We start from the raw sequence: 139,110 nt of genomic DNA, 5'->3' as shown, positions 1-139,110 counted from the left end.
CTCCCCCCTCACATCTCCAGTGTTTTGTTTGACTGAGTTTAATTTTGTTCGGAATCTTGACTCAACGGTTTTCTTCTCTTTCAAAGTTTCTTTTCTCGGTGTGTGTGGGGGAATCCTTTTCCTGAGCTGATACAAGTTGATTTTCATTTCTTGAATTTCTGTGAATGCTCACTGGGGGTGGGGGTGGGGAGACAGCATCATGGTTCTGCAAAGACTCTCCTGCCTGAAGCTCTGCGGTCCTGGGTTCAATCCGCAGCACCACCATCAGCCAGAGCGGAGCAGGTGAGCAGGGTCTCTCTCTCTCTCTCTCATTAAAATAAATAAGGGAGCTAACATAATGATGATGCCAAGACACTCTCCTATCTGAGGCTCTGGGGTCCTGAGTTTAATCCCAAGCACCACTGTCAGCCAGAGCTGAACAGGGCTCTGGTCTGTATCTTCTCATTAGCATAAAACAAAGAAAAAACTTTAAAGTAATCTTTAGGCCAGGGATAGATAGCATAATGGTTCTGCAAAGAAGACACTCTCTTGCCTGAGGCTCTGAGGCCCCAGGTTCAGTCTCTAGCACCACCATCAGCCAGAGCTGAGCCGGGCTCTAGTAAAAACAGACATTATGCTTGACTATGGTTGACTTTGCTCCTTTTTTTTTTTTTTCCTTCTAGGACATTTTTTTTTTTAAATTTTTATTTACAAAAGGAAACACTGACAAAACCATAAGATAAGAGGCGTACAACTCCACACAATTCCCACCACCAGAACTCCGTATCCTATACCCTCCCCTGATAGAGTTCCTATTCTTTATCCCTCTGGGAGTATGGACTCACAGTCATTGTGGGATGCAGAAAGTGGAAGGTCTGGCTTCTGTAATTGCTGCCCCGCTGAACATGGGTGTTGACAGGTGGATCCATACTCCCAGACTGTCTCTCTCTTTCCCTAGTGGGGCAGGGCTTTGGGGAATCGGAGCTCCAGGACACATTGGTGTCCAGGGAAGTCAGGTTGGCATCATGGTAGCATCTGGAACCTGGTGGCTGAAAAGAGAGTTAACATACAAAGCCAAACAAATTGTTGACTAATCATGAACCTAAAGGCTGGAATAGTGCAGATGAAGATGGTTCCTCCATTTTGTAGATAGCTAGTAGGCATATTTTACTTATATTCCAAAGGGTCTGTGGCTATACTAGTTTTTTTTCTTTTTCTTTTTGCCCCTGAGCCTGAAATCTGATATGCAGGTGGATCCAAGTTATTGTCTGGGAGATGATGTCATGGCTGGAAAAAGGGTCAGAAAGCTGGATCAGGGAAGAGAGTAGCTCCCTAATATGGGAAAAGGGTATAAACATTGTTGACTGTAAACCCCATCGATTTGATCTGATCAGGGCCCATATTCAGCTTAGGAGCCTATGTGACCTCTGCATCCCTGTAGATCTGAGCTCACATTCTGTGGTCATGAGTAGGAACATTCCAAGCTGCCCCAGTATCAGGACCCATCTTCCTCAGGTGGAGCATAGAGTATGTTGTCCAGCCTCCCTTCAGAGGATGGAACATTTTCTACCATTGTTAATCCAAGTTGAGGGCAAGGTCCTATGGGGCCCACAAAAGGGTCTGTTTTGTTGTTCCTCATAGAGATGACCAGTAACAATAGAGAGAGGGATTTATTCGAGGTCTAGGCCCATCATGTCTGTTTGGGAATCTCAGGACTCCCAGACTAGGGTCCCAGCTGATTCTAGGACATGTTTAATGAGCCACCAAGCTCAATGGAGCCCTCTTGCATCCACATGGCAAAATCAACTTGACTTAATGGGTTTGGGTTGTCTTCTAATTTCCTAGCTTTCTCTTGGTGTCTGAAGGATGCTATTTTTTTTCCCTTAAGTTTATAAACTCTTTGCCTCCCACCCGGTTGCTGATGAGCTCTCCTTTCCCTTTCTTTGTGTGTGTCCCTTCTGGGCCGGGTGGTGGCGCACCTGGTTAAGCACTCACATTACAGTGCACAAGGACCTGGGTTCAAGCCCCTGGTTCCCGCCTGCAGGGGGAAAGCTACATGAGTTGTGAAGCAGTGCTGCAAGTGTCTGTCTGTCTCTTTCCCTCTTTACCCCCATTAATTCCTCCTCTCTCTCTCTCTCTCTCTCTCTCTCTCTCTCTCTCTCTATATATATATATATATATATATATATATATATATAGGAGAGACTGGGGAGACAGCATAGTGGTTCTGCAAAAAGACTCTCCTGCCTGAGGCTTTGAGGTCCCAGGTTCAATCCCGAGCACAACCATCAGCCAGAGATGAGCAGGGCTCTTGTCTCTCTCTCTCTCTCTCTCCTTTCTCTCATCTCTTTTAAAAACATTTCTTTAATATTTTTATTATTATCTTTATTTATTGGATAGAGACATCCAGAAGTTGAGAGGGAAGGAGGAGATAGAGAGGGAGAGAGATAGAGAGACACTTGCAACCCTGCTTCACTACTTGCTAAGCTTTCCCCTTGCAGGCGGGGACCTGGGTTCAAACCCAGGTCTTTGTGCATTGTAACACATGCACTCAACCAGGTGCACCATAACCCAGGCCTTCTCCCATCTCCTTGTCATTAAAAACAAAGAATTAGGGAGTTGGGTTGTACCACAACAGGTTAAGTGCAGGTGGCATGAAGCACAAGGACCGGGTAAGGATCCTGGTTCAAGCCCCCGACTCCCCACCTGCAGGGGAGTCGCTTCCCAGGCGGTGAAGCAGGTCTGCAGGTGTCTGTCTTTCTCTCCCCCTCTCTGTCTTCCCCTCCTCTCTCCATTTCTCTCTGTCCTATCTAGCAATGATGACATCAATAACAACAACAATAATAACTACAACAAAAAAAAAACAACACGGGCAACAAAAGGGAAAATATATATATATATATATAAAACCAAAGTATTAAAAAAAGTCCATTAGCCTGTGTACTTGGTGTTCCCCATCAGTATAATAGACATTTCTTTTTTTAAAAAGTACATTTATTTTTTAAATCCTTTATTTATTTATTATTGGACAGAGACAGAGAAAGATAGAGATGAGGAGACAGAGAGACAGAGAGACACCTGCAGCCCTGCTTCCGCACTCATGAAGCTTCCCCCCTGCAGGTGGGGACCAGGGGCTTGAACCTGCATCCTTCTACACTGTAATGTGAGCACTTAACCAGGTGCACCACTGCTCGGCCCTATAACGAGACATTTTTTTTTTCTCATTCCAGAAAGTTCTTTCATGGCCCTTCCAGGGAAATGCCTGTGTCTGCCCCCCAGCAACCACCATGCCTGGAAAAAAAAAAATCCAGGCAGAGCCATTTGTCCATTTCTGGAACACTGTAGAAACAGGTCTTGGAGTCCACACTTGTTGCTGACAATGGCTTCTGTTGCCCGAGACTTTCTGGCTTCCTCTAGGTCCAGTGACCTCGATCTCTCATTTTTCTATCTGAATTTCCCAGCCCCACTGTTTCATCAGCACTCAAGACAGATTTATAGGCCAGTCATCAAATTGAATGAATGAAACGGCTACCTGCTCCTGGGACACTTTTTCTCCCGTTTACACCTTCCTCCCCTGCCTCCTCCCTATCACCAACTTGACGCCACCCATCTCCCCCTTAGCTGGGTTGGGACACCATCTCCTGTTACTCCAGAAATCATGGGCTCCATGGAATATACCAAAAACAGACTTCCTAGCTTCTTTCCACATGAAAACCCTTAGTCTTATCTGTTCTATTCCTACCTTTAAGTTCCTGATTATTAAGCAATTTGCCCTGCTTTCGATCTTAGTGATTTTCAGCCACCAAGGTGCAGATGCTACTATGTTGCTACTATGTGGGCAGACGACTTCACCAATGTGTCCTGGAGCCCCACCTCCCCAGAGCCCTGCCCCACTAGGGAAAGAGAGGAGACAGGCTGGGAGTACGGATCCACCTGCCAGCACCCATGTCCAGCAAAGAAGCAATTACAGAAGCCAGACCTTCCACCTTCTGCATCCCATAAAGATCTCTGGTCCATACTCCCATAAAGATAAAGAATAGGGAAGCTTCCAATGGAGGGAAGGGTATATGGAACTCTGGTGGTGGGAACTGTAACCCTCTTATCCCACAATCTTTTTGATCATTATTATATCACTAATATTAATAATAATAATAAGAAGAAGTTGAAAAATAAGAAAACACAAAGCAGAACTTGGACTAGAGTTGGTGTATAGCACCAAAGTAAAGGACTCTGGGGTGGGGGGCGGGGAGGTTTCAGGTCTTAGAACATGACGGTGGAGGAGAATCTAGTGGGGGTTGAATTGTTATGTGGAAAACTGAGAAATGTTATACATGAACAAACTATTGTATTTCACTGTTGACTACAGAAAAAGAAAAAAAAAAAACAAGCCAGACTTCCCACCTTCTGCAACCCATAAAGATTTTTGGTTCATACTCCCAGAAGGATAAAGAACAGGGAAGCTTCCAATGGAAGGGATGGGATACAGAACTCTGGTGGTGGGAACTGTGTGGAATTGTACCCCCGTTAGCTTACAATCTTTAAAAAATTTTAAAAAATTTTATTGGGGGATTAATGTTTGACATTTGACAGTAAATACAATTTACAATCTTGTTCATCATTTTTAAATCACTAATAATAATAGTAAAAGAAGTTTCCCTCTGTGTGGGGTTCTCAGCAGGGGCTCTGTTCTTCTCCCTTTGGGCCTGGTTCCAAGCAGCAGGGGTGGAGGTGGGGGTGTATCTCCTGGCCTCAACCCTACCCCATCCCCCAGCCCTGTCTTCAGTGAAAGCCTGTGAGGGCTGGCAGACAACACTCAAGTCAGTTTCCTGCTATCCTCACTATCTGTTTCACACAGGGCTTCCTCTCCACATCCCTCCTCCCCTTTTCTCTAGATATCTTCCAGCTTCAGAACTGCTGAAACATCTTCTGAGAAAGGCAATTAAACACCTCCCTCCAGCCCCACCCCAAGCCACCCCAGAAACCAGAATCCTTGGGGGGGGAGTGTACACAAGATGATATCAATCTCATTCTGCATTTAAAAAAAAAGTCTTAAAAAAAAAAAACTTCTCGGGGGTCGGGCGGTGGCGCAGTGGGTTAAGCGCATGTGGCGCAAAGTGCAGGGACCGGCATAAGGATCCCGGTTCGAGCCCCCGGCTCCCCACCTGCAGGGGAGTCGCTTCACAGGCGGTGAAGCAGGTCTGCAGGTGTCTGTCTTTCTCTCCCCTACTCTGTCTTCCCCTCCTCTCTCCATTTCTCTCTGTCCTATCCAACAACGAATTGTGTCAACAAGGGCAATAATAATAGCCACAACGAAGCTACAACAAGGGCAACAAAAGGGGGAAAAATGGCCTCCAGGAGCGGTGGATTCATGGTGCAGGCACCGAGCCCAGCAATAACCCTGGAGGAGGAAAAAAAAAACTTCTCTGAACCTGACATCTGATATGCAGGTGGATTCCTAGTTATTGTTCGGAGAGATGATTTACGGAGTTCTGGTGGTGGGAATTGTGTGGAGTGGCACCCCTGTTATCTTAAATTAAACAACAAAACCCAAAAAACTTCTCTTCAGTTTGTACATTGTGACTTGATTGTGCAAAGGCAGCTCACAATATAAATATAAAGATGAGGGAGTTGGGCGGTAGAGCAGCGGGTTAAGTGCACATGGTGCAAAGCTCAAGGACCAGTGTTAGGATGCTGGTTCGAGCCCCCGGCTCCCCACTTGCAGGGGAGTCGCTTCACAGGTGGTGAAGCAGGTCTGCAGGTGTCTGTCTTTCTCTCCCCCCTCTATCTTCCCTTCCTCTCTCCATTTCTCTCTGTCCTATCCAACAACGACATCAGCAACAATGACATCGATAATACCAACAATAATAACTGCAAGGGCTATAAAAGGGAATAAATAAAATAAATATTTTTTAAAAAGTTAAGAAGCCTACTTTAAAAAACAAATACAAAGATGAAAATTTATCATCTTTATTATTTTTTCTTATTTCTTTTTTTTAAATGAATGCAGTTTGTAACAGTTTTTTAAAATTATCTTTATTTTGTCTATTGGATAGAAACAGCCAGAAATTGAGAAGGAGAGAGACAGAGAGACACCTGCATCCCTGCTTCACCACTTGCAAAGCTTTCCCCACCTGTAGGTAGGGGACTGGGGGCTCGAACCTGGGTCCTTGCGCTTTGTAACATGTGCGCTCAACCAGGTGCTCCATCAGCCAGCCCCAAAGATATCTATTTTAATAATTTATTCATGATCTCTAGAACCATGAAGAAAATTCACAGAATTCCTGTTGGTGGTGTCCCAGCCTATGACAAAAAGAAAAGAAAACCAAACAGCCAGACTCTAACTAGGGAAGGGAGGTAGGGTCCAAACATAGCACTTCTACAAGAGGGATGAGTTGGGGCCAGGATGCTGAGCTGTTCAAGGGCTTGTGGGAGTGGCGGTGGGTATGGCTCCGGGAAATTGGGCAGGATCAGCAACTGCGCCTCTTCTCACAGATCCAGAGGTCCTTCACGTCACACTGCACGTCATTCCACATCCCAGTTTTTAGCATCATGATGCAGTCTTCCACCCCACCAGAGTCATTGGGTTCCTTCCTGTTCCAGTGGCTGCAGTGATTAAAAAGTAGGTAGGGGTTACAGGGATGGGCTTGGGGTCCAACATGTTTATTTCTTCTTCTATATATATATATATATATATATATATATATATATATTTAATTTTTAAATTTGCTTTTTCCCATTTTGTTGCTCTTGTTGTTTTATTATTGTTGTAGTTATTATTGTTATTGTTGTTATTGATGTTGTCATTGTTGCATAGGACAGAGAGAAATGGAGAGAGATGGGGAAGACAGAGAGCAGGAGAGAAAGACAGACACCTGCAGACCTGCTTCACCACCTGTGAAAAGACTCCCCTGCAGGTGGGGAGCCAGGGGCTTGAACCAGGATCCTTACGCCAGTCCTTGCGCTTTGCGCCATGTGTGCTTAACCTGCTGCGCTACTGCCAGACTCCCTATTTTAATTTTTTAAAACTTGCTTGCCCCCCTTTTCTTGCCCTTGTTGTTTTATTGTTGTTGTACTTATTATTGTTGTTATTGATGTCGTCATTGTTGGATAGGACAGAAATGGAGAGAGGAGGGGAAGACAGAGAGGGGGAGAGAAAGACAGACACCTGCAGACCTGCTTCACCGCCAGTGAAGCGACTCCCCTGCAGGTGGGGAGCCGGGGGCTTGAACCGGGATCCTTAAGTCCATCCTTGCGCTTCATGCCACGTGCGCTTAACCTGCTGCGCTACCTCCTGACTCCCTCTCTGCCTATCTCCCTTCCCCTTTCAATTTCTCTATGATCTATTCAATAAAATGGAAAAAAAGGCCTCCAGGAGCAGTAAATTCATAGTGCAGGCACTGACCCCACAGAAGTAACCCTGTAGGCAAAAACAGATAATAATAATAATAATAAAAGAATGTAACCCCGAGTCAATACTAGGGTCTCCTCTAAGGAGCTTGTGGGATCTTCCCAAGGCACTTTCCTGAGAGTCTGACCTATCCTCCCCCAAGCCCTACTTCTTACCTGAAGCTGAGTTGGACTCCGTCCACCCACTGGTAACCCTGGATCTGGTTCCCCTGGCGAATGGCTCTGAGTCCCACCCAGTGACCATGGTCACCGACATACTGAGCGATAAAATTCTGGCAGGGAGTGGAGATTGAGCCAATGGAATTATCTCTGTCTCAAGATCATTCTAGCTCCCCCCTTGCCCTCACCTTTCTATTTCCCCTTCTAGACCACTCACCTGTTCATCCATGCCTGAGATGATCACCAGGTGCCTCCCAGCCTCCACGCAGGACTGTTGAGCATCATTCCAGCTGCCATGGCTCTGGGAGTAAAAGTAGCAGGAAGCCTGGAAGGGCAGCCAGTACCTCGGGCACTGCTCACAGGAGACTGGTAATGGCGGGCAGGAGGGGAAGAGGTGAATGATTTCTAAGTGGAACTCAGTGAGAGGATGGGGAAGTGAATTAGAACCCCCAGGGACCATGGGTAGAACCACAGAGATGAGGCGAGGGCATGAGCAATGGGTGGAGGGAGACAGCATAGTGGAGATACCAAAGGTCCCAGGTTCAATCCCCAGCACACCCAGAAGCAAAGAATGGAGAATCTGGAGGCTGCCCCTCCACACACCCACCCTTTTCTGCCTTTTCTTTTTCTCCTCTTTTTTATTTGTTGGCTTCACTTCTTTCTTTAAATTTTATTATCTTTATTGGATAGAGACAGAAATTGAGAAGGAAAGGGGTGATAGAGAGGGAGAGATACAGAGAGACACCTGTAGCCCTGCTTCACCACTTGCAAAGCTTTCCCCCTGCAGGTGGGGATGGGGACCTTGAACCTGGGTCCTTGTGCACTGTAGCATGTGCACTTAACCAGGTGTGCCACCACCTGACCACGGCTTTCTCTTTCTTTCTCTCTTTCTTTCTTTCTTTCTTTCTTTCTTTCCTTCGCCTCCAGGGTTATTCTGGGGCTTGGTGCCTGCACCATGAATCCACTACTCTTGGGGCTATTTCCCCATTTTGTTGCCCTTGTTGTTGTTGTTATTGCTGTTACAGCTGTTGTTGTTGGATAGGACAGAGAGAAATGGAGAGAGGAGGGGAAGACAGAGAGGGAGAGAGAAACACAGACACCTGCAGACCTACAGGTTATATGTGGGGTCAGGGTCAGGATGAGGGGGGCGGCTAACCATGGGGCTCAGTGGTCAGGATACAGAACAGAATAGGAGTCCCAGAGGCGTGTGGAAGTGAATCTCAGGGCTTGGTGACAACTTCCCTCACCCAGCTCGCTCAGGTTTCTCATGGCGCTCAGCTGATCCAGAAGCTTCTCCTGGGTCTTCTGCAGCTCCCTGCTGACCATTTGCAACTGCGCCTGTACAGACTGGGCTGCGGACACAGAAGGAACCAGGCCACTCTGGAAAACCAGCTAGACTCCGCCCCCCAACTAGCTTCCCTACCAATCAGTCACAAGCTCCGCCCCAGCCAGCCAATCAGCCACAAGCCCCGCTCCACCAAGCCAAAAACCACGCCCCCGCTACCCCATCAATCAGCCATGAAGCCCCGCCCCCTCCAACCAATCAGCTACAGCCTCGCCCAACCAACCAATTAGACACAAGCTCCTCTCCACCATTCAGCCACAAGCCCCGCCCACTCCAGCCCCATCAATCAGCCATGAAGCCCCCCACCAACCCTCCTGGCTTCTGGCTTTCATTATAAGCTCTGTTCTCTTCCTTCAAGCCACTCAGCGCTTCTGTCAGATTCCAGGCTGGATGGAAATCCCCTCCTGGAGCATCCCCTGGCATAGCACTGGACACCAGGACTCCCAGATAACATTCTCACACACAGTCAATAAACACAGGAGGGGCCAGGCAGTGGCACACCTGGTTAAGAGCACACATTGTAGCATACAAAGATGCAGGTTCAAGGCCCTGGTCTTCCATCTGCAGGGAGAAAGCTTCACGAGTGGTGAAGCAATGTTGCAGGTGTCTTACTGCCTCTTTCCCTCTCTATCTCCCTCTCCTCTCTCAATTTCTCTCTGTTTCTACTAATCAATCAAAATATATATATTTCAGATATTTATTTATTCCCTTTTGTTGCCCTTGTTGTTTTTATTGTTGTAGTTATTATTGATGTTGTCAATCAAAACATTCTTGAAAAGAGTGGTCAGTTGTTATCATCACATTATCTGGTAACTGGGTTAACTTTGAACAGTCCCTTTGTTAGGGTTTGCTGATAATACCCAGCATCTTGCATAGCTGTGCCACCGGTTGCTTCTGTTCTACCTGGTCTAGACTTTTGAGAGAGTCAGCATATCAAAGACTTAGGGTGGGTCCCACTTTCCTGCATGCTTCTCTCAATTCATATCAAATAATGCTGCATCCGCCGATCGCAACCTGATCAATGCAATGAGTGCCACCCCAGCATGCTTCACTTCAGACTGTGTCCAGAGACTTCAGGAGTGGAAGGACAACCCTTCAGCTTCATCACTCGGGTGAGACCTTTCCATTCATAGTATTCTCTAAGTCCATTGCAGGTGGTCCACTCCCCAATAAAGTCCCCAAACCTAGAAATAGACCAGACCCCCTGAGATAGAGCATATGTTCACATGTGTCCATAAACCAGGGAAAATATATACCTGAAAGCAGAAGTACACAAGAGTCTTCAGTGAGTACCTCCAACACTACATCTGTACTATTCCAGCCTTTAGGTCCATGATTGTTCAACAATTTGTTTGGCTTTGTATGTTAACTCTCTTTTCAGCCACCAGGTTCCAGATGCCAGCATGATGCCAACCAGACTTCCCTGGACTACCGACCCCACCAATGGGTCCTGGAGCCCCCTTCCCCAGAGACCCACCCTACTAGGGAAAGAGAGAGGCAGACTGGGAGTATGGATCGACCAGTCAACACCCATGTTCAGCGGGGAAGCAATTCCAGAAGCCAGACCTTCCACCTTCTGCAACCCACAACGACCCTGGGTCCATACTCCCAGAGGGATAGAGAATAGAAAAGCTATCAGGGGAGGGGATGGGATATGGAGATTGGGTGGTGGGAATTGTGTGGAGTTGCAAGCCTCCTATCCTATGTCTCCTTTCTTAAATAACTTTTAAAAAAGATATAGTTAACTTGAAATAGTATTTAAAAAAAAGAGTGACCAGAGAGGTGGCACAGTGGATAAAGCATTGGACTCTGTAGTGTGAGGTCCTGAGTTCAAACCCAGGCAGCACAAGAACCAGAGTGAAGTCTGGTTCTTTCTCTCTCCTATCTTTCTCATAAATAAATAAAGAAATTCTAATATATATATATTTATATATAAAAAGAGAGAAAATAAATACAGGAAACAGAAAGGATATACACCCAGTAGGTCCAGGCTGGAGAGCAAAACACCCTTCCAACACCTCCTCTCTGTGGAGGCCTGCAGAAAGAGGCTCCCACTAGGGGATCCTGGCACCCAGGGGTGCAAGGATCTTGGTTAGAGGGTGCTCCAAAGAACCAGGTGAGAGTAGCACTCCAAGAAGAACAGAGAAATACACAGAAACTTGTACACTTATTCACACACACACACACACACACACACACACACACACACACACACACCATGCAACATTGAAAAGATTGACGCCAGGCAGGGTTAGATAGCATAATGGTTCTGCAAAGAGACTCTCCTGCCTGAGGCTCCAAAGTCCCAGGTTCAATTCACCGCACCACCATCAGCCAGAGTTGAGCAGGGTTCTGATGTTTCTCTCTGTGTCTTTCTCTCTCTGCATCTCTCTCAAAAATAAAATACTTTTAAAAAATTAAAAAAGGGGCGGGAGGTGGCACACCTGGTTGAGCGCACATGTTACATTGTGCAAGGACCCAGGTTCAAGTACCCACTCGCCATGTGCAGGGGGAAAGCTTCACAGGGCTGCCAATGTCTCTCTGTCTCTCTTTCTCTCTCTCCCACCCTTCCCTCTGGATTTCTGGCTGCCTCTAGCCAATAAATATAGTAAAAAAATTTTTTTAAATTTAAAAAGAAAACTTTGACACCAACAATCTTCACACACTCAGAACTCAGCTAGGGAACTTGGATCAAAACCTCTGTGGTCTATGGGATACCATCACAATGTCACTCACCCTTGGCAAAGAAGATGCTCAGAAAGAGGACCCACAGGACTGCGATGACCCCAAGAACCAGGGACACAATGAGGAATATGTGTCCCCAGGGTCCCCAGTGTCCCCAGGGCCCTGGGGTGGCAGAGATGGGCTGTTGATGGCTTCCTGGGTCAGCATAGTGCTGGATCTCTGGGCCCCAAACATGGCGTCTTGGAGTCTTGCTTTTCCCCCTGGAAGCTAGATGCAGACAGGGTAAGTAAGACGCTTCTCTCTGGTCTCAAAGACTTAAAGGCGTAAAGTTGGGATGTGAACCCAGTGTGGCTGCCACCCCATGGCCACCATCATTCTTGGTAGAAAGGGACCCCAGGGAGCCAGTGAGGACACTCCCACTTCTCCTACCTTTAGGGCCCTCCTGGAGCCCTCTGCCCCAGTTGCTGTAAACAGCAGCGTCCATGGTGAGCAAGTGTCCAGCCGGAAGCCCCACCTAGCTGCAGATACTAACTGGGGCCCTCCCTCCAGCTTTCTCACTATCTTCATTCCATCTCATGTTATATCGTTGCTATCTCATGTCAGGGGCCCACAAGCCCATCACATGCCTTCTCCTTGCAGAGAAAACTTGCCAAAGGTGAGTGTGGGGTCTCAGAGGAAACAGGAGGAGGAGTCGGAGGGAGAGGGGGTCTTGGGCTGGGTGGTGATGCGGAGAACCCCCACCCCCCCAACTCTTCATCTGTGCTATTTCAACCTTGAGGTCCATGATAGGTCAACAATTTGTTTGGCTTTGTAATGTTAACTCTCTTTTCAGCCACCAGGTTTCAGATGCTACCATGATGCCAACCAGACTTCCCTGGACAGACAACCCTACTGTGTCCTGGAGCCCCATTTCCCCAGAGCCCTGCCCCATTAGGGAAAAAGAGAGACAGGTTGGGAGTATGGGCTGACCTGTCACGCCCATGTTCAGTGGGGAAGCAATTACAGAAGCCAGACCATCCACCTTCTGCATCCCACAATGACCTTGGGTCCATATTCCCAGAGGGATAAAGAATAGGAAAGCTATCAGGGGAGGGGATGGGATTGGGAGATCTGGTGGTGGGAATTGTGTGGAGTTGTACGCCTCTTAGCCTATGATTTTTGTCAGTGTTTCCTTGTTATAAATAAAAATAATTTTAAAAAGTATCACCAAGCACAAAGACATGGATTTGAGCCCCCACTCCTCTCCTGCAGGAGTGGTGAAGCAGGTCACGAGTGGTGAAGCAGGTCTGCAGGTGTATCTATTTCTCTCCCTCTCTCTATCTCCCCATCCTTTCCCAATTTTCCTCTCTGCTATCTCATTGAGAAATGAGAGGGGGCTTAATTGGGGAAGCAGAGGGGTTGAGGAGTGTAGGTAGTGTTTTGAATGCATGCCTCTGATTTGGGAATGCTTTTGAATTTGGTAAGACATACAAAACAAAAAGATTTGAGATGTGTATACACACACACACACACACACACACACACACACACACACACACACCCTTCTAGACAGGGAGTTGCTTTCCAACTTCCCATCTCCACCACATTTTACCACACACAATAGTCAACCCTATATGGATCTATATGGACTTGGGTGTTAGACCAGAAACTATACTTAGGGGCAAATATTGGCATAACTCTTCTATCTAAGTATTTTTTAATTCAAGTCAACATATTTAAAAATTATATTTATTATAGGATATAGACATAGAGAAATTGAGAGGGGAGGGAAGATGGGAGGGGAAGGATATGATCTCCCTCTTAAATAAATAAACCTTAAAGAAAAGAAGAGGAATGGGAAGAGGAAGAGGAGGAAAAAGAAAGAAGCAGAAGAAGGAAGAAGAAAGATGAAGAAGAAACAAAGATAAAGAAGAAGAAAGAAAGGAAAAGACAAAGAAGAAAGAAATGAAAAGAAAAAAGAAAAATAAAGAAGAAGAAAGAAAGAAAAAGAATAAGAAGAAAGGAAGGAAAAGAAGAAAGAAAGAGAAGGAAAGAGAACTTTGGAGACAAGGGAGGGGGATGCAGAGAGGGAGAGAGACAGACACCTACAGTCCTGCTTCACCACTCGTGAAACTGTCCTCCAGGCAGGTGGGGACCAGGGGCTTGAACCTCGGGCCTTGTGCACTGTAATGTGAGCACTTAACCAGGTGCAGCAACACCGAGCCCCCTTCAGCTCAGTTTTTTCCCTTTTTTATTTTATTTATAAAAAGGAAACTGACAAAAACCATAGGATAAGAGGGGTACAACTCCATACAGTTGCCACAACCAGAATTTCTTATCCCATCCCCTCCCCTGATAGCTTTCCTATTCTTTATCCCTCTGGGAGTATGGACCCAGGGGCACTGTGGGATGCAGAAGGTGGAAGGTCTGGCTTCTATTAGTGCTTCCCCGCTGAACATGGGCATTGGCAGGTTGATCCATACTCCCAACCTTCCTTACTAAAATTTATAGGCATCTGCATTGATACAATTTCAATTGCAAGGAAGACAAAACCAAAAATAAACCAATGGAACCACTTCAAATTGTAAAGCTTCTGCATAGCCAAAGAAACCACCACCCAAACAGACAGACTCCTCACAGAATGGGGGAAGATCTTTACATGTCATACATCAGACAAGAGACTAATAACCAAAATATATAAAAATCTCACCAAACTCAGCAGCAACAATAAGAACAACAACAACAAGAAGAAAAACAACCCCAAATAACCCCATCCAAAAATAAGGAGAGGATACGAACAAACTATTCATCAAAGAAGAGATAAAAAAAAAAAGGCCAAGAAACATATGAAAGAATGCTGCAAGTCACTGATTGTCAGAGAAATGCAAATAAAGACAACAGTGAGATAGCATTTCACTCCTGTGAGAATGTCAGACATCCCCCCATACCTATGGACATCTAATCTTTGACAAAGGGGCCCAGACTATTACATGGGGAAATCAGAGTCTCTTCAACAAATGGTGTTGGAAACAATGGGTTGAAACATGCAGAAGAATGAAACTGAATCACTATATTTCACCAAATACAAAAGTAAATTCCAAGTAGATAAAGGACTTGGATGTTAGACCAGAAACTATCAGATACTTAGAAGAAAATATTGGCAGAACTCTTTTCTGCGTAAATTTTAAAGACATCTTCAATGAAATGAATCCAATTACAAAGAAGACTAAGGCAAGTATAAACCTATGGGACTACATCAAATTAAAAAGCTTCTTCACAGCAAAAGAAACCACTAGCCAAACCAAGAGACCCCTCACAGAATGGGAGAAGATCTTTACATGCCATATATCAGACAAGAGTTTAATAACCAGCATATATAAAGAGCTTGCCAGACTCAACAACAAGACAACAAATAACCCCATCCAAAAATGGGGGGAGGACATGGACAGATTATTCACCACAGAAGAGATCCAAAAGGCTGAGAAACGCATGAAAAAATGCTCCAAGTCTCTGATTGTCAGAGAAACGCAAATCAAGACAACAACAAGATACCACTTCACTCCTGTGAGAATGTCATACATCAGAAAAGGTAACAGCAGCAAATGCTGGAGAGGGTGTGGGGTCAAAGGAACCCTCCTGCACTGCTGGTGGGAATGTCAATTGGTCCAACCTCTGTGGAGAACAGTCTGGAGAACTCTCAGAAGGCTAGAAATGGACCTACCCTATGACCCTGGAATTGCTCTGCTGGGGATATATCCTAAGGAACCCAACATATCCATCCAAAAAGATCTGTGTACACATATATCCTTGGCAGCACAATTTGTAATAGCCAAAACCTGGAATCAAGCCAGGTGTCCAACAACAGATGAATGGCTGAGCAAGTTGTGGTCTATATACACAATGGAATACTACTCAGCTGTCAAAAATGGTGACTTCACCGTTTTCAGCCGATCTTGGACGGACCTTGAAAAAATTATGTTGAGTGAAATAAGTCAGAAACAGAAGGATGAATATGGGATGATCTCACTCTCAGGCAGAAGTTGAAAAACAAGACCAGAAAAGAAAACACAAGTAGAACCTGAAATGGAATTGACATATTTTACCCAAGTAAAAGACAGAATACAGGTCCATAAAGGATGATAAATGACATAGAGGGGGTTGTATTATTAAATGGGAAACTGGGGGATGTTATGCATGTACAAACTATTGTATTTACTGTTGAATGCAAAACATTAATTCCCCAATAAAGATAAATTTTTTTTAAAAACTGCTATTTTCAAGTTTATCATGAATGTGGGTAGCCAAGGACTGTACATCTTGTAGCTGGCATGTAAACAAAGACAGTTTTATGAGAAATGGTTCCCCTTATCTGTGTGGAGTATTTTCACTATCTCTGGTGATAAGAGTCACATCCTGAATTATACACGTGAGGGGGAAAAAGTACCTTCACAAGTGTCCTTGATGTCACATTTCTCTGCTGGACCATCTTCCATATCCTCAGGCCATGAAGAGAAGATCAATTCTGAATCCCTTGTCCACATTCTCCATCTTGGGTATTTCCCTTTGAAGACAAAGTGTTCCAGTAAAGTCCTTGCTTACATGAAATCAACAAGTTTTTTCTGCTGTCCCCTGAAAGAATATCTTCACTGGCGTGTGCTTCCTGATTCCACACCCAATGGACATAGGTCCTGGGTGCTGGGGACAGACGGACATGATCATCTCTCAAACTGACAGTCTCCTATCTACCTCAGGACCTTGTCACACAGCTGCCTGTCCCAATAGGATGACTGAATCCCCATGACAAGAGGCCAGCCACTGCTAAGTCTCAGCACTGTTCCTCTCTTTCCTAAGTACCAGAGCAGGCCCTCCAGAAGGCCTGTACCCGGGAGGGGTCCCCCCATAAGAGTACCACAGTTTAAGTTTTGCCACAGAAGCAAACAACGTGACCACACAATGAAGACACTCCCTGAAATCTTTGAAGATAGAGGAAGGACAGTGAACCTGAGAATTTAGGTCACACCACTCTAATAATAAAAAATGGAAGGAAATAGATAGTCTCCATGGAGATTCTTTTTTGTTTGTTTGTTTGTTTTCATTTCTCTTGGGTATTTACCTAGGCAGAGAATTGTTGGCTCACTTGGTAACTGTGGAAAACTCAGTCGGGTGTTCAGAGGGGCTGAATCACTTAGAATTTCCTCCAACGAAGAGTGAAGACTTCAGTCCTTGTCTCCCCTGCTCAGCACTTAGCACTGTGTGTCTTTCTTTTTTTTTTTAATTATTATTATTATTTTTTATTTAAGAAAGGATTAATTAACAAAACCATAGGGTAGGAGGGGTACAACTCCACACAATTCCCACCGCCCAATCTCCATATCCCACCCCCTCCCCTGATAGCTTTCCTATTCTCTATCCCTCTGGGAGCATGGACCCATTTGAGGGTTGCAGAAGGTGGAAGGTCTGGCTTCTGTAATTGCTTCCCCACTGAACATGGGCGTTGACTGGTTGGTCCATACTCCCAGTCTGCCTCTCTCTTTCCCTAGTAGGGTGGGGCTCTGGGGAAGCTGAGCTCCAGGACATATTGGTGGGGTCTTCAATCCAGGGAAGTCTGGCCGGCATCCTGATGGCATCTGGAACCTGGTGACTGAAAAGAGAGTTAACATACAAAGCCAAACAAATTGTTGAGCAATCCTGGACCCAAAGCTTGGAAAAGTGGAGAGGAAGTATTGGGGAGGTACTCACTGCAAACTCTAGTGTACTTCTGCTTTCTTACTTTGGTGCCATACTCCAAACTCAGTCAATTTCTGCTTTGCGTTTCTACTTCTTTTTTTTTTTTTACATGCATAACATTCCCCAGATTCCCATTTAACAATACAACCCCCACTATTTCATTTTTCATGGACCTGTATTCTCCCCACCCACCCACCCACCCCAGAGTCTTTTACTTTGGTGTAATACTCCAATTCCATTTCAGGTTCGACATGTGTTTTCTTTTCTAATCTTGTTTTTCAACTTCGGCCTGAGAGTGAGATCACTCCATGGAGATTCTAAAGGGACCCCTGACCCTGCTGATTCCTTGTCTTCAATCCAGTGGGACTGTCTTTAGGCTCCCTACCTCAGAGCTCTGCGAGTAACTGACAGTTGCCTTCAGCTCCCCAAATAATGGAGATGATTGTGGTACCACTAAGCAACTCTTACACGTCTCAATGAAGACCCAATGAAAAGTACTATCCAGCCAGGTCTCTGGACCCTGCACCTCAAATGTTTTCATCTGGGTTCTTTCTGTGCACCCTGCACCCCCAAAATAGGTTAAGTCAGGACCCAGTCAGGTTTTGGCTCTGTTCATCTTGCACCCCGAGTGTTTCCAACCATACTCTGGCCAACCTGAACCCTCCAAATGGGTTCAGGCAGACACAAACCATCCACCACCACCACCCTCCACCTGCAATGTCTTCTGCCCATCTCCACCTGTAGAATCCCATGACCCTGAGAATTCCTCCCGTGAGAAAGTTTTTCCTGATACTCACACCCAAAGGTCACAGGATCTTTGAGATGAACACAAAGGGACATACTGGGATCTGGGCGGTGCCACATCTCAGTTTAAGTGCTCACGTTACAGTGTGCAAGGACCCAAGTTCAAGTCCCCAGTCCCCACCTGCAGGGAGGGGAGGTTCACAAGTGGAAGATCACAGTTTCAAGTCTCTCTCTCTCTTTCTCTCTCCACTCGTCTTCTCTCAATTTATCTCTGTCTCTATCCAAAATTACACACATAAAAATATAAAAGAGGGACATACCTCTAGTCTTTCACAGTTTGGCCCCCAGTTCTGGGTATTATCTCAGACACCCACTAAAATATTTCAGCACTGTTCCTCTCCCCAAGAACCTAAGTGGATCTTTTAATGTCTCCTGTGTCACTCTTTTGTGGTTCCCCAATCAACTCACTAGACACATTGATTTGTCGTCCTGCTAGACCAGAACGAGGAGGAGATCCCTGGCAGGTCATGTCTGGGTAGGTCTCCTTCTTGGGAGTCCCATTCCTACTCTTCTCCTGACACAGTGCAGCTGGTAGGTAAGCGTTGGAGCTTCCTAGAACCATGAGCTGATTTAGAGAAGTCAGAGTCACTCACAAAACTCCCATTACACTCTTGTGAATTATTGAGGTTCTCAGCTATTGAGAATGATGAGTCACCTTCTTCACCTCATTTTGGATGAAGCTTGAAGGAATCAAGCGAAGTGAGACAGAGAAGGATGAATGTGAGATGATCTCACTCATGGAAAGAAGCTGAGAAATAAGAAGAGAAAGAGAAAGGCAGGGAGTCGTGTGGTAGCACAGCGGGTTATGTGCACGTGGCACAAAGTGCAATGATGGGCATAAGGATCCCAGTTGGAGCCCCTGGATCCACACCTGCAGGGGAGTCACTTCACAGAAGGTGAAGCAGGTCTGCAGGTGTCTATTTTTCTCTCCCCCTCTCTGTCTTCCTATCTTCTCTCCATTTCTCTCTGTCCTATCCAACAACAAAGACAGTAAAACAACAAGGGCAACAAAAAGGGAATAAATAAATAAATAAATAAATATTTTTAAAAAGAGAGAGAAAGAAAAAGCAGTACTTGGACTGGTGTGGGTGTATTGCACCAAAGTGAAGGACTCTTTGGAGAGGTGGGATGGGGGGGTTTTCAGGTCCTGGTGCATGATGGTGGAGAAGAACCTTGGTGGAGGCATAGTATTTTTCAGAAAACAGAAATTTAATATGTGCACCAACGACTGTATTTACTGTTGAGTGTACACCATGAATCCCCCTTCCATAATTTTTTAAAATTTGTGGTCACTGGGGATGGACACATCCTGGTTAAGCACACACATTAGAATGCAATGGGACCTCAGTTCAATTTCCTGCATGTAGAATTTCTCTCTCTCTCTCTCTCTCGGAGGGATTAATGGTTTGCAGTCCACAGTAAAATACAGTAGTTCACGCATGGGTAACATTTCTTAGTTTTCCACGTCAGAATCTAACACCCTCTAAGTCCTCCTCTGCCTTCACATCCCAGGACCGGAGCCCCCCTCCCAGCTCAGTCTTTTACTTTGGCGCAATTCTTTCTCTCTTTCTATCTCCAGCTTCTCACTTAATTTCTCTGTGTCTCTTTCCACTGTAGATAAATATAAAAAGGGTTTCTGAGCTCTGGTCCATGATGACTGGCAAAGCTCTTCAATGGAGATGGTAGTGTTTTCACACACTGATGACAAAAAGATGGAAAATTGGACCCAGGATTCAGCAATTCTTGTGTCATCCATGAACCTCTACTACAACGATAAAAGAAAAAAATAATCTTAGAAATATGCACCAAAGTCAGTATCCAAGACTCATTTCTTACTCTTTTTTGTTTATTAGTGATTCAACAATGCTTAACAAGATTGCAGGAGCAGAGGGATACAATTCCATACAATTCCCACCACCAGAGTTCCTTAGCACATCCCCTCCACTGGAAGTGTCCCTATTTTTTATCCTTCTGGAAGTATGGACCAAAGATCTTTATGGGGTGCAGAAGGTGGGAGGTCTGGCTTCTGTAGTTGCTTCTCTGCTAGACATGGGTGTTTGGCAGGTGGATCCATACGCCTAGTCTGTTTCTGTCTTTCCCTAGTGGGCAGCGCTCTGGGGAGGTGGGGGTTCCAGGACACATTGGTGAGGTCGTCTGCCCAGGGAAGTCAGGTTGGCATCATGGTAGCAGCACCAACTTGGTGGCTGAAAACATGAAGATATAAAGCAGCACAAATTGTTTAAGAATCAGGAACTCAAAGGTAACAACAGAGCAGTTGAGATTTGAGGTCGTCATGCAGGGAGAAGCTAGGAACTCTGTTTTTGGTATATTCCAAGGTCCCATGACTTTAATAATTTTTGTTAGAGCTTGATAGCTAATATGCACGTGGACTAAAAAGCATTGTCTGGGAAGATGGCCTCAGAGTTGGGAATAGAAACAGCTTGACCTGGGCAGACAACTCACATAGCCCTGAATTTGAGGTCTACGCTTCTGGGAGAGTCAATGTAAGCAAACGAAACAGCCAGCCTTTGGTTGGGAGAGAGGTTGGAAACTGCCTGTTTCCAACAGGTTGCATTAGGCCTGGCCTTGAGGGATACTGGACAGAGGGTCTGTTCTGCAGGAACTCCAGTGGCTTCTGGGCTGTGGGATGAAAAACAAAGCAGAATGACTGGGGAAGGGCGTGGGCATGAGATGGAAGTGGGGCGTGGCTATTGTGTCTGGATGCCTGTTGGATGGCGGGAGTGCTGGCGGGCGTGTCCCAGAGCTCTGGGCATAGTCAGCAGCTCTGCCTCTTCTCGCAGACCCAGTTGTCTCTCTCGTTGTTGCAAGGTGCGTCGTTCCACATGCCTGTGTGCAGCATCATCACGCAGTCCTCTTTCCCCCGGGAGTCATTGGGTTCCCCCCGATTCCAGTTGCTAAGGTCGTTACAAGAGAAATGCCAATAAGGACTCTCTGGCTGAGGCAGAATCTGGGGTGCAGCCTCAGAGTCTAGTTTCTTTTTAATACATTCTTTTCTTTTCTAAAAAATATTGATTTATTTTCAATTGATAGAGACAAAAAGAAATCAAGAGGGGGGAGTCAGGCGGTAGCACAGCGGGTTAAGCACACGTGGCGCAAAGCACAAGGACCGGTGTAAGGATCCTGGTTTGAGCCCCCGGCTCCCACCTACAGGGGAGTCTCTTCACAGGCGGTGAAGCAGGTCTGCAGGTGTCTGTCTTTCTCTCCCTCTCTCTGTCTTCCCCTCCTCTCTCCATTTTTCTCTATTCTATCCAACAACAACGACAACAATAATAACTACAATAACCACAACAATAAAACAACAAGGGCAACAAAAGGGAATAAGTAAATAAAAAAATTTAAAAAAGAAATCAAGAGGGAGAGAGATAGAGAGACACCTGCAGCCTTGCTTCACCACTTTTGAGGCTTCCCCCTGCAAGTGGGGACCAGCGGGGCTTGAACCCAGGTCCTTGGGTTTGATAACCTGTGAGTTCTATTGGCTGCTCCACAGACACATCACCTGCCTTTTTGTGTCTTTGATCTGATACCCAGGCACCCTGTGGGGTTACGCTAAGCATACACTAGGGACATAATTTGATTGATTGCTTAATTAATTTCTTGTATAGAGATAATCAGGAAAGAAGAGGGGGAATGGGAGCATGTGGTGGTGCACCTGGCTGAGCGCACATGTTACAATGTGCAAAGTTTCAGGTTTCAGCATCCCCCCGCTCCCACCTGCAGGGGGAAAGCTCTGTGAGTGGTGAAGCAAGGCTGCAGGTGTCTCCATTTCTCTCCAATCTATAGTCCCCTCCCCTCTCAATTTCTGGTTGTCTCTATCTAATAAATTAAGATAATACCAAGGGAAGTAAATGAAAAACTTCTTTTAAAAAAGAGGGAGAGAGAAGAAGGAAGAAGAAAGAGGAGGAGGAGGAGGAGGGATTTGAAGCAGTGCTTCACCACTTGTGAAGTGTTTCCCCCTGCATTTGGGGACTTGGAGATTGAACTTGGGACCTTCCCATTGTTACACGTGCGTTCAACTGGGTGTGCCAACTGCCAGACTCAGGACTTATTCTCCAGAATATATATATATATATATATATATATATATGTGTGTGTGTGTGTGTGTGTGTGTGTGTGTGTGTGTGTGTAGATATATATATATATATATATATATATATTACTATTTATGTAGTTAATTCTTTAGGTATATATTCCTCAGAATTTATCCCTCAGGAGGCGGATGGTGGCACACCTGGTTGAGCGCACATGTTACAGTGCACAAGTACCCCGGTTTGAGCCCCCGGTCCCTACCTGCAGGGGGAAAGCTTCACAAGTGGTAAAGCAGGACTGCAGGTGTCTCTCTCTCTATCTATCTACCCCTCCCCTCTCGATTTCTGGCTGTCTCTACCCAATAAATAAACATAATAAAAATTTTTTAAAAAGAATTTATCCCTCAGCCAATACTAGGGGCTAATTTAACCCCTACCAATTTGAGATATCCAAGGCAGGTCCCTAAGAATCTGCCCTCCCCACACCTAACACACACACACACACACACACACACACACACACACACACTCACACACACACACACAAAACTCCTGCTCTCACCTGAAGCTGAGTGACACTCCATCCACCCACTGGTAGTGCTGAATCTTGCCCCGCTGTCTCACTGCCTTCAGGCCCAGCCAGTAACCAAGGCCACGTGTATTCCGAGTCAAGAAGGTCTGGGTAGGAAGGGTGACTCAGCCTGACTGAGTTAAGTTAGCCCCTCACCAGTCTGCCATCTGTAGAAACACCTCCCCTCCCCTGACTGAAGTCAAATCCCGCCTCCCTTCCCGATTCCCACTTTCCCCCTCCAACTCCCTCTGCCACACACCTGCTCTTCCAGGTCCTTCACAATCACCAGGTGCGCCTCAGCATCTGCACAGAGGCGCTGTGCCTGGTCCCACTGAGCACGTTGCTGGGAGAAAAAGTAGCAGGATCCCTGGAAGGGTATCCAGGATGCAGGGCACTGGGAACAGGAGACTGTGAGGGTTTGGAAGGAAGAAAGATCTGAGTCACTCCAGGTGGAGCCTACAGAGAGGTTAGGGTTGGTTGTTATTATTATTATTATTATTATACGCTGGTCAATCCAAGTGGATTCCTTCCACACCTGGACATTGGTGTGGGTTTGGAAATGAAATCTGTGTTTATTCTTTTCACACTGGGAGTGGCATGAGATGATTGGTTGCAGTGTAGGCTTGAAAAGGGGTGCATTTTGGCTGGTTACTAAGTGTAGTAAGCTAGGTATGTGCAGGTATAAGTAAAAGGTGCAAGCAGATTGGTTACATTCAGGTCCTCCAAGGGGCATCGAGTACAAAGTGGAAGACTCAAGCTGATTTGTTATATTTCAGTCCACCAAGGTTTCCTGAAATGCAGACACGAGCGGTACCTTTGAACCCCATCCCCACTCAGTGACTGAAGAAGGGTAGACCCACATCGACCAGGCAAAGCAAAATCTTGGGATCTGGGTGTTTGGTGTCTCTGTAGGTAGAGCCATGCATACCCCATCCTCCTCCCTACCCTGATATTTCTTATTAGAAATTCCACTGATTTTTACCTAATACCTCCATGTTTACAACACATGTCTGGTGGTGGATGGTGAACAGGTGCGTTCCTTTGTCTAAGAGGCCTACCCATTAAGAAAGACTCCAGGCTCTCCTTTTTTTTGGTCACAAGTCCCTCCTCTTTAGGACAGAAATATGAGAAGTGTCAAGAGTTCAAATTAGTAGCCCACAGGCCCTGAGATAATGCAAAAAAATGCATTTATCTGTAACTCTGACCCCTGTCTCTTTCCCTGAAGGATTTGGAGTTTGTACACAATAGAATGGCCTGAAGATTTCTTGAGGCTTCAGAGAATTGCACCTGACTAAGGACATTCAGACAAAGGCTATTGTCATCAAGGTTGAATACATTCTTGATGTCTCCCCCACCCTGAAAGTCATTTGTGCTTTGACAATGGCTCCTGAGTTGTGTTTACCTAGAAGCAGCTTTGTTCTTCCTGTTCCCTTTTGATGTGATATGATTTTGACTAATAAATACCCTGCCGAGAGTTCTGATCATGGACACACCTGTGTGGTGACTGAAATGATTTCCTCTTAACCCTGAGGTGTGTTGGCTCTCAAGGTCCTGGCATCCGGCTAAGGTTCTCCTACCTGTGTATAAGCTATATGACTCCTCATTCTCAGAGAAGCTCACCGTTCCCAACTTTGATGGATCCTAGCTCCCGGAACAGCTCGGTGCGAATGTCCTCCAGGTCTCTCCCTGCTTTGGCCAAACTCTGAGTCACTGCAGAGTGAAGGGGACTCAGTTACGGCTGGGTTCAAGGTCAGAAGTGTGGTCATGGTCAGGTAGCGATTGTCCTCCACATCTGGGGTAAGTTTCTTTTTTCTTTTCTTTCCTCCAGAGTTATTGCTGGGGCTCTGTGCCTGCACCATGAACCCACTGCTCTTGGAGAGCAGTTTTTCCCCTTTTGTTGCCCTTGTTGTTTTTAATCATTGTTGTGGTTATTGTTATTGCTGTTGTTGTTGTCATTGTATAGGACAGAGAGAAATGGAGAGAGGTGGGGAAGACAGAGAGGGGGAGAGAAAGACAGACACCTGCAGACCTACTTTACTGCCTGGGAAGTGACTCCCCTGAAGGTGGGAAGCCGGGGGCTCGAATCGGGATTCCTACTCGGGTCCTTGCAATTTGTGCCTTGTTCACTTAATCCACTGCGCTACCACCCAACTCCCCTTGGGTAAGTTTCAAGGTCAAGAAATGATCACAATGGAGGTCTGGTGGTGGTGAACCCAGTTAATTGCACAGAATACAAAGTCCAAGGATCCGGGTTCGAGCCCCCAGCTCCCCACCTGCAGTGGGATGCTTCACAAGGGTTGAAGCAAGTCGGCAGGTGTCACTGTCTCTCTCTCTCTCTCTCTCACTATCTCCCCTCCTGTCTCAACTTCTCTCTGTCTTATCCAATAAAACAGGAAAAAAAATGGCCACCACATCTCATGTAATGGAAATGTCACCCCTCACCACGGTCATTCAGTTCTCTTAAGGTGCTTTCCTGCTCCATCAGCTTCACCTCTGCCTCCTTCAGCTCTTTGCTTGTGGTCTGCAGCTGGGCCTGCACACCCTGCACTGGAAAAAGGAGGGGAAAAGGAGGGACTGGAAAAAGGAGGGCCAGGATGCAAGTAGAGTAGGAGCCCTGCCCACAGTAAGATACCAGCCCCGCCCACATGTCAGCTCCAATCAGACACCAGCCCCATTCAAAGATCTCCAATTAGACTCAATCCCCTCCCACATGTCTGCTCCAATCAGACATTAGCCCCACCCACAAATCTGTCCCAATCAGACACCAGCCCCTCCCTTAAGTCTGCTCCAGACCATACACCACACCCACATGTTCACGCCCATGTCCATGCCAATCACAGCAGAGTGGCCCACCCCCACACACTGTCTAATCAGACACGACCTCGCTCCCAGGTTCTATCCAGCCTCACTACCACCCCTCTACAACCAAACACCAGTTCTCCCCACATTTCTTCTTCAATCTGAGTCTCCAACTCCTCCCCTACATCTTATTAAATCAGACACCAGCTCTGCTCCATATCTTGTCCAATCACAACTGCCATCCCTGCCCACCCACCCTCTGCAATCACAACCACCACCCCTGCTCATTTGTCCTGTGACTACAGCCCCCAGGCCCATCCCCAGCTCCTTCAATCTGACACAGTCTCCTATATTATCCAATCACAGCTGTCAGTCCTCCCCACAGCTCCTTTCCAGGCACTGCGTCCCACCCATGCATCCTGTCCAATCTCAGATACTAATGTCACTCATAGTCCTCTCCAATCAGACAATTGTACTGCTCAGCCATCATATCCCATCAGACTTGCTCCCTTGTTCTTCCAAATCACAGCCACCAGCTCTGCCCAATAACAGCCACATACTCAACCCATGCATCTTCCCAAGCCACACCCACAGATCCTTTTTCCAATCAGGAATGAGTCCCACTCCACATCCTGTCCAATCACAGGCACCTCCAACCAATCCCTCCTCGTTAGTAGCCCCGCCTCCAGTTCCCATTCCAGCCCCAAGCCCTACCCACATCTCTCCTCACCCCACCCACAAGCCCCACCCCTCCTCCATAATTCTCACAGCTGCTATTGTAGGCTGTCACCTCCTTCTTCAGGTCACCCAGCACAGCTGTCAATTTCATGGCTGTAAAGAACCCCACCCCCAGCACCCATATATTCCAGGTCACCCATGGGCACCCAGGAGTGACCCTTTCCCATATCTGGCCCAGCCCTAGAAAGAATAGATTCCCCACCCAGGCACTTATTGGTCATTCTGGAGACCAGGTCACATCACAGGGGCCCAGGAGATGCTATGACACTCACCTTTGGTCCCTAGCAGGTCTTGGTGGTCTTGCAGTGTCCCCTGCTCTGTGGAAGCTGTGGAGAGAGTGTGGAGAGAGGTGTCTACATGGGGGGCTCTGGGTCCTAGGGAGACCTCCCCAGGCCAGAGGTGCAGGGGCCTTAGTCACAACCCACACAGAAGAGACTTGCAGGGGTCACAAAGCACCCATGGGTGACAGACGTGGAGACACACACACACACACACACACACACACACACACACACACATGGCATGAGAATTCACACAACACACTTTATAGGAGCTCACACACAGGCCATCAGGTGCACCCTGAATGAGGAGGTCTCAGTCCACACAGGATCTGGGACAAAAATTCCCACCACCACGCTGTCACTCACCCTTGGACAGCAGGACACTCAGAATGATGACCCACAGGACTGCGGTGGCCGAGAGAACCAGGCCCACAAGGATGGCTCTGCGTCCCCAGTGTCCCCAGCTTCCCCAGGGCCCTGGGGTGACAGGAGTAGACTCTGAATCCTGAGCCAGGAATGTTCTAGAACCTGGACTCCAAGGATCAAAAGTCCTTGATGCTGGGGCTCCTCCTGGGATCAGAGAGGCTCTGTGACTTGCCTTTGGCCCCACATCCCCAAAGGGGGCAGAGTCGGGATTTGAACCCCAGTCCAGCTGGCTCCAGGGATCTAGTGTATCTCCTGTCCTCACAACTAAGAACCTTCTGGGCTGTCTCTTTTCTCCCCACACCTCCACCCCACACATTCCACTGAGGACAGCGGGGTCGAGAGAGGCAGTTCTCTTGCTCATACCTGTGGGGTCCTCCAGGAGCCTGTCACCCCACTTACTGTACTCAGGGGTGTCCATGGTGAGAAGACATCCCATACTGGGCAAAGGGACATAAAAAGAACCTTCTCTCCCACCCCGCCTTCTCTTCCTTCCTTCCTTCCTTCCTTCCTCCCCATCTACTGCCTGTCAGTTCTGGGTCACAGGCTTGGACTAGGGATGAGGGTGGGGTGGTGCAGAAACATTGGGAGACTTGGGGGATGAGTGTGAGTGGGGGGGGGGCTCCATTCTCCCACAAGGTGGCCAGCTGCAACCACACCTCCAGACTAGGGCTGGGGTCTCACTCAGGACCCCAGTTCCCATCTCTCACTGGCTGGGCTGACCTCCTGAGCAACCCCACTTCCTGTCTGCAGGACGCTGAGACCCTCCCCCAACTCTTGCACCACCCACCCCTCCCCCCAGCTCAGCTGCCCTCCACCTTTCTCCTGCAGGTGCCCCAGGCTGGCTCTGACCCTGACCTTCATCTGTCCGTTCTCAGCCAGAAGGGAGGGAAGAGACACTTGCTATACTCTGCTCTTGCCTGGCTGGGATGTCTGTATGTATTTAGATTCTAGAAGCTTTGCTTGTTCTGCACGCTGAAGGGGGTGTGATAAGGCTTCCTTCCAGAGGACAGGGTGAAATGGAAATCATGTGATAGGTGTCAAGCTTTGGTATCACCCTAAAGCACAAACCTCACTAGCAGTCCGTTTATTGTTTTTTAAAAAATATTAGACACTCACCAAGTCATGCATGGGTCTGAGAGCTTAGCGTCCAGTGGTGTTTTGATGAATCAGCATCTTCCCTTCCTGGAGTCACCATTCTAACAGGAAAGGACAGACAGACAAGGGCAAATATTATAAAAGGCTAGATGGATCAAGGGCATCTGGTGGAGCATGCATGATAAAATGTGCAGGAACCGACGTTCAAGACCCTGGTCCCCACTTCCAGGGGGGGTGTCATAAATGGACAAGCAGGTATCTGTTTTTCTTTCTCCTTCTCCTTCTCCCCCTGCATCTCAATTTATCTCGGTGATAGCAAATAAAAAATAAGTAACTAATGTTTTTTTAAAAGGGGGGAAATGGGGAGTTGGGTGGTAGTGCAGCAGGTTAAGCACACGTGGTGCAAAGCACAAGGACCGGCATAAGGATCCCGGTTCAAGCCCCCGGCTCCCCACCTGCAGGGGAGTCGCTTCACAGGCGGTGAAGCAGGTCTGCAAGTGTCTGTCTTTCCCCCTCTCTGTATTCCCCTCCTCTCTCCACTTCTCTCTGTCCTATCCAGCGACGACAGCAATAATAATAACTACAACAATAAAACCACAAGGGCAACAAAAGGGAATAAATAAATAAATAAATATTTAAAAAAATTTTTAAAAAAAAGGTGGGGAGAATGGCTTCCAGAAGTGGTGGATTGATTGTGCAGGTACAGAGCTCCAACGATAACCCTGTTGGCAATTAAAAAAATGTATTAGCTCAATGCAATTCTCCAGAAGCTTGCCCCTCTAGGGAAAGAGAGACAGGCTGGGAGTATTGATCCCTCTGTCAACACCCATGTTCAGTGGGGAAGCAATTACAGAAGCCAGACCTTCCACCTTCTGCATCCCACAATGACCTTGGGTCCATACTCCCAGAGGGATAAAGAATAGGAAAGCTATCAGGGGACGGGATGGGATACAGAGTTCTTGTGGTGGGAATTGTGTGGAGTTGTGCCCCTCTTATCCTATGGTTTTTGTCAGTGTTTCCTTTTTATAAATATTTTTTAAATGTATTAGCATACATTTTACATTACATGTTCTTTATAACTATTTATTTTTGTAGCTATTTCAATACAATTTTTGTTTTTATTATGTTATGTATAAATAGTTATATAGTGTAAGGTCTGTCATATTTTACAAATTAAAGAGTAAGGGCTGGGGTCTGGGTAGGGGTGTATCCAGTTGAGTGTACACATTACCATGAACAAAAATCCAGGTTCTCCGTTTCAGCTCTCCAGACAATAACCTAGGTCCACCTACATACTAGATGTCAGACTCAGGGGAAAAAAACTAGCATAGTCATGGGCTCTCTGGAATACAACTAAAATAGGCCTACTATCTATGAAATGGAGACACGCCCCTCCCCTTCATCTGCACTACTCTAGCCTTTAGGTTCATAATTAGTCAACATTTTTTTGACTCTATATGTTAACTCTTTTTTCAGCCACCAGGTTCCAGATGCTAACATGATGCCAACCAGACTTCCCTGGGCAGTCGACCCCACCAATGTGTCCTGGAGCTCTGCTTCCCCAGACCCTGCCCCACTAGGGAAAGAGAGAGACAGTCTGGGAGTATGGATCCACCTGTTGCTGGCACTCCTGTGGAGTGGATCCAACCAGGAGGCAAGTCACCGATCCTACCTCACCAGCTCAAGGGCTCAGTGAGGGGAAGACAGAGAGGGGGAGAGAGAGACAGACACCTGCAGACCTGCTTCACCGCCTGTGAAGTGACTCCCCTCTAGGTGGGGAGCCAGGGGCTCGAACCGGTTTCCTTACGCCGGTCCTTGTGCTTTGCGCCAAGTGTGCTTGTTGGGAACATATGTAAGCCTGATAGAGCTTAGGGAGAACCACCCCCATCTTTGGACGGAGGTCTGAGAAGATAACCTCTTGGTAAGTCTCTCTCAACTGAGGTAAGCATAAGGGGGGAAACTCAGACTTGGTTCTTTCCTTCTTGACTCTCAGGCCCACAGTAACTCCAATACTTCCCTCCATTAACTGCAGGCCACATGGCCACAGATTCACTCATTCAAAGTCACCTTCTGATCACAGAAGAACACACATTATCACACACTTCATCACACACTTCAGACCCCAGACAAGAGAAATTCCAAACTATATGGCTCTTTGATATCCATCTTCTTTCTGTCTCACCCTACGGGTTTAACCCTTATGCTTCTCTCAAATACCTTTGGATAATTAAGTTGCTTGTGTTATGGAGAATAACTGTCTTGTATCTCATCAATTCCTGTCATACCAGCCCCCTACCTTAGGGGCATGATGACTGTTAAGAAACCTGTAATTTCTGTCATATTTCAACAATAATTAACTTCATTGCTTTTCTATTTAACTCATGTCCACTTTGCTAATAAACGGACTCTAGGATTCTGGGATTCTAGCACTCAGATTCTAGACATGCTAAGAGTCCCCTGGTGTCTTTTACTTCGTGTCACCCCTGTCGTGAGCGAGAAAGAACCAGCCCATTACCTTTCCCCTGGAGACCAACCTGCCCGAGAAAGAGAGAGACACCCCGAAATGTGCTTAACCCACTGAAATACCGCCTGACTCCCCAAACAAAAATTTTTAAGGTGCATTGTTTCTTGGTGGTGTTTGCTGAGAAAATGATGGAGCCCAGGACCTAGGGGCAGAGACACAGACATCAACCAATAATGGAAATATCAGTTTGGGATTCCAAAAGCTTATGAGTTTCCCTCCATCTCACTCACCATTCCCGTGTTGGATGGATTCTATCGCTCAGAAAAGCTCCGTGTGAATGTCCTCTTGGTCCTTACCAGCATCAGCCAAGCCCTGGGTCACTGTGAAGTTAGGAGAATTCAGATTATTCCCAGGATAAGTGTTAGGATTGGGAGTTGGGTGGTAGCACTCAGAATTGGGGTGGAGGAGGGAGTCGGGCGGTAGCTCAGCGGATTAAGCGCACTTGGCGCAAAGCACAAGGACCGGTGGCGTAAGGATCTCCGTTTGAGCCCCCAGCTCCCCACCTGCAGGGGAGTCGCTTCACAGGTGGTGAAGCAGGTCTACAGGTGTCTATCTTTCTCTCCCCCTCTCTGTCTTCCCCTCCTCTCTCCATTTCTCTCTGTCCTATCCAACAACGACTACACCACCAACAATAACTATAACAAAAACAATAAGGACACCAAATGGGAAAATAAATAATAATTTTTTTAAGTGTTGGGAGTATGGTGGTGCTTAGGTAAAGGCTTGTGGTTAGTGATAGTCAGGGTGACATAATGGTCAATGGGTTCCCATGTCTGGGTAGGTTCAGAGGAGGAAGAGGGTGGAAGGTGTAGTTATAGTCAAGGTCAGACTCCCATGGGTCTGAGTCAAATTGAGTTATACCATCAGGGTGGCATGTTGGGTTTGGTTAGGGTTGGGGTTATGGCGGGCTTAGGGTGGGAATCCTGGTCAAGAGCTGGATAGGGCTCCAATGGCAGTGGGAGTATTTCATTTAGCCTCAAGTGTCTCTCCTTTTCTCTATGTCTCTCTTGCTCTCAATATCTCTCTTTAAAAATATTTTCTTTATTTTAAAGAGAGAGAGAGAGAGAGAAAGAGAGAGAAAATGAGTTGGGCAATGGTGCACCTGGTTGACTGACATGTTACCAAGTGCAAGGAACTAGGTTCAAATCCCCGGTCCCCACCTTCATAAGCAGTGAAACAGGGCTGCTGGTGTTTTTCTATTTTCTCTCCTTTATCCCCCTTCCCTCTCAATTTCTCTGTCCTATCAAATCAAATAAACTTAAGAAATAAGCTTTGTTCCCTATTTTTTTTTGTTTGAAAGAGAGAGAGATCATCAGAGCTCTGCTCAGCTCTAGCTGATAGTGGTGCTGGGGATTGAACCTGGGACCTCAGAGCCTCAGACAGGAAAGTCTTTTTGCAGAACCACAGTGCTGTGTACACACCTATGAACCAGCAAAGCAAAAATATATACTCCTAAGCATATAAAAACAGTAACAGAGTTGTTGTATAGAGGAACTACTGTAGGGGCTGGGTGGTGGCGCACCTGGTTAAGCGCACAAATGACAGAGCACAAGGACCCAGCTTTGAGCCCCCAGTCCTCACCTGCAGGGGGAAGCTTCCCAAGTGGTGAAGCAGGGCTGCAGGTGTCTCTCTGTCTCTCTCCCTCTCTATCTCCCCCTCCTCTCTCAATTTCTGGCTGTCTCTATCCAATAAAAAAGAATAATTTTTTTTAAATAAACACTGAAAAGACTAGTGTGAATACTGAGTTATCTCTCTCTTCCTCCATCTCTCTCTCACGTATACACACACACACACACAATCAAGAAACAAAGCTATTTACAAAGTAATTAAATTAAGACAAGACTTTGTTCTCAGACCACAGAACTGAGGTTGTCAAGGAAGATCAGAGGCTTCAAGGATGAAGGGAAGCCAATACTTACCAGTGCTTTGATGGTGAGAGAGGTTTGGCAACACATCTGAAGTGGTGAGAAATTGCTCTTCTCAGACACATATAGTCTTGCAAACCAAGGTTACAGATCTTAAGATCTCTCTCTCTCTCTCTCTCTCTCTCTCTCTCTCTCTCTCACACACACACACACACACACACCATTTCCATATGATATTATTATAAAATGCTGGGAAGAGACAACTGGATTGAGGGATCAGGGTCTTAGCAATATTCCACCTCACATCTCTCCCATTGTTCTTTTTTTAAATTCATTTATTATTTGCTAGAGACTGAGAAAAATTGAGAGGCGAGGGAAAGATAAAGAGGGAGAGAGACAGAGAGATACCTGCAGCCCTGCTTCACCACTCGGGAAGCTTCCCCCCTGCAGATGGGGAGTGGGGGCTTGAACCTGGGTCAAGGTTTGTGCACTCAACCAGGTGTGCCACCGCCTCACCTTTCTCCCTCAGTTTTTTAAGAGCACTTTCTTGCTTGGTCAGCTTGTCTTGAGTTTCTTTAAGTTCCTTGCTCGTGGTCTGCAGCTGTGCCTGGATGTCCTGGCCTTGGAAGGAGAAAAAGGTGGAGGTTAGGGAAACTAGCAAGTCTTTACCCCCACCCACCCATCCTGCTACCCATTCATAAGCTTTATTCTTCCCCCTCCTTCGTCCTCTTTCTCACAGCTGATGTTGAAGGCTCTTACCTCTTCCTTCAAGTCACCCAGTGTTGCTGTCAGTTTTGAGGCTGGAAAAGAAATCTTGCACCGACACTCAATCACCTGCCTGGACCCCACAGGGCAGCCACGCCATACTCTGGCATGGTCTTTGGAATGGGAGTATCTACACCCAATCCCTACCAGATACCCAGGGTCCCAGACATTCCCCTACATACAATCCGGGACCCAGGAATCATTGATTGGTACACACCATTGGTCCCCAACAGGTCCTGACAGCTGAGCAGCATTCCACATTCTAAAAAGGCTGTGAGGAGAGGCTTCTGCAAGTGGGGCTAAGAACTTGGGGAACCCTCCTTGATCCCAGGGTTACCGGAAGCCCAGCCATGAAGATACGCAGAGACCGCTGGTGTCACTGCACACCATATGTGTACACCCACCCAGGGAGAAAAACACAGGAAGACATGAAGATACATTCAGCCCAAGTGTTGACACCATCTCTGTTCACAAGGACTCACACACCAGAGCTCAGGGTAGGGAAGTCAGACACAGCCCCCACCCTAACCACCACCACCGCCACCGCCATGCTGTTACTCACCCTGGGCAAGTAGGACACTCAGAATTAGGGCCCACAAGACTGTGATGGAAACAAGAGCCAGGGTCATGATGACTGTTCTCTGCCCACAGGGTCCTTGGTGGCCTGGTATAGTCTGATTAGACCCTGGGTTTGTCACTGTATCAGACTGCCATTGAGTCCCTGAACCCTGAGGACAGTGTCTTGGTTTCTTGGTTTTCTCTATGGAAACAAAGATTTAAAAGACAGCCAGTAGCACACCTGATTAAACTCATTTACGACAGTGCTCAAGGACTTGGGTTCAAGCCCCTGGCCCCCACCTGTGGTGGGGAAAACTTCATGAGTGGTGGAGCAGGCCTGCAGGGATCTCTTTCCCACTCTCTACCTCTCCCTCCCCTTTCAATTTCTCTCTGTCACTATCCAAGAATAAATAAATGAAAAAATATGTGTTTTAAAAAGAACGAAACTTCAACACCCATGTTCAGCAGGGAAGCAATTACAGAAGCCAGACCTTCTACCTTCTGCAACCCTCAACGACCCTGGGTCCATGCTCCCAGAGGGCTAGAGAATGGGAAGGCTATCATGGGAGAGGGTGGGTTATGGGGATTGGGTGGTGGGAATTGTGTGGAGTTGTACCCCTCCTACCTTATGCCTTTGTTCACTAATCCTTTCTTAAATTAAAAATTTAAATAAAAAAAAAAAAAAAAAGAACGAAACTGGGGATCGGGTGGTGGCACAGCGGGTTAAGCACATGTGGCACAAAGCACAAGGACAGATGTAAGGATCCTGGTTCGAGCCCCCAGCTCCCTACCTGCAGGGAAGTCGCTTCCCAGGCTGTGAACCAGGTCTACAGGTGTCTATCTTTCTTTTCCCCCTCTCTGTCTTCCTCTCCTCTCTCCATTTCTCTCTGTCCTATCCAACAATAATCGACATCAATAACAACGATCATAACCACAAGAAGGCTATAACAATAAGGGCAACAAAAGGGGGGGAATGGCCTCCAGGAGCAGTGGATTCATAGTGCAGGCACCGAGCCCCAGCAATAACCCTGGAGGCAAAAAAAGAAAAGAAAGAAAGGAAGGAAGGAAGGAAGGAAGAAAGAAAGAGAGAGAGAAAGAAAGGAAGAAGCTGAAATTTAAACTGGTTGAGTAACTTACTTTGGGCCACATAGAAATTGGATCGCAAGTACAGCTGACTCTCCAGCTCACGTGATTTCCCTACGCCCAATAAAGGGATTCCATCTGGACTCTTCTACTGGGCTTCCCAGTGGAGAAGAACCTGGGGCAAGGGGTGAGGGGGACACCCGACACCCAGTGAGGCAGTCCCATTGTTACTACCTGCTTGGAGCCTTCTATCCCAGTTGCTGCACACATTACTCTCCATGGCGAAGATGTGGCCAGCTCCAGGTTCAGATATAATCTGAAGCTTCCCATATCACCCTTTATCTCGCATCTCCTGATCTCAGTTTTTAATGTCAGGGACCCAGGAAGCAATCACGGGGTCTGGCCCTTTCTCTCTCTCTTAATCTTTAATTTTTTTTCCTTATTAGGGGATGAATGGTTTACAGTCGACAGTCCAATACAGTAGTTGGTACATGCACAACATGTCTCAATTTTCCACATAACAATTCAACCCCCACTAGGTCCTCCTCTGCCATCATGTTTCAGGACCTGAACCCTCCTCCCCCCATTCCCCAGAGTCTTTGACTTTGGTGCAATACACCAACTCCAGTCCAAGTTCTGCTGTGTGTTTTCCCTTCTGTTGTTATGTTTCAATTTCTGTCTATGAGTGAAATCACCCCATATTCATCCTTCACTTTCTGGTTGATCTCACTTCACCTGATTCCTTCAAGCTCCATCCAAGATGGGGTGAAGAAGGTGAACTCACCATTTTTAATAGCTGAGTAGTATTCCATTGTGTATATAGATCATGAGTCTCATAGCCATTTATCTGTTGTTGGACATCTGGGTTGCCCCCAGGTTTTGGCTATTACAAATTGTGCTGCTATGAACATAAGTGTACACAGATCATTTTGGATGGTTATGTTTGGTTCCTTAGGATATATCCCAAGGAGTGGAATTACTGGGTCATATAGGAGGTCTATTTCTAGCCTTGTGACAGTCCTCCAGAATGCTCTCCACTGGGGTTGGACAAATTGACATTCCACCAGCAGTGCAGGAGGGGTTCCTTTGTCCCCACAACCTCTCCAGCATTTGTTGCTGCTGTCACTTTTTATGTATTCTCACAGGGGTTGGAGTAGTATCTCACTGTTGTCTTTATTTGCATTACTCTGACAATCAGTGACCTGGAGCAGTTTTTCATGTATTTTTTAGCTTTTTGGATCTCTTCTGTAGTGAATATTCTGTTCATTTCCTCTGCCCATTTTTAGATGGGGTCATTTGCTTATTTTGTTGCTAAGTTTGCTGAGCTCTTTCTATATTTTGATTACTAGTCTCTTGTCTGATGTATGGCATGTGAAGAACTTCTCCCATTCTGTGAGGGGTCTCTTTGTTTGTGTGGTAGTTTCTTTGGCTGTGCAGAAGCTCTTCAATTTGATGTAGTCCCATTGGTTTGTTTTTGTTTTAGTCTTCCTTGCCATTGGGTTTGTATCATCAAAGATGTCCTTGAGGTTTAGGTGGGAAAGAGTTCCACCAATGCTTTCCTTGCACTTCTTAACAAAACCTCAAAACCTAGATAAAACCAGGGCCCATGAGATAGGGCAGATGTTCACATGTATCCATAAATTAGGGCAAAATATATACCTTAAATCAAAAGTGCCCAACAGTTTGCAGTGAGTCAATAAATGAAGCAAGTAGAGAGACCTAAAAAGACACCATAAAGTACTTAATGAAACAGTTTCTACTTAAACCTAGATACCCTCCTCACCTACCTCCTATTACACTTCCCTCAATCACTCCAAAGCTCACCTTGTCAGACAAAGTAAGGACTACACGAGCTGACTACGGGCAAGAGACTGGCATACTTTAATGATGACTCTTTAGTCACTGCCAGGTCACCCCATCAACTGGGGCCCTAGTCAGGGAGTCCTGGGACTTCCACATAGACATGATGGGCCTAGACCTCTAACAGATCCCTCTCTCCATGGTCACTGGTCATCTCCATCAGGAACAACATAATGGACAAGATCTTTTGTGGGCTCCTATAGGACCTGTCCCTCGAGGTGGATCAACAATGGTAGAGAATGTTCCATTATCCGAAGCAAGGTAGGATAACATACTCTACCTACCACCCAAGGAGGATGGGTCCTGAAATGAGTGCAGCCTGGTATGTTCCTAGCAATGACCACAGAATGTGAGCTCAGACCTACAGAGATGCAGAGGTTACACAGGCTCCTGTGCTGAATATGGGCCCCAGACCAAATCGATGGGGGTTACAGTCAATAGTATTTATACACTTTTCCCAAATTTGGGAGCTACTCTCTTCTCTGATCCAGCTTTCTAGTTCTTTTTCCAACTATGACACCATATCCTCAGAAAATAGTCTGGGTCCAACTGCATATTAGCTGTGAGGCTCAGCAAAAACTAGTAAAGTCATGGACCCCTTAGCATATACCTAAAATAGACCTACTAGCTTTTTCCAAAACAGGGACACCAAATCTTCATCTGAAATATTCTTGCCTTTAAGTTCATGATTAGCTCATAATTTGCTCTGATTTATATCTTAACTCTTTTCAGCCACCATATTCCAGATGCTACCATGATGCCAACCTGACTTCCTTGGGAAGACGACCCCACCAATGTGTCTTGGAGCTCCACCTCACTAGGGAAAGAGAGAGACAGCCCCACCCCACTAGGGAAAGAGAGAGACAGGCTGGGAGTATGGATCCACCTGTCCATGCCCATGTTCAGTGGGGAAGCAATTACAGAAGCCAGACCTTCCACCTTCTTCACCCTATAATGATCCTGGGTCCATACTCCCAGAGGGTTAAAGAATAGGAAAACTAGCAAGGGAGGGGATTGGATATGGAGTTCTGGGGGTGGACATTGTGTGGAGATGTACCCTTCTTATCATATAGTCTCATCAATATTTCCATTGTATAGACAACAATTAAAAAAAAAACAGAAGAAAGAAAAAGGACATTTGATAGAGCATGGGGAGTAAGAGGAAATAGGCTTCTGTATCATGGTCTCACATGCCCAAGAACACATGGTTTGACTCGAGATATCACAGAAATGGTATCTGTTGTTTGGAAATGAGAATATATTTTCTTTTTTTAAGTACTGATTTAACAATGACTGACAAGATTGTAAGATTACAGGGGTACAGCTCTATGTAATTCCCATCACCAGGGTTCCTTATCCCCTCCCTCCATGGGAAGTTTCCCTATTCTTTATCCCTCTGGGAGTATGGACCAAAGATCTTTATGGGGTGCAGAAGGTGGGATGTCTGACTTCTGTAATTTCTTCTCTGCCATTTCAAATGGCAAATTCTCTCTCTTTTTTAATCATCTTTATATTTGATAGAGACAGCCAGAAATTGAGAAGGAAGGGGAGACAGAGAGGGAGACACAGAGAAACACCTGCAGTCCTGCTTCACTACTTTGAAGCTTTCCCCCTGCAGTTGGGGACCAGGGTCTCTAACCTGAGTCCTTGCGCACTGTAACATGGGCACTCAACCAGGTGCACCATAACCTGGCCACTTAAATGGTATATTCTCTAACAAAGTTTTAGACCATAGACATAGATCAGGGCCTAGGAGACAGGGTACATGTATCCATAAGTTAGGAGAGTAACAGGACGCCCACTAGATCCTCTGTCGTCATGTTTCAGGACTCAACCCTCCCCACCCCAAAAGTCTTTTCCTTTGGTGCAATACATCAACTCCTGTTCAAGTTCTGCTTAGTGTTTTTCCTTCTGATCTTGTCTTTCAACTTCTATGAGTGAGATCATCCCATATTCATCCTTCTGTTTCCGACTTATCTCACTTCACATGAGATTTTCGAGAATTGTCCAAGATGGGGTGAAGAAGGTGAATTCACCATGAACCTGAGACTTTGGAGGCTCAGGCATAAGAGTTTCTTTGCATAACCATCATGCCATCTACCCCTGTTCACATTTCTCAGTTTTCCACATAACAATTTTTTTTTTTGCCTCCAGGGTGCCTGCACTATGAATCCACTGCTCCTGGAGGTAATTTTTTCCCCTTTTGTTGCCCTTGTTGTTTATCATTGTTGTTGTTACTATTATTGTTGTTATTGCTGTCATTGTTGTTGGATAGGACAGAGAGAAATGGAGAGAGGAGGAGAAGACAGAGAGGGGGAGAGAAAGATAGACACCTGCAGACCTGCTTCACCACTTATGAAGCGACTCCCCTGCAGGTGGGGATGCCCGTCCTTGCACTTTGTGCCATGTGCACTTAACCTGCTCCGCTACTGCCTGACTCCCCACATAACAATTCAATGGCCCCCTCTAGATACTCCTCTGCCATCATGTTCCAGGACATGAACCCTTCCCTCCCTACCCCAGAGGCCTTTACTTTGGTGCAATACACCGGACCCAGTCCAAGTTCTGCTTTGTGTTCATTGCTCAACTTTTTTTTTTTTTTTGTGATTGGATTCATTTCATTGAAAATGCCTTTAAAATTTAGATGGAACAGAGGTCTGCCAATACTTTCCTCTAAGTATTTGATGATTTCTAGTCTATCATCCAAGGGGTGTTGAAATCCCCTACTATGCCTATGTTGCTGTTAATATATTGCTGTAGCTCTTTCAGTAGATGTTTGACGTATTTAGATGGCCTCTCCTTGGGTGTGTAGATGTTAATAATCCTTAAGCTTTCTTGACTGACTGATCCTCTGAGAATTAAGTGATGTCCATCCCTATCTTTTACATTTTTATTTGTTTTAAGGTCTATTGTGTCAGACTGAGAATATCTGTTCCTGCCCCTTTTTTGTGGCCAATTGGCTTGTATGGTAGTTTTCCATTCTTTCACTTTGAGTCTGTGTTTGTCTTGTTGAGTTAGGTGGGATTCCTGCAGACAACATATGGTTGGGTTGTTTTCAGATCCATCTTCCTACTCCATGCCTTTTAATAGATGGATTCAGATCATTGACATTTATTGATATCATAGATTTAAGATATTTAATGCCATTACTGTAGTTTTTAGAGTGCTCTGATATATGGCATGTTTATGGTGATCTGACTGTTTATAGGTGACCTTTCAGAATTTCTTTCAGGACAGGATTGGTGATAGTTGATTCCTTCAACTCTTGCTTGTCTGAGAAGGTTTTTATGCCTCCATCTAGCCTGAATGACTGTAACAGGATTCAGTTGTCTTGGTTGAAATCCTTTCTCATTGAGAGCTCGATAGATATCTTGCCATTCTCTTCTGGCCTTTACTGTTTGTGTGGAGAAATCTGCTGCTAATCTTATGGGTTTTCCTCTGTAGGTGGCTTTTTGTTTTTCCTCCCTCAATTTCTCTGTCCTATCAAATAAAAATAAATAAATATGGGAACTGTTCCACTCTGCAATGGGAGGCTGGGTCAACATACCCTGCCACTCAAAGAAGGCTGGTCCTGAAATGAGTGCAGCCTAGAAAGTACCTATGGATTGTGAGATCATACTGACAGGGACTCAGAGGTTACACAGGGTCCTGTGCTTTTTCCTGGGTCCATACTGCCAGAGGGATAAAGAATAGGGAACCCTTCAATATAGGGGGTGGGATACAGAACTCTGGTGGTGGTATTTGCATTAAATTGCATCCCTCTTCTCCTACAATCTTATCAATCGTTATTAAATATATATCTTTAAAATATGAATATATATCCTAGTGAGATCGATGGAGTTAAGAGTTAATGGTATCTATATACTTCCCCCATATTTGGGAGCCACTCTCTGCCCTCATTCAGCTTTCTAGTCCTGTTCTTAACTCTGACACCATCCTCCCAGATAATACTTTTAGCCCACCTTCATGTTAGCTGTCAGGTTCAGTTCAGGCACAAATTACTAAAGTCATGGGCCCCTTGGAACATACCTCGAGGTAGTGTTTTCTTTCAGAGTCCCATTTATTGTTTCCCCATATTTTATATTACTTTCAAACTCTTTGCTCACTCCTGTGACTAATACCTCAATTAGTGTTTGTATCTTGTCCTCATTCTTATGTGCTTTTACCTTTGGGGACGGGGTTATCTAGGCTTTTATCCTGGTTCATTTTTCCAATGTTTCTTCTTGATTTAACCATTGTATGTGGTGTGCTATGAGGTCCCTCTCTCAGTACTATTCAGTCACTAGTCACAATTGCCTGGATTGACTAGTGTTCTAAGTAAGGGACTTAAAGAGTTCACAGGTATGGAAATTAACAGTTGTTTCAATGTTATCTCAATCCTTGAGGTGAAGCACGGTGGCTGTTAGACCTTCTTTTGTTCTTTTTATTTTCCCTGTAGGCTATGGGAGCCTGTGAGCTTTTTAACCATAAGTAGATTTTTTTAAAAATATATATTTATTTTTTTATTTTCCCTTTTGTTGCCCTTGTTGTTGTTTTTATTGTTGTTGTAGTTATTGCTGATGTTGTTTGATGTCATTGTTGTTGGATAGGACAGAGAGAAATGGAGAGAGGAGGGGAAAACAGAGAGATAGAGATAAAGACAGACACCTGCAGACCTGCTTCACTGCTTGTGAAGAGACTCCCCTGCAGGTGGGGAGCTGAGGGCTTGAACCGGGATCCTTATGCCGATCTTTGCGCTTCGCATCATGTGCGCTTAACCCATTGCGCTGCCGCCAAACTCGCCATAAGTAGAATTTTTTTAGCTTAATTACTCATTCCTAATCTAGAGATAAAACAGGGTGGGGGAGAGAAGGAACAGTGGTTATGCCAAGAGACTCCCACACCCTAACCATCCAAAACCCCAGATCCAATTCAGTTTCTCTGATAGCAGTCAGAGTCAAGAAGGGCAGCAGTCCTTGACCCTGTTAAGTTTCTAAACAAATCCTGTCTGTACTCCGTGGGCTTCTGAGGCAACTATTCAACATGTCTCTAAATTCCTTAGGAGAACAAATGTGGAAAGGCTGCCACTATACGGCCGCCCCTCCAGACCACTGGGAATGTATGTCTTCTCCTGAGTTGTCAGATCAGGTCTCTGTCCCCAATGTCAGCACAGGGCCTCCCCGTTGCTGCTCCAGCCTTCAGGGACAGTAGCAATGGAGACTCACAGTTGCATTTGGTGAGCCTTAGGGGATCCTCTCCTCCAGTCAGCAGTTTATTTGTTAGTCAAATTCAGGCTAGAGATAGTGCCTCAAAGGGGAAACTGGGACTGTTACCAGCCACTCCCGAATAGGTAAAGCCACAGGAATCTCTCCTTAGGCCCCTCTCTGTCCATGATCCCCACATGTGTGCACTCTCCCATGACTTGATGGGTTCCCAAAGTATTCCGAGTCTTGTCTTGTTGTGTTCTCAGGTGACCTTCTTTGTTATTTTTAGTTGAGTGGGAGAGGAGAGAGATGCAGCTGCTGCTACTCTCTGCTGTATATCTTAATGATTTTTAGTCACCAAGTTGCAGATGTTATCATGACACCAACCTGACTTTCCTGGGCAGACTATCTCACTGATGTGTCTTGGAACCCCACCTCCCCAGAGTTCTGCCTCACTAGGGAAAGAGAGACAGGCTGGGGGTATGGGTCCACCTGCCAATGCCCATGTACTACGGAGATTCAGTTACAGAAGCCAGACCTTCCACCTCTGTATCCCATAAAGAATTTTGGCCCATACTCCCAGAGGGATAAAGAACAGGGAAGTTTCCAATGGAGGGGATGGGACAGGGAACTCTGATGGTGGGAAATGTGTGGAATTGTATCCCTGTTATCTTACAATCTTGTTAATAGTTATCAAATTACCAATAGAAAGTTCATTTTTAATTATATTTTTTAATTATATTTTTTATTTATTGTTGGATAGAGACAGAGAAAAACTGAGAGAGGAGGAATAAATAGAGGTAAAGAAACACCTGCAGCCCTGCTTAACCACTCATGAAACGTCCCCCCCTGCAGGTGGGGACCATGGACTTGAACCTGGGTCCTTACACATTGAAACATGAGCACTTAACTAGGTGTGCTACCACCTGGACCCTTAGGATATCTTTTAAAAAAGATTTTACTCATTTACTTTAATGACAGAGACACAAAAAGAAGAAATATGATAAGTGATAGATAAATTCCAGAGCACTGCTCAGCTCTGGCTTATGATAGTGCTGGGGGTTGAAGCTGGGACCTCAGAAGCTCAGACATAAAAATCTTTTCCATCAGCATTATGTTGTCCCCCCACACACACACTCAATAAGGATTCATCTAAAACTGTCTTGGAGGACTTCCACCCTAGGAAAAGAGGGAAAAAATCAAGGAACCAAAGAGCCAGTATTTGTCTAGAGAGGGAGGCACTAAAGAAGTGAATAAGGTGGTGGGTAGAGCCGGGACCCTGAGCCCTCAGAGGGGTGCTGGAGTAGAAGTGGGTATGGCACAGGGAAATTGGGAGGGGATCAGCAGGTGCGTCTCTTCTCACAGATCCAGAAGGCCCTCACATTGCACCTGATGTCATTCCAGTGGCCCTGATCCAGTATCATGGTGCAGTCTTCAGTCTTCTGAAAGTCATTGGGTTCCCCTTGGTCCCAGTGGCTGTAGTGATTTTGAGAGTTGCTGCTTGGTGTTTGGTCTAACCAAGACACCCTAAGGAGCCAACCTGAGCATCCAACTAGGGTGTATGTTTTTAATCCCTAAGATTTAGTTTTCATGCAATACTGGGTACTACTCGATCACTAACAAGAGCTGTCCTATTCAAGGCCTTTCTCTGAGAGTGTGACCAATACCCTCCTCACATCCTCTTCCCACCTGAAGCTGAGTGGGACTCCGTCCACCCACTGGTAGCGCTGAACCTTGGACAGGTGTCTCACGGCCTTCAGCCCCAGCCAGTAACCAGGGCCATGAATATTCAGGGATAGGAATCTCTGAAAATAAATAATTAATAATAATAATTTTTAAGGGGCTCAGTGGTCGCACACCTGGTTGAGTGCACTGTTGCTATCTGCCAGGACCCATGTTCACACTCCCAGTGCCCACTTGCAGGGAGAAGCTTCATGAGTGTTGGAACAGGGCTGCGGGTATCTCTCTTTTCTTCTCTTTCTCTCCTGCCTCCAGGGTTATCACAAGGACCAACGTAAGGTTTGAGCCCCTGGCTCCCCACCTGCAGGGGAGTCGCTTCTCAGGCGGTGAAGCAGGTCTGCAGATGTCTGTCTTTCTCTCCCCCTCTCTGTCTTCCCCATCTCTCTCCATTTCTCTCTGTCCTATCCAACAATGATGACATCAATAACAACAACAATGATAACTACAACAATAAAACAAGGGCAACAAAAAGGAAAATAAATATAGAAAACTTTAAAAAGTAATTTAAAAGATAATTTAAACATAAGTGGTAGATAGTATATGGTTAGGCAAAGAGACTCTCATGCCTGAGGCTCCAAAGTCCCAGGTCCAATTCACCACACCACCATGAACCAGAGATGAGTAGTGCTCTGGTAAAAGTAAATGAATAAAATAAAATACTTTAAAATAACTTTTTAAAGGGGCTGGGTGGTGGTGTGCTTGGTTGAGTGCACATGCTACAATGTACAAGGACCCAGGTTCGAGCCCCTGGTCTCCACCTGCAGGGGGGGGAAATCTTCATATGTGGTGAGACAGCACTGCTGAAATCTCTCTGTCTCTGCCCCTCTCTACCTCCCCCCATTCCCTCTCGGTTTTTCTCTGTTCCCAAATAAATAAATGATTTTTTAAAATAAAAATAATTAAAAATAATTTTAAAAGGGATCTCTTGGCAGGAGAACATCACTCTGAGTGATGTCAGAGTAGGCTGAGCTTAGCCCCGCTTCCCAATTCTATCCCACCCAGGTGAAATCAGTCTTCTTTCCTTCCCAACTGCCTCCTGGGGTGTGAACCTGCTCTTCCAGATTCTGGACAGTCACCAGGTGTGCCCCAGCATCTAAACAAAAGCACTGGGCTTCATCCCATTCTGCTAGTTTCTAGGAGAAAAAGTAGCAGGTGTACTGGAAGGACATCCAGGGTGTGGGGCAGGGTCTGCAGGAACCTACAGGGGATGGTGAAGATGAATGAGAGGAAGGCCATCTAAATACATCAAACATCTACTAAAAGAGCTACAGCAATATATTAACAGCAACACAGTAATAGTAGGAGATTTCAACACCCCTTGGATGTTAGACCAGAAATCATCAAATACTTAGAGGAAGGTATTGGCAGAACTCTGTTCCATCTAAACTTTAAAGGTATTTTTAATGAAATGAATCCAATTACAAAAAAAATTGAACAATGAACACAAAGTATAGACTGGGCCTGGTGTCCTACACAAAAATAAAGAACTCTGTTATGGTGGGGGGGGGGTTCAGGTCCTGGAACATGATGGCAGAGGAGGACCTAGTGGGGGTTGAATTGTTATGTGGAAATGCTATACATGTACAAACTATTGTGGTTTGCTCTTGACTGTAAATCATTAATCCCTAATAAAGAATTTTTAAAAATTTAATAATGAAGAGAGGAAGGAGGTGACCTAGTTGGAGCCCACCTTGATGGAGTAAGTCTAGATTTGGGTCCTAGGGCACAAGGCCAAAGGTCAAAGCATGGAGCTAGTGGGTGTGAGGCCCAGGGAAAAGTTACACTTGTTCCTCACCTCCTCAATGTCCTCCCTCCCTCCCTTCTTCCTGCTCACCGTTGAGCCCAATGGACTCTAGTGTCTGGAATAGCTCAGTACGGATGTCCTCTCGGTTCCTCCCAGCTGTGGCCAAGCCCTGGGTCACTGCAAGGTCAAGGGGTCATTGAAAATGTTGATTAGCTAAAGAGTGACATCCATTGTCATTACCACAGACATAGAGGGTCATACTGAGGCTTTCAAAGGCCACAGCAGCCAGGTAGACACAGCTGAGAGCAAAGGTGTGAACTGTAGTCCAAGCAAGAGCACAAGGGTGAGGCTCACGGGTAGGGCCGGGGTCACAGAGGAGCTAGCATGTAAATGGGGGTGAAAAGATAGCTGAATTGGTAGAGGGCCAGGTATCTGAGCAATGTCAGAGAAGCATCCAGTACTTACCAAGCTCGCTCAGTTCTTCAAGGGCCATTACCTGTTTCATGATGGTCACCTGTGTCTCCTTAAGTTCTTTGTCCAAGGTGGGCAGTTTCACCTCAATGCCCTGGCCTGGGAAGGGATGATGGGCCAAGAGGTGGAGGGGGTCTGGACACTCAGATTAGCCAGTCTCTGGTCCCATCAGCCTGCCCCCTCCCATCCCAGCCACAAGCCCCTCCCACATCCTCTGCAAGCCAGCAACAATCCCCGCCCACACCCTCTGCATCCTAACCACAAGCCCCGCCCATACCTTCCATTCCAGCTATAAGCCCCGCCCACAGCTCGTCATCCCAATATCAAGCCCCGCCCCTTCCATCTTGCTCATAAGCCCCTCCCACTCCAACTACAAGCCAAGCCCCTTTATCCAGCCACAAGCTCCACCCACACCCCTTCCATCTCAGCCACAAGTCCCACCCCTTCCTTCCCAGTCAAAGCCCCGCCCACCCCTCATGTCACTCGCAAGCCCCAGCCCAGCCACAAGGTCCACTCACATCTCCTCCCACCCAGCCACAGGCCCCGCCCACACAGTGACATTCCCACCGCAGGCCCCGCCCACCCCACCCACAAGTCCGGCTCACAGCTGTTATTGTAGATTCCAGCCTCCTCCTCCTCCAAGTCACTCAGCACTGCCATCAGCTTCAAGGCTGGAAAGACCCCCCCCACCACAGACACAGACACACACATAGTAGGTCACCTGTGGGGATCAGTGAGGCACCACAGCCTCGGTGTACCCACCCAGAGGCAACCCCAGGAGCTCCCCCCAGGACCCAGGGATCCACACCACGTGGCAAGCACCTTCTGTCCTCGGCTGGTTTTGGCGGTTGAGCAGAAAGCCCTGCTCTGTAGAGGCTGTGGAGAGAGATTCCTGCAGGGGTCGTGCCTGAGTACAGGACATATCCCCTTCACACACACACACACACACACACACACACACACACACACACACACACACACACACACGGCGCGCAAAGGCTCTCATTTGGGGATGCATCCAGGAGGCACATAAGATCCGCAAGCTGGCCAGACAGACAGACAGTAGCAGGGACATGCACACAGCCCAAGGATCCCCCCAAAACACTCTCCCCACAGGCTCCCACTCAGGCCAGCAGGTGCACCCTGGGTGGTGAGGTCTCTGTCCCCAGGGGGATGGGACACAAGCTTCCACCATCCTGCTGTCACTCACCCTTGGACAACAGGACACTCAGAATAAGGACCCACAGGACCGCAATGACCGAGAGACCCAGGGCCACAACACGAGCTCTCTGTCCCCAGCATCCCCAGCACCTTGGGGTGACATGACCAGTTCTCTGGACTCTCTCCTGTATCCAGATAATGCTGGGTCCCTGGACCCCAAGGACGCTGTCTCAGATTCTTGCTTTTCTCCCTGGAAACTGAGGCACAGACAGGTTGAGTAACTTACCTCTGGTCAACTAGCACTCAAAGAACAGAGACACAGTTTGAACCCAAGTTCAAAATTCTCCAGCTCAAATATCTCCCTTGGGCCAACTAGATGGATTCCATTTGGGCTGTACTACCTTCCTCCATGGCACCCATAGTGACCAGTGGAGAGGGACCCTGGGGTGGGGGTGTAGTGAGACCACTACCACTTCTCCTACCTTTGGGGTCCTCCTGGAGCCCTCTGCCCCAGTTGCAGTACACAGCGGTGTCCATGGTGAGTGTGTGCCCAGCTGGGTACTTGACACCTGCAACCCTGATTCACCACTTGCAAAGCTTTCCTCCTGCAGGTGGGGACCATGGACTTGAACCCTGGTCATTGTGTACTGTAACATGTGCACTCAACCAGGTGTGCCACTTCTCGGCCCCCTTTTCCTTCTTTTTATAAAATAATTTTTATTTAGGAAAAGGAAACACTGACAAAACCATAGGATAAGAGGGGTCCAAGTCCACACAATTCCCACCACCAGATCTCCGTATCCCATCCCCTCCCCTGATAGCTTTCCTATTCTTTATCCCTCTGGGAGTATGGACCCAGGGTCATTGTGGGATGCAGAAGGTGGAAGGCCTGGCTTCTGTAATTGCTTCCCCGCTGAACATGGACATTGACAGGTGGATCCACACTCCCAGCCTGCCTCTCTTGTTCCCTAGTGGGGTGGGGCTCTGGGGAAGCAGAGGCTCCAGGACACATTGGTGGGATTGTCTGTCCAGGGAAGTCTGGTTGGCACCATGCTAGCATCTGGAACCTGGTGGCTGAAAAGACAGTTAACATACAAAGCCAAACAAATTGTTGACTAATGAACCTAAAGGCTGGAATATTGCAGATAAAGATTTTTTTTGGGGGGTGTCTCCGTTTTGTAGCTAGTTAGTAGGCCTATTTTAGTGATAGTCCAAAGGGTTCATGACTATACTAGTGGGTTTTGTTTGTTTCTCCTTCTTTCCTTCTTTCTTTCAGTGACTCAGAAAGCAGTGGAAGTCAGGGACTGGACATTACAAGGGTTTGAGCAAGAGGACGATTGGGGGGAGTTGGTGTGTCATGCATGTATGTCTCTATGTCAAAATGCATAGATGTATATGATCAGATATGAGGTTCAGACACCCCAAGGCTGCAGGGTGGCAGCCCAATCTGCAGACTGAGGACTGGGTTCTGGCTCTGGAGCTCAGTTCCCTGTGCCTGTAGGTAGGGGCTGAACTTCTTCCGGCCTGGGAACAGGCTGAACCCAGACAAGCTCTGACTTTCCCCTGTGAGTTCCAGAGACAGCTCCCTTTCCCACCCCCTCTACCCCAGGCCAGCTCAGCCTCCCTCCTCAGTCCACTGAAGGTGTTATAGAGACTGTCTCTCACCGGGACCCTGACTCAATTCTCCCAAGTCAGACAACAGAGAGTGAATTTGGTAAGTGGTGGTCAGCTAAGCTTGTCTCCATTGCTGAGTGGGTGTGTAAGTGGATGGATGGAGGGAAGAGAGATAGAGAGAGGAAAAAGAGAGAGGGGGGAGAGAGAGATTTCAGTTCTCTGGGACTATGCTCTAAGAAAAGAGGATTGTACTCTCATTGGCTTCTCCAGGGCCTGCCTTCACTGTAGAGCAGCCATGGTGGGGACTTCCCACCCTCCGAAGGGAGGCTGGGTCAGCCTACTCTGCCACTCGAGGAAGATGGGTCCTGAAATGAGAGCAGCCTAGAATGTTCCCAGCTGTAACCATGGACTGTGAACTCAGACTGACAGGGACTCAGAGGTCACACAGGCTCCTTTGCTGAATAGAAATAGTTATGGGCTATAGGTCAGATCAATGGGGTACACAGTTAATGATATTTATATATTTTCCTCATGTTTGGGAGCTACTCTTTGCACCTAATCCACCTTTCTAGTACTATTCTCAACTCTGACACCACTCTCACAGGCAATATTTTAGTCCACCTGTGTGTTAGCTTTCAGGCTTAGGCAAAGATTACTAAATTTGTGAGGGTAGATAGCATAATAGTTCTGCAAAGAGACTCTCATGCCTGAGGATCCACAGTCCTAGGTTCAGTCCCCCACACCACTATAAGCCAGAGCTAAACAGTGCTCTGTTAAAAAATTACTGGGAAATTGAGGAATATTATGCATGTACAAACTATTGTATTTACTGTTGACTGTACAACATTAATCTCCCAATAAGGAAATTTTAAAAAAATACTAAAGGCATGGGCCCCTTGGAATATACCTAAGATAGACTTCCTAGATTCTTTCCACATGAAGACCCTTAATTTCATCTGCTCTATTCCTACTTTATGGTTCTTGATTATTAAGCAATTTGTTTTGCTTTATATCTTACTGCCTTTTAGTCACCAAGTTGCAGATGCTACCATGACCCCAACCTGACTTCCCTAACTAATATGTCCTGGAGCCCTACCTTTCCAGAGCCCTATCCTGCTATGGAAAGATAGAAACAGGATGGGGGTATGGATTGATCTTCCAATGCCCATATCCAGTGGAGAAGTAATTACAGAAGCCAGACCTCCCACCTTCTGCACCCCATAATGATCCTGGGTCTGTGCTCCCAGAGGGATAAAGAATAGGGAAGCTTCCAATGGAGGGGATGGAATACGGAACTCTGGCAGTTGGAACTGTGTGAAATTATACCTCTCTTATCCTTCAATTCTGTCAGTCATTATTAAAAAATGAAAAAAATTAAAATACTTCACCACTGTGGTTGTTTTTCTTCTTTTATCTTTTCTTCACCTTTGTACAGGAAACACAATATTAGCATAAAGGAAGACTACTAGAAACACAAGGAAGCATAACAAAACGGGAACTCACAGACAATAATAATAAAAAAAAATAAAGATAAGGAATGTAGCTGTGGTAGAAGTCACCTTTTGAATCAACAGAGAAAATATTGATTTGACATCACTGATTCTTACAGATTTCCAGTGGTCTTATTACCTTGGGTTGCTTCTTTCTTGGAAAGATTTATTTATGAAAGAGGGAGACCGAGACCGGGATTGAGAAGCAGAGCATGACTGGCACACAGAGTCCAGGAATTAGATTTGAGGCTTCCTGATTACAAGTCCATTGTTCTCGTCACTGCACCATCTCCCTGGCCATGTCCCTGAGTTACTTCTTTTTTTATTATTATTATTAGGGGCATTAATGGTTTACAGTAAATACAGTTGTTGGCACAGGTGTCAAAATTTTCAGTTTTCTGCAAAACACTCTCACCCCCAGCCTAGGTTCTCCCCCTACCATCAGGTACCAGGACTGAAAGCCACCACACACCCCCTCACCCCCACCCGACTCCACCCAGAGGCCTTTCCTTTGGTGCAAGTCACCAAATCTAGACCAAATTCTGTTTTGTGTTTTTCCCTTTCTGTTCTTATTTCTCAACTTATGACCATGAGTGGGATCATCCCATATTCATCCTTCTCTTTCTGGCTGATCTCACTCCACATGATTCCTTCAAGCCCCGTCCAAGTGGAGGTGAAGAAAGCAGTATTTCCCATTTTTAACAGCTGAGTAGTATTCCGTTGTGTATATATAGAACACAACTTGCTCAACCTTTCACCTCTTGTTGGACACCTGGGTTGCTACCAGGTTTTAGTTATTACAGATTGTGATGCTATGAACATAGGTCTACACTGATTTTTTTTTTTGATGGGTATGTTTGATTCCTTAGGCTATTTCCCTAGGGAGACCAATTGCCAGGTTGAACTCTCTTGCACTGCTGGTGGGAATGTCAATTGGTCCAAACCCTGTGGAGAGCAGTTTGGAGAACTCTCACAAGGCTAGAAGTGGACCTATCCTGGGACTGTTGCATGTGCTCTGGAGTTACTACGTGTTACAGTAACTTGCCAATCACTAACACAAGACTCTGTGTTTGAGCTGGTTACTGCTGAGGTCTAGAACCGCTGAATATTTTTCCTTTGTTTTTTCTTATTAATGTTTTTAAATTTTTGTTATTGGATAGAGACAGAGAGAAACTGAGAGGGGAGTGGGAGGTTGCAGGCTCGCTCTGGGTCTGCCCATCTCCTCGGCTGTTGGGAGATGGAGGTCAAAAGTGGCCCCCGGGGATCCTGGGGTAGCTCAGCATGCCAAGGGTAAAGTGTGCAGAGAGACAGGACAGTCGGTTCTGGGAAAAGCCTCGGAGGACAACTCGTTTATTGAAATAAAAAGCAGGTAGATCTAGGCCATAACTCAGCAGGATGGTTTGGGGTCTCCATGAACCCAAACACAGAGCAAGACAATGCATAGTTACATTTTTACCAACAGACTGTTTGATCATAAGCTTTACAATGTACGTTTTCCCAGAGGTAAACTGCAGGCACTTTAAAGCAGCAGGGGAGAGGGAAAATGAGACAGCTTGAGCAATCAAGATGTTTGCTGGGATCTTAAAGTTAACACAGTAAGCCATGGCTTTTAATTAAAGAAGGAAGTGGGGGAGGTGGCATGTGTAGAAAGGCATTCGTGTCTGGAGGGTCCAGCCATCATAAATTCCAGACACCAGGGGCACCAGCCCTTCTCTCGACCTGAAGGGACAGTTGGGGGTCAACCCGCTCTGATCTCATGGAAACAATGGCCTGGACTTTCCGGGACAGTGGGCCCATTCTCTAACAGGAGGTAGAGAGGGAAAGACATAGAGACACCTGCATCCCTGTTTCACCACTTGTGAAGCGTTCCCACTGCAGGCAAGGACCAGGGGCTCGAACCCGGGTTTCTGTTTGAACCTGAGTCCATGCATATAATGTGAGCACTTAACCAGGTGGGCCACGACCTGGCCCCAATATTTTTCCTTTAAAAAATCCACTTATAGAGAGTCGGGCGGTAGGGCAGCAGATTAAGAACACGTGGTGCAAAGTGCAAGGACCCGCCCGAGGATCCTGGTTCAAGCCCCCAGCTCCCCACCTGCAGGGAAGTCACTTCACAGGCGGTGAAGCAGGTCTGCCGGTGTCTGTCTATCTTTCCCCCTCTGTCTTCCCCTCCTCTCTCCATTTCTCTCTGTCCTATCCAACAATGACATCATCAATAACAACAACAGTAATAACTACAACAATAAAACAACAAGGGCAACAAAAGGGGGAGAAAGCCTCCAGGAGTCAGGCAGTAGTTCAGCGGGTTGAGTGCAGGTGGCAAAAAGCATAAAGAACCAGCATAAAGGATCCCAGTTTGAACCCCAGGCTCCCCACCTGCAGGGGAGTCGCTTCACAGGCAGTGAAGCAGGTCCGCAGGTGTCTATCTTTCTCTCCCCCTCTCTGTCTTCTCCTCCTCTCTCCATTTCTTTCTGTCCTATCCAACAACGATATCAATAACTACAACAATAAAACAACAAGGGCAACAAAATAAATAAATATTTTTTAAAATTCATTTATAATGAGAGAGAGAGAATATGGACCAGAGTATCACCCTGACACCTGCAGCTGCTTTGAAAATCACCTACTAAATGATGACCTAAAATAACTAGCTTACAGATCACCCAGTAGAGGGAACACATGAAGCAAATGCAAGGACCTGGGTTCAAGCCTTGGGGCCAGCACATGGGTATAGTTGCAGAAGGGGAAGTATCAAGATCAGTGTAGCAGTTCATTCCTCTCTCTGTCCCCCGACCCTGGGTCCCTCTTCCTCTTGGTAGAGAGAAGAAAAATGGCCACCAAGAATGGTAGAGCCTTGAAGGCATGGAGGCCCATAGATATTCTTGGTGGTAAAAACAAAAGCTTCAACTTACTATACTCATCAGGATACTTTCTATTTTTAAAAAAATCTGTCTTCTGTGAGATGAACGTGATAACCACTACACTATGGAAACAAAATATATATATGTCTTCTGTAAGAAGCAGAACAGATATATCCCAATGAACCAAACACACCCATCCAAACAGATCTGTGTATACCTATGTTCATAGCAGCACAGTTTGTAATAGCCAAAACCTGGAAGCAACCCAGGAATCCAACAACAGGTGAGTAGCTAAGTTGTGGTCTATATAAACAATGGAATACTACTCAGCTATTAAAAATAGTGAATTCATCTTCTTCACCTCATCTTGGATGGAACTTGAAGGAATCATGTGAAGTGAAATTAGCCAGAAAGAAAAGGATGAATATAAGATTATCTGATCTCATTCAAAGAAGTTGAAAGGTAGGAACATAACAGGAAACACAAAGCAGGACTTGGACTGGGTGGACGGGGAGAGTACAGGTTCTGTACAAGTAGGACAGAGAACCTAGTGGGGATTATATTGTTATGTGGAAACTGAGAAATGTTATGCATATACAAACAATTGTGTTCACTGTCAAATGTAAAACATTAATGTAAATGTTTTGTAATGTAATTAATGTAAGTGTAATGTAATGTAAAACATTAATCCCCAATAAAGGAAAATAAATAAATAACTTGGACTGAAGTTAGTGTGTTGCATCAAAGTCAAAGACTCTGGGGTGTGAGGGAGGGTTCAGGTCCTGGAACATGATGGCAGAGAAGGACCTAGCAGTGGTTGAATCATTATGTGGAAAACTGGGAGATGTTATGCATGTACAGACTATTGTATTTTACTATCAACTGCAAACCATTAATCCCCCAATAAAGACATTAAGAAGAGACAAGGGTTTTTTTCTTCTTTTCCTGCTCATGGATGATGACGGCTCAGGAAGTTCTTGTTGCTCTTTGGTTCTGGATTCCATCCATCTTTTTTCCCCTTTAAGTTGGACCAGTGTCCCCTAGAAATTCTAGAAGAGTCCCCAGATGCTCAGGATAGACGCAAGAAACTTTGGAGAAGCAGAGTGATTCAGATGAAAACTCCCCAGTGGAGAAAGTTAGACTCTGAGGCCAGGTGGTGGCTCACCTGGTTGAGAGCACATGTTACAATGTGCAGTGTGTTTAACCTGGTTCAAGCCCCCAGTCCCCACCTGCAAGGGGAAAGCTTTGTGAGTAGTATAGCAGGCTGCAGGCGTCTCTTGGTCTCTCTCCCTCTCTATTTTCCCCTTCTCTCTTGATGTCTAGCTGTCTCTCTCCAATAAAGATATTATTTTTTTAAAGAGAAAGATTCTGTGTATCCTTGCCCCCCCCCCAGGTGGCTTTAGGTAAATTCCACAACTTCCTACATGCTCCACCTGTGAAGTCTGACTCCCAGGACCCCATTGCAATCCCACTACTCCTAAAATAACTCCCTTTGCTGAGATGTACTTTCCGATTTACCCACACAATGGTCACAGGACCTGGGTTTGGAAATAGAAGGATATCTTCAATTCCCTTCAGTCACTTTCCCCTGGCCTCAGAGTCTTGTCTCATGCTGCCTGTCATAGTGGGGTGACTTCCACCATCCCACCCCCAAGTAAATATGTCCTCACTCCAGATTTCAGCCTAGTTCCTTTCCCAAAGGACCAAAATGAACCCTCCCAAGATCCTCTGTGAGACATGATGAGCCTAGACCTCAGACAGATCCCTCTCTCCATTATCACTGGTAGTCTCCATCAGGAACAACATAATGGACTCCTTTGGGGGGCCCCATAGGACCTTTCCCTCAATGTGGATCAACAATGGTAGAGAATATTCCATTCTCTGGAGGGAGGTTGGATAACATACTCTATCTACCATCTGAGGAAGATAGGTCCTAAAATTGGGGCAGCTTGGAACATTCCTACTCATGACCACAGAATGTGAGTCCAGACCTACAGGGATATATATGGACGTTACATGGGCTTTTATGCTGAATATGAGCCCCAGAACAAATCAATTGGGGTTTACAATTAGCAATATTTATAGACTTTCCCCACATTTGGGAGCCACTCTCTTCCCTGATCCAGCTTTCTAGTTAGGGTAGAAAGCTTTTTTTCAACTATGACACCATCTCCCCAGACAATAACCTGGATCCACCTGCATATTAGATGTCAGGCTCAGGCAGAAACTAGTAAAGTCATGGGCCTCTTGGAATATACCTAAAACATATCTACTAGCTTTTTCCAAAAAAGAGACCCCAAATCTCATCTGCAATATTCTTACCTTTAGGTTCATGATTAGTCAACAACCTGTTCTGCTTTCTATCATAACTCTTTTTCAGCCACCAGGTTCCAGATGCTACCATGATGCCAATCTGACTTCCCTGGGCAGATGACCCCACCAATGTGTCCTAGAGCCCCACTTCCCCAGAGCCCTGCCACACTAGGGAAAGAGAGAGATAGACTGGGAGTATGAATCAACCTGCCAACACCCATGTTCAGTGGAGAATCAGTTAAAGAAACCAGACCTTCCACCTTCTGCATACCACAATGATCCTGGGTCCATACTCCCAGAGGGATAAAGAATAGGAAAGCTACCAGGGGAGGGGATTGGATACAGAGTTCTGGTGGTAAGAACTGTGTGGAATTGTGCCCCTCTTATCCTATAGTCTTGTCAATATTTCCATTTTATAAAATAAAACAACAATTTCTCATCAGATCCTCAAGACAATGAATTATCCAATCCTTCATTGCTGTTCCCTAGAGCCAAAAAGACAATTCCCGAACCTCGTTTTGTCATGCCTCCTTCTGAGAAGAAATAAAAAAATCCTAACCAGATTTTGGTTAGGAATAGAAGTAGTATCAGAATGCAGAACTTTGAAGCTGGGCTTTTGGATGTGGTGGAGACTGGGTTAAGTCGACAGATGCAGTGAGATGGGAGTGTAGGTCCCAGATCTAAGAAGGCAGTGGACATAACTAGGTTGGGCGCATAACTAGGTTCTGTTTGTTTGTTTGCTTATTTATTTTTTATTAGTTGATGGAAAATCAATGGGGGAAAGTGGGTGGGACCAGTTTTCCAAGCTCCTCTGGGGATGGCAGGAGTGGAAGTGGGCATGGCTCCGGGAATATGGGCAGAGTCAGCAGGTGCGCCTCTTCTCACAGATCCAGTTGTCTCGCAAAGTGCATGGTGCATCATTCCACAATCCCGTGTTCAGCATCATGATACAGTCCTCGCGTCCCTGAGAGTCACTGGGCTCCCCCCGGTTCCAGTGACTGCAACAGTTTGGGGGAAGAGGAGGGGGGGATTGCTGGCACTCAGAGGGTGAGCCTGGAACCAGCCTCTGGGATCAACTCAGTGGATCACCTGGGTATCTTAACTTAGACTTCTGAGGGTCTGACTTCAACATGCACATGGGATGCAACTTTCTTTTTAAAAAAAATTTTATATTTATGTGTTTTCCCTTTTGTTGCCCTTGTTTTTATTGTTGTAGTTATTGTTGTTGTTAATGATGTCATTGTTATTAGATAGGACAGAGAGAAACGGAGAGAGGAGGGGAAGACAGAGAGGAGGAGAGAAAGATAGACACCTGTAGACCTGCTTCACCACCTGTGAATCGAATCCCCTGCAGGTGGGGAGCCAGGGGCTGGAACTGGGATCCTTACACCAGTCCTTGCACTTTGCACTACGTGCACTTAACCCGCTGAGCTACCGCCCGACTCCCAGGGACACGACTTTCTAACTCCCAGAATGTAACCTTGAACTGACACTGAGGTATCCCCTAAGATGTTTATGGGATTAGGGATCAGGTGGTGGCACACCTAGTTAAGCACACGTTACAGTGCACAAGGACCCGGGTTCTCAAGCCCCTCATCCCCACTTACAGGGGGAAAGCTTCACAAGTGATGAAGCAGGACTGCAGGTGTCTCTCTGCCCTCTCCCTGCCTCAACTTCCTCCTTTTTTCTCAATGTCTCTCTGTCTCTAGAGAATAATAAATAAATAAAAACATTAAGGAAGTTCATGGGATCTGCCAGAGGCATTTCCCCTAGAAAATTGCTTTTCTCACCTGAAGCTGAGTGGGACTCCATCCACCCACTGGTAGCTCTGTATCCGGCTCCTCTGACGCACAGCCCTGAGTCCCAGCCAGTGACCTCGGTCACCAATATGCTGAACAAGGAAGCTCTGGGAGGGAGGAAGGGAAGGGAGATGGATATGACAGAGCTGGTCCCACGTGCTCCCCAACCCCCAATTCTCCAATCCAGGAACTCAGTCCTTTCAGATCGATCCCTTCTCTCCCCTGTCCAGCTTCCTCAATCTCTCACCTGCTCATTCATGCCACCAATAATCACCAGGTGCCCCCCAGCCTCCAGGCAGTGTTTCTGTGCCTCATCCCAGGTGGCCCATTCCCTCGAGAAAAGGTAGCAGGAGCCTTGGAAGGGCAGCCAGGATGTGGGGCACTGCTCGCAGGAGGCTGAGATGTGGAGGGAGAGAGGGGAAAAAGGTGAACAGTGTGTAAGTTGTGGTCTATTTATACAGTGGAATACTACTCAGCTATGAAAAATGATGAGTTCTCCTTCTTCACCTCATTTTGGATGAAGCTGGAAGGAATCATGTGAAGTGAGATCATCCAGAAAGACAAGGATGAAGATGGGATGATCTCACTCATGAACAGAAGTTGGGAATTAAGAACAGAATGGGGAAACACACAAAGCAGGACTTGGATTGGGTTTGGTGTATTGCACTAAAGTAAAAGACTCTGGGGGTGGGGGGGAATTTTCAGGTCCTGTAACATGATGCTAAAGGAAGACCTAGGCTGGGGATGTTTTACAGAAAACTGAGAAATGTTACACATGTATCACCAACTATACTTACTGTAAACCATTCAACCCCATAATAATAATAAAGAAAAATATGAACAGCTTTTCAGTGGAGTCCAATAGTAGATATGGCTGGGGTGGACCCCCAGGACCCAAGAGCTGATCACAGAGTCTAGCACAGCTCCAAGCATGGGGACAGGGGATCTGGACGCCCACAAGCAGGGTCCAAATGTTCCCTTCCCTCCTTGCTCTCTCCCACTCTGTCTCACTCACCATTTCCAGATTGGATGGATTCTATCATCCTGAAGAGCTCAGTTCGGATGTCCTCCCGGTCCCTGGAAGCTTCAGCCAAACCCTGGGTCACTGTGAGGTCAAGGGGTGGGGAAGCCAGGTTACAGATGGAATTGAGTTCAAGAGTGTGTTCACGAATATAGGTTCACTTTCCGGGGCTGGGTGGTGGAAAACCTGGTGGGGTGGACATGTTACAATGCACAAGGACCTGGGTTCGAGACCCCGGTCCCCACCTGCAGGGGGAAAGCTTTGCTAGTGGTGAAGTAGTGCTGCAGGTGTCTCTGTCTCCCTCTCTATAACCCCCTTCCTGCTCAATTTCTGGCTGTTTCTAGTCAATAAATAAAGATTAAAAAAAGATTCACTGGGGGTCGGGTGGGAGTTCACCAGGTTAAGTGCACATAGTACCAAGTGCAATGACCCATGCAAGGGTCCTAGGTCGAGTCCCCTGATCCTCACCTGCAAGGGGACAGCTTTGCAAGTGGTGGAGCAGGTCTGCAGGTGTCTCTCTATCTCTCTCCCTCTCTTCCCCCTCCCCTCTCAATTTCTCTCTGTCCTATCCAATAAAAATGGGGGGGAAATGGTCTCTAGGAGTAATGGTTTCATTGTGCAGGCACCAAGCCCCAGCGATAACCCTGGAGGCAAAACAAAGAAGGAGGAGGAGAAAAAATCGAAGGAGAAGAAGGAGGGAAAAGGAGGAGGAGGAGGAGGAGGAAGAAAAGAAGAAGAGGAAGAAGAAAGAAGGAGGAGGAGAAGAAGGAGGAGGAGGAGGAAGAAAAAGGAGATGGGGAAGGAAGGAAGAAGGAGAAGAGGAGAAAATGAAGGAAAAGAGGAGAAAGGAAAGAAGAAAAAAGAGGAAGGAAGAAGGAGGACGAAGAAGAAGGAGAAGGAGGAAGAAGAAAGAAGGAGGAGGGAGAGGAAGGAAGACTGAGGAGGAGAAAAGGAGGGCAAAAGAGGAGGAGAAGGAAGAAGAAAGGAAAAGGAGGAGGAGGAGGAAGAAGGAGGAGGAGAAGGAGAAGAATGGAGAGAAAGATAGATTCACATCCTTGTTTGAGGTCAAGGTCATGGTCAAGGTGTTGCATCAAGGATGGTCCTGGATGTGCAGGTCAGCATGGGAATGGGGAGCAGGAGCTGTGGCCAAGGTCAGCAGCCCCCAAGGAGTCAGGATGGGGGCGTGTGGGGACTGTGGGGGTCAGAGGTCAGGACCCCATAATAAAGTCAGGGTCTCACTCTGCTCCTTCAGGTCTCTCAGGGCGCTCTGCTGTTCCAGCAGCTTCCCCTGAGCCTCCTTCAGCTCCTTGCTGGCTGTCTGCAGCTGCACCTGTGTAGACTGGCCTGGGGAATGGGGGGCAATAGGGAGAGATTGGAGGAGGACACCCAGCCACAAGCCACGCCCACTCCCTCCTCCTTCCCAACTCACAAGCCACGCCCCTAATCACATTACCCAGGGCCACAGTCACAAACTCCGGTCAAGCCACGCCCATTCTGCTCACAAGCCACTCACATCACTGGCCCTGGCCAAGCCACACCCATTCCGCTCACTAGCCACGCCCCCACTCGCACCTCCCAATGCCACGGCCAGTCACAAACTCCAATCAAGCCATGCCTATCCGGCCCACAAGCCACGTGCCCATTTACATCACTGGCTCTGGTCAAGCTACATCCATTCTGCTCACTAGTCACGTGCCCAGTCACATCATCCAGGGCCACAGCCAGTCACAAGCTCCGGTCAGGCCACACCCACCCAGCTCACAAGCCACGCCCTCACACAGCATAATCTGTCAATCCCCGCCCATACAGCTCACTAGCCACGCCCCCAATCACATCTCCCAGGGCCACAGCCAGTCACAGGCTCCGGTCAAGCCACGCCCATCAGGATCACAAGCCACGCCCTCACTCCAAGCTCACTAGCTAGGCCCTCAAGCCCTGGCCCATCCCTCTCACGAACCTCGCCCAGGGTCTCCTCCACAGTTCCAAGCCCCAGCCCCACCCATCTCCGTCACAAAAGTTCCTTCCCGCCCTCCCTCCCTCCCATCTCACATTTTATTTTGTTGGCTCCAAACTCCTCCTGCAGAGCGCCCAGCACCATTGTCAGCTTTGAGACTGGAATGACAGCCCCCCCACCGGGCCCCCCCAAATGTCAATCACCCATGGGGGACTCTGGCAGGCATGTGGGGGGGCTTCCCCATCCTTGGGGTAACCCTAGTAATAGTCGGTCTCCATCTTCCCTACTCAGTGTCCAGGGTCACAGACAACACCTATCCTGGGTCTCCCACCCCAAATATGAGGATTCAGGACAACCCCCCCACCTCTGAACACTCACCATTGGTCTCCAACTGGTTTTGTTGACTGTGCAGCAACCCACACTCTGTGGAAGCTGTGGAGAGAGGATGCAAGCCCTGGGGAGCCCTCCCCAAGCCAGAGGTGCAAGACACCCGGATATAGAGAAGACCCACAGAAATACACCACCCAGGAGAGAGAGAGAGTCGCACAGTCATGGGTAAAAAATAAATAATTCATAGGATTCACACTAACTGTCCAACATCAGCTCAGAAGGCGCCCCCTGGGTGGAGAGGTCTTAGTCCCTACAGGATCCGGGACACAAGTTCCCACCATCACACTGTCACTCACCCTTGGACAACAGGACACTCAGAATGACGACCCACAGGACTGCGGTGGCCGAGAGAACCAGGGCCAGGAGAAGGGCTCTGCATCCCCAGCGTTCCCAGGGCCCTGGGGAGACAGGAATGGACTCTGGGTCCCAAACCAGGAATGTTCTAGAACCCTGACCCTGGACCCCAAGGACCAAAAGCCCTGGATGTTCTGATTCCTCTTGTAATCACACAGCCCATAAGAGAGAGAGAGAGAGAGAGAGTTGGAAGGAGCCAAGAGATGGTGCTCTGGTTAAGAACACATACCACAGTGTGCAAGGACCCAGGTTCAAGCCCCTGGTCCCCACTTGCAGGGGGAAAGCTTCACAAGTGGTGAAGCAGGGCTGCAGATGTCTCTCTGTCTCTCTCCCTCTCTATATCCCTCTGCCCTCTCAATTGATCTCTATATTAAATAAATAAATAAATAGAAGTTTTAAAAAGAAGAAGAAAAGGATCAGGTGGTGGAGAACCTGGTTAAGCATACACACTTCAGTGCTCAAGGACCCGGGTTCAAGCCCCCAGTCCCCACGTGCAGGGGGAGAAGTTTCATGAGTGATGAAGCAGGGCTGCAGGTGTCTGTCTCTTTCCCTCTCTCCCCCCCCTCCCCTCTCAATTTCTCTATGTCTCTATCCAATAATAAACAATGTTTAAAAAAAAAAAAGACTTTCAAAAACCGAAATAAAAAGAGACACTTGGGATCTGAACCGCAGTCCAACTGCTGCTGCTGCGAGGGGGCTCTGCTGTCTTTCCTGTGTCCCTGACTCTTGTCTGTCCCCCTCCTTTCTCCATCACCCCCATCCCGGTGGGGAGAGGGAATTGGGGCAGGGAGGGGGACAGAGAGGGAGACAGACAGCCACTCTACTCATACCTGACAGGTTTTCCTGGAACCCGCTGCCCCACTTGCTGTAGCCTGAGGTGTCCATAATTCAGTGTGAGCGTTCTGAGTCAGGCAGAGATATAAATGCCCCCCCTCACCCCATCCAGCCTTCCCTCCCTCCCCGCCTCTCAGTTCCTTATCAAATGTACCATCACAGGACTGGGCTGAGCTGGAGATGAGGGTGGGGTGGTGCAGAGACATTGGGAGACTGGGGGTGAGTGTGAGTGTGTGGTGGGGGGCCTCCATTCTCCCTTAAGGTGGCCAGCTGCAACCACACCTCCAGGCTAGGACTGGGGTCTCACTCACTCAGGACCCCAGTTCCCATCTCTCACTGGCTGGGCTGACCTCCTGAGCAACCCCACTTCCTGTCTGCAGGACTCTGAGACCCTCCCCCAAATCTTGCACCACCCACCCCACCCCCACCTCCCAGCTCAGCTGCCCTCCACCTTTCTCCTGCAGGTGCCCCAGGCTGGCTCTGACCCTGACCTTCATCTGTCGTTCTCAGCCGGAAGGGAGGGAAGAGACACTGGAGGGGGGTAGAGTACACTGTACTCTACTCTTGCCTGGCTGGGGTGTCTGTCTGTATTTAGCTTCTAGAAGCTTCGGTTGTTCTGCACGCTGAAGGGGATGTGACAGGGCTTTCTTCCAGTGGACAGAGTGAAATGGAAATAAGGTAATGGGGGGAGTCGGGCGGTAGCGCAGTAGGTTAAGTGCAGGTGGTATGAAGCGAAGCGCAAGGACCAGCAAAAGGATCCCGGTTCGAGCCCCTGGCTCCCCACTTGCAGAGGAGTCACTTCACAGGTGGTGAAGCAGGTCTGCAGGTGTCTGTCTTTCTCTCCCCCTCTCTGTCTTCCCCTCCTCTCTCCATTTCTCTCTGTCCTATCCAACAACGACATCAACAACAATAAAACAAGGAGAACAAAAGGGAATAAATAAATAAATATTTTACAAGTCTACGCTCTATTTTTTTTTTTTTAAGAATGCAGGATTGTGGGGGAAGTTGGGAGAAGTGGGAAGGTCTTTGTCATTCAAGTCTTTCTCATATTTACAAAGAGTGAATGGGGTCTTTTTCCCTCAGAGGACAGGAATCCTATGATTCGTCTTTTTGTGTCCTTATTCTATTTGATGTTATAATCTTTAAATTTTTATTTACTTCTTATTGGATAGAGACAGAGAGAAATTGAGAAGGGAGGGGGAGACAGAGGGAGAGAGACAGAGAGACACCTGCTTCACCACTCAGGAAGCTTTCCCCCCTCACGTGGGTGATGTTATCATTTTTCATTTGAGCCCACCACCACCTTCTCAAGAGGTTTACTCTTCTCCCCCTCCCCTCTTCCTCTTCCTCTAGAATGTACTTAGTTCTGTTTTAAAGTCCCAAGCTTATTTTTAAAAAATTTTTTGTCTCTTCATCAATTTTATTTCCTTCTATTGGCACACTTGGTTAAAATCATCATCACAGCCGTGTTTTTTTTTTTTCCTCTTCCTTTTCAATCCATTTTATGTCATCTTATCGCCCTTGAGCACTTTTTCCATTGCCCTGGGGATGATGAAAGTCTCTCTTTAAAATAAATAAATAAATAAATTGTGGTGGAGTATCTCCTTGGATAAGTGAACCACATCTTTTAAAAAAAAAAAAAAAAAAAACCCTTATCTTTATTTAGTGGATAGAGACAGCCAGAAATTGAGAGGGAAGAGAGAGATAGAGACAGAGACACCTGCAGCCCTGCTTCACCACCCGTGAAGCTTTCCCCTTGCAGGTGGGGACCGGGGGCTTGAACCCGGGTCCTTGCACATTGTAACCTGTGCGCTCAACCAGGTGCGCCACCACCCTGCCCCGTGAACCATATCTTTCTCCAAGCATCTATTGGTGAGCAGCAGTGGGTTCCACATTTCCGCTGTTGTCAACAATCCTTCCATAGACATCTGTGTGGATACGATTTTGACAGGCTTCCTATTTTCATCTTTTACAGATAGATAGCCCAGAAGAAGGTCTACCTCTCCCTCCCCCTTCTCCTCTTTCTCTCCCCCTCCCTCTCTCCCTCTCTCTCCCTCTCTTTCCCTCTCTCTCCATCTTTCTCCCTCTGTCTCTCTGTCCCTCTGTCCCTCTCTCTCTCCCTCTCTCTTTCCCTCTCCCTCTCTCTTTCTTTCTCTCCCTCTCTTTCTCCCTCTCTCCCTTTCCTTCTCTCTCCCCTTCTATCTCCCTCTCTCTTCCTCTCTCTCCCTCTCTTCCTCTCTTCTTCCCTCTCCCTCTCTCTCCCTCTCTTCCTCTCTTCTTCCCTCTCCCTCTCTCTTTCCCTCTCTCTCCCTCTCTCCCTCTCTCCCTCTCTCTCCTCTTCCTCTCTCCTCTCTTCCCCTCTCTCCCTCTCTTCCCCTCTCTCCCTCTCTTCCCCTCTCTCCCTCTCTTCCCCTCTCTCCCTCCCTCTCTTCCCCTCTCTTCCCCTCTCTTCCCCTCTCTCCCTCTATTCCCCTCTCTCCCTCCCTCTCTTCCCCTCTCTTCCCCTCTCTCCCTCTCTTCCCCTCTCTCCCTCTCTTCCCCTCTCTCCCTCCCTCTCTTCCCCTCTCTTCCCCTCTCTCCCTCTATTCCCCCCTCTCCCTCCCTCTCTTTCCCTCTCTTCCCCTCTCTTCCTCTCTTCCCCTCTCCTCTCTCTCTCCCTCCCTTTCTCTCCCTCTCTTTGTCTCCCTCTCCCTCTCTCCCTCTGTCTCCCCCTCTGCCTGTCTCCCTCTCTCCCTCTCTCTCTCCCTCTCTTCCCCATCCCTCTCTCTTTTCACCCTCCCTCTCCCTCTCTCGAACTTTTTAAAACACAGACTGAGTCTCCTTAATACATAGGCTGAGTCCTTGATATGTTGACTCTCTCAAAAGCCTAGACCAGGTAAAACAGAAGCAACCGGTGGAACAGCTATATACAAGATGCTGGGTATTATACAGCAAACCCTAACAAAGGGACTTTTCAAAGTTAACCCAATTAGCAAATAATGTGATGATAACAATAACTATCTATTCTCTACTTGAACCCTAAGACAGCAGGAACCTCACATTTCCACTATAGAGCCTATATTTCCCCGAGTCCTGGAACCTTAGGGTGGGGCACACTTTCCTGCAGGCTTCCTTCTCTCAACTCATATCAAATAATATTGCATCTGCTGATTGCAACCTAATCAATACAACGAGTGCCACCCCAGCATGCTTCATTTCAGACTGTGTCCAGAGACTTCAGGTGTGGAATGACAACCCTTCAGCTTCATCACTCGGGTGAGACCTTTCCTTTCATAGTATTCTCTAATTCCATTCCAGGTGGTCCACTCCCCAATAAAGTCCCCAAACCTAGATATAGACCAGGTCCCATGAGATAGAGCATATGTTCACACGTGCCCATAAACCAGGGCAAAATATATACCTGAAAGCAGAAGTACACAAGAGTCTGCAGAGAGTAACCCCCAACACTTCATCTGCACTATTCCAGCCTTTAGGTCCATGATTGGTCAACAATTTGTTTGGCTTTGTATGTCAACTTTCTTTTCAGCCACCAGGTTCCAGATGCCAGCAGGATGCCGACCAGACTTCCCTGGACAGACAACCCCACCAATGTGTCCTGTAGCTCCAATTCCCCAGATCCCCACCCTACTAGGGAAGGAGAGACACAGACTGGGAGTGTGGATCAACCTGCCAACACCCATGTTCAGTGGGGAAGCAATTACAGAAGCCAGACCTTCCACCTTCTGCAACCCACAATGACCCTGGGTCCATACTCCCAGAGAGACAGAGAATGGGAAAGCTATCAGGAGAGGGGATGGGATATGGAGATCAGGTGGTGGGAATTGTGTGGAGTTGTACCCCTTCTACCCTATGGTTTTGTTAATGTTTCCTTTCTTTTTTTTTAAACCTTTTTAAATTTTTTTATCTTTATTTATTTTCTGGATAGAAACAGTCAGAAATTGAGAGGGAAGGGAGGGATAGAGAGGGAGAGAGACAGAGAGATACCTGCAGCCCTGCTTCACCACTTGTGAAGCTTTCCCCCTGCAGGTGGGGGCCAGGGGCTCAAACCTGGGTCCTTGCACACTGTAAGATGTTCACTCAACCAGGTGCACCACCACCTGGCCCCAATGTTTCCTTTCTTAAATAAATTTTAAAAAATAGGGAAGTTTCCAATAGAGAGGATGGGATACTGAACTCTGGTGGTAGGAATTGTACCTTTTTCATCCCACAATCTTGTCGATCATTATTAAATCAAAAATAAATAAGAAAAGCCTCAGGTACTGAAATTAAAGACAGGCCACTGAACAGCTGACCAATACTCAGCTATCATGTGAAGTGCACAGGACAAGACTGGACAGATAGCATAGTGGTTAAGCAGAAAGACCTTCATGGGGCATCACTATATGCAAGGACCTGGGTTCAAGCCTCCAGTCCCCACCTACAAGGGGAAAGTTTCATGAGTGGTGGAGCAGGGCTGCAGGTGTCTCTCTGTCTCTTTCCCTCTCTATCTCCTTCTCCCTTATCAATTTCTCTCTGTTCCTATCCAAATGCAGTCAATTCATTCATTTTTAAAAAAGAAGATCTTCACGTTTGAGATACCAAAGGGTTCAAGTTCAGTCCCCATCACCACAGGAAGCTAGACTTTAGTAGCAGGGCTCAAAAAAAAAAAAAAACCTGAACTGTCAGACTTGAGAACACTAAGGACACACAATAATGAATGCCATCCAACATCCTAGACCAGACACAGAGCTTTCTAAGACCTGCCCTTCAAAAATAAATATTAGGGGAGTCGGGCTGTAGCGCAGCGGGTTAAGCGCAGGTGGCGCAAAGCACAAGGATCCCGGTTCGAACCCCGGCTCCCCACCTGCAGGGGAGTCGCTTCACAGGCGGTGAAGCAGGTCTGCAGGTGTCTGTCTTTCTCTCCTCCTCTCTGTCTTCCCCTCCTCTCTCCATTTCTCTCTGTCCTATCCAACAATGACAACAACAATAATAACTACAACAATAAAACAAGGGCAACAAAAGGGAATAAATAAAGAAAATAAATATTTTAAAAAATAATAATAAATAAATAAATAAATATTAGGAGCCAAGCAGCAAGACATGTGATTGAGTGCACACATTACAGTGCACAAGGATCCAGGTTCAAGACCCTGGCTCCCACCTGTATGGGAGGGAAGCTTCCCGAGTGGTGAAACAGGGTTGCAGGTATCTCTCTGTCTCTTTGCCTGTCTATCTATCTCCCATCCCTTTCGAATTTCTCTGTCTCTATCCAATTAATAAATAAATAAACATATGTTTATTTATTTATATATTGAAAGGAAAAGAAATATCACACAACACAAAGGAGATGCATGCTCTGGTTTCCAGCTTCTGTCTCAGGGTAACTTTTCCCGGCTGTGACCACTACACTGTGGTCACCCAGATGTTCAGAAAGGAGGAAGTTGGGAGAAGTTCTGGCAGTGTTTCCCCACCCCCATCCCTCAACGCTTCTGTCTGCCTGGAACTACCTCCCAGAGAAACACAAAGCTTTGCCTGCGTGACTCAGAACTTCATTCGTACTAAATGTCAGACTCCATCTGCTTCCTCCCAGTGGCCCTGCTGAATGGTTTCTGGGGAGCTAGAAACTGGGGCCCAGGAAACAAAAAAGGAATGTAAAGAAGTAGGGCAGTGGTGGTAGTGGTGGCTGGGGAATCTCAGAAGTCTTATTTGTGTGTGTGTGGAGTCGGGGGGCAAGGGAACCTGATGATTTTTTTTCTTTTTGTCTCTAAGTCATTCTTCTAGAAAAGGTAGACTGGGAACTGTCATTTCCATCAGGAACAACATCATAAACCCTCTTGTGAGCCTCTCCAAGACCTTGCCCTCAATGGAGAGCAGCAAAGGTAGAAACTGCCCCACTCTCACCAAAGTTCGCCTACTCTGCCCCTCGAGAAAGACAGGTCCTGAAATGAGAACAGCCTAGAATGTCCCCAGCTGTGACCATGGATGGTGAGCTCAGACTGACAGGGACTCAGAGGACACACAGGTTCTTTTTTTTTTTTTTTTTTTTTTTTCACAATTTCAAAAATTCACTTTATTATTATTTTTTAAATTTCTTTACTGGGGAATTAATGTTTTACATTCAACAGTAAATATAATAGTTTGTACATGCATAACATTCCCCAGTTTCCCATTTAACAATACAACCCCCACTATGCCATTTATCATCTTTCATGGACCTGTATTCTCCCCACCCACCCACCCCAGAGTCTTTTACTTTGGTGCGATATGCCAATTCCATTTCAGGTTCTACTTGGTTTTCGTTTCTGATCTTGTTTTTCAACTTCTGCCTGAGACTGAGATCATCCCATATTCATCCTTCTGTTTCTGATTTATTTCACATAACATGAATTTTTTTTTCTTTCTTTTTTTTTAATTTAAGAAAGGATTAATTAACAAAACCATAGGGTAGGAGGGGTACAACTCCACACAATTCCCACCACCCAATCTCCATATCCCACCCCCTCCCCCGATAGCTTTCCCATTCTCTATCCCTCTGGGAGCATGGACCCAGGGTCATTGAGGGTTGCAGAAGGTAGAAGGTCTGGCTTCTGTAATTGCTTCCTCACTGAACATGGGCGTTGACTGGTCGGTCCATACTCCCAGTCTGCCTCTCTCTTTCCCTAGTAGGATGGGTCTCTGGGGAAGCTGAGCTCCAGGACACATTGGTGGTGTCTTCAATCCAGGGAAGTCTGGCCGGCATCCTGATGACACCTGGAACCTGGTGACTAAAAAGAGAGTTAACATACAAAGCCAAACAAATTGTTGAGCAATCATGGACCCAAAGCTTGGAAAAGTGGAGAGGAAGTATTAGGGAGATACTCACTGCAAACTCTAGTATACTTCTGCTTTCTTACTTTGGTGCCATACTCCAAACTCAGTCAATTTCTGCTTTGCGTTTCTACTTCTTTTTTTTTTTACATGCATAACATTCCCCAGATTCCCATTTAGCAATACAACCCCCACTATTTCATTCATCATTTTTCATGGACCTGTATTCTCCCCACCCACCCACCCCAGAGTCTTTTACTTTGGTGTAATACTCCAATTCCATTTCAGGTTCGACTTGTGTTTTCTTTTCTAATCTTGTTTTTCAACTTTGGCCTGAGAGTGAGATCATCCCATATTCATCCTTCTGTTTCTGACTTATTTCACTCAACATGATTTTTTCAAGGTCCATCCAAGATCGGCTGAAAACGGTGAAGTCACCATTTTTTACAGCTGAGTAGTATTCCATTGTGTATATATACCACAGCTTGCTCAGCCACTCATCTGTTGTTGGAAGACACACAGGTTCTATACGAATAGAATGGACCCTAGGTCAGATCGATAGAGTTTACATTTATTTATTTACGTATTCTCTTTTGTTGCCTTTGTTTTTTTATTGTTGTAGTTATTATTGTTGTTATTGATGTCATCATTGTTGGATAGGACAGAGAGAAATGGAGAGAGGAGGGGAAGACAGAGAGAAGGAGAGAGAGATAGACACCTGCAGACCTGTTTCAATACTTGTGAAGCGACTACCCTGCAGGTGGGGAGCTGAGGGCTCAAACTGGGACCCTTATGCTGGCCCTTGCACTTCATGCCATGTGCGCTTAATCCACTGCACTACCGCCCAACCCCCAGCTTTCCTATTCTTTATTCCTCTGGGAGTATGGACCCAGGGTCATTATGGGGATACAGAAAGTGGAAGGTCTGGCTTCTGTAATTACTTCCCCGCTGGACATGGGAGTTGTGGGAGTTGACAAGTCAATCCACACTTCCAGCCCGTTTCTCTCTGTCCTTTCTAATCCCTTTGAGTGATTCCTCTAGGTCTTGTCCAATTTCTGAAGTAAAATCTAAAGCATGGCTGAAGAACATTGGTTCCTGAATGAGTGGACATGAGAAAGAATGGGTAGAAGATAGATGATAGATACGGATTGATTGATAGATTATACAGAATGCATGCTACATCAGACACAAATGATAGTTTATGGTAGGTGATAGAAGTAGATGATAGATAGATGAACAGTGGTTTATATATAGATATATGATTGATACATGATAGACATTTATAGAGTATAGGTAATACATGATACATTATATATAAATGATATGTTATGATAAGTGAAAAAGATAATAGATGTAGGTAGATAGATAGGTAAGTGATGTCTGGACAATAGATGAGTGGTGTTTTATAGATAAATGATAGATAGATAGATAGATAGATAGGACTCCAAGTCTGGAGTGAAACACCTAGAAGGGTAGGGCCATCAACAGTTGTCTACTTTGTGTGGGAGGTGGGTGTGACTCTCAGATCTGAACAGTGCTCTAGTAAAAAAAATAAAAGTAGTAACAATAAGAACAATAACAATAATAACAATAAGACTAATCCCGAGAGTCGGGCAGTAGCACAGCAGGTTAAGGGCATTAAGGGCTGGCATAAGGATCCCGGTTTGAGCCCCCGGATCCCCACCTGCAGGGGAGTCGCTTCACAGGCGGTGAAGCAGGTCTGCAGGTGTCTGTCTTTCTCTCCTCCTCTCTGTCTTCCCCTCCTCTCTCCATTTCTCTCTGTCCTAGCCAACAATGACAACGTCAAGAACAGCAACAATAATAACTACAACAATAAAACAACAAGGGCAACAAAAGGGGATAAATAAATAAATATTTTTTTTAAAAAAGAATAATATCAAAAGTGGTCAGGGGAGTGGATCTTTGCTATACCTTATTCCTTGCCTGTGGAAGCCTGGGTTGTTTCATTCCCCAGTATAAATAGATTATAGTGGTTGAAATCATGAAGACAGGTTTTTTTATTTGTTTGTTTGGTTTGTTTTTGTTTCTTTGTTTTTTTACCTCCAGGGTTATCTCTGGTGCTCAGTGCCTGCACGACGAATCCACAGCTCCAAGTGGCTATTTTTTAAATAATTTTTATTTATAAAAAGGAAACAATGACAAAAAAACATAGGATAAGAGAGGTACAACTCCACACAATTCCCACCACCAGAACTCTGTATCCCATCCCCTTCCCTGATAGCTTTCCTATTCTTTATCCCTTATATAGGACAGAGAGAAATTGAAAGAGGACAGGGAGACAGAGAGAAGGAGAGAAAGACACCTACAGACCTGCATCACCACTCCTGTGAAGCAGACCCCCTGCAGGTGGGGAGCGAGGGCTCAAACCAAGTTCTTACAATTGTTAATATGTGTGCTTAACTAGTGTACCACCACTCGACCCCTGAGACAGTCATTTCCATGGAAACATGGTGCAATGTGTAACTTTAGTATAAGGGTATCCAGTTCAGAAGTAGCAACAGGTGTAGGTGTGACTTAGAAAGGAAGAGAAAGCAGAATCATGAGACATTTTGATAGATATATAAAAATGCACATAGATTGATTGATAAATGTATATACAGATAAATAGATAGATAGATAGATATAGGAATAATAACCAACCCATATCTGTGACCTGAGAACTACTGCAGCATTCAGTGGAGGGAATGGAGACAAAGAACTCTGGTGGTGGGAATGGTGTGGAATTATACCCTGGTTAACTCATAATTTAGACTTCCTGGCTTCCCACACAAAGATACTTAGTTTTATCAGCTCTATTCTTACCTTTGGGTTCCTGTTTATTATACAATTTGTCCTGCTTTATATCATAATGCTTTGCAGCCACTAAGTTGCTGATGCTACCATGATGCTAACCTGACTTCCTTAGACATACGACCTCACCAATGTGTCCTGGAGCCCCACCTCCCCAGAGCCCTGCCCCACTAGGGAAAGAGAGAGACAGGCTGGGAGTATGGATCCACCTGCCAACACCCATGTCCAGTGGGGAAGCAATTACAGAAGCCAGACCTTCCACCTTCTGCACCCCATAATAATCCTGGGTCCATACTTCCAGAGGGATAAAGAATAGGAAAGTTTCCAATGGAGGGGATGGGACACAGAACTCTAGTGGTGGGAATTGTATGGAATTGTAGCCCTGTTATCCTACAATCTTGTTCATCATTATTAAATTATTAGTAGAAATAAAAATAATATAATAAAAACAAAAGCGGGTGGAGGGGGGAGAACTTGCCTGTAGAAGCCTGAGTTGGTTCAATCCTCAGCCTAAATACAAAGACCAGATTCTAGCAGTTGAAAACAGCATTGAAGTCATAGGCAGAATATTTTTTTTAATTTTTTATTTATGAAATGGAGATATTGACAAGACCATAGGATAAGAGGAGTACAATTCCACACAATTCCCACCACCAGAACTCCCTATTCCATCCCCCTCCCTTGAAAGCTTTCCTATCCTTTATCCCTCTAGGAGTATGGAGCTAGGATCATTATGGGGTGCAGAAGGTGGAAGGTCTGGTTTCTGGAATTGCTTCCCCAGAGCCCCTGCCCCACTAGGGAAAGAGAAAGACAGGCTGGGAGTATGGACAGACCTGCCAACGCCCATGTTCAGCGGGGACAGAATCATTTTTATGGGACATAGGGTGCACTATGCAACTCTATTAGAGGGACATTTGGGGGTGGACTAAGGGGTGATGGTGGTCAGTCATAGAAGAGGGGGTGGTATCTCTAGCTTGATGGGGTGTGCAGTCTCTGGGCTTCTCTGAGGGTCTAAAAGACTGCAGGTTTGCAGCAGCAAACAGAGCAAGGGTGGAATCAGAGCAGAGAGCAGAGTGCGTGATCTGGGAGGGTAGTGGGCGGGGCTTCAGGGACATGGGCGGGGCTTCAGGGACATGGGCGGGGCCTTCTTTTGGTGGGCGTGGATTCAGATAGGTGGGTGGGCTTTATGATCTCTGGGTGTGGGTGGGCGGGGCTCGGTTTGTGGTCCTGGTCTCTGGATGTGCTTGCAGGCTCATGTTGGTGGGGGTAGCTTGGGTGGGGCCTCAGGAGGGTGGGTGGATGGGGCTCGGGTGGTGGTCAGGGTCTCTAGGCGTGGGCGTGGCCTTGAGGTTTGGGGCGTGGCTCAGATTGAGGGCGTGGTCTCTGGTGTGGGCGTGTCCTCAGTCTGGTGGGCAGGGCTCAGTTGTGGTCCTGGTCTCTGGTGTGGGCGTGGCCTTTGAGATTTGGGGGCGTGGCTCAGACTGAGGGCGTGGTCTCTTGTGTGGGCGTGGCCTCATGTTGGTGGACGTAACTTGGGGTTCAGGGTGGGAGCCTCAAGGTAGTGGGTGTGGCCTCAGACTGTTGGGTGGGTGGGGTTCCAGCGGTAGTCATCGTCTCGAAGCTGTGGGCGTGGTCTCGTGTTGATGGGCGTGGCTCAGGTTTCTGGGCGTGGCCTCAGGATAGTGGGTGCAGCCTCAGGCTGGTGAGTGGGTAGGGATTCGAGTAGTCATGGTCTTGGTGTGTGGGCGTGGCCTCTGACGTTGGGCGTGGTCTCTGGGTTGTGGGAGTGGCTTCTGATGGTAGGCGGGGCCTCAGGGCTTAGGGCAAGGAAATGCCTGCTTCTCACAGATGCTGGCATGTTCCAGGTTACAGAGTCCGTCGTTCCAGCCGTCGTCTTGCAGCTCCACGCAGTCCTCGTCACCAGCGTTATTGGGCTCGCCTCTACTCCAGAAACTGCAAACCCCAGCACAGTTACCACCATCACCCTCTCCGCCCCCACCCCACCAAGCACCCCAGGAGCAGCGGGCTGTTCCCTAGCGGTTCACAGCGACTTCATAAATTAGGGACGAGGGTGGGGAAGAAGAGTCAGAGGCAGGGGGTCTCCCAATGTGGCTTCAGAGACCCCCCCTAGCAGAATCACTGCGGACACAGCACTAATGAAGATTCTGGGGACACCCCCTTGTCCCTCTCTCCTCCTTTCGGGTGGGGGAGGGGAACCAGCCCCCATCAGGCTCCTCTGGTGACAGTGGCCAACTCTAAAGTCTCAAGAGCTGCTCACCCACCCACCCTTCCTCCCCCAGGCCGAGGAGGAGGGGGTCACCTGAGCTGGAGGGGCGACCCATCCACCCAGTGCCAGGACCCCTCATTGTGCTGGTCGGTGAGGCCAATCCATGCCTTCTTCTTATTCCTGACCCTCCAAGACTGGAGAAATTTCTGGAAAGGAAAGCAAGTTAGAGGGGCCAGGTGCTGGCGCACCTGGTTGAGCGCACACATTACAGTGTGCAAGGACCCAGGTTTGAGCCCCTGGTCCCCACCTGCAAGGGGAAAGCTTTGCAAGTGGTGAAGCAGTGTTGCAAGTGTCTCTCTACCTCTCTCTCTCTCTCTCTCTCCGTATATATATATTCCCTCTTGATTTTTGGCTGTCTCTATCAAATAAAATAAAGATAATAAAAAATAATAATAAAAAGAAAAAATAGAAAGGAAGTTAGAAGGCATGGGAGCTACTCATGACCACAGAGCTCAGACCTACAGGGATGCAGAGGTCACATAGGCTCCTAAGCTGAATATGGGCCCCAGATCACATCAAATCAATGGGGTTTACAGTCAACAATATTTATACCCCTTTCCCATATCTGGGAGCTACTCTCTTCCCTGATCCAGCTTTCTAACCCTTTTTCCAGCCATGACATCATCTCCCCAGACAGTAGCATGGGTCCATCTGCATATCAGAAGTCAGGCTCAGGAAAAAACTAGTATAGTCATGGGCCCTTTGGGATATACCTGAAATAGACCTACTAGCTTTTTCCAAAACGGAGACCCCAAATCTTCATCTGCACTATTCCAGCCTTTAGGTTTATGATTAGTCAACAATTTGCTTGGCTTTGTATGTTAACTCTTCTTTCAGCCACCAGGTTCCAGATGCTACCATGATGCCAACCTGACTTCCCTGGAGAGACAACCCCACCAATGTGCCTTGGAACTCCGCTTCCCAGAGCCCCGTCCCACTAGGGAAAGAGAGAGACAGGCTGGGGGTATGGATCCACCTGCCAACACCCATGTTCAGTGGGGAAGCAATTACAGAAGCCAGACCTTCCACCTTCTGGACCCCATCATGACCCTGGGTCCATGCTCCCAGAGGGATAGAGAATAGGAAAGCTATCAGGGGAAGGGAGGGGATACGGAGTTCTGGTGGTGGGAGTTGTGTGGAGTTGTACCCCTGTTATCCTATGGTCTTGTCCGTGTTTCTATTTTATAAATTAAAAATTTTTTTAAATAAGAAGAAGTAATGGAAAAGTATCAAGAGCAGGTTCCCAGAATGCCACCCACCCCCCAATCCCACGAGACCCCCTTCTGTGCTCCCACCTGCAGCCACCACTTCAGCTGCCTATATTTTTAGGGTTCCCTGTGGGTGTTGGTGTGCAGGCTGGTGAGTTCACATGTGTCCCGGGGTCTCATCCACAGGTGGGAGGAAGAGGCACTGCTGGGACTCCCCTCTCTGTTCGATGCAAGGCTCCTGTGTGTTCTTTTCTCATAAAGCCACAGCACTTCCTCCTCCAGGAAGCCCTCCCTGATTTCCCGTCCTCCTCCTCACCACCACCCACTGTCCACTGGGCCTGCATCTCTAGACGGGGTGGAGGGGTGGATGAGAAGATGGGGGAGCCCCTCACTTCCTCTGCCTCACTGTGGATGATCACCAGATGGGCCTTCCAATCCTGGCAGGTAGATTGAGACATTTTCCAATTTTTCTTGGTATCCAAGAAGAAATAGCAGCTCCCCTGGAAGGGTTCCCAGTTCAAGGGGCAGGAGTGGCACGGTCCAGCTGGGGAGGAGAAAGTGGGGTCACCCGGGGGGGGCCCTGCACCTGTCTGAGAGCCAGAGTCGGGGGAGCAGGGACCCAGGGCTACTGGCTTGTCTCTTCAGCTTAGCCCCAGTGAGAAAGCTCCCAGAACCACCTGTCTTCCTCATGGGGGCAGGCAGAGAGGGTGAGGGAATCCCTCTACCCCCCACTTTGCTCCTGGACCCTCCCCCCATCCTCACCCAGGGAGGCATTTATCTGGGCCAGCTGCTGGTGTATTCCTTCCAAACCCAACATTATCTGCTGGGAGACAATTTCTGGAAGAAGAAGGACTCAGTTAGTAAGCACCTACTAAGTGCTGAGTGCAGAGTACATAGTGAAGAGTCCTCACTGGGACCCTCACAAAAAAAAGCCCACCCCAGTCAACGCCCATGTTCAGCGGGGAAGCAATTACAGAAGCCAGACCTTCTACCTTCTGCAACCCACAATGACCCTGGGTCCATGCTCCCAGAGGGATAGAGAATGGGAAAGCTATCAGGGGAGGGGATGGGATATGGAGATTGGGTGGTGGGAACTGTGTGGAGTTGTACCCCTCCTATCCTATGGTTTTGTTAATTAATCCTTTCTTAAATAAAAAAAGCCCACTTTCCAAATAGGAAAACTTAGGCTTCTGGAGTCTGAAGTCAACCTCCCTCATACCTACCCTCTCTCCCTCTTCCTTCCCTGCACCTGTGACCCACCCCAGGTCACACAAACTCAGAGCCTTCTCCATGCTGGACACCGTGATGTCCACTCCTCACCCAGACTGCGGCTCCACTGCTGGTCCCTGGTGCTGTCTCTCTGCTGGTGGAGGTGGGAGGCTGTAACAGAGCAGAGAAGCCCCTCTGTCATGCCCCCCTAGCCTGGACACGAAGGCCAAGATCACAGAGTCTCCCCCACCCCCGGGCCCCATGGTGTCCAGTCCCTGACTCAGGCTCTGCTCTGTGCTTCTCACATCGACAGCCAGAGAAGGTGGGGGCATCCCTCTGCATCCCAGAGCCCCCCACTTTGCTCATAACCCCCCACCACCACTCCTCACCCAGGGAGACATTCATCTGGGCCAACTGCTGGTGGAAAATGTCCATATCTTTCTGTACCTGCTGGGACAAAACCACTGGAGGAGGAGGAGGAAGAAGAAGAAGAAGAAGAAGAAGAAGAAGAAGAAGAAGGAGAAGGAGAAGGAGAAGGAGAAGGAGAAGGAGAAGGAGAAGGAGAAGGAGAAGGAGAAGGAGAAGGAGAAGGAGAGGAGAAGGAGAAGGAGAAGAAGAAGAAGGAGAAGAAGAGGGAGAAGGAGAAGGAGAAAGGATTCAGTTGCTAAGAATTTATTGGGTACCGGCTGTAGCATGGACCCCAGGAGAATATGCTTGGTAGTTCTCCCTGTTACCTAATAAGCCCATTTTTGCAAAGAAGATGATTGAAGCTTCCTGGAACCCAATCTCACCTCCCATGGGGGTCCTGCACCCCCCAACTTCTGCCCTCACACCCCCTCTGCCCCCCCCCACGCCTTGTACCTGTGACGCTATCCCAGGTCACACAGAGTCAAAGCCTCCTCTGACCTGGACCCCATGGTGTCCAGTCCCTGACTCAGGCTCTGTTCTGTGCTTCTCACATTGACAACCAGAGAAGGTGGGGGCATCCCTCTGCCCTTCCAGGGTCCCCCACTTTGCTCCTAACCCCCCACCACCACTCCTCACCCAGGGAGACATTCATCTGGGCCAACTTCTGGTGAAAAAACTCAAGATTTGACTGTAACTGCTGAGAGACCACCTCTGGAAGAAGAAGGACTTAGTTAGTAAATACCTACTGGGTACTGGGTGCAGAGTACATAGTGAAGAGTCCTCACTGGGACCCTCACAAAAAAAGCCCACCTTCCAAATAGGAAAACTGAGGCTTCTGGAATCTGAGGTCAACCTCTCTCATACCTGCCCTCTCTCCCTCTTCCTTCCCTGCACCTGTGACCCACCCCAGGTCACACAAAGTCAGAGCCTTCTCCATGCTGGACACCGTGATGTCCACCCCTCACCCAGGCTGTGGCTCCACTGCTGGTCCCTGGTGCTGTCTCTCTGCTGGTGGAGGTGGAAGGCTGTAACAGAGCAGAGAAGCCCCTCTGTCATGCCCCCCTAGCCTGAACACGAAGGCTAAGATCACAGAGTCTCCCCCACCCCCGGACCCCATGGTGTCCAGTCCCTGACTCAGGCTCTGCTCTGTGCTTCTCACATCGACAGCCAGAGAAGGTGGGGGCATCCCTCTGCATCCCAGAGCCCCCCACTTTGCTCCTAACCCCCCACCATCACTCCTCACCCAGGGAGACATTCATCTGGGCCAACTTCTGGTGAAAAAACTCAAGATTTGACTGTAACTGCTGAGAGACCACCTCTGGAAGAAGAAGGACTTAGTTAGTAAATACCTATTGGGTGCTGGGTGCAGAGTACGTGGCAAATAGTTCTCACAGTGACCCCCCCACTGCGCATGCACACACACACACACACACACACACACACACACACACTCACACACACACAGAAAAGCCCATGTTCCAAACAGGGAAACTGAAGCTTCTGGAGTCTAGTATCACCACCTGCCATACCTGTCCCCTGTCCTCTGTCCCTTTTTCCTCCCTGCCCCGTGGTGTCCACCCCTCACCCAGGCTGTGATTCCACTGCTGGTCCTCGGTGCTGCCTCTCGGGGGCTGGTGGAGGCGGGAGACTGTAACAGAGCAGAGAAGCCCCTCTGTGACACTCCCCAACCCTGAACCCCGGGGTCAAGTTCAAGGTCACTGAGAACCTCAGCCCTCACAGGGAAACATGTCACAGGCCAGGACACAGGCTCAGAGGAGGGCCATCGAGCCGTCCCCCCTCCATCACACAGCCCCTCGTGGCCTTGGGCACAGGGTAGAAAGGGGGCAGAGACCATCCCAGATGAGGCCCCAAAGGAACCCAGGACGTCCCCCCCTCACCCCACCCCAGGTCCCTGACCGACCTTGTACCAGGATGGTGGCCAGGAACAAGAAGAGACCCAAAAACATGAACAGAGGGAGCAGCTGAGTCAGAGCAGCCCGGGACAGACAGCCTGCAGGAGACATCAGGAAATAGGGGGTGGGGGGCAGAGCTGGGGGGATCAGGGACCGTCTCCCCCATTCTGCCTACAGGGGAGGGGGATCCCAGCATCCCCTCAATACCTGGGCACCTCCGCAGGTTCCGAAGCAGAGAAGCTTCTTTCTCAGACGATTCTTTGGCCCCGAAAAGCTCTAAATGACAGAGAACACACTCAGCTGAGTCTGTCCCTTGCTAGGTCTTGAACCCTGGGACTGCCCTCCACCCCTCACCATGCCTGGCCACACCTTGGTGAGGTAAATCCCTGAGGTTATGCATCTCCGCCATCTTCTACCCCCCCCCCCCGCTTCACACACACAGGCTCCTACACCCTCAAACTCTTCCCTGGACAATGACTTTTATAAACCCTTGTGTGAGCCCACGGCCCCTCCCCCAGCCCTGGCCCCCTGGACTCAGATAGAACAGGGAACAGGATGGGGACATGGCTTCCTCTCCAAAAAAGTGGTGGGTGTGTGGGGGCGGGGGGCGCCGACACAGCTGAGAGAGGGCACTAGGGTGCAACCAAGATTCAAGGAATAACCTAGAAGCTTCTCCTCCCCACACCCACACGGACCCCCAGTTCTGTGACCTCCAGTTTCTCTAGATCAGAATCTCAGTTTCCTCTGTCGAAATGCATTTGAGTTGCTTTTCCAAGGACAGATGCTTGTCTGAGGGCTGGATTTTTCCCAACTATTTTCATTGTCTTAGTAGCCACGGATCTTTGCATATCTTCTACTTTCTGATTCATTCATGACTGATACTGTGACTCTTATTTATTTATTTATTTATTTATTTTAAAAAGAGAGAGATTGACAAAACCATAGGATAGGAGGGGTACAACTCCACACAATTCCCAACACCCAATCTCCATATCCCATCCCCTCCCCTGACAGCTTTCCCATTCTCTATCCCTCTGGGAGCATGGACCCAGGGTCGTTGTGGGTTGCAGAAGGTGGAAGGTCTGGCTTCTGTCATTGCTTCCCCGCTGAACATGGGCGTTGACTGGTCGGTCCATACTCCCAGCCTGTCTCTCTCTTTCCCTAGTAGGGTGGGTCTCTGGGGAAGCAGAGCTCCAGGACACACTGCTGGAGTGTGTCCAGGGAAGCCTGGCTGGCATCCTTATTGGCAAGTTCATGTGTTTCAGCCCTCTGTATTCCATGTTAAAGTGCAAGCTGTTCACCTCCATACATATCTCACTAGACACAATCGCCTCCAGTCCCATCCATTTTGTACGGAAAAACACAATATCTCCAATCCATGAGCACCTACTTTGTATTCTTTTTAAATATATATAAAAAGGAAACACTGACAAGACCATAGGACAAGAGGGGTACAACTCCACACAGTTCCCACCCCCAGAACTCCGTATTTCCTCCCCTCCCCTGATAGCTTCCCTATTCTTTTTTTTATATTTATTTTATTTATTTATTCCCTTTTGTTGCCCTTGTTGTTTTATTGTTGTAGTTATTATTGTTGTTGGCATTTTTGGATAGGACAGAGAGAAATGGAGAGAGGAGGGGAAGACAGAGAGGAGGAGAGAAAGATAGACACCTGCAGACCTGCTTCACCGCCTGTGAAGCAACTCCCCTGCAGGTGGGGAGCCGGGGTTCGAACCGGGATCCTTATGGCGGTCCTTGTGCTTTGCGCCACCTGCACTTAACCCGCTGCGCTACAGCCTGACTCCCAACTTCCCTATTCTTTATCCCTCTGCGAGTATGGACCCAAGGTCATTGTGGGATGCAGAAGGTGGAAAGTCTGGCTTCTGTAATTGCTTCCCCGCTGAACATGGGCATTGACTGGTTGATCCATACTTTCAGCCTGTGTCTCCCTTTCCCTAGTGGGGCAGTGTTGGTATGTTTCATCTTGGTTTGGTCTCCTTCCCCCTGCCAGGAGAATTGGTTTGGCCCTTGCTAGTTTTGTGCCCCTCTTTCTCCCCGCCCCCTATGCTAGGTAGTTGGAGAGTTCTTGGCGTGGCAGCTTAAAGAGAAGGATGTAGGACAGATTTGTGTGGTGATTAGTTTGAGTTAGTTTATGAATCGTTGTTCGTGAATAAAGAAATATAGCTTCACTGCCCAGCCGTGTGTCTCTGGTTGTCTCTGTCTACCACCGCGAAGCTAGCCCGGCCTGCTGGAGGCCCCGAACTTTAACGACAAATGGCTCCCACATGGACCTGACCTGCGAATCTCTCAGATAAGTGAAGACAATTTGGCTACCTATGCACTATGGCCTTCTCTTCTGCTTGTGAAGAGATCTCCAAAGGCCTCTGCCCTTTCTTCATGAGACTGTTTCTCTGTTTCTGGAACATTTCTTTCTGTGCCACACTGTGGTTTCCACCCAACGTCAGCCCGCAGGAGCCCAACGCCAGCCCACAGGAGCTGGCTTTCCACCACGTGGCGTGGGGCATTGGGCGTGGGCTCCTCCCACGCTTCTTGGACCCTGGGGTACCTCAGCCAGCACCTTCTGCATGGCTGGCCCACCTGCCCTCCTGCTATGAAGTCTGGACAGATCCCCGACCACCCAGAGACTGCGGGCTCCCTGCCAAAACTGGGCCCCCTGGCAGAGATCCTCAACTTGGCTCTGAAGTCAAAAGAGCTACAATACGCAGAGATTCGTGCAGAGATCGCAACCTACCATTCCTAGAAGTGGAGCTGCGAGGGAGGCCACCTCTGGATGGTGACCCCCCCAACAACTAAGACAGTATATATCTAAATTTGTGTTTAAAATGACATGTCTTCGTATCAAAGGTTTCTCTCCTTGTGTATTAAAGACCATGTTTACGTGTGTGTTTAAAGTTTGGTAAACATTAACTTTAAGGTTAAAAATGTAACTTAAGGCTATATTCTTACCAAACAGAGTTAAATGAAAAAGGTTTTCAATGTAATTCTCATAAAGATAAAATTAACTTACATTTAAAGTCTGAGTTAAAAATTAGTTAAAAATCAATATATTTTAACTAAGTTAGTCTAAAAAAAAAAAAACCTGCGCACACCCAGGGTGTGTCTCCATCTTAAATGGGTGTAACAAAAGGTTAAAAAGATGCTGTTGTAGCACAGCTATATACAAGATACTGGGTACTGTACAGCAAACCATAACAAAGGGACTTTTCAAAGTTAACCCAATTAACAAATAATGTGTGGGTAATATTAACTATTGATTGTCTTTTTGAACCCTAAGACAGCAGGAACCTCACATCTTCACTATAGAGCCCCTACTTCCCCCAGTCCTGGCACCCTTGGATAGGGCTCACTTTCCCGTATGCTTCTCCCATTCCATACCAAATAATATTGCATCCGCCGATCACAACCTAACCAAAGCAACGATTGCCATCTCAACATGCTTCACCTCAGAGTGTATCCAGAGACTTCACGTGTGGAGTGACAACCCTTCAGCTTCATTACTCGGGTGAGACCTTTCCTTTTATAGTACACTCTAATTTCATCTCAGGTAGTTCACTTTCTAACAAAGTCCCATAACCTAGACATATACCAGTTTCTGTGAGAGAGAGCGTATGTGCACACGTATCCATAAACTACTGCAAAATATATACCTGAAAGCAGCATTACACTAGAGTTTGCAGTGAGTACCTCCCCAACACTTCCTCTCCACTATTCCAATCTTGGGATCCATGTTTGCTCAACAAATTGATTGGCTTTGTATGTTAACTCTCTTTTCAATCACCAGGTTCCAGATGCCACCAGGATGCTGGCTAGGCTTCCCTGGATTGAGGACCCCACCAATGTGTCCTGGAGCTCAGCTTCCCCAGAGACACACCTGACTAGGGAAAGAGAGAGGCAGACTGGGAGTATGGACCGACCAGTCAACACCCATGTTCAGCAGGGAAGCAATTACAGAAGCCAGACCTTCTACCTTCTGCAACCCTCAACGACCCTGGGTCCATGCTCCCAGAGGGTTAGAGAATGGGAAGGCTATCATGGGAGAGGGTGGGTTATGGGGATTGGGTGGTGGGAATTGTGTGGAGTTGTACCCCTCCTACCTTATGCCTTTGTTCACTAATCCTTTCTTAAATTAAAAATTTAAATAAATAAAAAAAATAAAAATAAAAAAAAAAAAAAAAAAAAAAAAAAAAAAAAAAAAAAAAAGATGCTGTTGATATGTAAAACTCTCAAATTCCTTCTCAATTAAAAACGTTAGATTGTGCTATGGTTATGCTAAATGATTGTAATAGAGTTATCAACTGTGATAAACTTCTAACCTGCTAAAAGTTTTGTTTCATAGTAAGTGAATTGCAGTTGTCAAGTTTTCTACAGAAAAGCAGAATTCCAGCAGCTGACCTTCCTCATACAACGTTCCACCCCCTGGCATTCTTCCGTGGACATCTGCTTTGGACTGGCATTTCTATCGGACTCACTGGTACACCTCTTGGACACTTTGCACAAAACTAGCAGCTTCCCTTTATGCTGCTGGGTTTCTCAAAGACTGACTGCAGCCAGCTGCCTTGGGATTCTAGGCTATACCCCCCATGCTAGGTAATGCCCACAGGAAAAAAAAATGCCCATCGAGGCAAGTAACGCCCCCCAGAGGCAAAAAAAAGGTCCCCCTCAGGCCTTCCCTTGGCAGCACACTGTTTCTTGTTGCTCGCTTACATGTTCCTCCATGTTTGTGCCAGTTTCTTTTTTTAAAATGCCTGTATGATATAGGTTTCTGTTCACCCCACACCCCTGATACTGTGGTCATTTAGTTAAAAAGAAAAGGAGGAATTGTTGGTATGTTTCATCTTGGTTTTGTCTCCTTCCCCCCGCCAGGAGAATTGGTTTGGCCCTTGCTAGTTTTGTGCCCCTCTTTCTCCCTGCCCCCCATGCTAGGTAGTTGGAGAGTTCTTGGTGCGGCAGCGTAAAGAGAAGGATGTAGGACAGATTTGTGTGGTGATTAGTTTGGGTTAGTTTATGAATCGTTGTTCGTGAATAAAGAAATATAGCTTCACTGCCCAGCCGTGTGTCTCTGGTTGTCTCTATCTACCGCCTCGAAACTAGCCCAGCCTGCTGGAAGCCCCAAATTTTAATGACAGGGCAGGGATCTGGGAAAGTGGAGCTCCAGGACACATTGGTGGGGTTGTCTGTCCAGGGAAGTCAGGTTGGCATCATGTTAGCACCTGGAACCTGGTGGCTGAAAAGAGAGCTAACATATAAAGCCAAACAAATTGTTAACTAATCATGAACCTAAAGGCTGGAATAGTGCAGATGAAGAGTGCGGGGGGGGGGAGGGGGGAGGGGTCTTCTATTTTGTAGATAGCTAGTAGGCATATTTTAGTTATATTCCAAAGGACCTAGCTTTTTTTCCCCTGAGCCTGAAATCTGATATGCAGTTGGATCCAAGTTATTGCCTGGGGAGATGATATCATGGCTATAAAAAGGACCAGAAAGTTGGATCAGGGAAGAGAGTAGCTCCCAAATATGGGAAAGGTGTATAAACATTGTTAACTGTAAACCCCATCGATTTGATGTGATCTGGGGCCCATATTCAGCTTAGGAGCCTGTATGATCTCTGCATCCCTGTAGATCAGAGCTCACATTCTGTGGTCATGAGTAGGAACATTCCAAGCTGCCCCAATTTCAGAACCCATCTTCCTCAGGTGGAGCAGAGAGTATGTTGTCCAGCCTCCTTTCAGGGGATGGAACATTCTCTACCGTTGTTAATCCAAGTTGAGTGCAAGGTCCTATGGGGGCCCACAAAGGGGTTTATTGTGTTGTTCCTGATAGAGATGACTGGTAACATTGGGGAGAGGAATTTACTCGAGGTCTAGGCCCATAATGTCTGTTTGGGAATATCAGGACTCCTCGAATAGGGCCCAAGCTGATGGGGTATATTCTTTTTAATTTCTTTATTGGAAGAATTCACGGTTTACAGTCAACAGTAAAATACAGTATTTTTATACATGTGTCACATTTCTCAGTTTTCCACATCACAATTCAACTCCCACTTGGTCCTCCTCCACCATCATGTTCCAGGACCTGAACCCTCCCCCCACACACACACACCCCAGAGTCCTTGACTTTCATGCAAGACACCAACTCCAGTCCAAGTTCTGCTTAGTGTTTCTCTTTCTGTTCTTATTTCTCAACTTCTGTCTGAGTAAGATCATCCCTTCTCTTTCTGACTTACCTCATTTCACATAATTTCTTCAAGTTCTATCCAAGATGATGTGAGGTGAATCCACCGTTTTTAATAGCTGAGTAGTATTCCATTGTGTATCTAGACCACAACTTGCTCAGCCACTGATCTGTTGTTGGACACCTGGATTGCTTCTAGGTTTTGGCTATTACAAATTGTGCTGCTACAGAAACTATCAGTTACTTAGAGGAACATATTGGTAGAACTCTTTTCGGTATAAGTTATAAAGACATCTTCAGTGAAATGAATCCAATTACAAAGAAGACTAAATTTAAAAAATGGGACTACATCAAATTAAAAAGCTTCTTCACAGCAAAAGAAACCACCACCCAAACAAACAGACTCTTTACAGACTGGAAGATCTTTACACGTCATACAACAGACAGGAGGATAATAACCAAAATATATAAAAAGCTCACCAAACTCAGCAACAACAACAACAAAAAAGACCCTATCCAAAAATGAGGAGAGGATATGAACAGAATATTCTCTACAGAAGAGATCCAAAAGGCCAAAAAAAAAAAAATGAAAAAAATGCTCCAAGTCATTGATTGTCAGAGAAATGCAAATAAAGACAACAATGAGATACCACTTCACTCCTGTGAGAATGTCATACATCAGAAAAAGGTAGCAGCAAAAAATGCTGGAGAGGGTTGGGGTCAAAGGAACCCTCCTACACTGCTGGTGGGAATGTCAATTGGTCCAACCTCTGTGGAGAACAGTCTGGAGAACTCTCACAAGGCTAGAAATGGACCTACCCTTTGATCCTGCAATTCCTCTCCTGGGTATATATCCCGAGGAACCCAACACACTCATTCAAAGAAATCTGTGTAGACCTATGTTCATAGCAGCACAATTTGTAATAGCCTAAGCCTGGAAGCAACCCAGGTGTCCAACAATAGAAGAGTGGCTGAGAAAGTTGTGGTCTATACACACAGTGGAATACTACTCAGCTATTAAAAATGGTAAATTCACCTTCTTCACCCCATCTTGAATGGAGTTTGAAGAAATAATGTTAAGTGAGATAAGTCAGAAGCAAAAGGACAAACACAAGATGATCTCAATCACAGAAGTTCAAAAACAAGATCAGAAAGGGAAACACTAAGCAGAACTTGGACTGGAGTTGGTGTATTTCACCAAAGTAAAGGACTCTAGGGTTGGTGGGGTGGGGGGTTCAAGTTCTGGAACAGAATATCAGAGGAGGACCTAGTAGGGGTTGGATTGTGATATGGAAAACTGGGAAATATTATGCATGTACAAACTATTGTATTTTACTGTCAACTGTAAAACATGAATTCCACACTAAATAATTTTTTTTAAAGTGCCACTATGAACATAGGTGCACATACACCTTTTTGGATGGGTTTGTTTGGTTCCAGGAGAGGAATTACTGGGTCATAGGTTTTGTATTTATTTTAACAGTGTCCAATAGTTTTCATTTTAACCCCTTCATCTCCTTCCGTAGACTCACTCCAAGGTATTTTGTCTGGTTTTTGGCTCAATTGTAAAAGGGATTTCTTTCTTTATTACCTTTTCTTCTGAATCATCATCTGTATGTTCTATAAACACCATGCGTATAGAAATGTCATAGGTGCTGGGGAGCTGGTGTGATGGTGAGGTAAAAGAAATGCTACAGGCATATGTATAATTAATCTTTTGTACCTTGATACATTACTGAATTTATTGATTTATTTTTTCCCCCAGGGTTATCGCTAGGACTGGGTGCCTGCACTAAGAATCCACTGTTCCTGGAGGCCATTTTTCCCATTTTGTGTTGCCTTTGTTGTTGTTATCGTTGTTATAGTCATTGTTGTTGTTGTTGGATAGGACAGAGAGAAATGGAGAGAGGAGAGGAAGACAGAGGGGGAGAGAAAGACAGACACCTGCAGACCTGCTTCACCGCCTGTGAAGTGACCCCCCTGCAGGTGTGGAGCTGGGGGTTCAAACCAGGATCCCTACGTGGTCCTTGTGCTACAGGCCATGTGCACTTAACCCGCTGTGCTATTGCCCGGCCCCCCATTACTGAATTTACTCATCATTTCTTGAAGGGTTGATTTGGTAGAGTCCTTAGTGTTCTTTGGAGATATCATCACATAATCTGCAAATAGTGCTAGTTAGACTTCATTTGATTTTCTTTTTTTTTTTATTGGTGGGATTAATGGTTGACAGTCAACAGTAAATACACTTGTTGGCACATATGGAAAACTCCTCAGTTTTCTGTAAAACCCTCAGTCCCCCAGCTTAAGTCCTCCTCCACCATCATGCACCAGATCCTAAAAGCCCATCCCCCAGACCTCCTTACTTTTGTGCAATACACCGAACCCATTCCAAGTTCTGCTTTGTGTTTCCCCCTTCTGTTCTTATTTCTCAATTTCTCTTAGGGTTAAGATAGCATATTCGCTGTTGGGCTCAGACAAAAATTACTAAATTCATGGGCCCCTTGGAATATACCTAAAATAGACTACTTACCTTTTTTTGGAGACCACAAATCTCATCTGCTCTATTCTTACCTTTGGGTTCACAGATGACTTCACAAGGTGTCCAGGAACCCCACCTCCCCAGAGCTCTTCCCCACTAGGGAAAGATAAAAACAGTCTGGGGATATGTGTGGATCCACTTGCCAATGCCCATGTCCAACAAAGAAGCAATTACAGGAGCCAGAACTTCCACTTTCTACTCTCCATAAAGATATTTGGTCCAGACTCCCAGAGGGATAAAGAATAGGGAAGTTTCCAATGGAGGGGATGGGACATGGAACTCTGTGGTGGAAACTGTGTGAAATTGTACCTCCCTTATCCAACAGACTTGTCATTCATAATTAAATCCATAATATAGAGAGATAGAGGATTAGTTTCAGAGACTCTCATGCCTGAGGCTCCAAAGTCACAGGTTCAACCCCCCACACCACCATAAGCCAGCGGTGACTAGTTCTATGATTATAAATTAACTAATTAATTAACTTAAAGATACAATTGTCTGTCTGAGTATATTTTTTTCTCTTTGAAGTAGATCCTTATTGCAATGTGGAACTCCCCCCACTGGCCCTTGAGACTGAAATCTTAACTCAGAGTGACAAGGAAAACATATCCTAAGACTTGAGTTTATTCTAAGAAAGGCCAGTGGGGGCACCCTTCTGTCTGAGAGAGGCTGAAGAAATGGATGCCCTAACAAAGAACATTTATCTTTTTATAAGTTTGTAACAAAGAAATTCCAAAGAAAGCTTACATCAGCAAAAAGCATAAGGGGTACATCTGGAAGGGCTGGGTGGTGGTGCGCCTGGTTGAGCGCACATGTTACAATTCGCAAGGACAAGCCCTTGGTCCCCACCTGCAGAGGCGGAAGCTTCACAAGTGATGAAGCAGGGCCGCAGGTGTCTCTCTGTCTCTCTCCTTGTTTATTTCCCCCTTACTCTCAATTCTGGCTGTCTCTATCCAATAAATAAATAGAGATTTTATTTCCATTTTTTTTTTTAATTTTTATTTATAAAAAGGAAACTGGGAGTCGGGCTGTAGCGCAGCAGGTTAAGCGCAGGTGGCGCAAAGCACAAGGACCGCCATAAGGATCCCGGTTCGAACCCCGGCTCCCCACCTGCAGGGGAGTCACTTCAAAGGTGGTGAAGCAGGTCTGCAGGTGTCTATCTTTCTCTCCTCCTCTCTGTCTTCCCCTCCTCTCCTCATTTCTCTCTGTCCTATCCAACAATGACAACAACAATAACTACTACAAGGGCAACAAAAGGGAATAAATAAATAACATAAATATATAAAAAAAGGAAACTGACAAAAAAGCATAGGAAAAGAGGGGTACAACCCCACACAATTCCATCACCAGAACTCCATATCCCATGCCCTCCCTTCTGATAGATTTCCTAATCTTTATCCCTCTGGGAGTATGGACCCAAGGTCATTGTGGGATGCAGAAGGTGGAAGGTCTGGTTTCTGTAATTGCTTCCCCGCTGAACATGGGCATTTACTGGTCTATCCATACTCCCAGCCTGTCTCTCTCTTTCTGTAGTGGGGCAGGTCTCTGGGGAAGCAGAGCTCCAGGACATATTGGTGGGGTCGTCTGCCCAGGAAAGTTCAATTGGCAATATGTTGAAACTTTTTTATTGTTGTTGTCATTCTTGGATAGGACAGAGAGAAATGGAGAGAGGAGGGGAAGACAGAGAGGGGGAGAGAAAAACAGACACCTGCAGACCTGCTTCACCACCTGTGAAGTGACTTCCCTGCAGGTGGGGAGCCGGGACTTGAACAGGGATCCTTACGCCGGTCCTTGAATATGTTGAGACTTTTGAGGATTTGAGTGACTCGGTATCAGAAATGAGATGAAGACCAAAATGGATGCTTGTTCTGATAAGTCAAAACATGTTTAAGACTCCAGACGCTGGGCCTGGGATGTAGCAAAGAGACCATGCTACATGAAACTTGAAAGCCTGAGGTCATGAGTTTTATCCTTGGCATTTCATTTGCCAGAGCCATGCTCTGTTTCTCTCTGCCCCTCTCTCTCTCTCCCTCTCATTATCCCCTCACTCCCCTTCTCTGTCTCCCTCTCTCTCTCTCTCCTTTTCTCTCTTTCTTGTTCTTCCTCTCCCTCTCTCTCCTTCCTCCCTCTTATTCTCCCCTCTCTCCTATTCTCTTTCTCTCCTTCTCCCTTTCTCCTCCTCTCTCTCCCTCTTATTCTCCCTTTCTTCCTTCTCCCTCTCCTTCTCTCTCTCTCCCCCCCCCGCTCTTTCACACTCTTGTTTTCTCTTGCTCTCATTCTCCCTCTCTCCCCTTCTCTGTCTCCCTTTTGTTCTTTCCCTTTGTCTCTCCCTCCCTTTCTATCTATCCTTCTCCCTCTCCTCTCTGTCCCTCTGTTCTCCCTCTCTCCCTGTCTTTCTCCCCCTTCTTCTCCCCCTTTCCTTCTCTCTCTCCCTTTTGTTCTCCTTCTCTCTCCCACTTTCTCTGTCCTTCTCTCTCTTCCTCTCCCTCTCTGTCACACACACTCTCTCTCTCCCTCACTCTTTATCTTGTCTTAAATAATACATAAACTCTTTTCAAATATTCTGCATGCATAATTCCATATCACATAAAGCCACCTCCCCCAAGAACCTCATCTGTAACTCAAAGCATGTTCATTCCACAGCATGGAATTGACAAAGGGAAGATGCTCTATTTTCTCTCTCTCTCTCTCTCTCTCTCTCTCTCTCTCCTCTGTGTGTTCTGCTAAGAAATAAATACTTTTAAATGTAATAATAGTGTCACCCTTTTTTAATTTTCATAATTTTATTTATAAAATTTAAACACTGACAAGAATATAAAATAAGAGAGGTACAATTCCACACAATTGCCACACCCAGAACTCCATATCCCATCCCCTCCCCTGATAGCTTTCCTATTCTTTATCCCTCTGGGAGCATGGACCCAGGATCATTATGGGATGCAGAAGGTGGAAGGTCTGGCTTCTGTAATTGCTTCCCCGCTGAACATGGGTGTTGACAGGTGGATCCATACTCCCAGCCTGTCTCTCTCTTTCGCTAGTGGGGCAGGGCTCTGGGGAAGTGGGGCTCCAGGACACATTGGTGGGGTCATCTGTCCAGGGAAGTCTGGTTGGCATCATGGTAGCATCTGGAACCTGGTGGCTGAAAAAGAGTTAGCATTTGAAGCCATACAAATTGTTGACTAATCATGAACCTAAAGGCTGGAATATTGCAGATGAAGAGTTGGGGTCTCCATTTTGGAAATAGCTAGTAGTTCTAATATATATATATATATTACTTTACTAGTTTTTCTGGCAGCCATTTTTTCCCTTTTTTTTTTTTTTTTTTTTTTGATTAGAGAGAAATTGAGAGAAGGAAAGATAGAGAGGGGAGAGAAATACACTTACAGACCTGCTTCACCACCTGTGAAGCAAACCCCTGCAGGCAGGGAGCTGGAGGTTCAAACCGGGATCCTTGTGCAGGTTCTTGAACTTTGTATTATGTGCACCAAATACAGTGTACCACCATCCGATCCCTATAAACTATTTTTTTACCAGGACCCTGTTCAGCTCTGGCTTATGATGACGCAGGGGATTGAACCTGGACTTTGGAGCCTCAGGCAGGAAAGCCTTTTTGCAGAACCATGATGCTATCTACTCCCATCCATAAAGAAAGAAAAGATAGTGTTGTAAGCAGGCAAAGAAAGAAAAGATAATGTTGTAAGCAGGCAGGAACCACATCAACCAAAGTCAACCATAGCCGCACAGCCACTGCCAGCCACGTGAACATGTGGTTTCTGCCCTACCCCCCTTTTCCGCCCCACTGAGTGATGAGGAGAGCACTTCCCTTCTGAGGAATCCTTCCTCCTGATTCCACAACCTCAGCTTACTTACAAAAAACTATGAAATCCCATGTCCAAGAACATGCACATCAAGACCTCAAAGCCATTCTCGGAGCTGCTAGCAATCAGGAGAGACCAGGAAATGTGGGCATGAAACTTCCTGTCAGCTCTATCTTCCAAAAGAATCGAAAAGCAGTTCAAAAAATCAGTGTTCAGGGAACATAGCATAATGACTATGAAAAAGTCTCTCCTGTCTGAGACATCCAACGTCCCAGGTTCAATCCCCACCACCACCATCAGTCAGAGCTGAGCAGTGCTCTGGTATTAAAAAAAAAAAAAAATCCCAAAAAACCATGTCAAGCCATTTCAGATTCTGATGCGCCACCACCAGCTCTGTTCCTGGGTCCTCTGTCTCCTATCACTGAGTATATTTCTATACAGTATTACAATAAAGAAGGACAAACTCCAAAAAAGGAAGAAGATTAGAGGAGTCATGCCAATTGCTTCAGTTCCAGAGAGAGAGCAAAGAGATCCTTTACGACCCCCATGGGTTTACAGAAGTCTATCAATAACTCTCTCAGTCTTCTTCATTATTCAAGTTGCTCTCCCCAACTTTTCTGGCTATATCAGATCAACTCCAGCTCCATAGGGCCTTCAAGGACAAGGAAACACATCTCCTCATGGTTCCAACTTGAGGTAGAAATCTGACAGATAGATGATGTGTTTTCTTCCTATTTTTGAAACAGCAAAGTGGAAAACCGGTGAATATTATAAGGACATGCTGAAAAGTGCATTGTTACTATGGCAATGAAAGAGAACAAATGTCCAAAAAAAAAAAATCCCACATATATAAGCAGCTCTTAGAAATCAATAAGAAAAAGGTAGGTCCAGGGAGACAGCATCATGGTTCTGCAAAAGACACTCTTGCTTGAGGCTGTAAGGTCCCAGGTTCAATCCCCAGCACCACCATCAGCCAGAGCTGAGCAGGTTCTTGTTTTTCAGCCATCAAGTTGCAGAGGCTACCCTAGTTGGAAAACGGACTAGAAAGCTGGATCAGGAAATAGAGTAGTTCCCAGATATGGGGAAAGTATATAAAGATTGTTAACTGCAAACACCAACAATCTGATCTGGGGCCCATATTCAATACAGTAGCTTATGTAACCTCTGCATCCCTGTAGGTCTGCACTCACACTCTGTGGTCATGGCTAGGAACATTCCAGGCTTCTCTGACTTTGGGACCCATCTTCCTCAGGTAGAGTATGTTGTCCAACCTCCCTTCAGAGAATGGACCATTCCTTACCATTATTGACCCACATTGAGGGCAAGGCCCATGTTCAGCAAAGAAGCAATTACAGAAGACAGACCTTCCACTTTCTGCATCTCACAATGACCCTAGGTCCATACTCCCGGAGTAATAAAGAATAGGGAAGCTATCAAGGGAATAGGATTGGATATGGAGCTCTGAGGGTGGGCATTGTGTGGAAATGTGCCCCTCTTATCCTATAGTATTGTCAATATTTCCATTTTATATAATATATATACATATATAGCAGAACAAATTGTTTAATAATCAGGAACCTAAAAGTTAATAATATAGGCCAGTGAGATTTGGGGTCTCCATTTGGGAAGAAGCTAGGAATTCTATTTTAGGTATATTCCAAGGGACCCATGAGTTCTCTAATTTTTTCCTGAGCCAGACAGCCCAACATGGGCGTTGACTGGTCAATCCACACTCCCAGTCTGCCTCTCTCTTTCCCTAGTAGGGTGGGTCCCTGGGGAAGCAGGGCTCCAGGACACATTGGTGGGGTCGTCTGTCCAAGGAAATCTGGTCGGCATCGTGCTGGCATCCAGAACCTGGTGACTGAAAAGAGAATTCTTCAAACAAATTGTTGAAGAATCATGGACCTAAAGACTGGAATAGTGCAGATGAAGTGTTGGGGGGTATTCCCTGCAGGCTCTTGTCTACTTCTGCTTTCAGGTATATATTTTTCCCTAGTTTATGGATACGTGTGAAAATATGCTCTGTCTCAGGGGACCTGGACTATATCTAGGTTTGGGGACTTTATTGGGGAGTGGAACACCCGGAATGGAATTAGAGAGTACTATGAGAGGAAAGGTCTCACCCGAGTGAGTTCATCTCCTTTTACTCACCAAGATGTTAAAGCCCCTACTGCTTTCCAAGCAGGTGAAGAAGGCATGGTCAGAATTCAATCTAACCCAGTTCTGCCAGTACTCACAGGTCTTGTGCCTTTTTTATTTTTATTTATAAAAAAGGAAACACTGATAAAAACCATAGGATAAGAGGAGTACAGCTCAATTTTCCACACAATTCCCATACGACAGTTCACAATTAGTCAACAACTTTTTTGGCTTTATGTGTTAACTTTTTCCAGCTACCAGGCTCCAAGATGCTACCATGATGCCAGCTGGACTTTCCTGGGCAGACGACCCCGCCAGTGTGTCCTGGGTCTTGTGCCTTTTCATTTTCTTCCCATGTTAGCAAAATTGCAAGATGAGTGTCTCTATGCTGTTCCTGATCTGGCTGAAATCCTTCTCATAATTTACCATGAAGTGAAACATTTCTGTGGGTTCCTGGAAACCACTGCCTGTCGAATTAAGGAAGTTAAAGGTTTTTTTTAAACTTTTATTTACCTTATTTTACGAGATGAAGACACAGAGGAGAGGTGGAAGGCAGATAGGGAGAGGGAGAGGAAGAAGGGAGAAGGAGAAGGAGGAGAGAGGAAGAAAGGGAGGGGAGAGGTGGGAGGGGAGAGGAAGAAGGAGAGAGAGGGGGGGAAAGAGAAAGGGAAAGAGGGAGAAGGGGAGAGGGAGATGGAGAGGGAGACAGAAACCAGAGCCCTGCTCAGCTCTGGCTGATGGTGGTGCTGGGCATTGAAGCTGGGACCTCAGAGCCTCAGGCAGGAGAGTCTATTGTGGAACCCTTATGCTGTCTCCCCAGTCCAGGAAGTTACATTTTATCTCATTCTTTGTTTGAGAAGCATTTTCTTTCTTGTACTTACAATTAAAAATATAAAGAAGACTTGTTTGGGTTTTTTTATATTTTATTTATTTAGTTGGCTAGATACAGAGAAATTAAGATGGGTGGGGGGCTGCAGCTCTGCTTCATGGAGGGGACTAGCGGATTGAATCCAGGCCCTTGACCATTGTAACTTCAACTGGGTGCACCACAGCCAAACACCCTCCTTGTTTATTTTTTAACATTTATTTGTGCCACCAGAGTTATCACATGCATATGTCTCCACAACTCCCAGGGGTCTTTTTTCTCTTTCTTCTAGCTATATGGTAAGAAACAGAGAGGAGGCAGGAGAGAGAGGAAGAAGGAGGAGGAGAAGAAGAAGGAGAAGAGGAAGAGGAAGAAGAAGGAGAAGAAGAAAGAAGAGGAGAAGGAGAAGAAGAAAGAGAAGAAGGAGAAAGAAGGAGAAACACCACAACACAACTCTTGAAGTTTCCCAGGTGGTGGCTTCAGGGTTTGAACCTGGGGACTTGTACCTGTGTGTGCACTGTCCTGAGTGGAATAACTGCCAGCCCCTGTTTCTCTAATTTTAAAAATTTTTTTATTATCTTTATTTTTTGAGAGAAAGAGAGAGAGAGGGAGAGAGAGAGAGAGAGAGGAGGAGGAGGAGGAGGAGATAGACAGAGAGGTAACTGCAGACCGGCTCCACTTCTTATGAAGCTTCCCCACTGCAGGAGGGGACCAAGGGCTTGAACCCGGGTCCTTATGTGTTGTAACATGTGTGGTCAACCAGGGGCACCATCACCTACCTCCCTATTCATTTTATTAGTTCCTGGGAGAAAACTCGAACCTTCATGCATGCAAGGAGTTAGCTGTCCTGCTGAACTGTCTCCCCAACCACATTGATATTTATTTATTTGGGAAAGAGAGAGAGAGAGACACCTGCAGCCCTGCTTCACCACTCATGAAGCTTCCCCCCTGCAGGTGGGAACCAGGGACTTGAACCCAGATCCATGCACTCTGTACTGTAAGCCCTTAACCAGGTGCACCACTGTGGCCTGGCCCCCTCTAACTGGTTTGCAATGTGAAAATAAAGTAAAACATGTATTCTTGGTATTATTCTCAATGGTACTAGTGCCCATTTGGGGTGAGAAAAGAGTGACAGGCTTCTGGTTCTGAGGGAGAGACTTCTGGAGAGAGAAACAGCGCCCTCCCAAGTCTGCAGAAATAGTTCAGAATTACATTATCAACTGGGCCTACTTTGCTTGTTTGTTTGTTTGTTTGTTTGTTTGTTTTACCAGAGCCCTGCTCAGCTCTGGCAGATGGTGGTGTGGGGAATTGAAACTGGAGCTTCAGAGCCTCAAGCAGGAGAGTCTCTTTGCAGAACCATATGCTATTTTTTTTCTATTTGCTTTTATTTTTTAAGATTTTGTTTATTTATTAATGAGAAAGATAGGAGAGAGAGGGAGAGGGACAGGGACAGGGACAGGGAGACGGAGAGGGAGTGGGAGAGGGGCAGGGAGAGAGAACCAGAAATCCGGACTTCTTGCTTGAAAGTCCAATGCTTTATACACTGGCACCTCCTGGGCCACCCTATTTGCTTTTAATAGTGAATGGATTCTTTTCTCTGTTTCATAGGTCTCTATTCTGATGTGTGTGAACCACGCTCTTAAATATAAATAAGAGAGGAGGAGGGACATTAATGTCCCAGTGCTGAGAATTTACACAATTTCAGCTTCTTCTTTTTTTAAATTTTTATTTATAAAATGGAAACACTGACAAGATCATAGGATAAAAGGGGTGCAATTCCACACAATTCCCACCACCAGAACTTCATATCCCATCCCATCCCATCCCCTGATAGCTTTCCTATTCTTTATCCCTCTGGGAGTATGGACCCAGGGTCATTGTGGGGTGCACAAGGTGGGAGGTCTGGCTTCTGGAATTGCTTCCCTGCTGAACATGAGACCCAAGGTTACTGAGCTCTAAAACACGACTGTTGCCACACACAGCTGATCATACCTCATTTAACTTCCTCATTAAGGGGTGAACACAGGCAGCAAAAGAGAAAGAAAGGAAGAAAGAAAGAAAGAAAGAAAGGGAGAAAGAAAGAAAAGAGAGAGAGAGAAGTCAGGTGGTAGCCCAACGGGTTAAGTACACGTGGCGCAAAGCACAAGGGCCAGAGTAAGGATCCGGGTTCGAGCCCCCAGCTCCCCACCTGCAGGAGAGTCGCTTCGCAGGCGGTGAAGCAGGTCTGCAGGTGTCTGTCTTTCTCTCCCCCTCTCTGTCTCCCCCTCCTTGCTCCGTTTATTTCTGTCCTATCCAACAACAATGACATCAGTAACAACAGCAACAATAACTACAACAATAAAACAACAAGGGCAACCAAAGGGAATAAATAAATAATTTTTTTATTTTAAAAATAAATAAATAAATAAAATGGAAAAGAGGAGGGGGAGTGTGTCAGGCGGTGGTGCACACATGTCCTCATGCCCAAGGACCCAGGTTCAGGCCCCGGGTCCCCACCTGCAGAGGAGGGATGCTTTGCAAATGATGAAGCAAGGCTGCAGGTGTCTCTCTCTGTGTCTCTCTCCTTCTCTACCGCCAGCCTCTCTTGATTTCTCTCTGTCTCTTCTGCTACCGCCTGCCTCTCTCGATTTCTCTCTATATATATGCAATTAATAAATGCAGGACATGCTTTTCAAAAAAGAAAAAACACGGGCTGTAGTACAGCGGGCTAAGCGCAGGTGGCGCAAAGCACAAGGACCGGCATAAGGATCCCGGTTCGAGCCCCCGGCTCCCCACCTGCAGGGGAGTCGCTTCACAGGCGGTGAAGCAGGTCTGCAGGTGTCTGTCTTTCTCTCCTCCTCTCTGTCTTCCCCTCCTCTCTCCATTTCTCTCTGTCCTATCCAACAACAGCAACAACAATAATAACTTCAACAATAAAACAAGGGAATAAATAAATAAAATAAATATAAAAAAAAGAAAAAACGGAGGGGCCAGGCGCTAGCATTCCTGCCTATGTGCACCTGGGATAATGCACAAGGACCCGGGTTCAAGTCCCTGGTCTCCACTGCAGGGGGGTGGGAAAGTTTTGCAAGCAGTGAAACAAGGCTGCAGGTGTCTCTCTGTCTCTGTCCCTCCCTAGTTCCCCCTTCCCTCTGAATTTCTGTTTCCATCCAATAAATAAATTAATTTATTAATTAAAATAGAAAAGGGCACCCAAAAATCCAGGAGGAGGTGTCCAATCAAACAGAAGCCACTAACACTAAGAAACAAAGGCAGGTATCTTCAAGGAAGAGAAGCTGAGAAAGCAAACTTGAAGACCTGAGTTGTAGCCCATTCTGAGGTTGGCCCTGCCCCTAGTTCTCAGCCCCGCCCCCTATGAGGCCTTACCACGCCCCTGGTGCTCAGCCCCTCCCCCAAAGAGACTTGACTCCACCTCTAGTGCTCAGTCCCGTCATCTGGTGCTAGGCCTCGCCCCTAAGTGGCCTGACCCCGCCCCTGGTGATTGGTCACTCCCCCCAAGAGGCTTGCTCATCGCTGGTGCTTGGCCCCGCCCCTGTAGGAAGCCTGGCTCCGCCCCTGGATCTTTGACTCCACCCCCTAGGGAGTCTGACTCTGCCCCCTGGAGGCTTGACTCTGCCCAGGGTGGTTTGCCCCTCCCCTGGGAGGTCTGACCCCGCCCCTAGTAAGTTTGGCTCCGCCCCTGGAGACTTGACTCCGCCCCCTAAAAGGTCTGTCTCTACTCCTGTTGCCCAGCTCAGCGGCTCCCCAAGGCCTGAGTTCTGGAGAGAATAAGGGGAGCAGGATGCAGAGAGGAGGGAGGCTGGGGTGTCCAGAGCATATATGGTTCTGGGAGGTAATCACAGGGAAATAGAGGTGGAGGGAGGGCACTCTTGGGGTCCTGTGAGCCTGGACAGCAGACTTCTGCACTCCCCCAAGCAAAATACAGCCGAATATTTTGCAAGCCAGATCTGCCTTAGCGTTTGATCAGAGCATAGGACTGGTGTTCGCTGGCGCCACCATACGGTAAGGAGAGGAACTACACGAGCAGACTGCCTGCCGAAGCGGCCCTTTGGTGCAAAGACATCTGAGGGGGGCTCCATCTCCTCTGGCTTTGGGGATTCCAAAGGAGTCTTGCACAAAAATAAGAGAAAATAAGAGAACCATACAAAAGATCAATGAAGCCAAATGTTGGTTATATGAAAAAATAAAATCGACAAACTCTTAGCCAGACTCACTAAAAAAAAAAAAAAAGACTCAAATAGAATTGTAAATGATAGAGGAGATATCACAACAGACACCACAGAAATCAAAAAGAAAAATCATGTGAAGCTTCTACTAACAACTATATGCCACCAAGCTAGAGAATCTGGAAGAAATGGAAGAATTCCTAGAAACATATTCCCTTCCAAATCTGAACTAAGAAGATCTACAGAACCTAAATGTACCAATCACAGACAAAGAAATCGAAACAGTTATTAAGAACCTCCCCAACAACAAAAGTCCTGGACCAGATGGCTTCACAAACGAATTCTACAAGACCTTCAGGAAACAGTTAATACCCATACTTCTTAAGCTCTTCCACAAGATCGAAGAAACAGAAACACACCCTGCCACCTTCTATTAAGCCAACATCACCCTGATACCAAAAGCAGATAAAGACACAACAAAAAAGGAAAACTACAGACCAATATCTCTGATGAACATAGATGCTAAAATACTGAACAAGATCCTAGCCAACCAGATACAGTAGTATATAAAGAAGATTCTTCATCACAACCAAGTGGGATTTATTCCAGGAATGCAAGGCTGGTCCAATATATGTAAGTCAATCAATGTCATTCACCACATCAATAAAAGCAAAACCAAAAACCACATGATTATATCAATAGATTCAGAGAAAGCCTTTGACAAAATCCAACACCCATTTATGCTCAAAACACTACAAAAAAAGGGAGTAGATGGGGAGTAGATTATTCCTCAAGGATAGTGGAGTCCATATATAGCTAACCTACAGCCAACATCATACTCAATGGACAGAAGCTGAAAGCATTCTCCCTCAGATTGAGGACTAGACAGGGCTGTCCATTATCACCATTACTCTTCAACATAGTATTGGAAGTTCTTGCCATAGCAATCAGGCAAGAGAAAGAAATCAAAGGAATACAGAATGGAAGGGAAGAAGTCAAGCTCTCACTATTTGCAGATGATATGATAGTATATATAGAAAAAACTAAAGAATCCAGCAGAAAGCTACTGGAAGTTATTAGGCAATATAACAAGGTGTCAGGCTACAAAATCAATGTACAAAAATCAGTGGCATTTCTTTATGCAAACACTAAGTCACTCCCATTCACTATTGTGGCAAAATCAATAAAATACCTAGAAATAAACTTGACCAAAGAAGTGAAAGACTTGTATACTGAAAATTACAAGTCACTATTCAAAGAAATAGAAAATAATACCAAAAAATGGAAAGATATCCCATGCTCATGGATTGGAAGAATTAGCATTATCAAAATGAATATTCTCCCCAGAGCCATATACAAACTTAATAGGATACCCATCAAAGCCCCACCAAGTATTTTTAAGAGAATAGAACAAAAATTACAGTCATTTATCTGGAACAAGAAAACACCTAGGATCACTAAAACAATCTTGGGGAAAAGAAACAGAAATGGAGGTATCACACTCCCAGATCTCAAACTGTATAATAAGGCTATAATAATCAAAACAGCATGGTACTAGAACAAAAATAGGTACACAGACCAGTGTAACAGAGTTGAAAGTCCAGAACTAAACCCCCACACTTTTGGACATCTGATTTTAGATAAAGGGGCCCAAATATTAAGTGGAGGAAGGATACTCTCTTCAATAAATGGTGCTGGGGAAACTGCGTTGAAACATGCAGAAGAATGAAACTGAACCACTTTGTCTCACCAGAAACAAAAGTCAACTCCAAATGGATCAAGGACCTGGGTGTTAGGCCAGAAACTATCAAATACTTAGAGGAAAACACTGGTGGAACACTTTCCCACCTAAATCTCAAGGACATCTTTGATGATACAAACCCAACTACAAGGAAGACTAAAACAAAACAAATTAATGGGAGTATATCAAATTAAAAAGTTTCTGCACAGCAAAAGAAATCATCACCCAAACAAAGAGATCCCTCACAGTATGGGGGATCTTCACAATCCACCCATCAGATAAGAGATTAATAACCAAAATATATAAATAACCCACCAAACTTAGAAATAAAAAAAAACAGGGGCTCAGTGGTGGTGCACCTGGTTGTGTACACATGTTACAGTGCACAAGGACCCGGGTTCAAGCCCCCGGTCCCCACCTGCAGAAGGAAAGCTTTGTAAGTGGTGAAGCAGAGCTGCAGGTGTCTCTCTTTCTCTCCCCCTTTCTATCTCCCCTGCCCTCTCGATTTCTGACTGTCTCTATCCAATACATAAAGATAATAAAAATTTTTTAAAGAAATAAAAAAATGACCCATCAAAAATGGTAAGAGGATATGAACAGAATATTCACTACAGAAGAGATCCAAAAAGGCTAACAAACATAGGAAAAATTACTCGAGGTCACTGATTGTCAGAGAAATGCAAATAAAAACAACATCGAGACCCAAAAAAAAAAAAAAATGGTTATAGCAAAGACCAAAACGTGTGTGAGAGTTCCAAACAGAAACATTAGGCATAAAATAAATAAATATAAATAAATAAATAAATAGTCAATAGAGGAACTAAGGAGAAACTAGAAGAGTCAGTTAGATATGACCAGATGGTTGCAAGATAGCACAGTGAAAGACAGTAAGGGAGCTAAGGAAGCAAAGCTAAGTAAAATCACGAGATAACACAAACAGGAACAATTACAAGTGTTTCAGAAAGAAAAGAGCAAGAAGTCGTGCAAAGGGAAACTTAGTTGAAGACTCAACAGCTAAAACTTCTCAGTCTGAGGGAAAAAAACAGAAATCTAGATGCAGAAGGTTCAAAGAGATACAAAGTGACATCAAAAACATACATCCCCAGAGACATTAACATTTAATATCAAACACACTCGTCCAAAGAGATCTGTGTAGACTGATGTTCATAGACGCACACTCTGTAATGGCCCAAATTTGAAAGCAACCCAGGTGTCCTACAACAGATGAGTGGCTGAGTAAGCTGTGGTCTAGACACACAGTGGAATACTACTCAGCTATTAAAAATAGTGAATTCACATTCTTCACCCCATCTTGGATGGAGCTTGAAGAATCATATTAGAGGAGGCTGGGTGATGGTGCACCTGTTTGAGTGCACATGTTACAATACTCAAGGACCCAGGTTCAAGCCCCCAGTCCCTACCTGCAGGAGGAAAGCTTTGTGAGTGGTGAAGCAGGGCTGTAGGTGTCTCTGTCTCTCTCCATCTCTATCTCTCTCTCCCCTCTCAATGTCTGTCTCTATTCAATAGATAAAGATAATAAATAATAATTATAAGGGGTCAGGGCAGTAGCACAGCGGGTTAAGCGCACATGGCGTGAAGCACAAGGACCGGTGTAAGGATCCCGGTTCGAGCTCCCGGCTCCCCACCTGCAGGGGCGTCACTTCACAGGTGATGAAGCAGGTCTGCAGGTGTCTGTCTTTCTCTCCCCCTCTCTCTTCCCCTCCTCTCTCCATTTCTCTCTGTCCTATCCAACAATGATGATATCAATAACAACGACAATAATAAAAACAAAGGCAACAAAAGGGAAAATAAATAAATAAATAAATAAATATAAAAAAATTTTTTTTAACTATAACAAATTGTGTTCGTGAGATAAGCTAGAAAGAGAAGGATGAAGGTGGAATACCTCACTCCTAGACAGAAGTTGAAAAATAAGAACAGAAATGAGAGACACAAAATAGAATTTGGCGAGGGCTGGGTGGTAGTACAGCCGGTTAAACCCACAAAGTATGAAGCATAAGCACTGGTTCAAGGATGCCAGTTTGAGACCCCAGCTTTCCACCACAGGAGAGTCACTTTACAAGCAGTGAAGCAGGTCTTTCTCTCTCCCTCTCTATCTTCCTCTCCTCTCTCCATTTCTCTCTGTCCTATTCCAAAGCCACAGGAGCACTGGATTCATAGCGCAGGCACCGAACCACAATGATAACCCTGGAGGAAAAAAAGAAAAAGTAGAATTTGGACTGGGTTATGGCACCAAAATAAAGTACTCTGGGGGGTCGCTCAGTGACGTTAGTCCCTGACCCTTGGAGACAGGCCCTCTGACTGTCCTCTTTTTACTCTTCCCTAAAGGAGGACTCTAGGGAACTTCAGGGACACCTGCACCCCCACTCATCAGGGGAGCCCTGACCTTAGCTGACCCCCACCCAGCAGGTGTCACCCTCCTCCCTTCTGACCCCGCAGGACAGAGTTGAGGGCAAGGTCAGGCTGTTTCTTCAGCACCTGCGGTGGGTGGGCAAATTGAGGAAGGAAGTGGAGCTGGTCTGGGGACACTTTTCTCTGACCTTGACCAAGTCCAGCACCTCCCAGGTTGCTAGAAGGTCAGCTGGAAGGCCTGGAGGTACTGGGGACTGAACTCCCTTGCAAAGCCCAGAAGCTTCCTGCTGCTGGTCACTGCCTGGTGTCCCACACTGCACTCCCCAGCCTCTGCCCCCTCACTGCTCCCAGCCTCCATTCTGCCACTTCCTCTACCCACCCACCCATCCCCTTCTTCAACCATGGTCCACCCCCAGCATGGAGGACCCAGCCTGTGATTGGTCAGTGGGGTTGTGGTGGCAGGAACTGGGAGGCAGCAGTGAGGGGAACCCCCCACCTCACTTATATCTGCCCTGAGCTCACAAGTGCTCCCCACACCCCCACCATGGACGACGTCGTGTATGGCAACATGGGCAGAGGACTCTGGGAGGACCCCACAGGTAGGAGCCATAGGAGGCTCCCTCCCTGCCCCCAGTCTGGGTCCCTCCCCCCACTGGAATGCAGAGGCAGGAGAAGAAGGGGAGTCAAGATGGGGTTCCCTCTGTGGGTGCAGGAGAGACACCCGAGCCCTGGAGTCAGCTGAGTGGGCTTCCAGTCCCAGCTCTGGCCCTGGGGTGCTGTGTGGCCAGGGGCTAGGTCCCTCACCCTGTGTGAACCTCAGTCTCCAGGCAGAAATGCAGGAGTCCAGCCCCCAGTCCCTGTGCAGAAGGCACCTCAGGGCCCCAGCAATGCTGGGGACGCAGAACCGTCCTGGTAGCCCTGGGTCTCTCGGCCACCGCAGTCCTGTGTGTCATCATTCTGAGCGTCCTGCTGGCGAGGGGTGAGTGACAGCATGAAGGCGGGTGTCCCTGTCCTTGGGGACAGAGACCTCCCCACCCAGGGTGCACCTGCTGGCCTGAGCTTGAACGCATGGGGAGAGTTAATGCAAACATTCAGGCTCTCTCTGTCTGTCTGCCTGTCTGTCTGTCTTTCTCTCTTTCTGCAAGCAGGAGTCTGAATGCGTGTGTAATTATTAGGCATCTGAATTCTGGGGTATAGCTCTTCCTTCTTTTTTCATTTTATTTATAAAAGAAAACACTGACAAAATCACAGGATAAGAGGGGTACACTTCACACAATTCTCACCACTAGATCCCATCCCCTCCCCTGATAGCTTTCCTGTTCTTTATCCCTCTGGGAGGATGGACCCAGGGTCATTGTGGGATGCAGAAGGTGGAAGGTCTGGCTTCTGTAATTGCTTCCCCACTGAACATGGGCGTTGACAGGTGGATCCATACTCCCAGCCTGCCTCTCACTTTCCCTAGTGGGGCAGGGCTCTGGGGAATCGGAGCTCCAGGATACACTGGTGGGGGAAGTCCAGGGAAGTCTGGTTGGCATCATGCTAGCATCTGGAACCTGGTGACTGAAAAGAGAATTAACATACAAAGCCAATCAGGCTGTTGATTAATCATAAACCTAAAGACTGGAATAGTGCAGATGAAGAGAAGGGGGGGGGGTCTCTGTTTTGTAGATAGCTAGTAGGCATATTTTCGTTATATTCCAAAGGGCCTGTGCCTACACTAGTTTGCGTTCTTTTTCTACCACCCCAGCCTGAAATCTGATATACAGGTGCATCCAAGTCAGCTCTCTCTTCTTTTGGGGAGTAGCATAACGAGCATGCCCTGTGCACCTGTTACTGGGGACCTTGCTCCCTTGGGTGCAGGGAGGGTCCTGAGCCTCTCTGTTCGCAGCCTCCACAGAGCACTGGATGCCTCCCAGCTTCCAGAACCTTCTGGGGGTGCAGCAGCCAGAGGCACCTGCCATGCCTGGGACCCCGGGGACCCTGTCCCCAGCTGTCACCCAGCTTCCTTTGCTCTTTGCAGTCAGCCAGAGTCTGACCAGTACGAGGAAAGACCTCAAGGACTTCCGCGCTGAGCTGTCCCTGGCGACTGGGCCTCATAACCGTGAGCTAGTTTGGGGGGTGCAGGGAGGATTGGGGTGGGGGCTGGGGTGGGCACTTGTGGAGCCTATGGATGGCTCCCAGGGATCCCAGATCACCTGGGTCTCTCCCACCCTCTCTCCAACTTTGAACTTAGCCTTCTCTCTGCAGCCCACTTCCCCACATTTTAAAAATATTTTTAAAAAATTTTAATTTTTGTTTATTATTAGGTAGAGACAAAGGAATTGAGAGGGGAGAGGGAGAGAGAGAGAGAGAGAGGGAGAGACACCTGCAGCTCTGTTTCACCACTCAGGAAGCTTTCTCCCTGCAGTTGGGGATGAAGGGACTTGAACCCAAGTCCTTGTGCACTGGAATGTGTGAACTCAACCAGGTGCATCACCACTTGGCCCCCAGCCGACCCCCTTCTCAATCCCCACCCCCAGCACCAACACTCTTGCAAGACCCTGGGTTACACCACTCTACTTCCTTCAGCCCCTTTGTTGCTGGTTTTTTTCCCTAAGTATTAATAATTTCTTATTGGATAGAGACAGAGAGAAATTGAGAAAAGAGGGAGGGATAGAGATGGAGAGACAGAGAGACCCCTGCAGCCCTGCTTCACCACTCGGGAAGCTTTTCCCCTGCAGGTGGGCACCAGGGACTTAAACCCGGGTCCTTGTCCACCAGAATGTGTGAGTGTAACCAGGTGCACCACTGCCTGACCCCTCCCTCCAGCCTCTCAGTGGGTCCCACATCTCAGAGACCCTCTTCTCCACCCCCCCATGTCACCCCCTCAGGCTCCTGCCAGCTGTGTCCTACATGGTGGCTGCCCGCCCAGGGCTCTTGCTACTTCTTCTCCCAGGGACAAGCCACGTGGGCTGAGGCCCAGCGTCTCTGCTTGGCATCCGAGGCTCACCTAGTGGTTGTGGGGGACCTGGAAGAGCAGGTGAACATCTGGGGGAGGTGGCGGCTAGCATGGGGGCAGGGCTCCCCTGAAGGGTCCTGGGTGGGAGGAGGAAGAGGCCATGGTCCTTGAACATTTAATCAGTCTCCCAGCCCTCCTTTCCTCTTTCCTTCCTTCCTTCCTTTTTTTCCTTCTAGAACTTCCTAAAGGAAGCCAATAGAGACCACAGTTACTGGCTGGGGCTGAAGGCTATCCGCCACTCATCTGGCAACATTCAATATTACCAGTGGGTGGATGGCACCCGGCTCAATCTCAGGTGAGAGAAATTCCTGGAAGAGGAACAGAGTCACTCAAAGGCAGGGGCCCTGGTCAGATTTCTGGGGTTCCCCTGGGTGGGGGGGTGGTCAGGGGACAAAGTAACCTCCTGAATGAGCAGACACTTAAATGCAGAGAGCAGGGATGGAGACACAGCATCTGGTTCTGCAGAGACTCTCCTGCCTGAGGCTCTGAGGTCCCAGGTTCAATCCCCAGCACCAGCAGCAGACAGAGCTGAGCAGAAATCCTGTTTCTCTCCATCTCTCTCTCTCTCTCTCTCTCTCTCTCTCTCTCTCTCATAAAAATAAATAAAATAAGGACTGAGACTATAGCATAGTGGTGATGGAAAAAGACTTTCCTCAGGTCCCAGGTTCAATCCCTAGCACCACCAGTGCTGAGCAGGAATCCTATCAATCTCTCTCTCTCTCTCTCTCTCTCTCTCTCTCTCTCTCTCTCTAAAAAGGCAGAGGCTGGGGAAACAGTATCATGGTTTTGCAAAAAGAATCTTCTGCCGAGGGCTGGGCCGGGTGGTGACGCACCTGGTTGAGCACACATGTTACAGTGCACAAGGACCCGGGTTTGAGCCCCCAGTCCCCACCTGCAGGGGGAAAGCTTTGCAAGTGGTGAAGCAGAGCCGCAGGTGTCTCTCTGTCTCTCTCCCTCTCAATCTCCCCCTCCCTCTTGATTTCTGGCTGTCTCTATCAAAAAACGAATAAAGATTCAAAAACATAAAAAGAGACTCTCCTGCCTGAGACTCTGAGGTCCCAGATTCAATCCCCAGCACCACCAGCAGCTAGAGTTGAGCAGATGTCTGATATATTTCTGTCTCTCTCTCTCTCTCCCTTTAATATAAAATATTTTAAACATCTAAAAAAAAGGAGTGCAGGGAATACAAACTTATGTCCCTGGTGTTTGTTTAGGATGCGCCATTGGATGGGTGGGGAGAGGATCTCTGGATTAGACCCAGGCAAGAAGCAGGATGGAGGTTGGAGCTTGAACCCCTGGCTTGCCACCTGCCCAGAGTCTGAGCTATGTCTCCCCAAACTCTTGCAGCCACTGGAGCCCGGGGGAGCCCAATGATCATAAGAATGCTGAGAGCTGCATTGAGATGATAAAAACAGGGCTGTGGAATGATGCCTTCTGTCATAATAATAACAGCTGGATTTGTGAGAAGATGCCAAAATGCTGACACACACACCCTTCCCCCAGCACCTTTTCCCTTACCCAACCCAGCCCTGTCCAGCTGTGTTCTGGACTTCTGCTCTGACCTCCCTGAGTTCCCACCACCACCACCCCAGGGCTCCCTGAGTCTCCAAACTCACAGCCAAAGTCAGAGGATCCAGGGATGGGTGGTATTTCTGGCATTATGGTATTTTCTGCAGCTGGGAAGTCCACCGAGATTTGTGAAACAACCCTGAGGGCCAGGAAGGCTGTGGTACTTAGACACAGATGGAATACTATACAGCTGATAAAAAGATGAAGTCAGCTCCTTCGAAATGTCTTGGTCAGAACTTGAAGGTATTATGTGGCGTGAGACAAGCCAGAAAGAGAAAGATCAATATTGAATCATCTTACTTATAGGTGGAACTGAAGAATAAAGGGCAGTGAAGGAAAGCATAGAATGAGGGACCAGACAGTGGTGCACCCGGTTAAGTGCACATAGGACTTAGCCCAAGGATCCCAGTTTGAGCCCCCAACTCCCTACCTGCAAGGGGGAAGCTTCACAGGTGGTGAAGCAGGTCTGCAGGTGTCTCTCTGTCTGTCTCCCTCTCTAGCTCCCCCTCCTCTCTCAATTTCTCTCTGTCCTGTCTAATCAAAGGGGATAGAATTACCTCCGGGAGCTGTGGATTCATAGTGAGAACCCTGGAGGCAAAAAAAAAAAAAAAAATCATAAGGTGAAACTTGGACTGGATGTGGTGTAATGCACCAAGCAAAGGTCTCTGGAGAAGGGGGGGAAGGAACAGCATGAAAAGAGACTTTGGGGTCCTGACATGTCGCCCAGACACCAGTCAAGGAGAGATGACAGGCTGTACTTAGGTGTTAAAGACTAGAATGTTGGGCGGTAGCACAGCGGGTTTAGCGCACATGGCGCAAAGCGCAAGGACCAGCATAGGGGTCCCGGTTCAAACCCCCGGCTCCCCACCTGCAGGGGAGTCACTTCCCAGGCGGTGAAGCAGGTCTGCAGGTGTCTGTCTTTCTCTCCACCTCTCCGTCTTCCCCTCCTCTCTCCATTTCTCTCTGTCCTATCCAACAACCTATCCAACAACGATGACAGCAACAACAACAATAATAATTACAACAATAAAACAACAAGGGCAACAAAAGGGAATAAATATTTTTTTTAAAAAAGACTAGACTGTCTTGACCATGGACTGTGAGCCCAGACTGACAGGGACCAAGAGGTCACACAGGCTCCTGTGCTGAACATGAACAGACTTGGGCCCTGGGTCAGATCGCTGGGATTTACAGTTAATGCTGGGCTAGCTTTGTGGGTGTTTCTTCCCGGGCACATGCTCTCTGGGTTGGAGAGAACTCAACCAGAGCCAACCTGGGCTGCTGCTTACTCAGTGATGCAGGAAAGAGGAACCAGGAACTCGTGGCGAAGTAGGAACGCAATGCAACGCCTTTGTTGATTAGAGACAACACCTTTATATATTTTTAACCAGAAGTGGCATGTGGGAAAAGGAAATGCCTAGGAGAGGGGGTGGAGAAAAGAGCGTGAAGGTAGAAAGCTTCCATAGCAGCTGTTGTGAAGGTTCTAACCAATGGGATTAACCAATACCCTGCAGGCAGGGTGGGTCTCAGGCAAAACAATGATGATGTAAATAGACCACAGCATCAGAGCAGGGGGGCTGCCCCACAAGTTAATGGTATTTATATACTTTCCTCATGTTTGGGAGCTACTCTCTGCCCTGATCAAGCTTTCTAGTCTTATTCTCAACTCTGACACCATCTTCCCAGACAAGATGTTTTAGCCCACCTGCATGTTAGCCATCAGGCTCATGCAAAACTTAGTAAAGTCACAGGCCCCTTGGAACATATCTAAAATAGACTTCCTAGCTTCTTCCTACAAGAAGACCCCTTGTTTTATCTGCTCTGTTCCTGCCTTTGGGCTCCTGTTTATTAAAAAAATTGTCCTGCTTAACATCTTACTGACTTTCAGCCACTAAGTCGCAGACATTACTAAAATTGCAACCTGACTTCCCTGGGCAGATGACCCCACCAGTATGTCCTGGAACCCTACCTCCCCAGATCCCTGCCCCACCAGGGAAAGAGAGAAACAGGCTGGAGGTATGGATCCACCTGCCTACACCCATGTCCATTGGAGAAGCAACTACAGATGACAGACCTTCTACCTTCTGAACCCCATAAAAAAATTTAATCCATACTCCCAAAGGGAGAGAAATGATGGGGGAAGATGAACAGAGGGCTCTGAACTCCAACACCATCAGGATTCAGAAAGAGAAGAAGAAAAGGGGGAGAAACATTTAGATGGAGTAATAGGTTTATGTGTGACTTGGAAAGGAAAAGATGGAACCATAGGGGGGGAAATGTACAAATATAGACAGAGAGTTGTAAAATAATAGTTATCCCATATCTACAACCTTAAGAGAATTACTGTAGCTTCCAATGGAGGAATTAGGAATTCAGAACTCTGGTGGTGGGAATAGTGAAGAGTTGTACCTCTGTTATCTTGTAATTTTGTAAGTCACTAATAATTTTAAAAAGAATAGGGAAGCTTCCAGTGAAGGAATGGGACACAGAACTCTGGCGGTGGGAACTGTGTGGAATTGTACCCTGTTATCGTACAATCTTGTTAATCACTATTAAATCACTAATAAAAACTTTTTAAGAATATACTGTAAATCAGGAGTTGGGGGTAGCACAGAGGGTTAAGCGCAGGTGGTGCAAAGCGCAAGGACCTGCATAAGGATCTCGGTTCGAGCCCCCGGCTCCCCACCTGCAGGGGAGTCGCTTCACAGGCGGTGAAGCAGGTCTGCAGGTGTCTGTCTTTCTCTCCTCTTCTCTGTCTCCCCCTCCTCTCTCCATTTCTCTGTCCTATCCAACAACAACAATAATAATAATAACTACAACAATAAAACTACAAGGACAACAAAAGGGAATAAATATTTTTTTTAATTTTAAAAACATAAAAAATAAGATTGCATGGGTCCCAGTGAAGGAGGGCACAGGATGTGGGATCTAAGGGCACTGCAGCTTTCAGACAACTGACTACCAATGGCAGGGCTCTCACCACACCCCTCTGACTCCATAATTCAAGAAAAGGGTTCATAATTCAAGGACGTGTGTTGTGGTGTTTATTTTTTCAACTATCTTTTATTTATGTATTGGATAGAGACAGCCAGAAATCAAGATGGAAGGAAGAAATAGAGAACAAGAGACAGGGGCAGGCGGTGGCACACCTGGTTAAGCAGTCGTGTCACAGGGCTCAGGAACCCAGGTTCAAGCCCCTGGTCCCCACCTGCAGAGGCAAAGTTTTAAGAGTGTCAGGTTCCCTCCCTCTGGACTCAGGACCTCTCACCCTCCCCATCTACAAGTGCAGGGGTCTGCAGTGTGGACACTGAATGACTAGACCCATGTCTCTCTCTCTCTGTCTCTCTCTCTCTCTCATTTTATCAGGGCATAAAAGTACTTGTGAAACTTGGAAATATAAGACAATTCCCCATCTCCGCATGATAGGTGTCTGTCACAATCCTCATCTTCCAACTTAGGACCCCAAAGTCCCCCCACCCAAAACCCTATTTCCCATTCCTTTGCTTTGGTACAATACACACACACACACACACACACACACACACACACACACACACATCCCAAAACATTCACTTTGTTTTTCCTCCTTTCTGGCCTTGTTTCTTCAATTCTTTCTATGAGCAAAGATCATCCCATATTCATCTTTCTCTTTCTGGCTGATTTCACTTCACATGATTCCTTCAAGCTTCATCCAAGAGGAGGCAAAGAAGATGACTTTGTCATTCTTCATAACTAAGTAGTATTCCATAGTTTCTATAGGCCACAACTTTCTCAGCCTGCCTCAGGCACCAAAGTCCCAGGTTCAATACCCTGAGCCACCATAAACCAGAGCTTAGCAGTGCTCTGGTAAAAGAAAGAAAGAAAGAAAGAAAGAAAGAAAGAAAGAAAGAAAGAAAGAAAGAAAGAAGAAAAGAAAGGAAAAGGGAAGAAAAGAAAAGAAAAGAAAAGAAAAGAAAAAACAAGAAATAATAGTCAACCCATATGTGTGACCTTAGCAGAACCACTGCAGTTTCCAGTGGAGGGAATAGAGACACTCTGGTGGTGGGAACGGTGTTATCTTATGATTTTTGTAAATCAAAAAAAAATATGTAGAATTTCCAAAACGATCTTGAGAGGAAAATAAAAGAAAAACAGAACTGGAGGCATCACATTCCCAGATCTCAAACTATACTCTAGGCCCACTGGAATCAAAATAGCTTGATACTGAAACAAAAAGACAACAAAAAAAGACACAGTACCAGGGGAACGAAATTGAGAGCCCAGAAGTAAGCCCTGCAACACCTAAAAACATCTAATTTGGGGAGTTGGGCTGTAGCTCAGCGGCTTAAGCGCAGGTGGCAGGTGGCGCAAAGCACAAGGACCAGTGGAAGGATACCGCGGTGAAGCAGGGCTGCAGGTGTCTGTCTTTCTCTCCCCCTCTCTGTCTTCCCTCATCTCTTTCCATTTCTCTCTGTCCTATCCAACAATGATGACAACAACAATAATAACTACAACAATAAAACAAGGGCAACAAAAGGGAATAAATAAATATTTTTTAAAAGCATCTATTTTTTTTTTTTTTACGAAGGGGCTTCCAGTCTATTAAATGGAGAAAGGAGAGTCTCTTTTATTTCTTGGCTTGGTGTGTGAGACTCCAGGGCTCTCCCTCCAGACTCAGGCTCCCCGAGAGCAAAGGATGGGGTCAGAGCTATCAAGATTCTCAATCTGTAAAGAAGAAGCCACGGTTGAGACCACAGCCATGTGTCTTCCTGTTTCTTACTCCCCTCAAGACACAGAGACCTGGGTTGAAACCACAGAGAGGACCAGGGAGGGAGCATCTTGTCATCACAGGAGCCCCAGCACCTACCGACCGTCCCGGAAGTGGGAAGTGGCCTTTGGTGGGGAGACAGAAATATAGAAAGAAGAGAAAGTGGGGGGGTCACAGGAACGGAGGAGGGTGAGGGGGTGCTGGGGCTCCCAGGGCTGCGAGATTCTCAGAGGCTGGGCAAGTCTGGGCTGTCCTCCACCCTGAGGTCCTGCTCTCCTCTCTCTCTCTCTCTCTCTCTCTCTCTCTCTCTCTCTCTCTCTCTCTCTCTCTCAGGGGCCCTGTGCTGTGTCCTCACGGCCACTTGGCAGAGTTTGTTCCCAGATGTGCTCTTGTCACTGACGCCACAAAGGGGCAGCCCCTGGAGACAGGTCACGAGGCTTGGACATGATCTCCTTTGTCCTTCTCCTCCTCCCTCTTCCTCCTCCTCTCCCTCAGCCTCTTCCTCCTCCTCTTTCATTCCTCCTCCTCCTCTTCCTCCTCCTCCTTCTCCCCCTTCTTCTCTTCCTCCTCATTCTCCTCCTCCTTCCTCCTCTTCTTCATCCTCCTCTTTCTCCTCTTCCTTCTCCCCCTCTTCCCCCTCCTCCTCTTTCTCCTCTCTCTCCTCTTCCTCCTCCTCTTTCTCCTCTTCCTCCTTCTCCTCCTCCTCTTCCTTTGCTCCTCCTCCTCCTCTTCATCCTTCTCCTCCTCTTTCCCCCACCTGATCTTTCCCCCTCCCCTCCTCCTTTTTCCTCATCTCTTCTTTTGCTCCTTCTTTCTCTTTCTCCTTCTCCGCCTCCTTCTCCTACTTTTACTCCTCTTTTTATCTTTCTCCTTCTATTACTTCTAGTACTTCTCCTTTTTCTTTTTCTCCTTCTTTCTTCTTATCTTCCTCCTTCCTCCCTTTCCTCCTTTCTCTCCTTCTCCCTTTCTTCCTCATTCTGTCCTTCTTCCTCCTTTTCTCTTCCTCATTCTTCTTCTTCCTTCCTTCTTTCATCTCCTTCCCCCTCTCCCTTCCTCTCTTTTCCTGCCTTTCTCTTCTTTCCCCCTTTACCTCCTTCCTTCCTGTCTGCCTTCTCTCCCTTCCTGCCTTCCCTCCCCATGGTACCAGCCTGAAAATCAAACCGCAGAGTCTCAGGAATGGAGCCCCCGGAGCCATCCCCTCCCTGCTCATCTCTTCTGTGGCTTCCTGCCAGAGCGATGCCCCATCATCCATGGGTGCCAGTTCCCTCTGTCTTTGCAGTGCTGGGAATCAAACCTAGGAACCTCGTGCATGAAAAGAGAGCCACACTACCCACTGAACCACCTCCCTGGTCTCTCTGTCTCTCTGTCTGTCTATCAGAGACACTGCACTACCTTCTTTTGAATTTTCTCAAGCTTTATCTACCCATGAGAGAGAATAAGGAACTGGGAGGTAGCACACCAGGTTGAGCACACATGTTCAAGCCCCGGGGTACCCACCTGAAGGGGGAAAGCTTTGGGAGTGGTGAAACAGGGCTGCAGGTGTCTCTCTGTCTCTCTCACCTCCTCATTTCAATTTCTGACTGTTTCCATCCACTAAATAAATAAAGATAATCAAAATAAAAAGAGAGAGAGAATGAAAAAGACCCAACGCCTCCCTGTGACACACGTAATGCCAGGACTCAAACTCGGGACTTCATGCCTGAGACTCCAGTGCTTTATCCACTTAGGATAAAGCCACCCTCCTGGGATACCCACCACTTTTTTGCCTCCAGGGTTATCAATGGGGCTCAGTGCCAGCATTACAAACCCACTGTTCCTGGCAACCATTTTTCCCATGTTATTGGACAGGACAGAGAGAAATTGAGAGGGAAGGAGAGACAAGGAGGGAGAGAGACAGAGACAGAGAGACACCTGCAGACTTGCTTCACCGCTCATGAAGTAGACCCCCTACAGGTGGAGACTGGGGGCTTGAACCCGGGTCCTGGCATGGGTCTTTGCACTTCCTACTAGGTGCACTTAATGGGTTGCGATGCCTCCCATCCCCCCACCACCACCCAGTATGACATTTTTTATGTCTCTCCACCCTACCTCCTTGGTCTCAGGTAATTTTGTTGCTAATGTACCTTTGGTTGGTTGGTTGGTTGGTTTTCTTTATTTGGTTTTTGTCTGCTTGTTTGTATCATCTATTTACATTGTACACAGGGATGAAATTAAATAGTTGCCTTTGGGAGGCGGGTGGTGGTGCACCTGGTTGAGTGCACATGTTACAGTGTGCAAGGACCTGGGTTCAAGCCCCTGGTCTCCACCTGCAGGGGGAAAGCTTTGCAAGTGGTGAAGCAGGGCTGTGGGTGTCTCTATCAAATAAATCAAATCGATGGGGTTTATAGCCAACAATATTTATACACCTTCCCCCATATTTGGGATCCACTCTCTTCCTTGATCCAGCTCCCTTGTAGACTATGTGGAAGCTTGGTAGAGCTTAGGGAAACTCTCCCCATCCTTGGATGGAGGTCTGGAAAGACACCTCACTTGTTAGCCCTCTCCTTAGAGATGAGCCAAGAGGGAAAAGTCTCCCAGACTCAGTTTTCCCTTGTTAGCATCTCAAGCTCACAGAAAGCCTACAAGCCTCTCACACTTAGTTTCTCCCTGCTAGCAGCAGGCCACATGGCTGCCCGTTTGAAGGTTCACTCAGAGTTCATGATAGTCACTCAAAGTTCACAAATCCGCTTCATCTTTTGATCACAAAGGAGAACATACTCTGTCATACACCTCAAACACCAGACAGAGAAACCCCAAAACTCCTATTTCCTTATGGTTTTTGATATCTGTGATTTACATCAATCCTTGTTTATCTTTTCTCTACCTCACCTTACTGGTTTAACCCCTATGCTTCTCTCAAATGCCTTTGGATAATTAACCTGCCTGCATCATGGAGAATAATTGTCTTGACCTTTATGTATCACATCAATTCTTGTCATACCAGCCCCCTACCATAAGGGCAAGCTGACCTTTAAGAAACCTGTAATTTCTGACATATTTGAAAAATGTTCTTTGTTTAACTTTCTATATAAACCCAAGCCCACCCTCAAATAAAACGAGTGTTTGTACCAGAATACTCCCCGAGTCTTCCTTTCTGATCGCTGGGCCCCTTAGAGCCAGTGAGGGAAGATCAGTGGTTTGCCTCCTGGCTGGAGCCACCCCACGTGAGCCCCAGAACTCCCTGGCCCCTTTTCCAACTCTGACACCATCTCCCCAGACAATAACTTGTGTCCACCTGCATATCAGATGTCAGGCTCAGGCAAAAACTAGTAAAGTCATAGGCCCTTTGGAATAGACCTACAAGCTATTTCCAAAACAGAGACCCCCAACTCTTCATCTGCACTATTCCAGCCTTTAGGTTCAACAATTTGTTTGACTTTGTATGTTAACTCTCTCTTCAGCCACCAGGTTCCAGATGCTACCATGATGCCAACCAGACTTCCCTGGATGGATGACCCCACCAATATATCCTGAAGCCTTGCTTCCCCAGAGCTCTGCTTCACTAGGGAAAGAGAGAGAGAGGCTGGGAGTACGGATCCACCTGTTAACGCCCATCTTCAGTGGGGAAGCAATTACAGAAGCCAGACTTCCCACCTTCTGCATCCCACAATAACCCTGGGTCCATACTCCCAGAGGGATAAAGAATAGGAAAGCTATCAGGGGAGGGGATGGGATACAGAGTTCTGGTGGTGGGAACTGTGTGGAACTTTACTCCTCTTATCCTATGGTCTTTTCAGTGTTTCCATTTTATAAATAAAGTTAAGAAAAATCAATAAATAAAGACTTTTTAATTAAAATAACATTTTTTAAAAGATAACATTTTTATGTCTCTCCACCATATTGGTGGGGACAGATAGCATAATGGTTCTGCAAAGAGACTCTCATGCCTGAGGCTCCAAAGTCTCAAGTTCAATCCCTTGAACCACCATTAGCCAGAGCTAAGCAGTGTTTGGGTAAATATATATATATATATATATATATATATATATATATATAGCCTTTTCCTTCCTATGCATGCTCTCATTCTGTTCTGTCACAAATGAAAAGGTCTCATCTTTTTATAACTACATAATAGTCCACTGTAGTCACCAAGTTGCAGATGTTACCATGACGCCAACCTGACTTCCCTGGGCAGACAACCTCACCAATATGTCCTGGAACCTCACCTCCCCAGAGCCCTGCCCCACTAGGGAAAGATAGAAACAGGCTGAGGGTATGGATCCACCTGCCAATGTCCATGTCCAGTCGAGAAACCATTACAGAAGACAGACTTCCCACCTTCTGCACCCCAAAAAGATCTTTGGTCCATACTCCCAGAGGGATAAAGAATAGGGAAGCTGGGGAGTCGGGCGGTAGCACAACGGGTTAAGCACACGTGGCACAAAGCTCAAGGACTGGCGTAAGGACCCCGGTTCGAGCCCCCGTCTCCCCACCTGCAGGGGGGTTGCTTCACAATCCGTAAAGCAGGTCTGCAGGTGTCTCTCTTTCTCTCCTCCCCCTCTCTGTCTTCCCCTCCTCTCTCCATTTCTCTCTGTCTTATCCAACAACAGCGACAGCAATAACAACAACAATAATAAAACAAAAAGGGCAACAAAAGGGAATAAATAAATAAAAATCTAAAAAAAAAAAAAAAAGAATAGGGAAGCTTCCGATGGAGAGGATGGGATAAGGAGTCCTGGTGGTAGGAATTACATAGAATTGTACCCCTGCTATACCACTGTCTTGTTCATCGTTGTGAAATCATTAATAAAAATAAAATAAATCCACTGTATACATATGATTGGAAACTGGTGTCAGTGCACAGACCCACAAGCAGGGATATGAGGTGAGTATGGGCAAGTCAGGGAAGTCTCTGAAGAGGGGTGCAGAAGTCCAGAGCTCAGGTGCTAGGCAGGGCTGGGCTAGGTAGCCCAAGTGGGGCAGGGTGGGGGCTTCTTCCTGGAGGTGGGTAGGTGCAGGGGATGGCAGGCAGTGACCAGAGGCCACCAGCTGCAGGGAGCTGGGTCAGCATTTTGGCTTCTTCTCACAGATCCAGCTGTAGCTCTTGTCACAAGGGGCGTCATTCCACAGGTTGGTACTTAGCATCAAAACACAATCTTCAACTCCTTTTTCATCATTGGGTTCCCCCTGGTTCCAGTAGCTACAAGGATTTTGGTGGGTGATACCATTGACACTCTGAGCAGGTGACAGGCCAGGGCTTTAACCAGGTCCCAGGCTGATAATTTCCTTTAAGACAAAACCACTCACCCACCCACCCACGTTCACTGCCATTGCTACCACCCCCCTCCCAGAAGGATGCACCAAAGACAGACTTCTTTTTTTTTTTTTTGGCCTCCAGGGTTATCGCTGGGGCTCAGTGCCTGCACCATGAAGCCACTGCTCCTGGAGGCCATTTCCCCCCCCCCTTTTGTTGCCCCTGTTGTTGTAGCCCTGCTGTGGTTATTATTGTTGTTGTTGATGTCGTTCGTTGTTGGATAGGACAGAGAGAAATGGAGAGAGAAGGGGAAGACAGAGAGGGGGAGAGACAGACAGACACCTGCAGACCTGCTTCACTGCCTGTGAAGTGACTCCCCTGCAGGTGGGGAGCCGGGGGCTCAAACCGGGATCCTTATTCCGATCCTTGCGCTTTGCACCACCTGCGCTTAACCTGCTGTGCTACCGCCAGACCGCAAAGACAAAGATTTCCATTCCCTACTTGGAATGCTCAGTCCCTCCCAGAACCTACAAAGCACTTCCTAAGAAGGATTCCCCCATCTACGGGGGAAACCCAGAGGTCAAACCACAGCAGCTGGCACAGAGAGAGGATGCCCCTCTTCCCGGCGACCTTCCCACACACACACACACACTCACCTGAAGATTAGCTGGGAGTCATCTACCCACAGGTAACGCTGAATCTTGCCCAACTGCCGGATTCCCCTGAGACCCAGCCAGGAGGTGCGGTTCTCATTATTTCTCTCCAGAAAATTCTGGAAGAGAAAGAGGGAAGGAAGGGGGGAGGGAGGACAGAGAGACTGATTAAATGATGAAGGACCTTGGCCTCTTCCTCCTCCCACCCAGGACCCTTCAGGGGAGCCTTGCCCCCATGCTAGCTGCCACCTCCCCCAAATGTTCACCTGCTCTTCCGGGTCCCCCACAACCACCAGGTGAGCGCCAGATGCCAAGCAGAGAAGCTGGGCCTCAGCCCACGTGGCTTGTGCCTGGGAGAAGAAGTAGCAAGAGCCCTGGGCGGGCAGCCACCATGTAGAACACAGCTGGCAGGAGCCTGAGGGGGTGACATGGGAGGAGAGAAGAGGGTCTCTGGCATGTGGGACCCACTGAGAGGCTGGAGGAAGGGGTCAGGCAGTGGTGCACCTGGTTACACACACACATTCTGGTGGACAAGGATCCAGGTTCAAGTCCCTGGTGCCACCCTGCAGGGGGAAAGCTTCCCGAGTGGTGAAGCAGGGCTGCAGGGGTCCCTCTGTCTCTCCATCTCTATCTCTCCCTCTTTTCTCAATTTCTCTCTGTCTCTATCCAATAAGACATTATTAACACTTGGGAGTTGGGCAGTAGCACAGCGGGTTAAGCGCACGTGGCACAAAGCACAAGGACCGGTGTAAGGATCCCGGTTCGAGCCCCCGGCTCCCCACCTGCAGGGGAGTCGCTTCCCAGGCGGTGAAGCAGGTCTGCAGGTGTCTGTCTTTCTCTCTCCTTCTCTGTCTTCTCCTCCTCTAGCCATTTCTCTCTGTCCTATCCAACAGCGATGACATCAATAACAACAATAATAATAATAAAAAAGGCAACAAAAGGGAAAAAACATTTAAAAATTATTTGTTTGTTATTAGATAGAGACAGAGAAATTGGGAGGGGAGGGGGAGAGAGAGAGAGAGTGAGAGAGAGAGAGAGAGAAAGAGAGACAAAGAGAGATCTGCAGCTCTGTTTCACCACTGCTTTCCCCTGCAGGTGGGGATGAGGGGGTTTGAACCCAGGTCCTTGCACACTGGAATGTGTGAGCTCAACCAGGTGCATCACCACTTGTCCCCCAGCCCACCCCTTTCTCAATCCCCACCACCAGCACCAGCACTCTTGCAAGACCCTGGGTTACACCACTCTAATTCCCACAGCCTCCTGGTTGTTTTTTTCCCTAAGTTTTAATAATTTCTTTTTTATGCTTTTTAATTTTCCCTTTTGTTGCCCTTGCTGTTTTTTATTGTTGTTGTAGTTACTGATGTCATTGTTGTTGGATAGGACAGAGAGAAATGGAGAGAGGAGGGGAAGACAGAGAGAGGAAGAGAAAGACAGACACCTGCAGACCTGCTTCACCGCCTGTGAAGCGACTCCCCTGCAGTTGGGGAGCCGGGGGCTCGAACTGGGATCTTTACGCCTGTCCTTGAGCTTTACACCCGCCCGACTCCCATAAAAAAAATTTTTAAAGGCTAAGCTCAAAGTCGGAGAGAGGGTGGGAGAGAACCAGGTGATCTGGGAGCCCTGGGAGCCATCCACAGGCTCCACAAGTGCCCACCCCAGCCCCACCCCAATCCTCCCTGCACCCCCTAAACTAGCTCACGGTTCTGAAGCCCAGTCGCCAGGGACAGCTCAGCGCGGAAGTCCTTGAGGTCTTTCCTCGTACTGGTCAGACTCTGGCTGACTGCAAAGAGCAAAGGAAGCTGGGTGACAGCTGGGGACAGGGTCCCCGGGGTCCCAGGCATGGCAGGTGCCTCTGGCTGCTGCACCCCCAGAAGGTTCTGGAAGCTGGGAGGCATCCAGTGCTCTGTGGAGGCTGCGAACAGAGAGGCTCAGGACCCTCCCTGCACCCAAGGGAGCAAGGTCCCCAGTAACAGGTGCACAGGGCATGCTCGTTATGCTACTCCCCAAAAGAAGAGAGAGCTGACTTGGATGCACCTGTATATCAGATTTCAGGCTGGGGTGGTAGAAAAAGAACGCAAACTAGTGTAGGCACAGGCCCTTTGGAATATAACGAAAATATGCCTACTAGCTATCTACAAAACAGAGACCCCCCCCCCTTCTCTTCATCTGCACTATTCCAGTCTTTAGGTTTATGATTAATCAACAGCCTGATTGGCTTTGTATGTTAATTCTCTTTTCAGTCACCAGGTTCCAGATGCTAGCATGATGCCAACCAGACTTCCCTGGACTTCCCCCACCAGTGTATCCTGGAGCTCCGATTCCCCAGAGCCCTGCCCCACTAGGGAAAGTGAGAGGCAGGCTGGGAGTATGGATCCACCTGTCAACGCCCATGTTCAGCAGGGAAGCAATTACAGAAGCCAAACCTTCCACCTTCTGCATCCCACAATGACCCTGGGTCCATCCTCCCAGAGGGATAAAGAATAGGAAAGCTATCAGGGGAGGGGATGGGATCTAGTGGTGAGAATTGTGTGGAGTGTACCCCTCTTATCCTGTGATTTTGTCAGTGTTTTCTTTTATAAATAAAATGAAAAATAATGAAAAAAGAAGGAAGAGCTATACCCCAGAATTCAGATGCCTAATAATTACACACGCATTCAGACTCCTACTTGCAGAGAGAGAGAAAGACAGACAGACAGGCAGACAGACAGAGAGAGCCTGAATGTTTGCATTAACTCTCCCCATGCGTTCAAGCTCAGGCCAGCAGGTGCACCCTGGGTGGGGAGGTCTCTGTCCCCAAGGACAGGGACACCCGCCTTCATGCTGTCACTCACCCCTCGCCAGCAGGACGCTCAGAATGATGACACACAGGACTGCGGTGGCCGAGAGACCCAGGGCTACCAGGACGGTTCTGCGTCCCCAGCATTGCCGGGGCCCTGAGGTGCCTTCTGCACAGGGACCGGGGGCTGGACTCCTGCATTTCTGCCTGGAGACTGAGGTTCACACAGGGTGAGGGACCTAGCCCCTGGCCACACAGCACCCCAGGGCCAGAGCTGGGACTGGAAGCCCACTCAGCTGACTCCAGGGCTCGGGTGTCTCTCCTGCACCCACAGAGGGAACCCCATCTTGACTCCCCTTCTTCTCCTGCCTCTGCGTTCCAGTGGGGGGAGGGACTCAGACTAGGGGCAGGGAGGGAGCTTCCCATGGCTCCTACCTGTGGGGTCCTCCCAGAGTCCTCTGCCCATGTTGCCATACACGACGTCGTCCATGGTGGGGGTGTGGGGAGCACTTGTGAGCTCAGGGCAGATATAAGTGAGGTGGGGGGTTCCCCTCACTGCTGCTTGCCAGTTCCTGCTCCCACAACCCCACTGACCAATCACAGGCTGGGTCCTCCATGCTGGGGGTGGACCATGGTTGAAGAAGGGGATGGTGGGTGGGTGGAGGAAGTGGCAGAATGGAGGCTGGGAGCAGTGAGGGGGCAGAGGCTGGGGAGTGCAGTGTGGGACACCAGGCAGTGACCAGCAGCAGGAAGCTTCTGGGCTTTGCAAGGGAGTTCAGTCCCCAGTACCTCCAGGCCTTCCAGCTGACCTTCTAGCAACCTGGGAGGTGCTGGACTTGGTCAAGGTCAGAGAAAAGTGTCCCCAGACCAGCTCCACTTCCTTCCTCAATTTGCCCACCCACCGCAGGTGCTGAAGAAACAGCCTGACCTTGCCCTCAACTCTGTCCTGCGGGGTCAGAAGGGAGGAGGGTGACACCTGCTGGGTGGGGGTCAGCTAAGGTCAGGGCTCCCCTGATGAGTGGGGGTGCAGGTGTCCCTGAAGTTCCCTAGAGTCCTCCTTTAGGGAAGAGTAAAAAGAGGACAGTCAGAGGGCCTGTCTCCAAGGGTCAGGGACTAACGTCACTGAGCGACCCCCCAGAGTACTTTATTTTGGTGCCATAACCCAGTCCAAATTCTACTTTTTTTTTCCTCCAGGGTTATCATTGGGTTTTGGTTCCTGCTCTACGAATACACTGCTCCTGCACCCTTTTTTTTTTTTTTTTGATAGGACAAAGAGAAATGGAGAGAAGAGGGGAAGATAGAGAGGGAGAGAGAAATACAGACACCTGAAGAACTGCTTCACACTTGTAAAGTGACCCCCCCCTCCCGCAGGTGGGGAGCCAGGGGCTCCAACTGGGATCCTTATGCTGGTCCTTGCGTTTTGCACCACATGTGCTTAACCTGCTGCACTACCACCTGGCCCCCAGAATCAGTCTTTTTTAAATTTTTTATCTGTATTTATTGGGTAGGGACAGCCAGAAATCTAGAGGAGAGATAGAGAGGGAATTACAACACCCACTTATGATAAAGGCCCTTGAGAAACTGGGAGTGGAAAGCAAATTCCTTAACATAATAAAGGCTATATATGATAAACCCACAGCTAACATCATAGTCAATGGGGAAAACTGCAAGTTTTTTCCCCTAAAATCAGGAACTAGACAAGGGTGCCCACTCTCACTGTTTTTATTCAACATCGTCCTAGAAATCCTTGCCATAGCAATCAGACAAGAAAGAGATGTCAAAGGAATACAAATTGGAAAGGGTGAAGTTAAACTCTCATTATTCGCAGATGATATGTTGATATACCTAGAAGACCACAGAAACTCTGCCAAGAAACTACTGGAAATCATCAATAAATTCAATAAAATAGCAGGCTACAAAATCTATACCCATAAATCTGTGGCATTTCTTTATACAAAAGATAGGTCAGAAGAAATGAAACTGATGGAAGCAATGCCACTCACAACTGAACCCAAGAAGATCAAATATCTAGGAATAAATCTAACAAAGAATGTAAAGGATCTTTTTAAGTAAAACTATAAGACACTGTTTAAAAAAATAGAGGATGACACAAAGAAATGGAAGAACATCCCCTGTTCATGGATTGGGAGAACAAATATCATTAAAATGGCAATTTTGCCAAAAGCGATCTATAGATTCCATGAAATCCTTATTAAAATCCCAATGCTATATTTCAAGGAAATTGAACATATTATTCAAAAAATTGTGTGGAACTCTAAAAACCCACAAATAGCAAAAACACTCTTAAGGAAAAAGAAGAAAAATGGAGACATCACAATATCCAATTTTAGGTTATACTACAAAGCAGTAGTCATCAAAACAGTGTGGTACTGGAACAAAAATGGTCATATGGACCAATGGAATGGGACAGAGAGCCCAGAACTCAATCCATACAGATACAGATACCTTATATATGACAAAGGGGCCAAATCTTCCCACTGGGGAAAAGAAAGTCTCTTTAACAAATGGTGTCGGCAGAATTGAACAGCCACATGTAGAAAAATGAAACTAGACCACCAATTAACACCATACACCAAAATTAACTCAAAATGGATCAAAAATCTGGATATCAGACCTGGAAGGTTAAAATACATAGAAGAACATATCGGTGAAACATTTCATGACATTAACACTAAGGACATATTTGGAGACTTCACCCCATAGGCAAAGGAAAGAAAAGCAATATTGAACAAGTGGGACTATATCAAGTTAAAAAGTTTCCATACATCAAAAGAAAACTTCATAAAGATAAACACAAGAGAGAGAGAGAGACAGAGAGACACCTACAGCCCTGTGTCAAAGCTTTTCCCCTGTAGGTGGGGACCAAGGCCTCAAACCCAGGTCCTCGCGTATTGTAACATGTGCACTCAACCAGGTACTCCACCACCTGGCCCCCTTGAATTTTATTTTTCAATCCACCCAACTGGTCTGTGCCTTTTAATTGGTGAATTAAAGCCAGTATCATTTAGGATAATGTGTCTTTCTTAATTGAAAGATTAACGGTTTACAGTGGACAGTAAATACAATAGTCTGTACATGCATAACATTTCCCAGTTTTCCACATAACCACCCACTAGGTTGGTACTGTCTTTAGATGACTTTCCTTCTTGTTTCATCTGTGAAATGTTTTAGGTTGCCATGGAGTTTCCAGAAAAAAGGCACGGTATTTATGACTAATACTGAATTTAAAACAGGACTTAGGAAAGGACTCAGCAGACAGAGTGCATGGCGTTCAGGTGTGTGGTCCTAGGTTTGATCCGCAGCTCTACACGAGAGCTACAAAGATAAAATTGGGTGGAGGATCCAGGCAGTGGTGCACCTGGTTAAGCACACACATTACAGTTACAAGGACCCGGGTTCAAGTCCCTGGCCCCCACATGCAGGGGGAAACTTCATGAGTGGTGAAGTAGGACTGCAGATGTCTTTCTCCCCCTTCCTTCTCAATTCCTGGCTGTCTCTATCCAATAAATAAATAAAGATAATATTACTGTATTACATCAAAGTCAAAGACTCTGGGGTGGGGTGGAGGAACAGGTCCTAGTGGGGGTTGAATTGTTCTGTGGAAAACTGAGAAATGTGACACATGTACCAACTACTGTATTTGACTGTTGACTGTAAACCGTTAATCCCCCAATAAAGAAATTAAATAAATTAAGATAACAAGATAACTTTAAAAAGAATCTACCTTGGAGACAAAGAACAAAGGGAACCATCCGTAAGATGTTCATTAACAAGTATCAGGATGTCTGAGATCAGAAAACTTCTTCAACTGTCTGGGGGGAAAAATGAGTTTATAGCTTCCTCAACCTGGGTCCTTTCTATGACCATGCTCCAGTTACAGACTGCTTCAGAGGGAAAAGTGCTTTTATACTACCAACTATCAACCAGTAATATTTCAAATAAAAGGAGGAGGAGGAAGAGGAAGAGAAGGAATAAGAGAAGGAGGAGGAGAAGGAAGTGGAAAGTGGGGGAGGAAGAGGAGGAAGGGAAGGTGGAGGGGAAGAGAGGAAGGAGGAGGAAAAAGAAGAGGAGGAGAAGGGAAGAAGAAGGAGGGAAAGAGGAGGAGAGGAGGAGGAAGAAGAGGAGGAGGAGAAGGAGGAGAAGAGCAGGAGAAGGAGGAAGAGGAGGGGGAGAAGGAGGAAGAGGAGTAGGAGGAGGAAGAGAAGGAGGAGGAAGAAAAGGAGGAAGAAGAGGAGGAGAAGAGGAGGAGAAGAGGAGGAGGAGGGAGATTAAAAGGAGGAGAAGGAGAAAGAAGAAGAAGAGGGGGTGGAGAGGAGGAAAAGGAGGAGGAAGAAGAGAAGGAGGAGAAGGAGGAGAAGAGCAGGAGAAGGAGGAAGAGGAGGAGGAGAAGGAGGAGGAGGAGGAGGAAGAGAAGGAGGAGGAAGAAAAGGATGAAGAAGAGGAGGAGGAAGAGGAGGAAGAAAAGGAGAAGGAGGAAGAGGTAGGAGGAAGAGGAGGATGAGAGAAGGAGGTGGAGGAAAAGGGGAGGAGGTGGAGTGGAGGAGGAGAGATGCTTAGAGCCAGAGAGGAAGTGCCTGCAGAAGCCCTAGGTGGGAGGCTGAAAAGCTTTGAGTCTGGGACAGAGCTGCGTGTGCGTGTGCGTGTGCGTGTGCGTGTGCGTGTGTGTGTGTGTTTAATTTCTTTATTGGGGGAGCAGGTGGCATCGCACATGGCGCAAAGTGCAAGGACCGGTGTAAGGATCCCTGTTCCAGGCGATGAAGCAGGTCTGCAGGTGTCTGTCTTTCTCTCCCCCTCTCTGTCTTCCCCTCCTCTCTCCATTTCTCTCTGTCCTAGCCAACAACAACAACAGCTACGACAACAATAACAACTCAACAAGAGCAACAAGGGCAAAAAAAACTGGAAATAATGGCCTCCAGGAGCAGTGGATTTGTAGTGCAGGCCCTGAGCCCCAGCGATAACCCTGGAGGCAGAAAAATAATAAATAAAAATTTTAAATCAAATAATTTCTTTATTGAAAAATTAATGGTTTACAATGACAGTAAAATACAATAATTTGTACAAGACAGCTGGAAAAGGGTGGAGCCAGAGCTCAGGTGAGGGTTCTGGGTGGGGTCAGTGGGCCCCGGGGGTGCCTTGGTGCTGGGATGAGGGGACCTCTCAGCTCTGGTGTAGTGGTGGGCGGGGCCTCCCGGCTTATGGATGGGACCTCTGGGTTTGTGGGCGGGGCCTCCCTGTGTTGAATGTGTGGTGGGCGTGGTTCCGTGGGGGCGGAGCCTCTGCACTCTAGGTGTGGTTGTGGGCGGGGCCTGCCAGGGTTTGCTGCATTGGGAGATAGGTGGAGCCTCTGGGTGGTGGCAGTGGGAGGAGAGGGGCCTCCAACCTGTGGCCGGGACCTCCGCACCCTCGCTGCGATGGTGGGCGGGGCCTCCCGGGTTTTGCCTTACTGAGCAGTGGGTGGGACCTCTGGAGTGTGGGCGGAGCCTCTTTCTGGGCGTGGCCTCTGGGTTTGTGGGCGTGGCCATTGTCTGTTTTGTGGGCGTGGCCGCCGGATTGTAGGCGGGACCTCAGAGCGGCTGGCAGGGACTGGAGGCCTTCTCACAGATGCACGCTTTCTCCAGGTGACACAAGCTGTCATTCCAGCCGTCCACGAAATACTCTGCGCAGTCTTCCTCCGAGATATTGTTGGGCTCCCCCTCATTCCAGAAGCTGCGGACCCCAGCAGAGCCAGTGTCACCCTCTCTGCACCCTCCCCCAGAGCCCACCCAGGCATGGTGGAGCGGGGTTCCGTGTGGGGGCGGAGCCTCTAGCTGTGGTTGTGGGCGTAGCCTCCCAGCTTTTGCTGCATTGGGTGATGGACGGGGCCCCTGAGCTCTGGGCTGTGTGGTGGGCGGGGCCTTTGAGCTCTGGGCGTGGGGGGGCCTACCAGGGTTTGCTGCATGCAGGGTGGGCGGTGCTTCGGGCGGGGCAGGGGTGTGGCCTCCAGGGGTGTGGCCTCCACCCTGTGGGCGGGGCCTACTGCCATCCCCCCCTTTGTTTATCCTTGTCACTGGGGCTGGGAGGGGAGCTCACCTGAGCTGGAGGGGGGTCCCGTCCACCCAATGCCAGGACCCCTCGTGGTGCTGGTCGCTGAGGCCAATCCAGGTGCGTTTCTTATTCCTGACTTCCCAAGCCTGCAGAAACCTCTAGAACGGAGGAAAGGTCGGGGAGGAGGCGTCCAGAAGTTTCCAGAATGCCACCCACCTCGTGCGCCCCTCCCACGGGTGTCACCCTTTCTACACACCCGCCCTTGAGCTGTCTTCTTGCATTCTTGGGGTGCCCTGTGTGTGTGTGTGTGTCAGGATGCAATTCTCCATGCTGAAGTGTTCCACCCAGGACTCAGCTCTTGTGTGTCCTTGTCTCACGTGACCTTCATAAGACCACCGTGCTTCCTCCTCCAGGAAGCCCTCCCGCTGCCCACTGCCCACTGCCCACGGAGAGACTGCATCGTAGGGGGTGGAGGGAGACCTCACCTCCTCTGCCTCACTATTGATGATCACCAATTGAGCCTTCAGGTTCTGACAGGCAGCCACGGATGCTTCCCAGGTCTTTTGGGAGCGAGAGAAGAAATAGCAGCTCTCCTCAAAATGCTCCCAGCCCCGCGGGCAGGGGTAGCACAAGGCGGCTGGGAAGGAGATAGTAGAGATAGTGGAGTCATCCAAGGTTCCCCCCAACACCTACCCTGCACCTACGCAGAGCTGGACCCTGCCCGCTGCAGCTGTCAGCTTACATCACCAACCCCAAAAAAAGAAAAAAAAAAAAAAAAAAGACAAAGCTCCCAGCACCACCTTCTGCCACCCTCACAGCCTGAGAAGGTGGGGGTGCCCCCTGCCTCTCACAGCCCCCTCCCCATTTTGCTCCTGACCCCCTACTCACTCAGGGTGATGTTCATCTGAGCCACCTGTTCACGGATCCCCTCCAGACTCGACTGTATTTGATGAGCAGCAACAGCTGGAAGGAAGGGGGACTTAGTTACCCAGCACCCACTGGGTGCTGGGCGCCAGAGACCATGGTGGGTGGCCCAGTACCCTCCCTCCTCCAATGCCCTCCTTCCTGCCCCTTGTGCCTGTAACCCATCCAAAGTGACAGAACATCAAAACCAGCTCATTGGGCCCGGGTGGTGGTGCACCTGGTTAGCACACATGTCACAGCACGGCAAGGACCCAGGTTCAAGCCCCCAGTTCCCACCTGCAGGGGGAAAGCTTTGCAAGTGGTGAAGCAGGGCTGCAGGTGTCTCTCTGTCTCTCTCCCTCTCTACCACCCGCTTCCTTCTCGATTTCTGGCTGTCTGTATCCAATAAATAAATAAAGATATCTTTTTAATTTTTTTTCAAAAAACACTTGTCAAAACCAGTTCATAGAGCAGTCTGGAGAACTCTCAGAAGGCTAGAAGTGGACCTAGCCCATGGTCCTGCAATTCCTCTCCTGGGGATAGATCCTAAGGAACCCAACACACCCATCTAAAAAGATCTGTGTACACATATGTTCTTAGCAGCACAATGTGTAACAGCCAAAACCTGGAAGCAACCCAGGTGTCCAACAGCAGATGAGTGGCTGAGCAATCTGTGGTCTATATACACAATGGAATACTACTCAGCTATTAAAAATAGTGATTTCACCTTCTTCAACCCATCCTGGATGGAGCTTGAAGAAATTATGCCGGGGCCAGGTGGCGGTGCACCTGGTTAAGTTCACACTTGCACAAGGACCCGGGTTCAAGCCCCAGGTCCCCACCTGCAGGAAAAAACTTTGCAAGTGGTGAAGCAGGGGCTGCAGGTATGTCTCTGTCTCTCTCCCTCTCTATCTTCCCCTCCCATCTCAATTTCTCTCTTTTTCCAATAAATAAATAAATTTTAAAAAATAAAAATAGTCAGCAATTTGTTCTGCTTTATATCTTAATTCTTTTTCAGCCACCAGGTTCCAGATGCTACCATGATGCCAACCTGATTTCACTGGGCAGAGCCTGGAGCCTCACTTCCCCAGAGACCTGCCCCACTAGGGAAAGAGAGAGGCAGACTGGGAGTATGGATCCACCTGTCAACACCCATGTTCAGCGGGGAAGCAATTACAGAAGCCAGACCTTCCACCTTCTGCATCCCACAGTGACCCTGGGTCCATGCTCCCAGAGGGATAAAGAATAGGAAAGCTATCAGGGGAGGGGATGGGATATAGAGTTCTGGGAGTGGGAATTGTGTGGAAAATATACCCTTCTTATCCTATAGTCTTGTAAGTATTTCCATTTTATAAATAAAAAAATTTTTAAATAAAGAAATCATGTGAATTGAGATCAGCCAGAAAGAGAAGGATGAATATGGGATGATCTCATTCATAGAAAGAAGCTGAAAAATAAGAAGAGGAGGGAAAACACTAAGCAGAACCTGGACTGGAGTTGGTGTCTTGCACCAAAGTCAAAGACTCTGGAGTAGAGGGGTGGGGTAGAGGAGGAAGGACCTAGTGGGGGCTGTATTGTTCTGTGGAAAACTGGGAAATGTTATGCATGTGCAAACCATTGTATTTTACTGTCAACTGTAAACCATTAATCCCTCCAATTAAAAATAATAATAGGGAGTTGGGCAGTAGTGCAGCGGGTTAAGCGCACGTGGCGCAAAGCACAAGGACCAGCGTAAGGATCCTGGTTCGAGCCGCCGGCTCCCCACCTGCAGGGGAGTCGCTTCACAGGCAGTGAAGCAGGTCTGCAGGTGTCTGTCTTTCTCTCCATTTCTCTCTGTCTTATCCAACAACAACGACTTCAGTATCAACAACAATAATAACTACAACAATAAAACAAGGGCAACAAAAGGGACTAAATAAATATTTTAAAAAATAAAAAGTAATAATAATAATAAAAGTAAATTTTTAAAAGAATTATAAACAAAAAAAAAAACAACCCTGCTTATGGGGGGAGTAGGATAGCATAATGGTTATGCAAAGAGACTCGTGCCCTGAGGCTCCAAAGTCCCAGGTTCAATCCCCTGCACCACCATCAGCCAGAGCTAAATAAGCAGTGCTCTGGAGTTGGGGGGAGGAGAAATAAAAAACAAAACAAAACCTTCTCACAAGAGAACAGAGCTGCAGCTCACAGGACATGATAAAAAGCCCCAAGAGAGACAGGCTGCCATTTACACAGCCCCTTGTGGTCTTGCGTGCAGGGTAGAAAGGGGCAGAGATTAAATGCCCAGAGGGAACCCCAAAGAAGTCCAGGATCCAAGCCCCACCACCACCACCATATCCCTGACTGACCTTGTATCAGGATGATGACCAGGAGCAAGAACAAACTCAAAGACGTGACCAACAGTAACAACAGAGATAAGGAAATTTAGGACAGACATCCTGCAAGAGAAGTGGGGGAAAGGGGGGCAGAGCCAGGGAGGGCTCAGCAGGGAATCTCCCCCATGCTGCCCACCATGGAGGGGGCTCCCCACCACCACCACCACCGACCCTGGACACCTGTGTCACATACCTGACCACCGTTGCCGCAAGGTCCCGAACAACGAAGCGTGTTTCTCATGCAAGCCCTGGTCCCCAAACAACTTCTCTAAACGAAACACAATACATTCAGATGCAAACTAGAGCATTCCCAGCCGGGACCACAGAATGAGAGCTCACCCTACAGGAAGGCAGAGATTACACAGGCTCCTGCCCTGAATATAAGCCCCAGATCAGATCAGTGGGGTTTACAGTTAATGGTATTTATATACTTTTCCCATATTTGGGAGCTACTCTCTTTCCTGATCCAGCTTTCTTGTCCTATTTCCAACTCTGGCACCATCTCCCCAGACAATACCTTTAGCCCGCCTGCATGTTAGCTGTCGGGCTCAGGCAAAAACTAGCAAAGTCATGGGCCCTTTGGAATAGACCTAAAATAGACCTACTAGCTTTGTCCACAATGGAGACCCCCCCAGATCTCATTGGCTAAAGTCTTACGTTTAGATCCCTGATTATTTTTTTAATATTTATTTATTTATTCCCTTTTGTTGCCCTTGTTGTTTTATTGTTGTAATTGATATCATTTTTGTTGGATAGGACAGAGAGACATGGAGAGAGGAAGGGGAAGACAGAGAGGGGGAGAGAAAGAGAGACAGCTGCAGACCTGCTTCACCGCCTGTGAAGTGACTCCCCTGCAGGTGGGGAGCCGGGGCATCGAACTGGGATCCTCATGCCGGTCCTTGCGCTTTGTGCCACCTGCATTTAACCTGCTGTGCTACCACCCAATTCCCAAGATCCCTGATTATTAAATAATTTGTTCTACTTTATATCTTTTGTTTTAAATTTCTTTATTGGGGGATTAATGTTTTACAGTTGACAGTAAATACAGTCGTTTGTACATGCATCACATCTCTTAGTTGTTGTTGTTTTAATTTAAGAAAGGAGACAATAACAAAACTGTAGGCTAGGAGGGTACAACTCCACACAGGTGTGGAGTGACAACCCTTCAGTGTCACTACTCAGGTGAGATCTTTCCTTTCATGGTACTCTCTAATAACATTTCTCAGTTTTCCACACAACAATACAACCCCCACTAGGTCCTCCTCTGCCATCATGATCCAGGACCTGGACTCTCCCCCCACCCACCCCCACATCCATCCCAGAGTCTTTGACTTTGGTGCAATACACCAATGCTTTATATCTTAATGCTTTTCAGCTGCCAAGTTGCAGGTGCCACCAGGATGCAAACACAACTTCTCTGGGCAGACCGACCTCACCAATGTGTCCTGGAACCTCGCCTTCTCAGAACCCTGCCCCACTAGGGAAAGACAGAAACAGGCTGGGGGTATGGATTGACCTGTCAATGCCCATGTCTAGAGAAGAAGCAATCACAGTAGCCAGACCTCCCACCTTCTACATTCCATAATGATCCTAGGTCCATGCTCCCAGAGGGATAAAGAATAGGGAATCATCCCTTTCCCCCTGCAGGTGCATACAGTACAAAGCACAAGGATCTTCACAAGGACCCAGGTTCTAGCCTCCGGCTCCCCACCTATGGGGAGGGGTCACTTCACAAGTTGTGAAGCAGGTCTGCAAGTGTCTAGCTTTCTCTCTTCCCCTCTCTGTCTCCCCTTCCCCTCTCAATTTCTCTCTGTCCTATCCAATAGCATGGGAAAAAATGGCTGTCAGGAACAGTGCAACGGGTACCAAGCCCCAGCTATAACCCCGGAAGCAAAAACAAGAATGCACCCAGGTGACTCTGTCTCCTGCTGAGCCCTGTTCTCAGGACCCACATGGGGGCTCCCCTAGGACTCAGGAGCTGGTCTCTCTCACCCCAACCCCCATCACCACCGCCACCACCATGGTCAGGCTTACCATAGCCACCTGGTTCCTCTGAGCTATGCATCTCTGCCATCGCCTTCTGAGCCGGCCCCCCTGAATCTCAGCCTCTTCCCTGGACTATAACTCTTATATCCTGGGCGTTCCCTGCAGCTCCACCACCCACCCTAATCCCTGCCCTTGTAGTTCTTCAGAAAGAAGAACAAAGAACAGATTAGGGATATGTGGAGCCAGGGAGGCACGAAATGCCTGACGCAGCTAGAAAGAAAGCTACATGGATTGACTCAAGGGAAGCCTCCAGGTCAACTCAGGCGAAGAAGGTTCAGTTCCACCACCCTTTCCCCAGTCCCATGACTTCCAGCTTCTCTGGACCATATTTATTTGCTGGTTCTAGGATGCAGCTGGGGAAATGGATCCACTGGTAGAACAAAAAAAAATTGCCTGCCTGAGGTTCTGTGTTCAAATCTTGTCACTACCTAAACTACCTCTGGGGTGTGTGTGTGTGTGTGTGTGTTGCAAAATCCTTTTGTATATAAAAAATAAAATAACATCATGTTTAAGATTTTATTTATTTACTAATGAGTAAGATAGGAGAAGAGAGAGAGAGAAAGAACCAAACATCACTCTGGTCCATGTGCTGCTGGGGGTTGCACTCAGGACCTCATGCTTGAGATTCGAATGCTTTATCCACTGTGCCACCTCCTGGACCACAATAAAATTTATCTTAGGAAGAAAGAAGAAAAAGAAAGAAAGGAGTTGGGCGGTAGCACAGCGGGTTAAGCGCATGTGGTGCAAAACACAAGGACCGGCTTAAGGATCCTGGTTCCAGCCCCCAGCGCCCCACCTGCAGGGGAGTCACTTCACAGGCGGTGAAGCAGGTCTGCAGGTGTCTGTCTTTCTCTCCCCCATTCTGTCTTCCCCTCCTCTCTCCATTTCTCTCTGTCCTATCCAACAACGACGACATCAACAACAATAACTACAACAATAATAAAAAAGGGCAACAAAAGGTAAAATAAATATTTTTTAAAAGAAAAAGAGAGAGGGAGGGAGAAAGGAAGGCAGGAAGGAAGGAAGGAAGGAAGAAAGAAAGAAAGAAAGAAAGAAAGAAAGAAAGAAAGAAAGAAAGAAAGAAAAGAGAGAGAGAGAGAAAGAAACAACACAGACCTACAGCTTCCTCACAGGGTATGTTCTCCTGCATCCCAACAGGTAATAAACTCAGATTTATTCAACCTTTTGCTGTGTCTCAAGTGGTGTGTGGGGTTGTCAAAGCATACCAGGGTTATCTCTGAGGCTCAATGCCTGCACTACAAATCCACAGCTCCCAGTGGCCATTTTTTTTAGGTGCAGACCTGCTTCACCATTCATGAAGTGTTCTACCTGCAGGTGGAAGCAGAGGTTTGAACCCTGGTCTTTGCACATGGTACTATGCATGCTTAACTGGGTGCATCACTGCCCAACCCCCACAGTGACTTTTACTAAGGAACCCTGATCATTTTTATAATAGGCCTATAAGCAACGCAGTTGTTATTCTGTTCTCTAGCTAAGGGAAGTGAGAAACAGAGCAAACAGTGGGGTTGGGAGCAGGATCCAGGATTTCTGGACGTCTCTTAACCTAAAACTCTATCCAGTTGTCTCTTCCCCTTCTGTAGTTACTTAGTATTTTGTAGAGATTCACCTTGAGCAATGTGTATTAAACTTCTGAAGGGTGCAGACTGCAGTGACTCTATGACAGGCTCCAAAAACTGCAGAAATGAGATAGGCCAGTTTCAGAAAAACAGGTCCCGGAATTCAGGACCATTACTGGAAATTGAACCCATGGCCCTGAGTCAACAGGAACAAAAATAAGCTGAGCATTAAGAAAGGCATCTCTGGAGAGACAGAGACCATTAAGCATTTCCAAGGCATCTCCGGAGAGATAGAGACTATTAAACATTTCCCCACATTTTCTCCAGATGTGTAAAGAAGATAACCACAAGACTAAGCTTGTCATATATGCTATGTAACCCATACCCTATGTATCTCCTCGTGTGCTGGGGTTCATGGTCAAGCACCTAGAACAGCTGTGAAGTCTCGGCCCGAACCCCATGACGGGGCTAGAAATTAAGGCTCTTTGTTTTTACATCACTCTGGTCTCTCTTGGTGAATTTCTTGGATTACCGAACCTAATACTTTCAATTTCTTTCCTTTTTATTTATGATTAGATATAGACAGAGAGAAATTGAGAGGGGAAGAGGAGATAGAGAAGGAGAGAGACAGAGAGACACCTGCAGTCCTGCTTCACCACTTGTAAAGCTTTCCCCCTGCCGGTGGGGACCAGGGGCTTGAACCTGGATCCTTGTGCACTGTAATACATGCACTTAACCAGATGCGCCACCACCTGGCCCTTAAACTTGCAATTTCTTTTTTTTAATATTTATTTTATTTATTCCGTTTTGTTGCACTTGTTGTTTTATTGTTTTTTATTTTTTAATATTTTTATTACAATTATCTTCATTTATTTGATAGAGACAGCCAGAAATTAAGAAGAAGAGGGAGCTAGACAGGGAGAGAGACACCTGCAGCCCTGCTTCACCACTTGCAAAGCTTTCCCTCTACAGGTGAGGACTGGGGGCTTGAACCCTGGTCCTTGTGCATTGCAACATGTGCGCTCAACCAAGTGTGCCACCAACTGGCCTTGTTGTTTTATTTTTGTAATTATTATTGTTGTCATTGTTGTTGGATAGGACAGAGAGAAGTGGAGAGGGGGGAAGACAGAGAGGGGGAGAGAAAGATAGACACCTGCAGACCTGCTTCACTGCCTGTGAAGCGACTCTCCTGCAGGTGGAGAGCCAGGACTTGAACCGGGGTCCTTATGCCAGTCCTTGCACTTTGAGTCACCTGTGTTTAACCCGCTGCACTACAGCCCAACTCCCTAAACTTGCAATTTCTTTATATGTAGACTGCTTAATTCCTATCTGATTCTACTGGCTACATGTTACTATCTTGTCTTTTCATCTAGAGTGAATCTCTTTTATAATTTTATCCATCCTGACCACCTCTGCATGTTAATTGGAGAGTTTAAGCCATTTACATTTAGTGCAATTATTTGCAAAATAGTGTTTGGTACATGATGAGACCTTTTTATTGGATAGAGACAAAGAGAAACTGAGAGGGAAAGGAGATAGAGAGGAACAGAGACAGACATTTGCAGTCTTGCTTTCACCACTCAAGAAACTTTGCCCCTGCATGTGGGTACCAGGGATTTGAACCTGAATCCTTGCACTCTGTAATGTGAGTGCTTAACCAGGGGTTCCAGTGCCTGGCTCCCAATAATGAGATATTTCTTTCTTGCCACTCTCAAGGTTCTCTCATTGTCTTTTTTTCATTCATTTATTTTTCTTCTGATAGAGTGAGACAGGGAGAGACAGAGAGAGAGACACATCCGCAGCACTGCTTCACCTCTTGTGAAACTCCCCTCCCCATGCAGATAAAGACTGTTCTGAAGGTTTGAACCTGGATCTTTCTTTGTGTTATCATACATGATAATATATGCATTCCTCTGGGTGCTCCACCACCCAGTCCCTCCCTCACTATCTTTTGACAATGTGACTATTAGATGCCTGGGTTTTGATTTTTTTTCTGCTATGTTCTGCTATGTCCTCTTCTGTTTTGTGTGGAGGCCTCACACATGCACAGTTGCAACACTCACAACCTGTTTTATATTCAGAGAAAGAGAGAGATCCACACAGAAAGGCATAGAGAGAGAGAGAGAGACCACAGTACAAAATCTTCCTCCGTGTCACCTCCCAAGTATCTCAGACTTTGAACTGTGACAAGACACACACTGCCCAGTGAGCTGTCTCTCTTGTCCCTAGATGTGGGCCTGAGTCCCCCCTACTTCAACTTCATCAAGGTTTTGGATGTGAGCCTAACACTTTTTGTCACATTTTGGGAGTTTCCTAACATTATTTCTTCAAAATTTCTTTCTGTCCCTTTGTGCCCCCCCACTTCCTGATATACCCATTGTACACTTGTTGCTATTTTTAATGCTGTTCACAAGTCTTTTTTATGCTTTTATTCATGATTTAATAATGATTAATATGATTGTAAGATCACAGAGGTACAGTTTCATGCAGCTCTCTCACCACCAGAGTTCTGTGGCCCACCCCCTCCATTGGAAGCTTCCCTATTCTTTTTATATATATAAACTTTTTTATTATTCTATTTATTTATTTATTTATTTATTTATTGGACAGAGACAGACAGAAATCAAGAGGGATGGGGGGAGGTAGAGAGGAAAGTGAGACAGAGAGACACCGACAACACTGCTTCACCACTCAGGAAGCTTTCCCCCTGCCGGTGGGAACTGGAGACTCGAACCTGGATCCTTGCACATTGTAACATGTGCGTTCAACCAGATGCACCACCACCCAGCCCCAAGCTTCCCTATTCTTTACCCCCTTGGGAGTATGGACCAAAACTTTTTATGGGGTGCAGAAGGTGGAAGGTCTGGCTTCTGTAAATGCTTCTCTTCTGGACATGGGCTTGATAGGTTAACCCATACCCCCACCCTGTTTCTGTATTTCCCTAGTGAGGCAGGGCTCAGGGCAAGTGGGGATCCAGGATACATTGGTGAGGTTGTCTGTCCTGGGAAATCAGGATGGCATCAGGATATCATCTGAAATTTGGTTGCTGAAAGTCGGTAAGATATAAAGCAAGACAAATGGTTTAATAAATAGGAACCTAATGGTAAGAATAGAGCAGATGAAACTAAGGGTCTTCATATGAGAAGAAACTAGGAAGTTTATTCTAGATACATTATAAGGGGCCAGTGACTTTAGTCATTTTTGCCTTAGCCTGATAGCTAACATGCAGATGGACTAAAAGTATTGTCTGGGGAAATGGTGTCAGAGTTGGGAATAGAACTAGAAAGCTGGATCAGAGCAGAGAGTAGCTCCCAAATATGAAAAAAGTATATAAATACTTTTTAACTGTAAACCCCATAACTGTAAACCCCATCAATCTGACCCAAGGCCCATGTCTATTCGAATTCAGCACAGGAGCCTGTGTGACCTCTGAGTCCCTGTCAGTCTGAGCTCACAGTCTATGGTCAAAGCTGGGAACAGTCTAGGTTGCACTCATTTCAGGACCTGTCTTCCTCAAGTGGCAGAGTATGTTAACCTATCCTTCCTTTGTAGAGCGGGGGAGTCCCTACCATTGCTGTTCTACATTAAGGACCAGGTCCTGGAGAGGCCCACAAGAGGGCCAATGATGACATTCCTGATGGAAGTGACCAGTGATGGTGTTCATAAGTCTTGACAGACAGACTATGACCCACATAGTCAACAACTGCCACCTCTCCAGATTCAAAGGAGGTCTCGAAACTTTACATCAGGCTCAACCTGACGCTGTTGACTGGCTACGGAAGAAGGGCAAATGCTAGAAGAAGAGACTCTAGTAGTTTTTCTTCAAAAAGAGAGAGAGAGAGAGAGCGAAGGGGCCAGGTGGTGATGCTCCTGGTTGAGCACACATGTTACAATGTGCAAGGATCCAGGTTTGAGCCCCCAGTCCCCACCTGCAGGGGGAAAGCTTTGCAAATGGTGAAGCAGGGCTGCAGATGACTGTCTCTCTCTCTACCTCTCTATCACCCCCTCTCTTCCCCCTCAATTTCTGGCTGTCTCTATCCAATAAATAAAAATAATTTAAAAAAATTAAAGAGAGAAAATAAAGTAAAATAAAATGGGAAGGGAAGGGAAGAGAAAGAAAGGAAATCTGGCAAATGCTTGCTAGGGCAATATTTTTTCAGCACTAGGCAAGTTCAAATGAGGTCAAATAAAGACCAGCTTTTCAAACAAGATCTGCCAAGGGAACCCATAGTCTGAGTGGTGAAATAATGCCCCTTCTTGAGAAGAAAGCTCTCTTCATCTCCCCCCACCCCACTCCCAGTACCAGGAATATGGACTGTGTCTCATAGAGGCTACTTCTGACTTGGAGGCAGGAAACAGTGCGAGGATGAATTAAAATTCCACAGATCTTTGCTGAAACCAAGTGATTTCCCTGGGGGGGGGGGGGGAGGCTGTCTGAATTACTGGAAGCTTTGGGTTGCTTTTCTAGAGTTCTGAAAATGTTGATGTGGACAGATTTTGAAATGTCTCTACTGCTCTGATGGATAAGCAAATTTTTCTCTGCCATTTTTTCCCCGCCCTCGTGCCCACCCCACCCAAACCTCCTCTTCTTTGGGTGAGACTGGAATTGCCATCAGTGCAGTCAGTGACAGCCTTTAATGCCTTCTGTGTCCCTTTGATATTGTGTCTATCAACTTTTTCCTATCCAGTTTCACTTTATTTCAGGTCCAATTCAATGGCCCCCAGATTTCTCCACACTGATTTTCAAATCAGTCAGATTTCCGAACACTCCAGTTTTGTTTTGTTTGCTTCCAGAAACCAAGACTTAAATGTCAAGTGTATTCATTTTTCTTGAGGGGGAGAGGAAGTGTTAACTTCTCTGGATTTTCTATACATTTGAAAAAAGCACAAATTCCTACCAACTTCTCCTCACGCTGGGAATTCCATGGAGTATATATTCCATGGAGCTGGGTGGTGACACTCCTGGTTGAGTGCACATGTTACAATACACAAGGACCTACCCCAGTTTAAGCCCCCAGTCTCCACCTGCAGGAAGAAAGCTTCACAAGTGGTGAAGCAGGTCTGTAGGTGTCTCTCTTCTTCATCTCCCTCTTCCCTCTCAATACCTGACTACCTCTATCAAATAAAGAGAATTTTTAAAAAGAAAAGAAAAGAGTATATATTCGTGGGAGTCGGGCTGTAGCACAGCGGGTTAAGCGCACGTGGCACGAAGTGCAAGGACCCGAGTAAGTATCCTGGTTCGAGCCCTGGGGACTCCCCACCTGCAGGGGAGTCGCTTCACAGGTGGTGGAGCAGGTCTGCAGGTGTCTGTCTTTCTCTCCCCCTCTCTGTCTTCCCCTCCTCTCTCCATTTCTCTCTGTCCTATCCAACAATGATGACATCAATAACAACTATAATAACTACAACAATAAAGCAAGGGCAACAAAAGGGAAAATAAATATACCAAAAAAAAGATTTTTTAAAAAAGTATATCCCAATGACTTTTTTTTAGTTTATGGGAGAGAGAGCGATAGAGAGAGGGAGAGAGAGAGGGAGAGAGAGAGAGAGAGAGCACTGCAGCCCTGCTCAGAGCCCTAGGCATGAAATTCTTTTTGCAGAACCATTATGCTACCTCCCCAGCCTTACCACATAACTTCTTTATCCAGTCATCTGTCTGTCTATGGGCATTTAGGCTGCTTCCACTCTTTGGCTGTTGTGAATAAAGCAGCTATGAACCCAGGGCTACATATGTCCCTTCAAATTAGTGTTTGAGTGTCCACTGAATAAATGCCCCGAGAGTGGGGTTGCTTGATAGTAAGGTAATTCTATTTTTATTTGTTTAAGGACTGTCCACAAAGTCTTCCAAAGGGGCTATACCAGTTAGCATTCCCACCAGCAGTGGAGCAGAGTTCTTTTTTTCTCCACAACATCACCAACACCTACCAAGAAGAATTCTTCATTCTTATTTGTTTGTTTCTTTCTTTCTTAGTTTTGACCACAGCACTGCTTTTCTCTGAATCCTGGTGGTCCTGGGGATTGAACCAGGGACTTCAGAGCTTCAGACAGGAGAGACTCTTTGCAGAACTGTGATTCTGTCTCCCTCTGCTCTCATTCTCCTGATGGTTCAGTTTC

The 139,110-nt window shown here is 47.0% G+C and overlaps 8 protein-coding genes across 24 annotated transcripts in view; 2 read left to right on the top strand and 6 right to left on the bottom strand.

Annotated features, from left to right (window-relative positions):
• LOC103122253 (CD209 antigen-like protein 2) overlaps positions 1-3,405 on the top strand; it is a 7,942-nt gene extending 4,537 nt beyond the window's left edge. The window contains exon 7 of the mRNA XM_016192431.2: positions 3,397-3,405. Within this exon, the coding sequence (XP_016047917.1) occupies positions 3,397-3,405 (9 nt within the window). The remainder of the gene's footprint in view (positions 1-3,396) is intronic.
• A 2,527-nt stretch (positions 3,406-5,932) lies between these two features.
• LOC103122255 (C-type lectin domain family 4 member G-like) lies at positions 5,933-12,114 on the bottom strand. Of its 2 annotated transcripts, XM_060181404.1 has the most exons (6): positions 12,005-12,114; positions 11,627-11,842; positions 8,793-8,897; positions 7,763-7,911; positions 7,543-7,658; positions 5,933-6,582 (listed from the first exon to the last, which is right to left on the bottom strand). In XM_060181404.1, the coding sequence occupies exons 1-6, from the start codon at positions 12,057-12,059 to the stop codon at positions 6,447-6,449; spliced, it is 777 nt and encodes a 258-aa protein (XP_060037387.1). In that variant the 5' UTR covers positions 12,060-12,114; the 3' UTR covers positions 5,933-6,446. The 2 variants fall into 2 exon arrangements, with proteins under 2 accessions (XP_060037387.1, XP_060037388.1); XM_060181405.1 differs by lacking the exon at positions 8,793-8,897.
• Positions 12,115-19,902: 7,788 nt separating this feature from the next.
• On the bottom strand, positions 19,903-27,406 carry LOC103122256 (C-type lectin domain family 4 member G-like). Of its 6 annotated transcripts, XM_016192432.2 has the most exons (9): positions 27,310-27,379; positions 26,887-26,997; positions 26,512-26,565; positions 26,270-26,332; positions 25,145-25,249; positions 24,323-24,412; positions 22,962-23,110; positions 22,694-22,809; positions 19,903-21,000 (listed from the first exon to the last, which is right to left on the bottom strand). In XM_016192432.2, the coding sequence occupies exons 1-9, from the start codon at positions 27,362-27,364 to the stop codon at positions 20,862-20,864; spliced, it is 882 nt and encodes a 293-aa protein (XP_016047918.2). In that variant the 5' UTR covers positions 27,365-27,379; the 3' UTR covers positions 19,903-20,861. The 6 variants fall into 6 exon arrangements, with proteins under 6 accessions (XP_016047918.2, XP_060037581.1, XP_060037584.1 ...); XM_060181598.1 differs by having other exon boundaries at positions 26,887-27,379; XM_060181600.1 differs by having other exon boundaries at positions 20,967-21,104; positions 26,887-27,406.
• Positions 27,407-55,996: 28,590 nt separating this feature from the next.
• On the bottom strand, positions 55,997-61,734 carry LOC103122258 (C-type lectin domain family 4 member G-like). The gene is made up of 9 exons (XM_060181403.1): positions 61,622-61,734; positions 60,734-60,835; positions 60,426-60,479; positions 60,143-60,205; positions 59,333-59,437; positions 58,088-58,177; positions 57,320-57,468; positions 57,064-57,179; positions 55,997-56,271 (listed from the first exon to the last, which is right to left on the bottom strand). Exons 1-9 carry the CDS (start codon positions 61,674-61,676, stop codon positions 56,136-56,138), a joined length of 870 nt encoding a protein of 289 aa, XP_060037386.1. The 5' UTR covers positions 61,677-61,734; the 3' UTR covers positions 55,997-56,135.
• Positions 61,735-72,394: 10,660 nt separating this feature from the next.
• Positions 72,395-78,704, bottom strand: LOC103122259 (CD209 antigen-like protein B). 6 transcript variants are annotated; one of them, XM_060181395.1, is made up of 13 exons: positions 78,617-78,704; positions 78,455-78,523; positions 78,256-78,345; positions 77,920-77,982; positions 77,578-77,652; positions 77,300-77,359; positions 76,971-77,045; positions 76,316-76,390; positions 76,038-76,097; positions 75,480-75,554; positions 75,110-75,261; positions 73,543-73,655; positions 72,395-73,175 (listed from the first exon to the last, which is right to left on the bottom strand). In XM_060181395.1, the coding sequence occupies exons 1-13, from the start codon at positions 78,654-78,656 to the stop codon at positions 73,034-73,036; spliced, it is 1,089 nt and encodes a 362-aa protein (XP_060037378.1). In that variant the 5' UTR covers positions 78,657-78,704; the 3' UTR covers positions 72,395-73,033. The 6 variants fall into 6 exon arrangements, with proteins under 6 accessions (XP_060037378.1, XP_060037379.1, XP_060037384.1 ...); XM_060181396.1 differs by having other exon boundaries at positions 75,137-75,261; XM_060181401.1 differs by lacking the exon at positions 76,316-76,390.
• A 23,883-nt stretch (positions 78,705-102,587) lies between these two features.
• LOC132535500 (C-type lectin domain family 4 member G-like) lies at positions 102,588-115,064 on the top strand. 4 transcript variants are annotated; one of them, XM_060181394.1, is made up of 6 exons: positions 102,588-102,676; positions 102,898-103,056; positions 104,098-104,178; positions 104,948-105,096; positions 105,252-105,370; positions 114,832-115,064. In XM_060181394.1, exons 1-6 carry the CDS (start codon positions 102,622-102,624, stop codon positions 114,902-114,904), a joined length of 636 nt encoding a protein of 211 aa, XP_060037377.1. In that variant the 5' UTR covers positions 102,588-102,621; the 3' UTR covers positions 114,905-115,064. The 4 variants fall into 4 exon arrangements, with proteins under 4 accessions (XP_060037377.1, XP_060037374.1, XP_060037376.1 ...); XM_060181391.1 differs by lacking the exon at positions 114,832-115,064 and adding an exon at positions 111,212-111,654; XM_060181393.1 differs by lacking the exon at positions 114,832-115,064 and adding an exon at positions 106,423-107,002.
• Positions 115,065-115,309: 245 nt separating this feature from the next.
• On the bottom strand, positions 115,310-120,612 carry LOC132535499 (C-type lectin domain family 4 member G-like). Of its 2 annotated transcripts, XM_060181389.1 has the most exons (6): positions 120,489-120,612; positions 120,109-120,267; positions 118,977-119,057; positions 117,544-117,692; positions 117,281-117,396; positions 115,316-116,570 (listed from the first exon to the last, which is right to left on the bottom strand). In XM_060181389.1, exons 1-6 carry the CDS (start codon positions 120,541-120,543, stop codon positions 116,435-116,437), a joined length of 696 nt encoding a protein of 231 aa, XP_060037372.1. In that variant the 5' UTR covers positions 120,544-120,612; the 3' UTR covers positions 115,316-116,434. The 2 variants fall into 2 exon arrangements, with proteins under 2 accessions (XP_060037373.1, XP_060037372.1); XM_060181390.1 differs by lacking the exon at positions 118,977-119,057 and having other exon boundaries at positions 115,310-116,570.
• Positions 120,613-125,522: 4,910 nt separating this feature from the next.
• Positions 125,523-131,477, bottom strand: LOC103122260 (CD209 antigen-like). 2 transcript variants are annotated; one of them, XM_060181554.1, is made up of 7 exons: positions 131,411-131,468; positions 129,570-129,644; positions 129,350-129,439; positions 126,987-127,061; positions 126,584-126,735; positions 126,144-126,256; positions 125,523-125,780 (listed from the first exon to the last, which is right to left on the bottom strand). In XM_060181554.1, the coding sequence occupies exons 4-7, from the start codon at positions 127,000-127,002 to the stop codon at positions 125,639-125,641; spliced, it is 423 nt and encodes a 140-aa protein (XP_060037537.1). In that variant the 5' UTR covers positions 127,003-127,061; positions 129,350-129,439; positions 129,570-129,644; positions 131,411-131,468; the 3' UTR covers positions 125,523-125,638. The 2 variants fall into 2 exon arrangements, with proteins under 2 accessions (XP_060037537.1, XP_016047920.2); XM_016192434.2 differs by lacking the exons at positions 129,350-129,439; positions 129,570-129,644 and having other exon boundaries at positions 131,411-131,477.
• Positions 131,478-139,110: the final 7,633 nt, after the last annotated feature.

Source organism: Erinaceus europaeus, chromosome 23 (assembly GCF_950295315.1).
Source record: "Erinaceus europaeus chromosome 23, mEriEur2.1, whole genome shotgun sequence".
Lineage (NCBI taxonomy): Eukaryota > Metazoa > Chordata > Mammalia > Eulipotyphla > Erinaceidae > Erinaceus > Erinaceus europaeus.
Note: the sequence above shows the minus strand (reverse complement) of the source record. Positions and strands in the feature narration are given on the sequence as shown.

Excerpts from the sequence above, each read along its gene's own strand:
- LOC103122255 (XM_060181404.1), bottom strand. The coding sequence starts at position 12,059 with ATGGACGCTGCTGTTTACAGCAACTGGGGCAGAGGGCTCCAGGAGGGC. Across the intron at positions 8,898-11,626 it reads GAGCATCTTCTTTGCCAAGG|CCCAGTCTGTACAGGCGCAG; the intron begins GTGAGTGACATT and ends CTGTGTCCGCAG. Across the intron at positions 7,912-8,792 it reads GAGAAACCTGAGCGAGCTGG|TCTCCTGTGAGCAGTGCCCG; the intron begins GTGAGGGAAGTT and ends CGCCATTACCAG.
- LOC103122260 (XM_016192434.2), bottom strand. The coding sequence starts at position 131,450 with ATGGCAGAGATGCATAGCTCAGAGGAACCAGGTGGCTATG. Across the intron at positions 127,062-131,410 it reads AGAGGAACCAGGTGGCTATG|CTGTTGCTGCTCATCAAATA; the intron begins GTAAGCCTGACC and ends CCTTCCTTCCAG. Across the intron at positions 125,781-126,143 it reads GGGACCCCCCTCCAGCTCAG|CTTCTGGAATGAGGGGGAGC; the intron begins GTGAGCTCCCCT and ends TGGGGTCCGCAG.
- LOC132535500 (XM_060181391.1), top strand. The coding sequence starts at position 102,622 with ATGGACGACGTCGTGTATGGCAACATGGGCAGAGGACTCTGGGAGGAC. Across the intron at positions 102,677-102,897 it reads ACTCTGGGAGGACCCCACAG|TCTCCAGGCAGAAATGCAGG; the intron begins GTAGGAGCCATA and ends TGTGAACCTCAG. Across the intron at positions 105,097-105,251 it reads TGGGGGACCTGGAAGAGCAG|AACTTCCTAAAGGAAGCCAA; the intron begins GTGAACATCTGG and ends TTTTCCTTCTAG.
- LOC103122258 (XM_060181403.1), bottom strand. The coding sequence starts at position 61,676 with ATGGACACCTCAGGCTACAGCAAGTGGGGCAGCGGGTTCCAGGAAAAC. Across the intron at positions 59,438-60,142 it reads TGGAGCCAACAAAATAAAAT|GCCAGTCTACACAGGTGCAG; the intron begins GTGAGATGGGAG and ends CCCATTCCCCAG. Across the intron at positions 58,178-59,332 it reads GAGAGACCTGAAGGAGCAGA|TGACCCAGGGTTTGGCTGAA; the intron begins GTGAGACCCTGA and ends TTGACCTCACAG.
- LOC103122256 (XM_060181599.1), bottom strand. The coding sequence starts at position 27,382 with ATGGGATGTCTTCTCACCATGGACACCCCTGAGTACAGTAAGTGGGGT. Across the intron at positions 26,566-26,886 it reads GAGTGTCCTGCTGTCCAAGG|CTTCCACAGAGCAGGGGACA; the intron begins GTGAGTGACAGC and ends CTCTCTCCACAG. Across the intron at positions 26,333-26,511 it reads AGACCTGCTAGGGACCAAAG|CCATGAAATTGACAGCTGTG; the intron begins GTGAGTGTCATA and ends GGTTCTTTACAG.
- LOC103122259 (XM_060181395.1), bottom strand. The coding sequence starts at position 78,656 with ATGGCGGAGATGCATAACCTCAGGGATTTACCTCACCAAG. Across the intron at positions 78,346-78,454 it reads GAACCTGCGGAGGTGCCCAG|GCTGTCTGTCCCGGGCTGCT; the intron begins GTATTGAGGGGA and ends TGTCTCCTGCAG. Across the intron at positions 75,555-76,037 it reads GCAGTGGAGCCGCAGTCTGG|AAATTGTCTCCCAGCAGATA; the intron begins GTGAGGAGTGGA and ends TTCTTCTTCCAG.
- LOC132535499 (XM_060181389.1), bottom strand. The coding sequence starts at position 120,543 with ATGGACGACGTCGTGTATGGCAACATGGGCAGAGGACTCTGGGAGGAC. Across the intron at positions 119,058-120,108 it reads GAGCGTCCTGCTGGCGAGGG|TCAGCCAGAGTCTGACCAGT; the intron begins GTGAGTGACAGC and ends TGCTCTTTGCAG. Across the intron at positions 117,693-118,976 it reads GGCGACTGGGCTTCAGAACC|GCTCCTGCCAGCTGTGTTCT; the intron begins GTGAGCTAGTTT and ends TCACCCCCTCAG.